General features: G+C 40.2%; 3 protein-coding genes across 3 annotated transcripts; 2 read left to right on the top strand and 1 right to left on the bottom strand.

Annotated features, from left to right (window-relative positions):
- The first annotated feature begins 40,335 nt into the window (after window positions 1–40,335).
- On the top strand, window positions 40,336–48,716 carry LOC102221575 (ras-related protein Rab-4B). Its single transcript, XM_005804122.2, has 8 exons — window positions 40,336–40,500; window positions 43,668–43,748; window positions 44,566–44,680; window positions 45,356–45,418; window positions 46,473–46,627; window positions 46,717–46,812; window positions 46,922–47,097; window positions 47,184–48,716. Exons 1-7 carry the CDS (start codon window positions 40,485–40,487, stop codon window positions 47,035–47,037), a joined length of 642 nt encoding a protein of 213 aa, XP_005804179.1. The 5' UTR covers window positions 40,336–40,484; the 3' UTR covers window positions 47,038–47,097; window positions 47,184–48,716.
- Window positions 48,717–53,410: 4,694 nt separating this feature from the next.
- On the bottom strand, window positions 53,411–58,031 carry ap2s1 (adaptor related protein complex 2 sigma 1 subunit). Its single transcript, XM_005804121.3, has 5 exons — window positions 57,878–58,031; window positions 57,279–57,428; window positions 56,381–56,494; window positions 54,868–54,927; window positions 53,411–54,763 (listed from the first exon to the last, which is right to left on the bottom strand). Exons 1-5 carry the CDS (start codon window positions 57,878–57,880, stop codon window positions 54,662–54,664), a joined length of 429 nt encoding a protein of 142 aa, XP_005804178.1. The 5' UTR covers window positions 57,881–58,031; the 3' UTR covers window positions 53,411–54,661.
- A 4,515-nt stretch (window positions 58,032–62,546) lies between these two features.
- On the top strand, window positions 62,547–136,907 carry arhgap35 (Rho GTPase activating protein 35). The gene is made up of 7 exons (XM_023350883.1): window positions 62,547–63,302; window positions 109,370–113,208; window positions 119,033–119,177; window positions 128,029–128,106; window positions 129,676–129,804; window positions 131,864–131,969; window positions 133,365–136,907. Exons 2-7 carry the CDS (start codon window positions 109,483–109,485, stop codon window positions 133,837–133,839), a joined length of 4,659 nt encoding a protein of 1,552 aa, XP_023206651.1. The 5' UTR covers window positions 62,547–63,302; window positions 109,370–109,482; the 3' UTR covers window positions 133,840–136,907.
- The last annotated feature ends 7,272 nt before the right edge of the window (window positions 136,908–144,179 follow it).

The raw sequence follows: 144,179 nt of genomic DNA, 5'->3' as shown, positions 1-144,179 counted from the left end.
ATGGCAAAGGGGTTCATCCTGTAACCGGTGGCCTGCCAGTTGGAAGACCCTTCTTTGTCTGTATCAGTCATCATGACCTTGAGTAAGACACTTTACTTCACTTGCCTCGCCTGCTGGTGGTGGTCAGAGGGCCCGCTGGTTCACCACTAACAGTGTGTGAATGTGTGCATGAATGGGTCTATGACTGAATGTAGTAGAAAATGTCTGAATTTTATGAAGCGCTGTTCAAATGCAGGCCGTTCATCATTAGGTGCTACAAGGAGCATTTCACCAAAGTCTTTTTATTTGGTCCATATTTATTGACATGACAATGTCTTCAAACAATTAGAAAGTAAGATTGAGATGTTTTTATGTTTCATGTTTTCAACCACAAAAAGGTGGTACAATTTGGTCTTTGTTAAAACTTCTGCGGTTTTAACAAAATAATGTAACCCACCTCTGATGAATCTTGAGTAACTTGAGTTGGCCGATTTTGTAGATTCTTGAAGACGTCATGTCACCATATCATACCAAACACATTGAGGCCTGATTTTTCAAGCATGTGGCAGCTACAAACCAATCTTAGGTTCTTGTGATCTGTTTCCGGTCTGCAGCTTCGCTACACAACAAAAACATCTTTACCATTAAAGTCTGCAGCTAATAATCAACTTCAGTTATGTCGGATCGTCGGTCGATGCTGCAGTCATTGGGGTTCAGAGGCGCACATTGCAGATGTATGCTCTTTGTAGTTCAGACATCAGCCAGATGCTGCATGCCTCCTGATAAGGTCAACATCTGCTGTTCCCTGAGCGTCTCAAGTTGCCTGCAGTGCTCTTACGTTCTCTGCTTGATGCCAAATTGTATCTGGGGCATTTAAGTTCCCCTAGAGCAGCAAGCGATACCGCAGTCGAAACTGGAACACAGACTTAAGAGTCTGATTCGATAAGGTTTTGATCTCCAAGAGAAAATGCTTTTGTCGGGGGGGGGTGTTTCTCGGTTGATCAAATTCCCTGTTTGGATCCAACTGAGCCACTGATGTCAGTGACAGTGGTTGTGATTGGCTTACGGCCGCGGCCCACTCAGCTGATGTTATCTTATTGGCCTCCAGATACACACAATGTTCTCTGAGTAGAAACGGCTCACTGGTGTTGTGATCTCATTTAGTGCGGGACGTGGGTGAATATTTTTTCCCCTTTGTTCGTCTTTGTCTCTTGCTTTCCCCCTGTACCATACTTCTGTTCATGTCCTCCCTTATCAGTTCCTTTTTCTGCCATGTCTTCTCTGGGGTTTTGATCCCTCATGTGGGACTGATAAGCGTGCAGAACGTGTGTTTATGAACTGGAAAGCTTATACGTGATTTTCTGGTGTTCGGTGCTTTAATATGGTTTACTTCCATACGCTTTACATAGCCTTCAATGTTTACTGATTTATAAAGATTTGTGAAACCTTTGATAACTCAAAAATGATTCCTGTTCACAATGAGTATTTCAAAATGTTCAAGTAGACCCGATTTGATTTAAAAAAAAAGGCGCAATTTGATCCTTAAAAGGAACAAATTGCAACAAACCTATCCGCAGGCTTGGTAGTCATTGATTATTTCAAAGTTGGAAGCTGATTATTTACCTTCCTCTGTGACTCATTAGTAGCTTAACCAGCTCAACAGAACCTTTTGACCAAAGTGTTTCTTGTTTCCAAGTAAACATAGATAATGTGGGTCTACACATGGAGGCCAGAATGAGCTTTGTGGTCATAAATTTTAAAGAGCAGCAGTAAAAGTTCCCCTTGAAGGAAAACGGAGCAGATCAGTGCAGATTTTCGAGCAACAAAAGACCTTGAGCTGTGATTTAGGAACGACATGTGGAGAGCCGATAGTCTATAGTTGGAAAAGTAATTATTTAAGCTATATGTATTAACGAAATGCACCTTTTTGCTTCATTGGGTTGATAAGGTATTAACACCACTTGAAGTTTTTCACACTTTATCACATTAAAACCACAAGATGAGGACAAAGTTTAGTCTAATTGTGAAGTGTATAAAGAGGACGCATGGTCTTTTGCATTCTTCCAAATAGATGTGCGAAAAGTTGCACCTTTCTCTGCAATTAAAGCCTCGAGGTTTTCTTTGCAGATTTATAGACAACACTTTTTCACCGTTCTGTTTTTGCAGCACAAGCTCACTCAGACAGGAGAGAATGGAGACTGTCTGTAAACTACAGTTCTCAAGGCTGCCAAAAGGACCCACTGAGACTTGAGAATCATACTTTTTAATGTTTTGCTGTACGCTCAGAGTCGTTCAACTAGAAGGTGAACCTCTGTTTTAGGCAGCAGCCTTTAACAGTTTTCATCTGGGATGATTCCTGTATTCATCTCCTGCTATCTTCCCATCAACTCGGACCAGTTTTTATGTCACCCAAAAGTATTTTGTTTAGGCCAAAAAGTTCATTTTTATTCTCAACTAACCAGAGGAACTTCTTCACAGTTATGCTCTAGCCTATGTTTATCTGTTGCATCAAATGGCAATAAAATATACTGAAGTTACTGGTCCCAAAGAGAAGATACATTTTTGCAAAGTCTGCAAAAGTCTTTTAACAACATTATAAATGATTTCTGGTCAAAATAAAAACAGTAAATGAGAATATATATTTCTTCATCTTCATTAGCTTCTGAATCTTTGAATTGAGGTTAATGAGAATGCAATTCCTCTGCATCTCCCAGCACACGTCTGAAAAAGCAAGCTGATTCTCAGAGCCACTCCTTCCAGTATTAGCTTGGGACCGCGCTAACCATGACAAGCTAACCACTGCGTAGCGCCAAGGATGTGTTTTTAGGATTTCAATCAAATTTTTCTTATCAAAAAAGGTAGTTACCGCAAACCAGAAATAATCGCCTATAAAGTATGTGTTTGGGATTTTTTTCAAATTGTACGATCCAGAGTGTGGTGTTGAAAAGTTTTTTTGTTTATTCTTTATCATCCAATTAACAGGGGTGTCAAACTCCAGTCCTCAAGGGCCGGTGTTCTTCAACTTTTAGATGTGCCTCTGCTGCACCACCTGAATAGAATAAGTAGGTCATTAAGGCTCTGGAGAACTGATCTACACAAGGAGGAGGTAATTAAGCCATTTCATTCCAATGTTTTGTACCTGTGGCACATCTAAAAACTGTAGGACAGCGGCCCTCGAGGCCTGGAGTTTGACACCTGTAAATTAGTAAGAAAACCCAGTGTGCGTTTTGGGATCCATTTCCACACTCATTTCTTCGTCTTCCACTGTGTGACCACTGATACACAGCATTTATCTCATGCTGAAAGTTTGTCTTTCTGAGGCTGCAACCCATTACATTACAGCATCATTAGTGCTAAATTGTTTGCAGTGACTAAGTGGCCTATAAACGAGACTGTGATGTCTTTATTTTTGGCACCTGGTCAGCACACATGCTCTCCTACTCCTCTGCCGGAGGAGGTTCATCTTGACTGGAAACAGAACCTCTCGTGGTCGGGGACACACTGTTCTCTTCTCGGCTCTAATGTACTTACTGACACACACATGAAATCTGGACCCGGACCCCCGAAGGCTTTATTGCCGAACACTTGGAACGAGCCAGCTGTTGGCAGGTCCAAGACCAGTTATGTAAGCGCTCTTGACGCAGCCAGAGTTCTTAAGCATTTTTTTTTCCACCTTGCAATGCTGTGCAAAGCTCCTTATCAGAAACTGAGATAACACCTGCAGAAAGTGCTCTGTGTCTCTGTACCGGTTTAATTTTACAGCTTGTTGGGAAACAGCAGGATTCAGCTTGCATGTTTGACGCACTTTTTTGAGTTTGTTGTTCTTTCTTTGGCACATTTTGTTAAATGTTCTTTGGTTTGTGCCTCCTTATTCCTGGCCAAGTTCTCTTTGTGTCCTTTCACACCCACACTCCAAATCTGCTTCTCCCTCCAGAGGTTTCCCTTATCCCACGTATGAATATCTGCATTCATTATCCCCATAGAACATGAAAAAACAATGCTTCATTCATTAGTCGCTGGCCAGTAGCATGACATCGTCTTTTTTTTCTTCGTTTTAAATTTCTTCTTTATCCATCCCCCACCTTTTGGTTTCATAACACTCATGTTTTTTGTTTTTTTGGGGGGCGGGGGGCATATTTCATAAGAATTGTGTAAAGCCTTTATCAAATGTCCAGATTATTTACCAATCCACCCCCCTTGACCGCCATCACTGCATTAACTGCGTGTTTTCTGAGCTGCCGATGTAGCTGTCGTTTATTCTTGACAGTGAGCTCACACTGAGGCTGTTTGTTCACTCAAGTCAAATTGCAGCTCTGCTCTCGGTGATTGATTGCTCAGTAATCCCACAGAGACAACTCAAAAAAAAAAGAAAATTGCTGTTTGCGCTGCATCCATAGCAGGTAAGGAGCCTCCCTGCCCCCTTCCCAATTCCCCCCTGAGCGCAGAAATAACCCTCAACAGCCACCTTGCCTCCACAAAAGGATATAAACGCTTCCATTTTTAGTGCCTAATTGCGGAAGCCATTACTGCCATCCTCAAGACGGTGGTCGTAACTACGGAGCTAAACTACCCACAGCGACCTTGTAACCTCAGCCTCCTGGCAAGCTTTGAAACCTGAGAAAGCGACCCTAAACTCTGACCTCCACCCTCCTACCTCCCATGGTAGGAGCAGCTCTCCCCTTGCCCTCCCCCTTCGGACAGGATGTGACCGAAGAGGGGAGCCCTGAAGGGGGGCCTTGACCCTAGACATTGTCCAGACAGAGAGTCTGAATCCAAGTGATTCAGAATGTGACAACAAAACAGGAATTGTTTGGATAATTGTCAAGAGAGAGAGGGGGGAGGGAGGTTGTTCTTTTTAAATGCCTAACTTAAACAAAAAATATGTATAGGAGATAAATGAGATTGAATACTAAAAGTGACTAAGAGCTGCACTAATCACCAGATTCTATTTGGTTTTTTTGTCAAAGTGTGTCACGGTTTCCTCCAGGTATGACACCTAGCATTCACACCAAAATGTTGTTTCTCATACAAAATTTATCTTTCATACCTTTTGGCAAACTCCAGACTGGTCATCATGTGCCTTTTATTAAGTAGCAGCCGTTCTACCTTACAAGCCTGTTTGGTGGATCGATGGAGAGATGGTTGTCCTTCTGGAAGGTTCTCCTCTCTCCACAGAGGAATGGCGGAGCTCTGACAGAGTGACCATCAGGTTCTTGGTCTCCTCTCTGACTGTGTAACCCTAACCCACACAGTTAGGGTGTGGGTTAGAGAAACTGAGCCATTCTCTACTGATGGCTCAGTTTAAATGAGTCCTTGTTTTTCCAAACTTCTTCCATTCTCCAATAATGGAGCCCACTGAGCTCACCGCAGCTGAAATGTTTCTGAATCCTTCACCAGATTTCTGCCTCAAGACAATCCTGTCTCAGAGATATATGGACAATTCCTTCGATTTCATGCTTGGTGTTTGACCTTTGACCTTCTTCTGTAGAAAGTTGTGTTTCTTTCCATATCAAGTCCAATCAACTGAATTTACCACAAGAGGACTGTTTAAGCTGCAGAAATATCTCCGGGATAATCAGTGGAAATGGATCAATTTGAGCTTCATCAGTCGTTTTGCGTGTGTAATTTCTGGGAAAGAAATTAATTTAGCATTTTGGAGTAATGTTCCAAGATGTGGAAAAAGTGAACACTTTCCAGTTTCAATCATTTTTAACAGGGATACTATCTCGGTTCATTTTCTCTTCAGTTCTTAAATAAAGTAACTTTCATTCTGTCACAGATTTCTTGTCTTTCCACATTTCCTCTCTGCCCAGTAGTCATCCGTTCCCGTCCACAAGTCAACGTTGTGAACCCATTCAGTCACCTTATTCAGCAGCGTTTATAAGAGCAAACTTTCTTTGTGATGTCAACATGAATCCGAGTCATCCATTCGCTTTTGTTTCTCTGTTTAGCCAAAGCTTTTCCTCAAAGCGCACCACTGAAAGCTCGCCAAACCAAACCGGCCAATCCAAGCTCCCCTATTGAGTTCGGAGAACGGCTTTGATGCTCTCCACTTAGGTGTTTTTGTCTGTTTCCTTTTCATTTTGGACAGCTGATTCTTCTCTTTGTTGGCCTGTAGAGTGTCGGCCAAACAAAACATCAGGAAGAGCTCAGCTGCTGAAAGCAGGGAGAGCGTTTGGACATGTTTGGGAGAGGGTCATGACGTCTGGTGTGTGTCAACAGTAAAGCTGCTTTTGATTCAAGAATATTGAGAACAAAAACCTGCTGCAGGGTTTTATTGACTCTAAGCATTCACAGTCCAGTGAAATGCTGGTTGGCTGAATGAAAAGTATCCCTCTGGAATATCTAAGCCTACCAGATATATGGGACTCTGCTGATATGGCTTTGTTTGTATTGTTTCCTAACTATTAATGAACGGAAAATGCTGTAAAATGTCAAGTGGGATGATGAATATATTTAAGCTTACTTTAGCAAATTCATTTTGAACCACTTGCCACTTGACATGTTTGATTATTTCTGAATGCCACCTCACACAAAAAGATCAACATGAACAACAAAAAAACGGTAAAACATTAATAGTCATCCAGTGAAAATCTGTGATTTGTTGCTCTAGATCTTTTCCGTTCCATCCAAAAAAAAAGGAACTTTAATGTGAAAATCTTAAAAGCTGTGGGGAAAATAATGAAGCACTAAAGCTCCACTAAGCAGTTTTTGTTCTACAATGCAAAATCCAAAGCTGTATGTGAGCATTTAAAGTAATATGTTAGCTGTTTAATATTCCTTACATGGCCCAAAGCCTCTATGTGTCAATCACAATGAATGGCTCTCTTATAGGCATGCAAGTGACCAACACAGAGTGGATCGGTGTACCCTGATGCAGCCACTGATGCTGGGTTGTCACTAATAACAAGCACAAATTTAACTGCAGGAAAATTTTCCAGAAACCAGAGTAGTTTTCCAGGTCCGTTCCCCACCCTCCTCCCTTTCCATTGCATTTGTCTGGGTAAAAAAAAAAAGGATGAAGATATATTTTTATATTTATATGTAATATTGTTAAAACTATACAAATGTATGATGAAAATTCATTGTTTTCATACCTCTATTTTGGTTTTTAACCATTTCTATTCTGAGGCACAAATGATAAATAAAACTTCCAGAAAGAAGAGTATGTGTGCACATGTTGTTATTGCTTCATTGCACAGGCACTAATTTAAAACAAAAACCTCTCAGTTTGTTGCAGTGACTTTTCACAGCTGCCAGGAAACACAAAGATCAACATCTTTAGAGACTAATTTAGAAAATACTTGTGCTTCAGGAATAAAAGTCCATAATTCCAAACCAAACCAACCGGTTTTGTATTGGGAATCACTGCTTGGCTTCTGCTGACTCAGGTCAGTTTTTTCCTTTGTGACTTTTCTGGCCTGTTTACAGTGTAGAACAGGGGTCTCAAACTATCGTCCCGCGGGCCAACTGCGGCCCGCGGGACGATAGTTTGTGGCCCCTGCCTTAATATGAAAGTTTAATGTTAGTGCGGCCCGCGAGTTTGATATAATTGGCACTTTTCAGTGTTGTGTGCGGAGCTGAACGAACTTACCAATCACGGTAGAGTATATTGCTCTCGGGGGCGGGACATCGGCCGGGCCTATTTGCATTTTCTAGTTGTCATTATTTGCATGCGGTACATGCGCAATTTCCGCGGCCGCTCCCGCTTCACGTGCTTCAGCATCCAGTCTAGACCCGGAAGTTGCTGATCAGTGTAACGTAATTAAGGTTAGGCGCTGTAACGCTTGGGTTGTGTTTAAGGGAGGAGAGGAGGCGGCAGATTCGTCAGGACGGTCAAAAACTCACAACCACACTGGTACTGGGAATTCCACAGTGTTGTCCTTTAATAAATACGCTCTTCACCAACCTTACAAAGCCCGGTTGAACGGCTGCTATATTATCAGACATGAAAATTGAGCAGCGTCCAAACAACCCGTAACATTACTAAAAAGTTGGGGAGCTAACATGTCCGTCTATCACGTTTCTCCCACGCTCTCTACAGAGAAGCCGTGGCGCATACTTCTGACATCATTAGCAATACTAGAGTATTTTAAAGAGACACTACACAATTACGGCTGTTACAGCGCCTGACTACGGCCAAATATGGTAATAGGCAATCAGAAAGGTTCGGCTGAGGAGACCGTGTGTGTGAATGCGGCCCAGCCTCACCCAGACTCTACCTCCAGCGGCCCCCGGGTAAATTGAGTTTGAGACCCCTGGTGTAGAAGGTTGTTGTTTCTCCTATTTCAACAGTGTGTTGTTATCTTTTTACATTTCCAGTGACATCAGAGATGACGCGTTTTCAGTATTTAAAATGTAACTTACTTTCCTCCTTGATTTTAAAATAGCCTTTGTTTGGAAATGGAGAATTTAAGTAATTCTCCGTTTGTGGATTTTCTTGCCTTTGCATCTCAATTAAATTAAAATTCCAGCTTTAGAAAAATGATCCAAATGCTGTTGTCTGCCATCCTCACAACAGATGTTTCACGTGCTTCAGACTCGTTGACATGGCTGACATTTAAATTCTAGACACCCTATTTGACTTGCAGGTATTTGACAGAAGTGCATTGTCTTAATCGAGACTCGGTGGATCACATGGGAAAGGGTCACATTTATGAGGCTCCAACAGTAAAGTCTTTGCTGAAACTTGTGGTATCTGGGAGGAAACCTGGAGACACAGGAAGAGCGGAGTGAGTAGCTGAAATTTCTGAAAACTTCTCCAAAGGTCAACTAGGCAGACAGAGAGAGAGAGAAAGAAAAAGGGAGGAAACACACAGAGGAAGAAAATTGAAGGGGTTTAATAAAAGAAATTCTTACTTTTGGTCTGACTCTGGAGGAAGGAATCAAATTACATATGCCGCCAGACATTTAATTCACTGAAAAGTTTTTTTAGCTGCTTGGTGACTTTTTCATCAAAACTTGGGGACTGGGTGGGAGAACAAAGTCAGCCTTTATTACTGATGGGATTGCAGTGGAGGAGGCAGACACAGAAAGAGATAGGCTGAATACTTCTTTGCAGCAGCTTCCTAATTGGTCTCATTACTGGCTAACTTCCTGAAAGTCGCTCTGACCTTGACCTCCACGGAGTCTCACAGCTACAACCGCCATCATCTGTTAACCAATATGTGCCACTGCATTTAATGTAAGATGCCTCCGTCTGTAGAACAAAAGAAACCGAAGCAGTTGTTAAAGTCAATAAAGGTCCATTTGACCTGTAACTTCAGACTATTTTCATGAAACCTAAAAAATATGTGCTAACTTTATGATGATTTATTACTATGGTGAGAGCATATTTTGCACATAGGTGCCAATATCAGGCTTCACGTACATAGAGGAAAAGGGCTCCCAGTTTGGAAGAAGCGCCCACCTCTCCAAATTGCACATAAAGACTTGTTGCTGAGAGACCAAAGGCTTTCAGTATGCAGCTCAAAAACTAAATGTTTCCATAAAGTCAAAGTCAAAGCTATATTTAGGCATGGAAACGAGAAGGCAGAAGCAAAAGCAGGTCTAAACATCAACGCTTCATCTTTGATAGACAATAAACAAAGAAATATCGGTATGTCTCATTATGGCAAACAGGTTCTTCCCACGCCTTCGTCTCATTTTCTGTCTCATAGACACACACACTCAGTCATCCACGTTTGCGCTAACCATGAATTTGACTCAGAACACACCTCTTCTGTCTGCTGCTTGTCTCTCATTATGGCGCAGTGCGACTCCTTGCGCCAGTCTGATGTGGAAAATAAATGTTTGTCCGTTGACGGCGCTTGCCAGCTGCTGCAGGCAGGTTCACTATGCAACCCAGACGATGAAAATGCAAAGCAGTCAGAGCCGGAAAATAGGAATATCCAACTCTGAGACTGCAATTCAAAACAACATGCATAATTGTTAGCATGTCGTTTTTTTTCCTATTCCATTCTATTCATTCTTATATATATATATATATAATTACTAGACTTTATGATGTTCATGTTTTTCACCTTACAACAACAATTAGAAAGTTGAAGAAGTACTGATATTTTGTAAGGTGCTGTTCCCCTAACGCCTCCATCAGTCAACACCTCAGCTTTTCATAAAATCAATTTTTAAATTTCAGACTATCTCCTGCCTGTCATTAGTATCACGTTTCCATTTAAGTCTGTTAAAGTGAGGTCGAAGTTCTGTTATTCATGGAAAACCTGAGCGCTGGTGGTGCCTGATATGTGTTTGAACAGTGCTGTCATCGCAGCATCTGTCTGGTTTTCCATCTGGAGAAGCATGAATAACAATGTGTCTTTATCATCACGGCTTATTTTAAATTCTGAGCCCAAAACAGCATCCTAGCTACGTGGTTGGCGGACAGTGAAAAAAACCACACAGATCTCCGGTACTCGTTGTTCCAGTGGAGTGGGCACGGTGCACTGCGCTGTTTTTAAAAACAATACACTGGTCGCGTTCGGGATCTTTGCTCCGCTTCTTGTTGGTGGGACAAAAATGTAAGCGTGTGTAGGGGTCAGCTGGTGGGAGTGAGAAGCACGATGACGGACAACACAGAGTGTATCTGTGTCTGTGTCAATGGGCCTTATTGATGAGATGCTGGAGTGTGGCTGCTGATAAACAAGAGGCCGCATTCTCTTAACTCAACAGGTCGCAGCATGGTAAGACGGCGAACTGTATGTCCGCCCGTATACATCGGTCTGAACCCGTTGCGTAACCCGCCCCAATCTCCTGTGAACAATGGACTGACTGACAGAAACCCATGCAAACAAGATAGAAACACTTGAAGACAAAAAGCTTTATATACAGAACAAATTTCCATCAGACTCCTCCAGCCCCCTACTTCACCCCCTGACTGTTTTAGCTAATTACTACACTCGCAGCTGCTGCTGGACCCCGCTGACTCGTGAGTGATCCAGAGACTAGAAACACCCTGGAACATAAATATAGAAAGATAAACAGAGCTGACAAGCTGCTGGATGAGATTGCTGCGCTATAAAAAGCTGGTGGCCCATTTAAGAAACTGATGTGAGCGCCGTCTGGTTTCATCTCCCAAAATTAGAGAGTTAGCAGTCGCCACAACAGGCGACTTGGTGAATATAGAGAACGGGGCGTGCCAGGTCATGCTACTGAGGGAGATCGGGGAGAACTTTACTTCTTTTTTTTTTTTGTCAAAGCTGTCGCCACGGCTTTTGTAATAAAGTTTTTGTCCACATTGATGTCCACTCTATGCACTCAGTTTTTTTTTTCTGTTAATATTTTTGGAAAATTCACTTCTTTTTTTTTTTAAAGAACTTTAGTGAGAACCTCTGTATCTGTTACTGCTGTTACACCTGTAACTTCCAGTTTGTGAGACAATATTTCAATTTCTATTTCTGGGACATATAACATATAAATTCTTTTGAATTGCACTAGATGGACTCAGACTCAAACTGGCATAACTATATCTAAGGGCAACCTATGACTGAGTTGATCAATCCATTTTACTGTACGGCCTTGGAATATGCCAGAGTGATTCAACCTACATCTCAAAGACAATAACTTTTTAATAAACACATGCAAAGATTCAGCCACATTTTAGGATTTAAGCCACTTTATTCAGGAAAGTTCAAGCTTTGGTCCAAAAACAAACAAAGCACCTTTCAGGTCGAGTTAAAAAAAATAAAGATATTTGATTTAAATCAGAATTTTTTGCATTCATTAAATGTGTTAAATTATGCAATGTATCATTGAAAGATCCTTGCAAAAATTGTACTGTTTATCCCTCAGTGCAGAGATGTTTTGTTCACAATTCTTATAACATATTGAAATTCATTTCTGGTCAAGAGGAGAATACAGTAACTCCAGCAGCAGAGCTACTTGAAAACTGAGCTGCAGGAATGCCAGCGAGAACTGGAAAAGAAGGTCAGATCACACCAATTATCAAATCTCTGAATTGGGAACATTGGGATTAACTGTATGTTTTTTTTTTTTTTAAGTAATTACACCCTGCCAGCTTGCCATACAGGTATCTGTTATTCGTGCCCTCCTGAGGCCCCTCAGGCATTTTGTGAAAGTTGTTCATTTGGTGCTGTGGAGAATTATCCGTTCTCCATGCCGAGTTCTTGATGTATGAGGTTACAGAAGAGTCAGTGAGTTGAATTCATGAATTCCATTTATTAATACCAAATACAGCTAGTCCATGTCACATGCTACCTTTAAGAGCTAGCAAGACAAAATGGCATCCCAGAAGAGGTTGTGATCTCCTTTGTTAGCCTCTATCTTATGCCGCAAAGAGAGCTTTCCCTAGTGTGTCATTTCCTCTACCCATAGCTCTCATTTGCATTTCCTAATGTGCTTTTCTCTAGCTTTAGCTTAGCAACTAGCTAACAGAGACAGAAGGAAAACACAGAATTATTTATTCTCAACAGTACCTAGAGCTAAAGCTAAAACTCAAGGTAAAGAACCATCTATTCAGGAGTGCGTTGGAAATGTTTTTACCAAAGGCAGCTGACGCTCTTCATACTTACTAAGAAAATTAAATTAAAAACTCACCTTGAACTTCATCAGTTGTTTAATTTTCATCTATATATTGGAAATTCTTAATTAATTTTTTCTGTTTATCAACCTTTGCTCCAATTTTGGTTCTTATGCATTTTTTCCATTTGATATAAATACCTTCATTGATAGTTATATTTTAAATTACGTTTGATGTGTTTTAGATTTCCTCATAACTTTTTCCTTAGCTGACTGATGGAGATGCTTTATGTGATTCATTAACAGAAAACGCTCTGATTCAGTGTCATGTCTGTTTGGTCAGTACAAAGGTACAAACGTCGACAACAGCAGATTAACAAGGGAGTCTGCCATGACACAGTGACGCCTCTGTGTGTGAAAAGGCCTTTTGTGGGTTTGTGCCTGTGAGCGGATGGAAAGTGGGCAGGATGTGATGAGTGCTACTTTACGGGCCGCTGATTGACACAAGCCCCGAGGCTGCAGAGACACAAAATGACATAACTGGGGGAGAGGAGCAGAAACAGTAAATGATGGGTACAATGGTGCAACTCCAGGCAAGAAACATTGGAAGGGAGACAGAGGAGGATACAAGGGGGAGCAGGACAGGCAAAGAGGGGGCAGAGGGTAGAGATAAGGAAGAGGGAGGTGAGATAAAGTGAACAAAACAAACAAACAAAAAAATTGTAGAAACTTCTGTAAAGAGAGCTGAGAAAACAAAGTGGGGGCAAAGAGGGAAACAACATGATAAATCTTCTGTTAGTGAAAGAGTCAAAGGCTATAAAAACTGTCCTCTGAATCAGTTACTGTGAAATACGCTCCCCGGGCCTGTTGGTACTTTTGTAGCTTTGACTTCAAAACCTCTCAGTGAGAGTGAGAATAGTAAATATCAGGCCGGCTTTGGAGAAGGTTTGTGGGGATTAGGCCCAACAAAGGACACCTGCTTGCCGTAGCTGCTGCTGCAAAAAGGGTATTTACTGGAAGCCAGGCACATTCAAGCTGCCTTTGAAGGGTTGCTACAGAAAAAACTAGTGAACTTTGTTCTGTGGTGGAGCAGGCGAAGGCCCTTCCAGCCCTCCAGATAAGAGCGGGGCGGCCTTTGTGTCAGTGTGATCATGGGACCATGCAATAAAAACAGCTCTGGAATGCTTGTAGATGTCCATTTGTTTGTTTTAGCCCCCTTTAATACATGCACTGCACACCTGAACAACTCCAATACACCCTGACCTCGTGGACTCAACTGTGCCTGAAGTAATATGTTCAGTGTTTGGAAATTCAGAGTTGCGAGTTCAAACAAACTAAACGCACTTTTTTTAAAAAATCTTTATGACACTTAAATCCAATTTGCATAATAATGTGGAACACAGTGTATTAAAAAAATATTGTTTTTACATATTTGTTAAAACTGTCACCATGCAGTGGCAGTATGTAATGAGTCATGTAATCTGTGAAATGATAATCTCCTCCTCCTTCTCCCTGATTGCGACCGAAGAAATTCTCCGCTCCCGACTAGAAACAACCAATCAGAGCCGGGAGGAGGGTCTTAGAGCTGCTACTCAACGTGACATGCTCGCTGCTACGTGTGATTATGGCGGAGAAACAACTTGTTACAGGAAAACCGTTTATTTGTTATTATCGGCGGCTATGATAACTAGCCTAGCATTCACAATGATGAATACAATTCAGGATGCAAAAAACTTTCATCAGCTGCTTTAAAATGTTTATAAAATTGAAATAGGCTTAATTTCTAACATGCTAGAACAAAAATAGGTATTCTGAATCTAAGTGTCCCCTTCATCACATTCTGCATATTTATGGTCACTGTCGACCTGAGTTGAAGGCTTTTTAAGATTACGTGGAGTAGGTCTTGAAATGTGGACAGTGTAAGGTGATATGGTCATATGTTGCAGCTGAAGTTAGTATCTGATTGAGAATTCCTTTAAACTAAAGAGACGTTTCCTACTACTCTTCTTTGTTGTTGTTAATGAGTCGGGAGAATAATTGATCATTTCTACTGGTCGCTGGTCAAACTTTAAGTTGTACACTAAGCAAACTTTTAAAAACCAAGTTTGAGATTTATGTAGAAAAACATAGATTTCTGTTTTTATCTTTGCCCTCATGGTAACTTTAGATTTAGGCAGCAGTAAAAACCTGTATTCAAGCTCTTAAAGTCTGTTAACAGTGCTTGTGCGGGAGCTGACACCGACTGAGGTGTGTTTTTGCAGAATGTTGTTGTTCCACACGCAGGCAAAAACATCTACTTAAGCCTTTTAACACGTTTCCTTTAAAGTCCCAACTTCTCACTTTTATGTATTCCAGACATATATCTGCGCCTGCTGGATCAGAAAATAACACCATTAGTGGAAAACTGTTTTTCATGTGGCGCACAGTTTAACAACTGGGAGCGAGGGCTGATCAGTAATTGATAAAACATGTTGAGCAGCAGTGACAATACATTTTTGCACCATGAGTAAATTGCAAAGTAGTAAACAAGTTTTGGCAGTAGGATAATTAAACGAGACAGGCCCTCCACTGTTCTGGGTCACAATGTTATCTCGTTTATTTAGTCTCAACATGCAGACCATGAATGTGGGCATGATGCGAGTGCACAGGTCTGCATCGGTAAATGCAAAACTATCTATGCTGTGATCGCACAGAGCGTACTTAATTCTCTCTTTCACCAGCAATTGCTCAAGCACAGGCCATACAAAGGCTTCAACAAGTAAAAAGCTTCTTTTTTTTTCATATATGTAAAGAATGTGCAATGAAGTAGTTACTTTCTGTCCCATCGAAAGGATGCATTCATTGATATCCTTGTACCTCTCCGGAAATCTGAGTAGTAAAAGAACTTGCCTCCTTGGTCTGTAATGTTCGTCCTCCGGTTTGTGTCATTCTCCGTTATTAACAAGCTGCTGTCCCAGCCAACTGGGTGGTGATAGTCTCCATTACTTCCGGTACTGCTTCAGGATTTAGGGTGGAGATGCACCACAGCGTCAGGACACGTTCTGCACCAAACCAGAACAAACGCTTTGTCGTCGAGACGAAAGGACATGCATCGGCAGAAATTAGCCATCTCTGTGCAAGGAGATTTATCTCTCTTTTATGGTAACCTGCTCCTGCGACTTTCTGTTTACTCCAGACAGAACTGACTACTGAGAACTACCTTACAGAACCCTAATTGGAAACATCCATGCTATCCCTTTTGGAGCTACCATAAAATCGGTTGCTTTGGATAAACACCTTAACACCAACTCGGCGTACCTGGAGTTGTTTTTTTTCCTACTCACTTACAGATTTTATATACGCCTTTGAGAAGACAAGTCAAAAGAGTAAGTCAAAAAAATGTTTACTCTCAACATAATTTAGTTTAAGCAAGCAGTGCAGCCAAGCATGAAACAGCAAGATTATGCATCCCTGCTGGGGCATCAGGGCAAATAAATGACATGTTTCCCTGCTGAGAGCAGAGTCCCTCAAAGCTCAGTTTTAAAGGTTTAACTCAGAGCTCAGAGTGGTTGATCATGTAGAAATGATACAAAATATTAGATTTAGAGCTTGCATCTCACTAAGCGCATTTAGCAGTATGTTTTGGCTACACGTTCTGATCTGAATAAAGCAACCTTCATCAACTAGGGGGATTTTTTTTTTTTTTCCAAATTTGCCAATTCTGACACTTAGAAGGGTTTATAGTGTTCTCCAAGCCCCAGATTAACTCAAAAATGTCCAGTTCACGAGCCTGGCTAAATATGTCGGCGTTGCTTTTGAAATATTTGACCTTCAGGTTTGTAATTGTTGCATTCTGCTAGCAAACAGTCACAGATAAATTACTTGCTCTGTTTGGAAAACCAGGGATTTCATCACCACCTTCCTGTTTGCAACGTGACCGTCTTCCAGCACACACTGACTTGTCTCAGTTAGTGGAAATGCATAAACACATGCACGTGGTGACGGCTGCACGCACAAACAGGAGGAAGGAACAAACGGATGCAAGAAGGGTAATTAAACGTTGGTATCCACGCAGCAGGCTGGGGCAGCGTGACTAAGCTTTGCTGTGTTTTTGGCCACCTATCGTCAGCGTTATGCAAGGTGTTTGAGCTTCTTGTTTCCGTCTTTATCCTATTTTCCTGTCACTCCTGTCCAGCGAAATCTTTTTGACATTTTACACATGTGTTCGAGCAAACTGTCGGCTCGTGAAGCTGACATCATGAGCCGTTAACGACAAATTCTGAAACCTCAACAGCAATTAAAGCCGTAAAGTTTGCATGAGTGTCACCTGACAGCTGGGGATCTTTGTGCCTTCTCTGTCAAATGTCAGGCCAGTGTGCAACATAGCCTAATATTGCGTGCTATGCAACATAGCCTAATATATACAAATATAAGACAAATATCTGTCAGACCATGTTTCCGCAGTCACTTGTTTTTGACCTTTGTCTTCGCAGAGAAAAGCAGAGCTCATCTCTGGTTACTCTCCGACATCTGCCACAACTGAAGGCCTCGGTGGTAAACATGTCCTCTTCTCTTTAGTCCACACACATTTATGAATTGTCTTCGCTCGTGTGAAGCCCCGTCTTCAGTTGTGAAATCAGAATCAGACTCTCTGGCGGGTAAAAACAAAGATTGGGTCACTTTTCTGCTGTGAGTGGATTTCAGCTGTGTAATATTTTCGAAAGCTAAATAAGCATTGCACAAAGCATAAGGACGCTTTCAGAAACTGGTATTTTTTCCCCCCAAAATTTTGTCAACTGATTGAGATGGTTTGTTTCCATAAAGATAAAGAAAAGTTAACCCTTTTTAATACTTTTAATACCTCAAGAGCTTTTTTTTCTCTTTGTATCCATAAAATAATGATTTCTAAATACATGATCAAATACATATTATTGTAAACACAAATCACTCCATAGTGAAATTGTGTGTTTTTGATATTATAGAAATTATTACTAAAAAAAATAAATAAAAATCAGCTCCACTGAGGTTGCCCCTTAGTGGCCCTGGGGTCCTAAGCGGCTGCTTAGTTTGCTTATGCATTGGGTCGGCCCTGGCAATTGTAATTCGTTTACTATATTTCATCTACAGTAGTTACGGAAAATATAGTAACCGATGCGAAAAATGAACTTAATGAAAAGTTCTAGAAGAACACAACCAGTATGACCAGTTTGAAACCACTGGATCAAACTTGTTTGTTGACTCGACTTGGCACATTTATTGGTTGGTTTGTCTCAGCTCGTGTCCGTCTCTTTAGCTCTCTCTGCTATCATCTCTTTGCACCCAAAGCACTTCGTCCAGAGTTGTTTTGTTAACACGTCTATATTAGATAGCATGAGGACAAACAGACGTCACTGTTTTTGTGTTTGCTTTTGCAAAGAGTAGAGATAATGTCAATGTATCTTCTGAAGACCTTTAGGTGTCTGTAAACTTAGCCTCAGTTGTGTTGATATTACTGCAGCTTAGACTGAGTTGTATTTTGTTTATCACCATGTGCAAAGAAAGAGACTGATTTAGACATGAAAAAGTGATTCAGTTAAGTTAACGTTTCTTCCCCGAACCTTCATTTGACAAAATATAGAAAAGGCTAGGATAACAAACAAACATATAAAGGGATAAAATGTTATTTCCTTTGCTTGGAAGATGTAACCACATTTGATGAAATATGCTTTCCCGTCTCCAGTTGTTCGTCCTGGGTGGGATAGTTAAATGGGTTTATCTGTCTTTGTATGAGAAAGTCTAAAATAACTGAAAACAAAATTTTCCAAGCTCTCCTTTGTTTCTGCAGGAAAATCCCCTTCTGTCCTGATTCCTTAAAACAAACACAACCCCTTCCTTTAATTTAACGTAACCACAGGGACTCGAGTAACACGAACCATTAAATCATATCTTCACTACCACCTGTAACTACACACGAGGTGTTGTTGTTGTTGGTTTTTTAAAACAAAGAACCTCACAGTAGCTCCTCACGGGTTGTCTTCGCTTGTGATTCTTGCGAGATTTAAGAAAAGCTCATTTGAAAGCAACAAAATTAGACCATTTTACACTTTTACCCAAAGCTTTAGAAGCACACAAGAGAAGTCAAACACTTGTGTTTGTTTTAAAACGCGACTGACAGAAGTCTGAAAGATTTCCTCCCTGCCTTATCTCCGCATCAATTAATCAGCAACTTGTGTCTTTTAAGAGGACGTGCTCTCAGACCTGCATACTTGCATTCCTACGCTGAGATGAATGGCGGCCATTGATGCGTCTCCCTTTGAGGCCCGCTGCCAGAGTGAGCGTTGTGCCGAGCAGGTAAGTGGTGGTGGGGTAAACTGATCTCCCCGTGCGCTCCCCTTTACCCCACCTCTCAACCCAATAGACACACATACACCCTTCTGGATTGTTCCTCCGCCTTCATGTTTTGCCCTATATTCACTGCTTCCTGGGCCTCATGTCTACCTGTCGGCACATTCTTGCTCCATCCATGTCAAACCGTTTTGTTTTTTTTTTCTTTTTGTATTAGCACTCTTTGTTGTTTTGCTTCCTCTCTGTCACTTTGTCTTCATTACCCAGTTTGTCGAGCCGTCTCTACCCGTGTTACCCGTGTCTTATCCGTTGTGCTTGGGTGACCCGCCTCTCTCCACCATGACACAAGGTCAGGACGCTGAGACAGAAGCTGCACGCAGACTGTGAGAACATAAGAGAAACTGAACCAATAGTACAGTTTCTCTTGCATCGCTCTAATAAATAAAGTCTGTTGTAAACGCATTCATGCCCATTCATTTTTCACAGCTTGTCAAGCCCTCAGAGGTTTGTTAGTCAGCATTAGTGAACAAACAGCATCATGAAGACAACAGCAGGCAGGTCAGGGATGAAGCTGTTGAGAAGCAGGGCTAAGTTGTAAATCAATATTCAACAACAACCAACAGTCTCATGATTACCAACTCTGGAGGAGCATCAGAGACCCACAGCTCGGGTACAGGAAAATCTGTCAACACGTCAACTAAGAGTCAGACAGTCCACAAATCTGATTCTTATGGAACATTGTTTATACAGCTCAGCTTGTTCCATTGAGATTCAGGATTTTATTTACAAGAGAGACCTGTTTTGATCAAATAAAACCAACAAATTGCAAATAATATAAGCAATTAAGAAATCCGACTCAGTGAAATAAGACAATTTTGGCTTAATTTCAATTCTTAGATTCAAATAATGAACACATTATTCTCTTTGCATAACATGGTTGTGGCAGCATCATTATGTGCGGAAGCTTTTCGTCTGCAGGAGCAGGTAGGCTGGTCAGGGACGATGGGAGTATTATTGGAACCTTTTTAAAGCTGTTAAATCAAATTTGACAGATTTTAATTTCTAAAAAAAAACATAAAAGTTTTAGATCTTTAATCTGTTAAGATTCAAGCTGTGGAAGCCATAAGCTTGAATGGCCTCCCCCCGAGGCCATTCAAGCAAACTAAGCCATAAGCTTAGTTTGCTTATGCCTTGGGCCAGCTCCAAAGTAAGACTCTGAAAGTTTCAGATTTTTTACTTTTGTCATATTTTTAAAATCATATAACCTTACATCTCACTTCTTTATGTGGGTCTGCCACATAAAGTCCCCAATCCACTAAGCAGGGGTCTCAAACTCCAGTCCTCGAGGGCCACTGTCCTGCAACTTTTAGATGTGCCTCTGCTGCACCACACCTGAATAGAATAATTAGGTCATTAGCAAGGCTCTGGAGAACTGATCTACACAAGGAGGAGGTAATTAAACCATTTCATTCCAGGATTTTGTACCTGTGGCACATCTAAAAACTGTAGGACAGTGGCCCTCGAGGACTGGAGTTTGAGACCCCTGCACTAAGGCGTAACAAACCGTAAACTGATTGTAGTTTTGGTCAAACTCTGAAACATAACCATTAAACACTTTTCAGATGAGTAGGACTCCCTGCATCCCTTGTTTTAATCTAACTACTATCAACCAATCCAACAGCTAGCAATAATAAACATATTTATCAACTGACTATCCAGAAGAATAAAAGACATTTCAGGGTTTGTTCCCCAAGAAATGGTATGTCATGTTTTTCATGTCATTGATTGTAAGACATACATTATCCAGTAATGCATAACAGCAAAATTCCTAAACATGTTTGTCCTTGCTTGTTTCCCCTTCTGTTTGAGGTTAAACATTAAGTCTTCTTAGTTTGTTGTGTGTTTTACTCCACCTTTTGAATGGGAATACTTGCTGAATGCTTTTTCTACACAAACTGTCTGTGCTGTCATAAAATCGACCATATCTGTCGACCACGGTGGGATGCAGATGACCTTTTTTTATTTATTTATTTATTATTATTATTTTGACGCAGATTACCTTTACCGACTTGCACAGGAGACAATTTACGTCACGCCTGATTCACACTCATGCAACAGAAACCGCAGTGCTTCTTGCATAGGCGTAAATCTCTAGACTTGGTAAAGTCTAGCATTGTCCCCCCCGCCCCCCAAAAAAAAAGTTTGAAGAAACATTTGCATTTAAATAATATCAATAGGAAAATGCAAAAGAAACAAAGAACGAAATAAATCTGCCATTTATCTCAGAAATAAAAAATTAAGAATTAATTTTCAAGTCCCCCCTACCATTTTTAGAACAATGGTTCAGTCCAAAGTGTGGGAGGAGCAACAGCAGCTGAGCCGCCGAATCAGGAGCTAGCTGTTAGCTGTTAGCTGTTAGCACGAATAAAAACCCCTCCAGTAGGTAAATACTTACAGCAAAAGACATGCAACGCCTTTTATTTACTTTTACTGCTCAGTGGGAAGAAGCACATTAACAATAAAGATCAGACTGCAGTTCGTAATTTCATAACTTTGGCTGAATCATGATAAGCTGCCTCATTAGCAAAACTGCTACACTGCTTTCATAGACCTAAGCTTTTTATTTTGTCAAAGGTAACAAACATCTAATTCATATTTAACTTTTAGTTCATTAGAAGAGTTTGAAACGGGAGGGAGGGGCTGAGCAAGTGGACCCAGCTCTGTGTGTGGGAGCCGAGAACAGAAAAAAAAGAAAGCTATGCCTTTATTTCTCACTGTCTTCAACGTAGAGCCTTTAAAACCACAAAATAAAATCTGAATACTTTTCTATATAAACCCTGGTGCTTTAAATGTTATGTTTAAGTTATAATACTCCCCAGATATGAATTTCTATCTACCTGCTGGTTCTCAGTCATCCAGGACATGGCAAAACTAAAAAAAAAAAAGGCTTAAAAATAAAGCAACTTAACAAGTTATAAGTTAAACAGCCCATAACTTGTATTGGGAGCCATTACGATAAATAAATGCTTATGAGAAATGTTATTAAGAGCAGTTACTCATTAAAGCTTTTGTATTTAGAAGCTTAAAGTTTTGTAAAAGTGTAGCAGAGATTAGATCAGTCAGACTGAACAAAACTTGCATAGAAGCAAAATTAGAATTTTAGTTTTATTTCTCAATAAGCTGCTTACTGAGAAAAACATGTTTGACGTGCATTACTAGTCATTTTTAGTCCTGCAGCTTGAATGTGGTTTAAAAAGTTTTTAAACCACATTTTACGTTACATTTCACTGTAACTTCGCCGAGCCCCCCAAAATTGGTCTTAAGAAATTTTTCTGTTTGTGCCCCCCGCCCCCAATAATGAGAGGGGATTTGCGCCTTTGTCTTCTTGTGTACATGTCTGCAAAAAAAATCACTTTGTTTTTTTAGTGCTTTCTCTGCCTGCAATCAAGAAAGTGTGATGCAAATGCACATTTTTTTAAGTAAAGGGAACTCCAGGTGTTTGTGAAAATATTTCAAGTTTTCCTCTGTAAAGCCGTTGTGCATTACCATTCAACCATTCGACGAAGAGAGCACTAATCAGAGTAATGGCCAAAAGGATCTCTGGAGGAGTATCAGAAATCATGAGCTCAGGAGGGACAATCTGTTGAAATAAAAAAGTATTTCTTATAATCCAGTTATTCTTCTTTTGCCGGTACAGGAAAGCTGGTCAGAATTGATGTTGGAAAACATTAGACCGGTGAGGATGTTCACCTTACAGCAAATACTTAGCAATTCCTCATACCTGAAAGAAAACAGTCTTCCTGTTGAAGTCCCAGTCCACGTTGGCATCTCAGTGAAATCTTTTCTTTTCTGAAATGGCTTCTAGGTTCTAGGTAAGCTCAATCTGTCAGATCATTTAACACCCTGAATGCCTCCACTGTGGCTGAGTTCATGTTTTATGTCATCAGAAGACTGGAAAATCAATTTAAAACAACACAGTCTTCGAGAAAATCAATTTGTTTTATTTCATAGAGGTTCAGTCAAATAAAGTGTGTTTAACCCCTTCAGGTAGCAGCGGTGAAACCTGACAGGACTTAGACTGCCTTTGTCTGTCCCCCGGTTATTTACCAAAACACTGTTGAACTCAAGCCTCATTTGCAAAGTTTAAAGCCTCCTTCTGTTTTCCCCCCACTCTTTGTTAAGGAACGGGGAACGAGATCAGAGACACCTATTTGTTGATGGTAGGTGGGGAGTAAGAGGGGTCAGTTTAACCTGCAATAATGGCGTCCCCCTCAAGTCCTGACCCCACACCCCTCTCCCATACCATCCACAGGGAGCCCCCTAAGAACTCCACTGGGTGGTCTCCTCCTCCCTCCTCCCCTGGTTACGAGTTTTTTAGGGGTCAGAAGTCAGAGGTGAGCCCCAACAGTGTGTGGGAAATGTGCTGCGCCGTGTGCAGTGTGCTGGGGTTAGGAGCAGGGGGAAAAGAACAAAAAAAAAAAAAAACCCAAAAAAGAGGAAGGAGTCCAGGCTACCCGGTTTCCTCCTTGGACTTTACTAAAGCTGCCTTAATGGGACCCAGCGGTGGTCAGCGGGACAGAGAAACACCACAACAGTGTTGGTTACAGTTTTGATTTATCGGCTCAGTTTCTCCCCAAAACGTGAGTGTGTTTGGGTTGGTAGGGAGGCAGGGCAGACTGGTTTAGGCTGAGGGATCAGGAGAGACGCCGTACAGGATAATGGCCGGCGGGGCTCGTTCATGTGCCTATGTGTATAATTGTGTCTGATGTCTGTATATGCATGAGGCAACCTAGATCCCTTGCTGAGTGTGTGCTAACTTGGAAGTATTTATTAGGGACTGTCTAGCCAGCGCTGTGTCAAAGGAGCTTAAAGTGATTTATTGGAGGGGCCGGTAGAAGCTGGTTATTTTTCTGACAAATCTCTGTGTATTTTGGAGGTGATGGCCTTGATTTCTGTCCAGTGGGGGATAACAAGTCTGTTTGACAGCATTTGTGCTGTGCTGTGAAATCTTAAAATACACTTTGAAAAGTCCGTAATTTGTTTGAATTTTTTTTGCATTGCATTTGCCTTATTCTTTATTAGAAGTTATTGATTAAAAAACATCGCTAATTTGAAGACTCCTGGTGACTACAGTGTAATTTGAGGTTAACATATAATGACGCATTGGGAAACAAAAAAGTCCCCCCCACTCCCACTGCAGTGAATTCTGACTGTCTCAGTCTAATAAAATACTGTGAAAACTCTGGAGGAGATGGTTGTAATTTTTTTTAAAGTGGGGTTCTGTAGAGTGGTCAAGAGAAGTCAGTATCTTATTTCCAGAGATACATTTTCGCTGAGGTGCTGAGCTATTTGATAGTGAGGTTGGATTTGATGAAGATTGTATTTCTGTGGTCTTGGTGAGTCAGAGTAGATGGAGAACATCTACTCTGACTTGACAAAGACTCCTAATTGGATTTAGTTCTGGTTGCTATATTTGAACTCCAATTACTCCTTCTCGTTGTCCTGCTCTTGCACACTGCAGGTTTTCTTTCAGGATTGCTGGACTCTATTCAATAAAGAGGTGATTGTTAACGGAAATTGGTTGTGCTGGATTTTGTTTAGGCATACCAGAGTACATATTCCTGTAAACTTATATTTTAGATTTGCAAATCTAACAACGAGAATATTACTAGAAATCAGCAGAAAGATTTGGTGTCAATACACTACTGAGCAACTATATGTCTCAGAAGAAAGGAAGAGAAGCTTCCTTTTATTACTTCTTAATTGAAGTGAGCTACACTATCAGCCTGATTACAGATTGGAAAAAGTTCAACAATTAAAAAAAAAAAAAGTATTCCAGCAGAACTTAATCTAATCAATGCGACTTTCTTTGTTTAGTTGTTTAGATTAAGTTTAAAAGCATAAAACGACACCGACCTCCATAACACCAAGAGTTTATTTACACATCACATTACATAGGACATTCGAAAACACAGGTCTTACTGTAGATGTGCAGACATCTACCGCTACTAATAATACGCCTAGAATGAAAACAGATAGCATGGAGCATGTGTTTGTCAATGCTCCAGCTATAATAACATGATCTGTTCTTGCGGTAAACCTTGGCACCCTGCTGCTTTTGTGTGTTTGTGTGCTTTGTGCCCTTCAGGCAGCAACTAAAACTTCAGGACATTGTGTCTTCATAAACGGATCTCCCTCCAACACAGAGGCTGCACACAGATTAACACTTTTATAGTCCACATTTGTAAGGTTTACCTATTTTATCTGTTGCACATGGACCTACCCTTGCCAAAAAATGTTGAAAAAAGATCCAGTTTGCACACTTTGCATTAGGATACCTCCCGACACATAATTATAAAACTGGCCTCTAAACAGAATAAAGTATTGTATTTACAAGGTGTCCAGGTTTTTTCTCGCTTAGAATTTGCTCAATTGTCCTGTTGAATGGGGTCCCAATAAAACACAGACAGATACAATCCAGGAAAGCCCAGAGTAAACTTCCTGAGTTTTTTTTCACTGTGCTCTTTGTCTCTATTGAAGGACACAACTACAAACACTTAAAAATAGAAAGACGTTACGAGACACTGCTGACAGCTCACCTCTGCTCTGACTTATTTTTTTACTTTTATTTTTGTTTTGTTTGAACACAGAGCCTTGCAAAAAAATATTGGCTTTATATTTTCAGACTTTGCCAGCTCAAGACTGAGACGAGCTTTAGAACATTTCTTTTGGATTATATACAATCGACCAACACAAAGTAAGACGGTCGCTCAAAGGACTGGATGCATGGATTTAATTTGAAATGAAACTCTGAAAGTATGAAATGCAAATTAATTCAGTCTCTTATTTTTGTTTGATACATCTAAATAAAATCTACTGCAACCAATTACATACAGACGCCACCAAAATGGTAAAAAGAGTCCACCTTTCTGTATAAGCTGTTACATGACGGTGCCAGAGGATTGTTGGATAGAACCAACAGCAGGACTAATATAGCAAACAGGTCAAGGAGGAAACTTTAAAAGGAGCAATGCAGAGAAAAAAACAACAACTCTTGTTTGTACTTTTCCACAAGCCATGTAGGAGACACAGCAAGTATGTAGAGGGTGGTGGTGTGGTTAGATGAGATCTAAATGGAAACCTTTTGGGAAAAACTACCACTGAACATACCATCCTCCATTTTAAAATATGGTGGCAGCATGATGCTGTGGGGGACAGAGGCGTTTTTCGGAGTTGAGAGCCATCTAAGTACAAGAAGACCAAAAAGTACCTTACGAGACAAGATGGACATTTAACTTTACCGTTTACTGTGCTATGTGTTGGTCTGTCATGGTAAAGAACATGTCATATCTCAGACTCGTATAACATTTACAAAAAAGAAAATCATAAAAACATAAACATTTCAGTTCAGGTCATTCCCGTCTCCAACAGATGACCAAGAACCTTCATTCTGACCTTTTTCAAGAGATCAAAGTTACAGTTCGGTGTTGTTTGCTTAAGTTCTGGACAGCGTCGCGTGTAGTGGATAATTCTCAGGACGATGGGGGAGGAATTTTGCATTGGGAAGTGACATCATGGAAAGTGACTGCTGTGCAAACTGAGGCTGCAGTCCCTCAGGTGGGCCCTATGATTAAGAGATTACAGAGGAAATGAAAGAGCTTCAGAAAACACACACCTATATGCCTGTGCAATAACTCAGTCAAGCCTTGATGTGTGTGTGTGTGTGTGTGTGTGTGTGTGTGTGTGTGTGTGTGTGTGTGTGTGTGTGTGTGTGTGTGTGTGTGTGTGTGTGTGTGTGTGTGTGTGTGTGTGTGTGGGCGTGTGTGGGTGTGTGTATGAATGTCTGGAAAGCAAAGTGCGAGAGTCAGACAGACAGGCCTGGGTTGCCCCTTCCTGCCGAGGAGCCACCCACAGGTGATTCAGCGTAGATACAGGCAAGCAAATCCCAAATAAGCCTTCTTCATCCATTCTGGCGCACAAAAAAAGGAGTTGTCTCTATCCGGCGCTGAGATTACTTGCCTTTGATTTTTTTTTTTTTTTGTGCTCCTCAGTTGAAATTTTGTATTTTTTTTTTTTTTGCCTCCAATCAAACATTCGTTACTAAGGTCTAATCAGTTTCACATGCTGTGTACTTTTACTATTAGATACATGTGTAAAGATCAAAGAGAAGACCTTACTCACTTTCCACTGCAATCACACCAAGCCGTTTTATAATCGATCCCACATTCACGTGGGCGAACAGTAATGTTTGCCTTTGCATGCGAGGCCAAAAAAAATAAATAAAAAAACAAAACCCAGGCATCTTGTGAGGTTCCAACATGTTGTCCATATGCTCTCGGATTGTTTACAGGAAGGTAAAGTCGCACGTTAGGAAGAGAAACAGCAAAAGGTTTTCACACTTTCGACATGGGAATTTGATCAGCACCTCCGACGCTTCCTGCTGAGAAATCCCAGCAGCAGAGGTTATTTGTTTGTGCCCTCGGGGCGGGTCGGAGGGGAGGGAGGGTGTTGGTGAGAGTGTGGTGGTGGGGAGGGGGGTGTGGTTCTCTGGGAAAACTGTCACAGCTTAAAGGCCTGCTTTTGTCCTCAGAGATGAACAGGTTAATTGGACCCCGACCCTGTGAAAATTCCCCTGCAGAAGAGTCGGAAAGCAGCTCAGAGTGCTCAACCCAAAGCAATGACTGAAGTGATTAAAGTGCGTCGCATGTTTACAGTAACTGGACAGATAGTTGCAGAAATTGCAGCTTTCCCATGCAGGTGACATCTTGTGACCACTCCGCCTCAAAGTGAGTCACTTCTACAGAAGATAATGAACCCCGGGTCTTTAGTGCCTCGATTTAATCTCCTGGAAATGTACCATACAGATGTGAGTTAATCTCTAGTTTCTTCCAGTGCTACTATGGGACGAGGATTTACCTTTGTTAAATGAGTCACTTAAAGTCACCACTGAGATAGAGGTGGAAAAAAAGTGGTGAAATGTAATGAACCCGCCAGTGGTGGACTTACAATTTGAATAGAAAACCAGATTTCAGGGACAGCAAAGAAGATACCAAACTTTTTCAAGCTCCATCACACTGTGTATTATCTTACAGTGTATGTTGACATATTGAGAAATAATAATACATTCAAATGTTAAGCTATGAAGCAGGAGAACAAATCTTTCTTCACGTTTAGTCTACAGAAGAATAATTACACTCGAACAACAACATGCTAGAGGCTGCAGTGTACAATGCAGCTTTTCTCTGTGGAAGGATTCTCTGCAGAAACGAGATGCACTTTTACTGACGAGTTCCTGCAACTTGATTTGCGATATAATGTGTTGTCTGCATTGATTTTGTTGTTGCTGTTGTTTTTCCAGCAAGAACATGTTCATTTTGTTTTAGTGGTTGGAGACAGAAAAATATCCTTTCTAGCCCTGCTCTGAGAGCTCAGAGAAAGGCGTTTTTGTGAGCGCGCAGGAGGTGGAATTGGGGACGGAACGGTTAAGCCACGTTTGCGTCTATAGTTAAAGCAAGGTGACATGTCTTTGGCCAGTGTTTGCAGCAGGGACGTGAGGACACAATGAAGAGGTTGTTAAAGGACACACAGACTTACACACAGGCACACAGGTGCACTCCTGCTGGACATGAGATGCAGTTTTGTTTGTACTATCCCCATGATTTGAGGTGAGGAGCAATGGCAAGTGAGAGGAAGCGAAGACAAAGCTGCCTTTAAAATCTCAGGGCAAGCTTATCATTAAAATCTTACCGCAATATGGTGGTTTGCGTCCTCAGTTGGCCTGTAAAAGATGAGGAAAGAGGAAAACATAATTTCATCCAGCATGCAGAGCTGAGAACAAATCTTTGTCCCCTTGCTGATTTGTTCTGCTATTTTGTTTTTCTGTCCAACTTAAATGTTTCAGCTGGCGTGATGTTGGTACAGGTGGACAGATTTACAGAGATGGTAACACAGTTCTCAACGCAGCTGCCCTCGGTTTGACTCTTGGTCATTTATGGCATCTTTCCTTTAGTTTCCTTGCACCCTTTCCATGTCGTGTTCCCGACAAATAAAGACGACTGCTTAATGAGCTGTATTTGAACTCTCGTTTTGTTTTCTTAGAAAGTCCGGTTCACTTAGGGAGGTGTGAATGCACAACTGAACTCTGATGTTGACCAAACGAGTGAACTGGACTCTGGTGCAGTTCAAACGCATATGTGGATGCCAATGAGACCAGAGACTGCTCCAAAAGCAGGAAGCAAACTATAGCGCAGAGCATTATGGGTAAATACAACAAAAGCAAACATGCAACTGTAGCGCTAGCGAGAGAAAACGGCTCATTGTTTTTGCCAAAGACAAAAGAGAAATCCTGAAACCGAAAAAAATTTGACGCCATTCCATTTTTGTTTACATTTTGTGAAAAAGGAAGTTAAACTCATTGTCTTCTTCAGAGGTTTTTGTGTCATTTCCTTCTGTGGTTCTCAACTACAGGTGATGGGTAAATAGGTTGTTGAAAAGGTTTGGTATGTGTGATGCAGTGCACTGTGGAAGCGAACTGCAGCAGCTGTTCAAAATACAATTGTTGCATTTTGGTCCTCAACCGAACCGAGTCTACTGGACTATCAGGTGGAAAAACTCCCTTAGCATATTGTAGCAATCAATTAGGTCCACTGCAATATTGTGTACAGCTGAATCTAGAGACATACTAACTCAGTACTGGGACCGTTGCATGAAAAGGAGACGAGGTAAAAAAAAAAAAAAAGGAGCTCAGTGAGGTGGAGTTTGGGTTTTGTTTGAAGCTTTTCAGAGGGGATGTGGGCTGAGAGCGTAATTAGAGGAGCTTAAAGGAGGACAGAGGGAGGAGGCAGTATGGGCCTGACCCACACGCTCACCTGCACGAGTGGTCCAACCAGACCCCAGGTGCTGCACACCTGCACATCCCCACAAGCCACCCCATTTACACACCAACTCAGCTCAATGACTCTCACTGTGCTTACACACAGCGAGGAGATTTTGTGAACTTCATTTAAGATCCATTAGTAGACAAATTTCTTAGGTTTAAAAAATGCTTGATTGTTTGTAAACTTCTTCTTGTTGAACCTCAAAATTTGCCAAAACCCCAGAAAATAGTTATTTGGGGGGTGGGGGGTGGGTTCTGTTTTTGAGTGCTTAGCAAAATACTTTAATCAAACACCTAAATCTTTCGTTAGTATAACGAAAGATTTATACTATTTATAGATTTATAAGAGTATAACGAAGAACAGTTGGTCACTGTTCAGGACCAACTGAACAGTGTTCAGTTGGTCCTGAACACTGTAGGTAGTTTGAGAGGATCCAAGAACAGAGCTGACATCTGGCACTGTAAAACAACTTTAATCTCAAAAATATCATATTGGCCTATGCTAACACCACGTTGTCAATCATCACCTCATTTGTATAGGAGATGTATTAATTTCCTGCGCTCCTACGATTACTTACACAGGAAATGGGGATAGGCGCTTAAATCAGAAGATAACTTCAGGCAAATTAGAAAGTAACTTTGGTGTTGTGTCTTGGTTTTTGAGCACAAAAAGAGGAATGGGGGGTAAAAGTTATGTGAATCATCTGCAGTTAAATGTGTGTCCTTTAACGACCTCTTCATTGTGTCCTCATGTCCCTATTGCAAACACTGGCCAGAGACATGTCACCTTGCTTTAATTAAAGACGCTAAACTTGATTAAAAAAAAAAAGATTTTTTTAAAAACTGACTTAAAGAATCTTGAAAACTGAATTTAAAAAGCCTGGATTTTGGAGGATTTCTTTGTGATTTGACTTGAATGCATGTAAGTGAAACAATGCTGATTATAATAAACTCCTAGAACTTTACTTGAGAGGTAAAGGAAGCTACCCCTTTAAGAAAATGCAGTGTCTCTTCTTTGATTTGTGACCGTGTGGCTGCTGTGGTCATCCATCAAGGCCTCCTGACATCATCGTTTTTGGGGCGACTGTTATCTCTCACTGACACATGCTGCAGGACAGGCCAGTATTAACTTGCAAGAACACAGAAGCAATCAACAACAAAAAAAAAAAGAAAAGAGAAGAAAAAAGAAACAATGACTAGTGGAAAACAACTATTCTTCTCCGACTGACTACTAAGGTCTTCCACTGCAAGTGTCTCCAGTATTTTTCTTTTCCATTTCACCTCTACTTTTGGCAACCTTGTCTTACAATTAACCTCATGATTTCTCCTCCCGTTAAATTACCTTGCAAACAGACATTGCAGCAGAAGATTTAATAATCGTGGAATTACACGTGTGCAGAACGGCTCAAGTCTTTTGGCAGATGTGTGAGGAAGGGGAAGGATAGAGTACGTTCATGCATTCATGCCTGGGGGTGAGGTATATAAAACTAAGAGCGCATGAGAAGACCAGAGACAACCTCTGAGGCAGGAAACTGGTGACAAAAACGTAAATAAAGGAAGGAAAAGATTACCTCAATGTTTGAAATTGAGTAGCTAATAATTAGTTTGTAATGTTTTTGAGAGTTTTTCTCTAAGGGGAATGTATAGATGCAGCTCAGAGTGACAGATTGCAGGCAATGAGTCTTAAGGAGCAGGGATTTTTCTTCCCCTGTAGAGGTGCAGCATATAGGAGACTTTTCTTGGTGTGTTTATGTGAAGCTTAATATTCTCTGATGCGGTCTTTCTCTGGTTGAGGGCCTGTTCAAAAGAGATCTGACAATTACATCAGAGCAGAAAACCCATAAATTAGAAAATATGAATTCTTCTTCTTTTCTGGGCTTGAGAAAGGAAAACTGAACAAGCACAGACAGTCAAGAAGTGAGAGAAGATATTCCTCCCCCGACTCCGTCCCCCGGGAGAATCTGCATGAATTCCACACATTGGGAATGACATCATGCAAAGATTCCTTAACAAGTTGCATCCAGCATACGTGCATTGCACTCCGAGGCTGAGATTGATCATTTTAACAGGCCCAGAGAGGAGACAGCGGGGACACATCAGGGCATGTTTCTAATCGGGATGTCATGTGGTAATGTTTTAGCCCACCACAATTTCAGCAAAAAGCTCTGCGTGATGATTCCGAGGTTTGTCACATCTAACTGACGCAACGTGGAAAAGCAAGAATTTGTTCTTGGGTATAATCGAGGTGAAGTTTGGAAATACGAAGATGTCAAAAGTGAGACCAATTAGCAGCATTATTCCCTTCCCTCTCCCCGGAGAGATAAATCTTTGGTCGCAACTGAAATCTCCCTCTGAGTCGGTCAATGCAATCTCATTTTTACTTATATTTGGATAAACCTTAATGGGAGTCGTAAAAATGACTCTCTCTTTTTTCTTTTATTTTGAAACTGAACATAACCTTTCCGAAATTTTTGATATCCAGAACTTTAAAAGAGCATCGATACCACAAAGGGAATCGTATAGGGATCATACGTAAAACGAACACAAAGCAGTGCAGTTGCTAAGTGGAAGACATAGGATATAGGTAATTCAAAAAACCTTCAGACAAATACAAATCTGAAAAGTGTGGGGTGCCATTGCAATCAGCCCTCCTCAGTCCGTGTTTTTCCTGTATAGGACCTCCTTTTTCCACAGTTACATCTTTGCAGATCTGAATAGTCGACTGGAGACTGCAGCCCAAGATTAAGTCACAGACAGGAAAACTCCAAAGTGATTTTTGGAGGTAATAATTAAAACGTGTCTCTTTTGAGTCATACAAAAATGTTGAAAACAATCTTTTCCTCCCCATTCACAATTTCACCATTGATTGGTTACAGTTGCCGCTTCAATCCAAACCCCTTGCAGCCATGTTGTCTCCTTTAAACCCTGGACCAGAGTTAACCTCTGTTCCAGTGTGAAAGCCCCGCAGTGCAGAACTAGTGGAGAGAAGCAGAAGGCAGCTGACTATTTGTTTTAGTGGTTGATGCATGGGGAGTCGGTTTAGATAATAATCTGCCACTAAAGACGTAAACTGGATTCCCCCCCCCATTCTAGAACTTGACCTACGGCCTCTCCTTCCCACATTTTTACATTCGGCTGCCATTTCCTAAAATTACCTCTTTAAATGACAAAAACGTGAAGAAGCAATGATAAACTTTGGCTTAATTGCTTATGTGCATTTTAGCAATGCAACACTGCATAATTTCGGAGCATAACTTTTATGAGCCTGAGTAATTTTCTCTCCATGTTTTAATTTACTGCGGCAATTCTTGCATCTAATTTAAATGGATCATAAATCCTTCTTTCAGCCAGCCACCTCATATGGAATTGGTTTCGTGCAATTGCCATTAGCTTGTAAAGAGCTAATGTCTGTCTTCTACATCCAGACCTCATCGTTTCCTGCGGGGGTGAAACAGCCAGAGAAGAAATTTGGAGAAGGGTGATTAGTGTTCTAGCCAAGAGATCAACTCACCATGTTCATGTCAGTCCAAGTAGGAGAATCTGATCCTGATCTAATCCCATCTGAGCTTTTCTGCGCAGAGTAAAAGCTTAAGAGACGTCAAGGCTGGCCAAAACAAGCTTTCCATTTGAACAACAATTATACAGTTTGAAGCATAGCTAATGGTGCATTACGCAGAAACTGTGCACTGTCGCTGAGGATCTATCAGTGATGAAGGATGCATGGAGCTGAAGTTGCCAACTTATACAGGGAAAATTATTTGGTGCCACTGGCATAAAAAGCCCTACAAAAGCAAGATATACATATATATTTGTATATACATACATATATAATATATTTTTTCATTATAAGAGACAAAATATCCCACATATTTTAGTTTTTTTTAGTGTAGGATTATGCAGGAGAACATTCATTTATTTTTCACGTTTTGTTTTTTTGCACGTTTTAACAAACGGGTGCCACTTGACTATTTTTCGGGACTTTTTCACTCACTGTCCAGGCTGCTTAGAAAATTCCTTCTCAAATTCCTGTCGATGTGTGCATCAAATTCGGTGTGGTGATTCAAGCTGAATTCATGCTAGCGATGGTCTGACTATCCCTGCTTCTGACAGGATGGTACGTGTTGTCTCCATTTGATGGATTGGTCTCAGTTAAAATATAATTAGTCAGAGGTATTCAAGCCACATACTCGACTTCTTAAGTTACACAATAAAACGCTCAGTGAATTAAAGGAAATGATGAAACACATTTCTCCTTACTGTTCAGCTACTGCATTCCTTGTAAAATCTAACTGGAAAGATTACTGTCCCGCCCCACACACAGACACCGTTATGCTAAAAGATCTCCAAAAGCAACACATGATGATGTAATATAAAGACATTTAAAAACAGATGAGAAACAAAGTCACTGACCACTTTCTGTCTACTAAGGTTTGCAAAGCCATTTCTGATGCTTTGGAACTGCAGTGAACCACAGTGAGGCCATTATCCACTAATGTAGAAAACATGGAACAGCGTTGTACCTTCTCAGAAGTAGTCGCCTTGCACAAATTACTAAAAGTGAGCATCAACCACTTGCCCACGACGTCGCAAAAGACCCAAAACAACATCGGAAGCAGTTGTCCCTTGCGTCAGCTACAGTCCGTTTTCATAATTCGACTATAAGAAAGAGGCCGGGTAAAAATGACATCCATGTTTCAAGGGCAAAACCACCGATGAACAAACAGAATCCTAAGGAAAACGTCATCATGATCACCAAGACTATGACCAAAATTTAAAATGTTCTGTAAAATGATGAGAGGAAAGTGTCACTTGGCCAAAACTGTCTTATCTATCATTTGGCATAAAACTAAAGAAGATTTCAGGAAACTAAAGAAGATTTCAGAAAACAAGATCATATATTTTACAAGACTTTTTCAAGTCAATTAAAATGATCAAAAACGGGGTTTTTTTTGCAATCCAGCATAATAAGCAAATGTTTTCTAATACACTTCTCATGACTTCTTCAAATTCAGAAACGTACAGTACATATATTATGATTATGTGCAACCAACCTTTTGACTGGTTAATAAATAACCTTTGAGTAAATTGGATGCAGGTATATTTTATGTCAACACTTCTAACACGTTGATTCCTTGTGTGACATCATGGGGAAATCTAAAGAAATCTATACTGGTTTTACACTGGTCAAGTTTCTTCATTTGTTTTAGTTTCCATATGTCTGAAGGTGCCACAATTATCTGTTAAACAGTTAAGAACAGTTCTATTCTATTCTAGTTGAAAAGCAACAAAAGAAAAACTACAGTAAAACTGTAAGGATACCAATGTTAGTACTGGAGACGTAGTTAAAACAAATGACCATATTCATGCGAGTCGTCCTGTTTTTCCACTTCTTGCTTGTTGACCCTTCTGTAGTTTCTACCAAACACATTTAGGATATAGGAGAAGATGAAGACAAACTGTGGCAAACGACCAACACATTTCTTTAACCACACATTTCTGGCTAATTTGACAATGTTTGAAGTGTGAATTTTACTAACATGAAACAAGGGAAAATGCTTTGCATCTCCATTCAGGAGAAACAATTAAGTGAGGAATGTTACATGCTACAACGCCTTTGTCAAAGCTTTGACATAAAAGAAAGAAAAACAAAATGCAAGTTGACTATTGGTAGTTTGAAAAAAAAACAAAACACTTTTTGAGCTAAAGCTTCAAACTGCAGTTAAAAGATTTTGTAAACTGTCAAAAGAGTTGAGAAAACTGTGGCTTAGACGATTTTTGATGGGAATTTGCTGTTTCTGTGACTTGATGCAAGGACATCCACACATTAACACTTTTAGAAGGGCCTTGTCTGCTAGTGCGGTGTTAAAAGATCCAGTAATTGTTGCTGCGCAGGGTTTTCTGGACCATTGAATGCACTGACATTATTCTTTTCTTGTATTCACCTCTGTCATGGCCACCCACAAAGTCGGCTTAAATTTTCGGGGAAAGTTAACTTGTTGGCTCTGTGTCCATATTGTGCATACATGCAGAATTTTGACTGTTGTTTGGAATTTATTTTCATGACCACAGCATTATTTTAGACAGGTATTCTAAATCGTCAATATATATTTTTTAGAGGGAATAATCTTTATTTGTTATTTTAACTTTAAAATGTTTAGTGTGTACCTACATTTTTTAAATGACATGTATAAGATGCACAACGCACAACGGCTTAAAGGGCACATGGAGGCATATAAAGTATCACGTTTACATAGTTTCTCCTCATTGTAACCAAGTAATTTATCAAATAGCCAGGAGTTCACTTTAGAAATGCTCCATTTTAATGCTGTTGTTTACTGCAGTTTTACTAAATTTTCTGTAAAATTTTATTAAAGATGAAAAACTTTCATTAAAGTAACATTTAATCGAACTGGGGGAAAAAATATATGCAAAATAAGTACATTTGTATGGTTGAGCCAAACTTCTCCACAAAATATAATAAACCTAGAATTGAAATTTGAGCAACAAATTACTCTGACCAGGTGAAGTGAAGTTTACTTACTCAACCAGTTAATAATTACAGTAACTGACTCCAGTAATATAGACTGAAATCATTCAGTCCTACTTCAGTTCTACAAAAATACATTCAAGTATGACGTATGTAAACCAAACCAGTAACTTGATTATGGATTTTTTATGTTACTGTATTGTTCTGAACTTGCATACTCCTTTTGCATTATATAGTTGGACCCCATGAACTGCAGAGGATGTCACTGATGTTAAGTCTGTGTACTGTTTGTTGTTTAGGTATGTTTGGATGGAGATTACGTATTATATTTTTGTTTATAAGGTTGTGCAAATGACCAATGTGCTCATCCAAAATGTTTCAATTTGGGCGAAAAAATAACGGATCTCTATTCATATTTTTGTCGATTTTCAACAGACTGTTTACAGTCTTCCTATGATTCTAATAATAAGAGGTCTGACTGCATATACCAAACCACAGATACGTGGTAAACAACACTGTTCTTTTTTTATTTTGGTACATTTTGTGCAATATTCACACATACTGAGGGAAACTGTTTGCACGGCCTGCCCCTGTGGCCCATTTTTATTCACGAAACCGCTCCAGTCGCTTTAACAACGGTTGTTCAAATGACCTCCAGTTCATGTTTTCCTGCCTGTGTGAGCCAACCTACTGCTGGAGCTTAACTGATATTGGCATCGCAAAATACAAATGGGTTGAGGTAGAAATTAACGTGGGCGGCTTGGTGTACAAACAAACTGTTGCACAAGCAGTCCGGTGAAAAGTAGGTAAGCACATAAATACACCCCCTCAGACTGAGTCAGAGCTGTGTTCTTTGTTTTCCTCATCTCCTCTGTTTTTTTTATCTTTTAAGAATGTGTTCTTCAATAGTCACCTATACTATCTTCAGTTTTTCGAATCCCAAGCAACAACCATTAAATAAATGTGTCTGCAGCCTTTTTCAGTTTTTCATTTATGCTCGAGAGTTTCTATCAACTTCTTATTTGCATTTCTGTGTCCCACAGGTAAAAATATGATGTGACCCAGAGGCCTGTTTCTCTTTGCCACTCAGCCAAATGGGAAAGAGAAGAGAGCGTTGAGTACAAGTAAACCAGGTGTATCTCGTTCTGCATTAATCAGGACAGGGGTCTAAGAAAATAGCTGCAATCTAAATTTGCTACTGTCTACCATCAGAACAATAATAAAATCAAAGAAAACAGAGACAAGTTTATTTTGCCATCCCACACAATGAGGACGATGATAAGAATTCTAAATAAAATATTCTCTGTTGTCTCATTTTTGGTTTTCAGCAACAAACAGTTTTGGTATTTTGACCTGAAACAAAAAGAATGTGGGGGGGGGGGATCAATGTTAATGAAAATAATCTGAGACTGTGGGCCTGTTCATCTTACAAAGAGAATGGGAAAACGGTCACAGTGTATGACATCATGACCGCTTTAAGATACCAGGTGATTTAATAATGTAAAACATTTTTGCCAAATCAAAACAAAAATGGAAAAAAAGGACACTCCTTTTCTATTGCCATTTTAGATCTCAGACCAGCCCCATAGACACGTCTTTCCGTATGATAAAAATTTGCAAAATGTAACAGGAGACACTAAATGTTGTTTTTCTCAAAAGAGGGAGTTATACAAAGTATTGAAAGCATGGGTGGCAATAATTATTTCTGGTGATTCTGTAAATTAAATGTTTCTTCTAAATGTTTCTCCATGGAATTAATCTGTTGAAATAAATGATAATTTCTCTTAAGGCGTCTTAAAGAGGGGTACATGGAGATGTAGTTAGCGTTGCATGTGAATTGGACCTGCAGTCACCGGAGTCCATACTCGTGACGTTTTTTTGGCACAAAGCAATAATGTGTTGTTTCCCCCCCCACCCCCCCACCCCACCCCCCACAAAATTCTCCCATGTGTTTCAGCTCATTAACGCGTTCGTACATTTCATCTGTTCACACCGTGTGGCATCTTAATAGGCCTTACTTCACAGCCATCGCACCTTTGTTCCCTCTACATAAAACAGCGGGTCATCAACAATCGCTTTATGTTATTGTATAGACCGGGAGTGGCAGCGTGACAAACACCTTTATTTCTACATTCATGTCCTCCAACAAACAGAGCTCACCTGTTTAAAGAGGTGATTCACTCGAATGATGCTCTCCAGAGAGCGACTGTGTTTGCTGTAAACACTGAAAACGGTTTTATGTGGGGTTTCCCTGGTGTGCTCATGTGTTGTGATCGTGTACAAAGGTTGCTCTATGCTTCGAAGCATGACATGATGCGATTTCAGCTCCTAACTTCTTTTGCTTTTAATTTTCTTCACGTGTCTCTGGTGTTTGGCTTTCATCTGTTAATCTGAACTGTCAGTGAGTCAACAGACGACTCCCACAGATGCACACAAATGTCTTGTTTGCCACACCAGTCAAACAAATGTCTGCGCTGATGCAAGAAGACAAGACAGAAACAAGAGAAACAAAAACAGAACGAGCATCAAGAAACAAAGGAAAGCACCTAGCGGAAGCAAAATCCCCTCCTTGTTGCACACCTTTGTGGGCAGCCTTTCTTGTAGCCCACCTTAGAAAAACATCCGTGCCCCCACACGACGCTGAGCCTTGTGTTTCCTTCTGTCTTTAATCTTTGCGAAAAGAGCTTTTAACAAGGCCAGGGAGGATGAGTGAATCTGCCAAAGCAGAACAAAGGCAGGGAGGAACTCTGAGGGATAGCAGCAGAAAGGGAGGCTCTGTAATTTATCACCTGTTGCCCTTAGGCTGCCCGGCACTCCAAGCTCTGGGCTCTTTTTTTTTTTCTCTTCTGTTTGTGTGTCTGTGTGTATGAAAGCAGGCATTAAGAGGTGATGAATGGATACAGAAGGGGGACAAAAAGGACACAGTTAACTCGGTTTTCACACAAACAAACAAAAAAATATTCGGCCAAGGACACCACAGTTCTGCGGGCCTCTCTGTAGCACAGGAGGATCCTGAGGTATTTATGTGCTTGTTTTGGGGCCAACAAATGGAAATTAGGTCAAGTAAAGCAAACAGAAAAAAGTTTTCGGAAGAGACTAATATAAATACATTCTAAAAATGACACAAAATGCTGTTTAAGAGTCATATTTTCTTGCGACATTATACAAAGAGGTCTGGACTGTTGTCATGCTTATCAAACTAAGTTAATCTGCATTTTGCTGTCTCAAGAAAACTCTGGATGTTTCATTATGTTTTTCTGCCACCCAGTGGCTTAGATACGCACTCACAGAACTGCGTGTCTAAACACTTGTGTTTAGATATGTATTTCACAGTATAGTATTTTATGGTATTTTTTCCATAAAAGTACTGAGAAATACCAGTCAGGCAAGCAAGGGAACAAACCAACTCCAAAACAAGTTTGTGTTTTACTTTTACATGCTGCATTAAACTTGGTATTGTGTCTATTGTTGCATATTTGGCCCTTTTGTTTGCTATCTCACTTTATGATATTCAAGATTGCTCAGGGAGCATGGAGTGTCTGGTTCTATAATAATCAAACAACAGCAATGTCCCAATGTGGGCCCTGGCCTTCGTGTTTGTACAAATAAGCCATATCCTTTAGCAGAATATCAAATATCAACGTACAGTATGTTCTTTGATGCTGCTTTATAATATTGCAATCCATTTATAGTCTTTCACACATGGTACTGTACAACCTCTATTGTTAAACATGTTCCTTTTATGTTTCAATTACGAAATTGCAAAGAAATTTAGTTAATGTTGGATTACATTGTAAATTATCTTGTGAAATATCACAACCCATTGGTTTCCCTACCAACTGAAGGTTAAATAAGTTTTTAATAGCAACGGAAAAAACTGGAAAGATGGTGACAGTCATCTAATGTTGCATTTAAGATTTTAACATTAACATTAACTTTTCTCATTTCTAATTTAAGCTTGTTTAAGTGCAGTTAAAAGTTTTAAAAATAAATCATTTTCAAGTCCATTTTTTATGTGTCTCATCTGACTTAGAAATGACAGAATGCGTTTTAGTTCACCCAACACATAGGACGTCAAAGGATAAATTAAACTTATAGAAAACCTTGCTTTTAACAAAGCTTGTGAAACTCGACTCCGACATTTCCGCGGAAATTTGAACGCCACACAACTGGAACGCCGATGACGCAAGCACGTAAACTGCAAGCGTTCGGTTGTGGTCAGAACAGAGGAAGCCAAGAAGGGGATCAAGGAAACCTCTAGCATCGTAGATAAACACCCCTGAAGAGGTGTGAACCCAGCGGTCACACAGCTGCAAATATACCAGAAAGAACCGTAAAAGGGTCCTTGACACAGCGAGGGTCAAGATGTCTGAGACATACGGTAGGTTGGTGTGTAAATTTAGTTGTTAAACGTTCATGGCTCTGTCCTGTACGTACTCCTATGTGACAGGTTGACTCTTAGCAACGCCGCTAGCTAGCTTGGTGTAAATATAGCCGATGAGACGCTTCATTGCGCTCATAGTGAGCATTTTAAGCTTATATCTACCATTTAACTGAATTACTTTGAGACCTCTGCGTCTGTTAGCTAACACGCTTGTCCAGCAATGGAGGATTATGTTGCCCCGTTAAGCAGTCGGTGTAACGTGAGCAAACGGATGGAGAGACGTGGTGAGTGAAAGTTGACTAAACTTCTGACGAAATGCAACAGCAGCTCTTTGTCGGGCCGCAAAGATGGTTCTTGCGGAAAATCCGATAATCTGGTTGGTTGAATTTTAAGCCAGAGGAATCCATATTGGCTGCAATGACCTCGCCGCATTTTTTTGAGTGGTGATAGTTTAATAAGAAGTAGCCTTTCGTCCGAGGCCGAGAAAGAGGAAGCTCCGCGGAGCTGCGGTTTATGACGCCGCAGCTACCTGTAGATGTGCAGCAGCTAAACGTGTCGTGCATCAGTTCCCCATCCTGAATCAAAGCAACTGCAAAGTTCTCCTTTTCATAAAGCGGGAGCCGCTACTGTTTCAATTTCTTTACTTGTGCTAATTGTCAGTTTTCTGTTTACCTCGACTCTGTCTGCTGCAAGCTCCAAGAGCACACCGATTCTCACATCACAGATGTTTTGAAATGCCACACCATGTTGCACTCCCAGTCCCACTCTCGCCGTCTGTATCTACTTGAATTCCCCTCGCCGCCTCACTCCTTGTATGAAACTTTATCCATGGGGGTTGTATATTTGAGGAAAAGTGCCAGCTCTAATGGTAGCTATAAAAGCCTTTCATCGATTTCTGCCTCAGTCTCCCTACACTGTCTTCACTGAAGCATCGGTTCTGCAAACAGCGAAAGCATCATGAAGCAGTAGTTGCATGTTAATCGGTTGCAGCTGGAATTTATTTAATATTTAATTTATGTTTGCATGTTATTGCAATGTTGTTGTTTGCAGTACTATTGTGATAACAATAAAAATGGCAATAGGAACTATTTATTACTTATATTTTAGGTAACTGTGTGGCTCTGACTGCATGACAGAGCAGTCGTATCCCCGCAAACACAGATTCTGCTTTTGAAAACCATATCCGCCTGTAATACTCCTCTTTAGGACACCAGTCACATGAACAAGTGTGATTTGTATTACTAAGCTGCATGCAATCATATTGATATGTATTGATTCTATTATTGAACAGAAAATAGTAAAGGTAAATAGGTTGAGAAAATAGGAAAAAAATATACAATTTGACAAGTTTGGGGGGGTTCCAAACATCATTAATTGGACTTTATTGTGACAATGATAAATGAAAATTCCTATAAGAAAAGATAAATGGTGCAATACACGATAAATGCCTTCATTCCTTTCTTCTTTTTTCCTCATCTGTTGCCGTACTTTTGCCTCCGACTATAAGCTCAAGAAGTTTGAGTCTGGCTAAAGTATGGCATTTTAGCAAAGAGTTTTGTAGGAACCCCGGAAATACCTGCTTAGTGCCTTTTTTAAAAGCAGCAGTGTTAACAAATCTGTTTTTGCTTAAGCTATACAAAATGGCTCTGAAATCCAAAATATAGCAAAGATTGCAAATAATTGTGTGTGTGTGTGTTCTTGATCATTTTTGCAATACTTATTGCTTAATTTAGGCAACGTGTCATGATGCCAAATTTTATCCATCTCTAATTGAAAGCATTTCATGTACAACTTTCTCCGTCTCTTTGACAACTTGACGGCTGTTTGCAGTTCTTATGAGGCAAGGTATAAGGTATGATGTCTGAAAAGCTGTGGCAAGCTTTTCGAACGGAAATGTTGCCTTTTGAGTCAATTTTTATCTTATGGAAACTGTGTTTTGCAGCAAAACACTTCAATGCATTCACCACTGCTAATCAGGTGGAATAAATCTGACCTCTAGCTGGTGTTGTTAATGGAACCGCCCGCCTCAACAGTGACGCACCATAAACTGAGTTGGTGAAGGTGGCTGCAAAACCACACAATAAGTAAATCTCACAGAAAGACAGAGTTTGCATTATACTGGTGAGCAGGAGCTGGGTAGCCTAAGTGGTCTCCCCTTGATCCTGACAAGAAAACCTGTTGGAAGCTGCAAAATCATTGAGACTGGGTTTGGCGGGGCTCATCTTTCCAGTGAGCGGCAACTCTGACATGATGAAGAGCTACAATTAAATGGTTTAATTCAAGGCTTTCTCAGGTGTTCGTACGGCCCAGTCAAAGTCCAGGCCCAAAGCCAACTGAAAACTTGTGGCAAGATTTTAAAAAGGTTGTTCACTGACACACTTTATCCAGGCGATTGAGTCTGAAATATTTTACAAAGAAAATGGGAGAAAATTTCTGGGCTAAACGGTATTAGAAGTGCTTATCATGCTATTATTGAATATTCCAAGGACAATTTTGTTAACAGTATTTTTTTTTTTCATTAATACAATTTTAGTGACCATAGCCATCTCAGCCACTGAAACGTATTGATCATAAGTGGGCATCTAGGGCTATTAGACCACCCAACTGGATATATGTAATTGCTATGCTAATTGTGAATACTTGACTGTTTATACAAAATCATGTACTATCCAAGTAGTCCTTTCAGATTGTATTATTGCTAACTTTGATATGGCATTTAGAGCTACATTGAAACCTGACAGACTTTCAGTGAAAGGTGATTCAACAAAATATTGACTCAATGGTTCAGGTTTTAATCAGCTAAATATTTTGGAAACCATTTATTATGTTTCCCTTTTGCTTCTGAGGTGGCAAGTCCTCCGATCAATATCTTCAACGTTTTTTTCTATGTCCAAGTTTTTTCGCCATGAGACATGAAAAGTTTGCTACACTAAAACCATTTTTGACCTCCGACAAACAACCGTAGCCTGTACAGCCTGAAAGATTACATTCAAGGTTTTCTGATTAGTGGGGTGACTGGAGTTTGGCGGATGCTGTGAAAGTAATGGCTTTAACAGGATTAGGAGTTTATCCGAGGCTCGTCTCTGGTGCAAAGAGCGACAGCCGATCTGCTGCCAACGTCGATGATTCACGTTCAGCTCTACTTCCTCTCATCTTTTCTGCAGACTTCCTGTTCAAGTTCCTAGTGATCGGCAGTGCTGGTGCTGGGAAATCCTGCCTCCTCCACCAGTTCATCGAGAACAAGTGTAAGTCTCAGTTAAAAGAGGTCAGCCGTCCTTCTGAGGGGAGAAAAAAAAAAAGATTTGTTGACTCACGGGTTCGCAGAATGAAACCACAACAACAAAGTGTATGCCGGTCCTGTTTTCTGACATTTAGTGCAGGGTATTGCTAATTATACTGTACGTATTGTGCTCTGCAGCTGAATGGCTTTAACTGTCTTTTACAGACAGTTTTCTACTTTTTAATTTTAGAGCATTTGATGAAAATTATACTTTTTGCCATTTTGAAGGTCAACAGTGTCCTGAGTGAGTTTAAATCCGAAAGCTGTTTTGACAGAACAGACCATTATAGCTTCATAAAAGTCAACGTTGTTCAAGTGTATATAATAAACCTGTCATTCAGAGTGAAAGGGACATTTTGTAAAACAGTATTTAAACTGTTTGGACTTTTAAACTGTCAAGTTAATGTAATCAGGACTGTCAGCTGCAAGGATTACGCTTAAATAAAACGTTATATTGTAAATGTTTCAAGTTTTCACATAAATCTCTGGTTTAGTGAATGTTTGGTTTCAGTTTTTCCAGTGAGATCAGGAGAGATGCAGCAGTCTGAGCAAGTATTTTTCCCCACTTAAAGATTTCAGATGTTTGTCACACTTTTGGATCGGCAAATTTCAAACAAAGTTTGCCGATCCAAGAGTTCCAAACACACAACACAATAACGGCAGTTGATATCAGGGTTAAAATGGTGGGAACGCCTATAAAGCTGTGTCCTTCTTTACTGCAGTGTAAACTACATAAATATGACATTTCTTCGTTTTGAAACTGTCCCATCACTCCTGTGCAGTCAAACAGGACTCCAACCACACCATCGGCGTGGAGTTTGGTTCCAGGGTGGTCAATGTCGGCGGGAAGACGGTCAAACTGCAGATCTGGGACACTGCCGGACAGGAGCGATTCCGGTAACGTCTCGTGAATTTTCCTGCCGAAGTTTCGGCAGTCTGTGAGCGAGATCAGGGTTTTTTTTTTACCAAGCCCACATGCAGAGTGACAGTTAGACTCGTCACAATAGCAGATTTTGTTGGACGATAACTTGTCCCTGAAGTTATTGCGATAAACAATAATATTGTCATTTTGAGACCATTTTCAATTGGTGCAACAATAGTAATGGCATATTAATGTAAATACAAAGTGTTTAATTTTTAAAGAATATTTAGGACATTTAACATTTAAAAATCCAAAATAAATGAACAGAAATAGCTTACAAAGGATCTGTAACCAAAATGTTGTTTTTTCATAAAGTATTTATCTGTCAACGTAGACAGGCAAAAGTGTCAGGTAGGACTTTTGTAAAAATGAAAAAAAAAAGAATAAAAAGTGAAACGAACCACATCTTTCTGGATGTCAAATGTTTGCAGCATTTTTCAAAATGTCGGTTCTTCAATGATATTAAAGTGGACCATCTCTTTGACAATTATTCAAACAGAAATTATTACGCTAATTTCAATTCATCATGCGACTAATTGAATTATTGCTTATTGTGACAGTTCGTTTGCTCTCTGAAATAATTTTAGTGTATTGAAGTCGAGTGTTTGCATGAAGAGAGCGTTTTTGTCTTACGTTGTGTCTTTTCACAGTTCTGTGACGCGTAGCTACTACAGAGGAGCAGCTGGAGCCCTGTTGGTGTATGACATCACCAGGTAATCACTGCACTCAATAACTTCACTTCCTGTTTTTTTTATGTCCTCTTATACTTAAAATGATCTGTGTTTAAAAAAAAAAAAAAAAAAAAAGCAAAAACAACTCCGTGATGGTAGCCGTCCAAAACCAAATCATTTTGATCTGTTGCACATACATACGCCCTTACGTATGTATGTGCAGTTGCATCTGGCTGGACTCAAAATCGAAATGTACTGTTGTCTGAAGCTCAACTGCAAATAGTTTTCTGCTTTACTCACTTTAGATCGATCTTCTCTCTGTTTGTTTTTGTAAAATATGAGTAGTCATTCGACAATATGATAGTCATTCGACTATGGACAGTCCCCATAGTCGAATGACTAAGTAGATACAGTGAGACGTGAAGATGAAGAGTAACGTTTTGTGAAATTGAGGGAGGGGAATGAGGCAGAGAAGGAATGTGATCCAGTTTGGAGTTTCTGTAACCAAAGTGAGGTCTCATCTGTGGGCAGCAGGGAGGCAGTCAGCATTCTTGGATTAAGGGAAGGAGAAAGATCATGGGAAGCAGATTGAGGTCGAGTCGCCTCATTTCATCACTGTGCGGACAAGGAGTTACATCAGCCTGTGCTTGTCAGTGAAAACAGCTGTTAAACATTAATATACAGGCCTACACCCTGTTTTACCTCACTGACCTCATGTTGCCATAGACACCAAGGCACGCAACAGGCTGTTGTTGAGCAATATTATGTATATCACGTACCACTACGTATGTATGTGGTGATTGCCAACACGTCAACATGGGGAAAAGGCTTAGCTGGACCACCAGGTTTGCAGTTGGGCCACTCTAGGATCTTGTTTTCTAACCTTACACTGTTATAAGCTTCTCCACAACATTCCCTCTGTCCTGCCTGCTTTGTTTGTTGGTCTTCATGATGCTGTTTCTTCCCACTCATAGTCATTGTCAAGTTAAAAATGATAAAATGCAAGTTTGTACTTTTAATCGAACGAAATGTGAAAAATACCCTTTGTTCATTTCATATTCCACACTGAAACTTCATTCAACTTGTTGCGTTGCAGCCGTGAAACTTACAATGCGCTGACCAACTGGCTGACGGACGCACGGACACTAGCGAGCCCCAACATCGTCATCATCCTGTGCGGAAATAAGAAAGACCTGGACGCGGAGAGAGAAGTGACGTTTCTGGAAGCCTCGCGGTTTGCTCAGGAGAACGGTAACTAGCGTTGGGTTTATCTCGCAAACATTTCGCGGCTGTGTTTGACTCATGAAATTCTACCCGCACGTTTTTTGCCCTGTACACAGAACTAATGTTTCTGGAGACGAGCGCTCTGACGGGTGAAAACGTCGAGGAGGGATTCCTGAAATGTGCTCGCACTATCCTCAACAAGATAGATTCAGGTACGCTTTAAGTTGGTTTGGTAAAGACGGGGACCTCTGCCAGAGTTTGGATATATTTAATTTGTTTTTTTATGGTGACATTTTCTTTCCTTTTGGTTCCTTTTTAAAGGGGAGTTGGACCCTGAGAGGATGGGCTCAGGGATCCAATATGGAGACGCCTCACTGAGGCAGCTGCGGCAGCCGAGAGGCACGACGACACAAAACAAGCAGCAGTGTAACTGCTAGGGGTCAGACTCCGACCTTACTTGAACCCGCTGGCCCATATGGAGAGACCGCCCCCTACAGGTAGGTAGCAAGTCATCCACCGAGGCTGGATCACCTCACTGTTCAACACTCTGAAACTGATGAGACAACGTCCGTTTCTTCTGCAGCTCATCTCCAGGTGTTTTTGGGTGTGTGCGACTGCTGTCTCATGCACTTTAGACCACCTGGATCAATGTTGGTGGGTTGGGGGCACTACTTTGACCCCTGACCTCCAACCTCTGGTAAGCCTCCTTACCTGAGTGGTTCAGGTTTTCATCCCGCATCTGGACAGCTTAACCCCCTCCCTCTCAGTGCGAAGACGGTACGATCACGAAGAAGGCACGAAGATGCCAGAGGAGGACAAGTCAAGGGTTGTTTGTTTTGAGCTTCTCTCCCGTCGTTTTCCGTCTTCGCTTTCCCACGCTGGTTTTAAGCAACCATAAGATGTTTTCCTAAGTTTGCACTTCATTGACTGTAAATGATTGTGAAGCTCCTTCGAGCATTTTCATCACTCGGCCTTCGGCTGATTAGTTAATCGAAGCAAATCGTAACCGATAGTGACTCTGTGATAAACGGTCTAAATGTGTACTTTTAAAAGAGGTCATCTTCCTCCATAGTTTGGCTTAAAAATGTCGTATTCAGGTTTCTATCAGACGTAATGTCGGTGGTTTGTCATCTTGTGATACTTCTCGTTTGATCAGAAAATTGAAGAGTAGTGGGGCTCAGGTGGAGCTCACTCAGACCCAGAGTGTTCAATCATTGAGTGTTGAAGTGGAAAATGCTTGGTTTTTGTATTGCAAATGCACTGTAATGATGCAGAGCGATGGCTTTTAGGTTATGCTCCATACTTTAAATCCACAGTTTTGGTCAGAGGTTTGCATCCTTTCATCCACCACATTGATCCTGTTCTTTCTTCTTTTTTTTCCTGCAATGATTATATACCATACAGTTGCAATGAGTTTTAGATGCAAGAATTGGGAGCACCAATGTGAATTGATTGCGGCTTTTCTTGTTGTTGTTGTAGTCCACACAGCGTCAAAATTACATATGAACCCTCATATATAAACATACAGTAATATTTGCACAAATTTCTCTTTGCTAGCTGTAGAGAAACTACACGTCTTGTAGCCATAATAATAATTCTGCCTGGACGTTTTTGCCAGTCTTCTCAAATTTGTTTCGGGACGGCTCAAACTGTGGAGCAGAGTTTTCACATTTTCAGTAGGGTTCAGAGCAGAGTATGTGTATGTATATTTATATATATATATACTGTATATACATATACTGTATGCACACATGTATTTACAATTTAACATCTTCACACGTGTTGTTTTCGAAGCCATTGAAGCTGTATGTTCTATAATAATTTTATACTCCAAAGAACACTTGAAACAACTAATTTCAGCCCAAATTAAAAGGTGACTATTCATTTAAATATCTGACCTAAACTGTGTTTTACTCCAAAGTTTCACTCCCCTCCACGTCAAAGTGGAACAAAGAGGAAATTTGATTTCCAAAGTTTCCAACATGTAAATATTGAGCGATATTAAAAAGTAAAGGCGGTAGGACCTCTCTGATGTCTAGTCCCAACGCACTGACAGATTAGGAGTCATTTGCCTTTTTATTAAAAACCAGTGTTTTGCTCCTCTTCCTGGGCTTTTCCTTCATGAACTCCCAATGATCCATGCTGCTCTCCAAGCTAATGCTGGTTCAGGAATCTGACAGCAAGTGCAGCTTCCTGCTTTTGGAAGCTTTCATGCTCCCTCAGATTCGTCTTCAAGCTTTGCGGTCAATTATTCATGCGTGGGGAAGTGATGATTCAGAAATCTGTTTGCAGCCTTAAAAGCGACTACTTAAGCACACAAACTATAAGGAAGTATTAGGGTCATTTGGAGGAAAACAAATGACCCTAATACTTATATTAGGGTAGATTTTTTTTTTATGTATTTTTTTTATTTCCCATTTGAGAATAAAGTTGAAATGTCGAGAATAAAGTCGAAGGGGTTGGTAGGAGTGTCAAAAGTTTCATTTGAAAATAGTCAAAATATTGAAAGAAAAAAAACATTTTGGTAAGATTAGAACATTAGAGTTGGAATCGAAAAACCTTTTTCGAGAAAATGTGACGTGTTGAGAAAAGACCGTTTACTTTTTCAAATTGTGGAAAAAAAGTCAGAAAACATTGTCATGAAGAAAGAGAATGTCAAAAGAAAATTGGAATTATCAAAAATTGAGGTGAAATGTATTCTTGACACTACGACTCAATATTTCAACTTTAAAAAAAAATCTATTTTGTTCTAGTTTGTTTTAGTGAGCCAACTCAGGTTATAAATTACTTTAGGAGGGAGGGGTGTTTCCTCTGTCCTTGGACAACTGGGGCAGACATTCTGGTGATGCTGGGGAGAATCGGGTTCCACTTCAGTACCTTTACAAACCCCCCCACCACCACCTTTCTACTAAAGAGACAGGCACTGCTTGCGTGAATCGCCCATCCAATGGTTGATGAAAACAGCCAGCTAACGTTTATCTTTATCCTGAATTATGAGGTCTTGTCCCTCCAGGCTCGCGGTGGATATTTTAATCCAAGTGAGTCGGCACACTGACGGGAAACTGGGGAGGACTTTCTGGGTTTTTAGGGTATCAAGAGGGGTGAAAATGTGTTGCTTTACATTGTGTGAGTCTGTCATTTCTGAAAGTGCACTTTTACTTTTACAATTTTGTTTTCTGAATATGCTGTAACTATAGAGATGTAAATGTTATTTTACTTGAAAAGATATACTTTAATAAAGATTTTAATGTAGATGTTATCAGCTCTTATTGAATTACAACTGAGGTTCCTATTGGCTGTAGTGGAGCAAAATCATCTTGTCCGCTTTGTGAGAAAGCAGCTGATAATTTCTGTTTTATGCACATTTATTATTTAAAACGTTTCAGTTCTGCTGACTCGCGGTTAAAGCGCATCAATATGTGTGCACAGGTTTAAACGGCAGTCATCAGAACAACAACACAAGCGTCGCTTCTTCACTTGTCTGGACTTCATCACTCGGGAAACACAATCCTGACTCGGTTGTTTTGTAAATGATGTGATATATTCAGCCCAAATATTACTGTACATTTTAATTATAACCTATGTTGTAAATACGAATTGTCAGCTGTCTTATTGAGGGTGAGTGCTGCTCATTGTTTTAATTATGCAATTCCCAGTAAACTGCTTGTTTTTCATTTAAGAGGTTCTCTGTGCTTGTTTTCTTCTTCTTTGGTAACACCAGAGGAGTCACTGAGTATAAACCAAGCCCTCCCTGCTGCTTCCTATGAGCAGCGACTACAATTCAGATTTATTGGCAGCTGCCTTGGTGGAGCCTGAAACTTCACGCCGGAATCTGCGCGCTTGATTGATTTCCTCGTGCCGCCATTCTTCGGTCGAGTTGTTTCTTTTAAAGGCCGTCAGGTTGAGGTCAGGATACCAGAAGTCTCCCGCGGCAAATATAGCATGCGCCCTCTGCGTCCAGTTGTGTGAATTTATGCTCCCGGGTCGATGGAGTAACGACTCGAGGGGCGTAATGTTGCTGATGTGGACACATTGACTGACTGATCGCACGCCTGCTGTGGAGATGACCTCACAACGGAATAGTGGGGTTTACTGCGTGTGAGGTTTGGCCACTAGATGGTGCTAAATGTTAGCCAGAAAATGCTGGCTTACATTTTCTCCTAACGATTTTAGGAGAAAATAAGGCTTCTCCTTATTTTTTTTTTTTGCCCGTATTTCTGTCTTGCCAAAAACAATACAAGTTTTAAGATCAGTGACTTTATGAGGTTTCAGTAGGATTTAATAGTTTGTCGTGCCAAAGATTATTAATACATTTTATTTGTAAAGCAGTTTTCTAAAAACTCAGTTTACAAAGAAAATTAAAAACGAAAAAAAAAAACCATTATGTTCTGGATCATTTTAAACTTGAACATTACTTTATTCTATTTAGGTGTAAGACGCACAAAGTAGAACCTCTGCCTTAGTCTTGGGTCATTTGTGTCTTAATTATTTTTTTTTTTTCCCCAGGTTTGCCCTTCATTAATTCAGCCATCAACTTTGACCAGTTTTATTCCTTTCTACAGAAGAGCATCTCTGCAGCAGGATGATGCTACCACCATGTTTCATGGTGGTGATGGGCAAATTTAGTTTTCCATACCACTCAGCATTTTACATGTCGGGCTCATCTGACCAGAGCACCAGCAAGTTCTTCTGGATTTCTTTTTGCCACTCTTCCATAAAAAACAGGATGTGACGCGCATGACTCACTGCGCTGCCAAACGAACCTAAGCTGTTAATCTCAGCAGCTCCTCCAGAGATACAGCAGACTGATTAACGCTCTTCCTGTTCGACCTGTCAGCTTAGGTGGACAGTCAAGTCACTGGTGGTGTGAACAGAACCTTTTATAATAATTTTTACAGCACATTTCAGCAACAAGGCAAGTCAAAGTGCTTTACACTGGAAAAACGCAATACAATGAACAAACAAAAACGAAACATTATAGGGCGTAGAGACTGGATGCTGATTCTCCATGTTTGGTTCTGTGGATACAGAGTAGACTAGAGCCAGAAGACCCAAGTGGTCTGGAAGGTTGACATAGCAACAGGACTTTCATGTATTTTGGTGCTGTGTCGGTCAGTGACTTATAAACTAAAATATTTTAAAGTCCATTCTCTCGGAGCCAGTGGAAGGACTTTAGAACTGGAGTGACGCACTCCATTTCCTAAAGTGTTAGTGAGAACGTGTGCAGCAGTGTTAACATTTTCAGATCCACCGTAGGCTCTGGTCGAGTGCAGCCCGGTACAGTCGCAAGAGGGATTGTCAATCCGTAAACAAGGCACAAGCGATGTTGATGTTTTGGTCAATGATTTCAGCTAAGAACATTTCCCTTGCATGTTTTAGTGTTGAATGGTAGCTTCGCAGGCTCTCTTTGTAGTTCTCATACTGAACTGAAGCTTTGCTCCATTTTCACTCAGCCCTTTGACAATGGCCTCCTTCACTTCTAACTAGTTGAGTACTTATCCACTGAGATTTCTTCCTACCAGACTCGACTTTCACTTTAATGGGAGCAATGGAATCAATGATGCTTGACATTTTAGAAAGTTATCTACCAACTCATCTACTGGATTATCTGCTGAAAGGGAGATGGCAAAGTAAACTTGAAGGTTTCAACTGTGCCGCCCTTAAAAAAAAAAAAGGCAAACAGGTTTAACCAACACTGCTTTAAACTTCCCCACAACTGTATACCCGTTATGCTTTTGTGATGCTGTTTGTTCATTGATTTTCTTTGAAGAACCCCTGAGCCCTTTTAAATATAAATATAGCTGTTCTCTGATTAAATTACACTCAGGTGGGCTATGTACGACCTAAGAGACTTGACCTGAGTGAAGTTGGCCCCCCCACCTTCTTCAAATTAGACAAAATTGGTGTCAATCAACTCGGCTACGTTTGTGCTGGTTTGTGCAGCAAAAATTTTCGTTTGTGCCGCTATCATTTTAAAGATATAAAGAAATGTTTTTAGAGGTCATCAAAGGTCAACCAGCCCCCCACCTTCTTCAAATCAGACGAAATGGGTGTCAATCAACTCGGCTACGTTTGTGCTGGTTTGTGCAGCAAAAATTTTTGTTTGTGCTGCTTCGGTTTTGAAGATATTAAGAAATGTTTTAGAGGTCATCAAAGGTCAACCAGCCCTCTTAATATCTTTAAAATGATAGCTGCACAAATGAAAATCTTTGCTGCACAAACCTGCACAAATGTAGCCGAGTTGATTGACACCCATTTCGTCTGATTTGAAGAAGGTGGGGGGGCTGGTTGACCTTTTGACCTTTACCCTTTCCTTAATATCTTCAAAACCGAAGCAGCACAAACAAAAATCTTTGCTGCACAAACCAGCACAAACGTAGCCGAGTTGATTGACACCAATTTCGTCTGATTTGAAGAAGGTGGGGGGCTGGTTGACCTTTGATGACCTCTAAAAACATTTCTTTATATCTTTAAAATGATAACGGCACAAACGAAAATTTTTGCTGCACAAACGTAGCCGAGTTGATTGACACCAATTTTGTCTAATTTGAAGAAGGTGGGGGGGCCAACTTCACTCAGGTAGAGACTTGTCTTGGTAAACTGGGATCAATACAGATGTGCCTAACTCGTTTTACATTTTTAATTGTAAAATGTTGACTGTTTTTAGATAAACACTACTTTATGTCTAAAATCCCTTTAAAAATCACTGAAGTATATAGCTTTAATTGTGACAAAGTGTAAAAAAGGTGCAGGTTAATGGATACTCCAATGGCAGTCCCATCACTGACAGCATAAGTCATACTAATGAAACAGTTTGGTCAACTTTTGTTTATTTACACAAAAAAAATGGGACATACAGGTATTGAACTGGAGACATCTCATAAGGTTCACAAGAAAGGAAGTGGCAGATTGTTCACTATTGTTCGATCGATAAAACATTTGTCAACATGTGAAATCAACTGTGCGACTGGATATGGTTAAAATTAGAATGACATTTTCAATTTCACAGGCGTTTAACTCCGGCAGAGACATGTATAAAAGCAGATCGTTTTGACTTCACGAGGGAGCTTAAAATTCAATTTCGCTTTATGGAGAGCCAAAGGAATGTACGACTCTGTATGACTTCATTTCATAATACTCAACAAGATGCACTGTATTTACACACACCGCACTGAGCAAACATCACATTACTGCCTCATGGAAAATACGCTGAATGTCCAAGTTTCGTCTCCATTTTAAGTGTTTTGAGAGGGACCCAACAAGCACAATTTGTTGAAATAAAAAAAAAAAAAAAATCAGTCAGATAATTTATCGTGTCATCCACCACCCAGAAGGATGCCTGACACAGCACAGGTTAGCATAACATTGAAACTGTACTGCATTCGAGTAGGATGAACTCGCTGTGATGAGTTAATCGCTCTAAAATGAATTTCTACTTGTCGTCTGCTTGCAGCGAGAGTTGAATAAAAAATGCAAATGAGCCTTGAAGAATACTGTAATGTTCCCGAGGCTATTGCTTTTTGACTGCAAGGCTTTCATTACCATCTGTGATCCACATTTTCTTTTTGGTGCTTGTTAGTTAAACGTAGTGCCATTAGATGAATGTATGGGTTAAAGAGCAACAAAAGGGGACAGGGGCCAACAGTTTTACACTGATTTTAACAGTGCACAGAGGTAAATGAGTCAATTTACTTGTTAATACACAGAATAACTAGTTTCCGCACCCGCTGGCTGAGAGAGAACACAAACATGACTGCACCTTAATGAGGATTTCAAACAGTAACAAATACAAGTGTTTTTCTGTTCGCCTACTGACAACAATAGCTGTTCCACGTGTACAGAATATTGCAAAATCTAATTTTTCAACGGCAAGCAGTTTAGTTTACCTCAAATATCAATATTTAGACAATATTGGCTATGTTCTCTAAACGCTGCTTCCTTGCGGCCATTGAAGAAGTGGCAGGAGAGAGACGTGGTGGCTTTTCAGAGCGATATAAAACACGGAGAAGCTAGGGTTGAATGCCAGGGGATGCAGATAAGTGGGGAAAGAGGGATCAGCTTCTACTCTAGTGACTGGAGCATGAGGAGCTGCTTGAGGACCTTGGTCTGACTGGTCTCCCTGATCTCTCCTGCCAGGAACATCTCGTCCACCACGGTGTACACCTTGAAACGCACACGGGAAGTAAGACAAAAACGCACAAGGAGCTGTCATCTGTGCTGCATTTCTAAAAACAATCGCAAAGTCTCGACATGGAAAACAATCTCACCTTGTAAAAGTTGAACACAAGGTCCAGTTCACACACATTGTGAAAATATTCATTCAGCACCTTCAGAGAGAAGAAGCAGGAAAAAAATCAGGAGAAATCAATGTTCTGATTGAAACAAGCTAATTTAATAGCATGTTGAGTACAATAATGACTTCATAAATCTGCTAAAGTGTCAATTCTGTCTTCTACCGGCAGGAAGTAATTTTACATTAATATTGCTCATACGCCGAACAGTGATGGAGAAGCTGCAGCACACTGAAAATATCAGCCACTTTTCACAAAACTGAACAGTGTGTCAAATGGGTGTAGAGCTGCAGTACATCATGTCAATATGAAAAAGAAAACAGAATCATCCCAGAGCGATAAAAAAAAAAAAAAATTAAAAAGGAGAGGTGGAAAACACATTTATAACATATTACATTTGCACGTTGAAGAGATTTTTATTTCAACCTGTTGTAATAATGTGACAGAACTCATTTGGTGTCTCTAACATCTTATTGCATTATTTAACTGTGCATGTCAGATAATGAGTAGTCTGTGGATATATAAGGAAAAGGGGGGGAAAAGCTCCATTTTTCTTTCATTTGTCTGAATGGATTAAAGATAATGGAATTCTCAAGCCACAGCTACAACAACAAAAGAATGAATCAAAAAAAAAGGACAAAAACAAGTATCTTTTTTTCTCTAGAAGTGGCCACATAGAACAAGACAGGGGGCTTTAAGATCCTGCATTGCTGTACATTAAATGCCTCTGTCAAGGTCAAACAGTAAATTAAAAGACCTTCACTCCTGAGCAGTCAAGACAAAAATGCTCAACTGTTTGTCTTAGTGAAAAAAACAATAAAACTGATTGGACTTTAAGCTTGAAATTTCAGAAGGGAGTTAATTAAATGATAGAGACACATAGCATAAGACAAAAATATTGCAATATATTGCAAACATTTTACAAACTACATGTCGGGTTGTAAAACCAGTTACACTTCATTTCTACAGTAAGTAGTTTTTACAATGTTTTAAGACTTAATATATAAATTTGAATAACTGAACCATCATTCATTTCAGTTTTGCTTTGCTTACATTGAAGAAATGGGGAAAAATTGTGTTACAAACTCAGCGAAAACAAATCCCATGGGATGGCCTCTTTATTCAGTACATCATACTAGAGCTGTGCTGTAGCAAATTTTACCTTCAGAACTGCCTTAATTCTTTATGGCAAAGCGTGAACAAGTGCTTCTCAGAAATATTGGTCCATACAGACATGAAAGCATCAGGCAGTAACAGTAACTTATTTGATGTGCTTACAGTGAGATAATACTTGAACTGACTGGAAAAATAATACAAGTTTGACATTTAGATGCAGCAAGTAAATAAACCAGAAAGCGTTCTTTTGAAAAAAGACAATAAAACGAACGAGAAACCCTCTGGAGACATTCCTGGAAACCAGCAGACCACAACAACTAAATCATCACAGTTCACATGCTCTGTCTACATGGTGTGTGTCTCAGTTACTTACCTCCACAAAGTTGTGGATGGCTTCGAGGTATGCCAGGTTGTTGTCGGTCACGTCCACACAGATGCAGAAGTAGAGGCCAGCGTAGCGCCGGTAAATGATCTTGAAGTTCCTGAACTGTGGGAGTAAAACAAAAGAAACACTCTTAATAACTCAGCATCTCGTTTCATAACGTCGGCACTTTCACCAGCGCTCAATATCCACAGCTTTCCCATAAAAAAAAGTCGCATAAACGTATAAAATCCGCAGGATGAAGAAAAAAAAAAAAAAACAAGGTCAGATTTTTGTTTATATCTGATGGCTTGGAGCATCAGATGCATCGACTTTGAATTGAAGGTCGTACAATTCAAGGTTGTACAGAAACTCAGGTTCCTTTGAGTTTAATGACTCGTATTTAAATGACTTGAGTGAATGAAAATGAGTGAATTCTCACTAATTTTAGCCTCTCCTCTCCTAAAAAATGCCAATGCCCTGTACAATAAGCCACAGGTAAATGATTCGCTTGATATGAAAATGGTTAATGTAGGACCCCTACAAACATAAAAGCTTATATAGTTTAAACCGAAATATTTCACATTTTAAGGTGTCTACATTTAAAGCGTTTTCAAAACACACAAAAAGTCAGCTTTTCTTTTCAGCGGACACTTTCATTTTAAATAGTGATTGCAGATTTCATTTCGAGGGAAAACAACAGACGGCTTCCATGAGAACAGTCACATAGCATAGAGAGACTGCAGCTTTGCACCAACTAGTTGGAAAACAGCAATTATGTTAATCTAGACTCTTAGCAAGATCCTTTAACAATAAACACTCTTGGGAAAATGTTCAGGACCATCAATCTGCTGGAGAGAAAATTGCGCAAAGAATGAACCACGAGTTAAACATGAACAAATCCCCTTACCTCAACAAAGTTGGTATGCTTGGCGTCCCTGACAGTGACCACGGCATGCACTTCCTCGATCAGCTTCTGCTTCTCGTCGTCATCAAACTGCATGTACCATTTGGCCAGCCGCGTCTTCCCTGCTCGGTTCTGAATGAGGATGAAGCGGATCTTCACGAGGAAAAAGATAACAGAAAAATAAACATTAGTAAAGCTACAACAAAAATAGAAAAATGATCACCTTAGTCAAAGCAATTTAATATGGGAAAACAAAATATATATACATTTAACGTTTTAAAGGGTAGGCAAAAACGCAGAAGTGTGGACAGGTTGGTAAAGAAGTCATTGTAGCTAAAAACTACTACTAGCCTAGCTAATGTGAAATGACAACAGCTGTTTATTTAGCAACAGGACAGTTCAATTAGAAAGCCAGCCATATTTTTAAACTAGTTTGGGTCAACTGAATACATTTCGACTCTTTAGGTCAATAAATACATCGCTAGCGTTTTTCTTTTCCTGCTGACTGAATGTCGAGCTTATCAGTCCAACCCTCAAACGGTACCAAACTCCAACTGACATTTTAAGTAAAGCCCAGCAACGCAAAACAATGACATAGTTACCATTTTCGTTTTCCAAATAAAGTCTTTGCGAGCTTAAGAAAATACCGCGTTCCTGAGCAGAAAAAGCACCACTTCCACACTAACACATCAGGATTTCTTCTATCGACCGCTCGTCCGCTATCTTACCAAGCTAACCGGAAGTGCAAAGCTACGCTAAAGTACCGTTGCATGATGGGAATCGTGTTTCTGTTGCACTGGTAGGAACTCAGAGCTTTCAGTTTTAGAACTACAAAACCCATAAATCCGGCATGACGATTTCTTAATGAGTTGCGTTAAAAGTCACATGAGTCCATCCGTTGGTCGCGATGCGGATACGGGAATTCCGGCTTTTGTTTTTAGATCCGAAAGAAGTGGCTCAGATATTTAACAAGAACTGTTTGGATTCTCTCACACAATTCTTTGAGACATTGACAATTATTAAACAACCGCTCTGACATTTCATTAGTATATGTAGCTACGTCCACGAATATCAATACTGTTCAACTTCAGCTTTATTGCAAACTTTCAAATATTTTGAATACAGAAATGTCATTCTTGTTATGGACAAGGATATATGAAGCCAAACGATGCCACTCATTGCATTTAGGTACAGGAAAGCACGAGATTCTAGCAATCCAATAACCATTACTGAACATGTCAGTAAAAATATAATATACTGTAACTAATTTTAAAACAGAAAAGTAACAATTATTTCAACCACTTCCAAAAACAAGTAATTAAACCAGCTGTAGCAGTTTTAATAATATTTTCAATAACATGTATTTTTGTAATTTCTATTTAAATACACATACTTTGGTGAAAATATAGAATAGACACCTGCCACATTAGTATTTGTTCTTAAACAGTCCCATTCTTCGGAAAAATTAGATCTAAGTCTGGACTCTGGACTCCTATGTTAGATTCTTAATTGTCAACTGTCTAGCAGAAGGCTAATAGTTTTGTACCAACACTGACTGGCCCAGAGAACTGTTCATGACTAAGCCATCAGTTATACCTGGAGAAACCCAGCACAAAAAAGTCATGATGGCACCACCAGAGGGATTGGTGTTGTGCAGGTGTTTTGCTCCCAAAATACCTTCTAGAATTTTGGCCATGAAGTTCAACACTGTTTTCATTAGATCAAAATACATCTTGCAAATATGCTTTCGGTTGCTAAAGTTCTTTGAAAGAAATGGTCTATGCTGCCACCTTATCCCGTAGGTGTTATGGGGTGGGGTGACCAGTTTCTCTCTGTTCACTTGTGAAAACATATTCCTTCAATAGGATGATGACCATGTTCCATGGTACATTTAAAGCCTCATTAATTTTTCTGTGTTTTCCTCTGACTGATGCCTCCTGGCAATGAAACTACTAGAAGCTGTTTGCAGACTGTGGATTTTGCTTTGAAATATGGCCAAGAAAATGTGAGAAAAACCTTTTTGAAAACGCTGAAAGTTACTTAGGGCTAATGAGACACGCTTTCAAATAACGGATCCAGTTTAACGTGAGCTTAAATGTGGTGGGTGTTAGTGAACACATCCTCAGTTTGAGTCCAACAGCACCCTCTTCTACCATATCATGTTCAATTCTTATTTTCTACCTTTCCCACTATGTTTTTGTCTTTCATTGCACAGGTCAGATTAAAAACAGAGAAAGTTCTAACACATCTGTTTTTCTAACAACACAGTGGCCTGCTATTTTGCCAGTGGTGCTTAGATTTGTATGTCCACTGTATGTCTGTTGTGTTTTTAAAACAAGTTATTTGTGCTTCGCTCCTTCATCACCAGGGGTCGGTTTTTGTACACAGGTCAGGCTAGGCTGCCAGCTCACCAGAGAGCATTGCCCAGACAGTTTGGACAGCTTGCCCTGTGAGCACTTTGGGCGAGTAGGGAGTCAGAGGGAGAAGGGGAGGTGGTGGACTGTGATTGTCAGGGATTGCACAACTGCGAGGAAAGGAATGTGCTCGTCCTATGGGACCCAGAAATATGTCAGCTGCAAAATGCGGAGAAGAGTTGAGGTGGAACAGCAAAAGAAAGAAAGAAAACAAAAAAGATAACGGAAGCTTGCAAGTGGTTCAACAAAAGACGTTTTTCTTCCATGCAATGCCTGCGGCTGTGTTTTGGCATCAATGTGCCTGGCTTCATAAAAGCGCTATTACTGTGGTAATCTCTAAGCAAGGATGAAATTGCTTAGATGGTATTTAGCATTATAAAACAACATGAGAAGGGGAAAAAGAAGGAAAGGAAAGCAAATGGAGGAGAAAGGCCTTTGAAACAGAGACAGGTTGCTCAGTTGAAACTTTGACCCCTGCTAACCGTGCTTTGTGCAATCGGGATAATGCAAATATTGCTAAAAGCCCAGCAAGCAATGTGACGGTAGGTATGTTTTTGTTTTAGCACAAGTTGAACATTGCTTTGCCAGGAAGTCACATTTTATGCCATCAACGCTCGTACTCTCCTACCTATAACATAACAGCTCAATAAAGTTGGTTGTAAAGCCACATAAAGTATAGCTTAATATTAAACTGATTTTAGATCAAGAGTCTAAAAAGGCATATTTCAGGAAGTTCAAGAACTCACAGAGAATGAGGGAGAAAATATTCAGGAGAGGGTTCCAAGTAAGAGACATTAAACATCTGTTTGAGCTCTTGTGCGACTCTGCAGTCATTTCTCCAAAGTACAGCGCCGCTGACATCCTCAGAACATTGAATTATTCATCATTCACTGGCTGAACTTATCAAAGTACCAGACCCGTCACTGTAATTCTTTTATCAAGTGGAGGACTCTGAGCACAACTCAAGTAATTAGGACTAACCTTTGAGATGATTGATTTTCTTAGGAAGGAAATATTTCCCCTCTCTGCTGCCACTGAAGCTAAATCAGGCTTCAGGTCAGAGTTATCAGGTGAATCCTTTATTGGGTGAAGCCTAGGAGGGACGGTTGAATATGTCAGAGAAGGACTAATGTTTGACTTTTGTACGTGTGAATGTCTGCTGTAAAAGAACGGAAGTGGTATGTGTGACCCCTGGGGCCGGGGAGGGAAATGGAACAAAAATATACTCAGTTAGTCCTTTTCTAAACTGCAGATATATTGCTGTAACAAAGTGAAGGCTCAACCAGAAGCAATAACCCAAATCCTATTTGAATTATTACTCACACAGACAAATGTGAAATTTATTTTGTGTGCTTCTGCGCTTTAAATTTACATTAAAGTCAATTTATTCTTTTATGGTGAAAGAAAAAGTTACTCAAACTTTGCTTTTTGGACATTTTTGCTGTTTCAGAACCAAGTCAACATGCTGTCAGGCACAGAACAACGAACTCTGCTCTCTATCAGAAAAGTGGTCTGCAAGGTTAATGCATCAACAACAGATCTTTGATGTAATTTGGTGCTAAACCATTCAGTGATTTATAAACTAACAGAAGTATTTTAGAGTCTACTCTCCGAGCTGAGGTGGTGTGTTTTAACTTCCTAGTTTTAGCAGAAGCCTTTTGGATCATCTGAAGCTGTCTGATTGATTTCTTTGGGCAGACCTACGAAGACATTGTCGCAATATTTAAACTAAGTATAGAAGCATGGATTTGTTTTTCCAGATCATGCTGGGACATTAGTCCGTCTTTCCTAGAAATGTTCTTTAGATGATAAAAGGGCAGTTTTGACATCCATGCCCTGATTTGTTCTATGCATATATTCAGTGCTTGGATGGGTTCATAGTGGTGACATCGTATTGTAGAGCTGCGTATCACCTGCATTATTATGGCAGCTTATCATCGTCATATTCTGAGCTACTGGGCGCATACATTATAGGGGCTAAAGATGGAGCCTTGGGAAATTCTGAATGGGATTTTTGCGTTTTTGAAAAGAACCTCCACTGGCTCTGCATTAAATCCAGAATAGAATTTAAGATTCTCCTTCTCACACACACACGCACACACACGCACGCACGCACGCACACACACACACACACACACACACACACACACACACACACACACACACACACACACACACACATATATAAAGCCCTTAATAATGAAACACCATCTTTCATGAGACACCATCTTCCTAACACGACACTTTGCTCTCAGATTGGGTCCCACAATTTGAGGAAGATGTTTAAGGTTTTAGTGAGGCAGACACTCGATCTACTATAAAGACTAGCCTTAAAACTTTCCTTCTTGATAAAGCTTATGGCTAAAACAGCGATGTTGAATTGAAATGACTTCTTTTCTAAAATGCCTTGAGATGACATTTGTTGTGCACTACATATATAATCTGAATTGAACCAATGAGCACAAAACAATAACGATATAGGTGCAGATATGAGAGAGTGAACATCAGAGGGAAAAAAATATTTCATCCCAAAATACAAAACCTGGCTAAGATTTGTGGCATAAAGCCAAAGTTATGTAAAGATACAATAAGATCACATTTCCACGTAGGATTGAGATGACTCTATGGTTTTATTTTTATACGCTTTATTTAAATACCCAAATAATTCCAAGGTCAGATATTATTTAAAATCATTCAGACATCATTAAATTAAAAATAAACCTCTATTTCTGGCCATTCTGGCCTAAAGTAAATGACATCCATAATGCTTTTTGTCACATATTGTTGTGTTGGGCTGTAATTGTGGCATCAACCGCTGGGAGGGGAGAGACTCTCTCTGCTTTCTGTGAATCGGAGAGGAGAACGTCCGCCATTATTGGGGAAGCTGAGGGGGGGAAAAATCGGCTCGTACTCAACGTCACGCATTTATCCTGCGAGAGGGGCTTAACATGAGAAAGGAAAACACAGCGCCTCACAACGAGCTGTCCTTACTCTGAAAATAGCGTTGCTGTAAACGACGGCAGAGCTCCCAGTCGGCTTCCATACGGACTCTTTTGTTTTGTTTTGTTTCTTTTTTTTATTTTTTTTATTTCAGACACAACAAAGGAAACAATAATTGGTGAAAACAACGTGGTGGTGATCCAAGAAGGGGAAAACACACCGAAACAGCGCTTCCCAACGCCTTCCCCCTTCTTTTTCTCTCTCCTCGCCAGACATTTCCAGCCTATGTGAAAGGACGGGACTTTTTCCTTGTATTTTGGCAAGATTTTCTTTCTTTCTTTTTTTTTTTTTTTTTTTTTTTTTACTGCTGCTGCTTGTTATCAGAAACGAGTTCTGTTTTTTTCTCCTGAAAGAGAAAGTGCAAATGCTCATGTCTGAAAACTTCAGACTACAGCGGGGGGGATGAGCTCTTAATGTAGGGGGGGAATGGGCCAGACGGCGTGTTTACTAGAAAAGCGGAAAAAAAGAATCGATGCGAGTGTTTCTGGGGAGTGTTTTGTGTTTTTTTAAAATATATATTTAAGGAAAAGTCTTTCCCCGGCCGTGAGTGGCAGAGGAGCGACATAGAGGAAGAACGGCGTGGACGAGAGCTGGGAAGACAGGATTGCTTGTGGTATGTAGACTCCTCTTTTCCATACATTATCATAGCAATTTAATAAGCCGATATTTTAGGGTGTTTGTCTTGTTCTGAGCAGTGCAGCTCGTGTTGGGCTGAGCTCCTGCGAATAAGAAGAGAACTGGGAGTCAACCCCATTCCCCCCCCACACACACAGGGCTGGCACGATTTGAAGTCCTTAGTTGTAGCAATAATGATTTCTTTTTTCTAATGATGATGTATGGCTTCATGAAATTCATATTCAGAGCCTCTCTAAGGTATGCTGGTTGGTATGGAATAGGAAGATTGTACAAATGTGTACCTCAAGCCTTTAAATTGTTTGAATGATTTTGCCAGGCCTGGAGAAACTCTACAACATCATGCATTCATTAAAGGGCAGGACATGATAGCTACAGAGGCATATGTTTGCTACCTAATCTGCACTATCAGGTCTTATTAAATAAAGTGGACTGAGTGTATTTCTGTTCCAAAATCGAATGTTCTTGTAGTACTATAGAGATTGGGAGTAAGCTCCAAGTTGACTTACAGAGATGCATGAAATGGATAGAAATAGCAGCTGTCTGATTTATCCTCAATTGACTCGGATTGAGCGGCAGGTTAAAAACTGACATTTCTATTTGTTCCCCTCCTGGTTCTAAATACATCAAAATGAAGAACTCCCACCATTTATAGTTTGTAAGCTCATTGACCAGCAGCCTGTCCTTTGATGGACTTTTTTGACTTGAATAAGGCCGATCTGTGCTAGGGACGGATGCTTTTGAGAATAAATTAGGTAACTCTTACAGGTCCGTAATTGTCTGTGGGATTCAAAGCTACAACCACTATAAATGAACCTTGCATACTTTTTTCACCTTGCTGTATCAGGTGAAAAAAAGATAATTGTTTCGGCCGGTAAAAGCTGATCGGTGCATTTCTATATTGTCCCTTTTCTGTAGGAGAAATTGCTTTAGTCTTTTCAGATGGCATACACCAATTATGCCTTTTCTAATATTAGGATTGACTAGAACGGAGTCAAGTTAGGAATGATTGCTGTCACAAGCATTTTCTCTTGTATTGCGAGATCATTCACTGATGTGTCACAGTTTTATTTCAACGCAGACTGGTCATCGCTTCTGCAGCCACTCCCTTTCTCTTCGAGTCCCTCTGCTGGACTTGAGTGCTTTTCTTTTTACAAGTGGATGCTGGCTGTGAAATATTCCCCACAGGGTGAGATAACTGTGGCCTGTTTTCAGCATGCAGGGGGACTTTGAGTTGTAGCTGCAGCTACTGCTGTGTCATTGCATGATAAATGAGGCATTTGCAAAAAAACAGGAACTTTGTCATTTGATTGTCTTTTGTCTGGTGCTATGTGTTGTGGATGGGGCGGCTTGTTCCAGCAAATCTAGTGACTCATTATCCCACATTTGCCCTGGCGTGTTTTGACTGAGTACATTTGATAAGTCTTTTTTTTAATAGATTTAATCCAGGCTTTATTAGGATGACCAAGCAGACTGAGTAAACACATGCGTATATAGATTTTCCCAGAAATATGCTGGGTTTTTTTTTTCTTTTTTACTCACAGGTAAATGCATTAGCAGCTGTCAGCTCTCCTGTGCTGTGCTTGATTGGGCCCTTTGCAATGCAGTCACACCTCTCTGGGAAGTCTGTCTTACTCTAATAGTTGTGCCATTTGTTCAGGCAGCGGGCTAGCTAGCCGCATTCACCCCTGACATTCTGCCTCAGGGCTGTGGATTGAGATGGGAGGCTTTGGGTTTTGACCGTGTTCCTGAGATTAGAGGATGCAGACTTGGCTCATCAGGATGTAGGCCAGGGATGCAGATACATTTTTTTTCTGTTTTGTTTTGCTGAGGTCACTGGATGATAGATCCTGATCTCAACAGGGTGTGGCATTAAATAACAAATTCTCTCTATTTCTTAATATCAGAGTAAGAAAGGTGATTTGTAAAGATGTACAGACTCAAGTTTAGTCAGTTTTCCCAGAATCTGCACTGATTGGTGATTAGCTGGTCAATTGATTTAAAAAAACCCAATATATACACAATAGATACACAATATATCGGCACTAACATCGGTACCAGTCGATATTAGTAATTTTTTGACATATCGGTATCGGTCTGACAAGTAAAACTGGGCTGATATTAACAATCAGTAGTTATTTTCATATCGTTGCTATTTGATTCTTGAGAGAGAAGAGAGGAGGATGTTCATATGTTGTTTGCTTAGTCATGTGTCATAGTGATGCTGCGAAGGAATTTTGGGAGTTTAACCGAAGCAGATAAGAAGTGGTGAAGTCAGCAGTGTGGTCATTTTTTTCAAGGTGTCAAAATATATATAATATAACATATATTGTATTGGTAGATATCTGTCATTGGACATAACAGGATGTAGATATCGGCCCAGGTTTTCCTATCGGTGCAAAAAACCCCACTTTTTCTGTTATTATCAAATCAGAGATCCAAAAATCTGACATTAGGTTTGCTGAATTTATTTTATCAAAGAGTAAGAGAGTTATAATAAACCTCACAGTCACTACTTCCCTGTGTGACTTATCATATTTTGACCACATTAACCCCCAGCTTTTGTTTACCAGTGCACTGCTGGGTAAATCGCAGGCCACTTACCTGCTCATTTGCAAATTTCACAACTGTTCCACCTGTCAGCATGAGCTGACTCCATACACCCAGCATGGCAATTTTCCCCACTTGTGGAATTGTGCTTTAATAAAAATTTTTCCCCCACTGGTAGTTCAAAGGAGTGGATTTTATTATTATTATTATTATTATTATTATTATTATTATTATTATTATTATTATTATTATTATTATTATTATTATTATTATTATTTCCTGAAAGTCTGTGTTTGGTGCATAAAAGAAGCCAATTATAGCGGCCAGCTTTGGAGTTCACTGGACCAGATTACAGTCACTCTCTCCTCTCAATGACCGCCTTGTTTTAGTGTCCGATTATTAGGCAGAGAGAAGTGCATTCTGGGATGATTGTATCTGAATTTCCATTAGAAAGTGTGCCTGCGTCAGTCGAACTGAGGCCTCCTCTGTCCCCGCTGCTTCTGTTCTCTAGCTCATTACAAATTTGCAGATGATTTATAGGACTTCACACAGTTCTCTGCATTAGTCCTTTAAATTAAATGACCGTGAAAATAATTCAAAATTAAACCAGTGATCCAAGTAGATTGGTTTCACTTTGTAACTCAAGCTCACCTTACAATCACAACATGTGTATTATATTTTAGCACAAATACATTTCTATTGTGCTGTATACTGTAAATATTTCCTATGTAGTTCTGAAGAAATGCTTTAGTTACTATCCAGACGTTTTTTTTGTAAAATCAGACTTGGTTTAGATGTTGTTTGCCTCCTGTAGAACAGCATGTCATAGTCAGTTCTTCGATTTGCAAGTTTTCCAAAGCAAGCACACTTACTTCTGGTGACTTGACATAACTTAAGGTAACTGATCTGAGTTCTTTTGAATAAATCTGGGTTTTTTAAATTATTGTTGTCAGTGCAATACCTCCTTTTTAAGGTGCAAACAAGTGTTTTGTACTACTGCAACAAATGATTGAGCTGTGCAATGGGACACATATTTGTGCCAGTTAAAGGTCTGAAGACAGTCTTTGCCATTGTTGATGTCGACATCTTCAGTAGCATCCATAGGTTAGGAGTTGTCAGTGGTAAACTTAGGCTCAAATGCAACTTAAACATTTATGTTGGAATATGACAAAAGTTGATTATCTCCTCGTTTAAGAATCAAGCAGATTCAGATTCAGACGTGTTGGGATGTCACCAAACCAAGGAGACACAACGCTGAATTAGCATTTTGTTTCTGCAAGAACATTTCAGAAACTTTGGTTTATAAAATAAATCCTACTGTGGAAATCCACACTTTGTTACATAGCTTTATTTTTATTGGGAGTGTACATTTGTTGCAGTGGAGGGGGGTAAGAAAAAGCACAAGAAAACAACAGTAACAGCATTTGGACTTAGTGTGACCATAGAGATGAAGAACCAGGATGTGAGCCGCAGAGGAATGGTGACCTCTGGAAACGAGCGGCCGTTGTTTTGCCATTTCAGCTCCAATTACACAACAGAGGAACAAGGGGCTGTGGTAATGTGGAAGAGCCATGGAGAGCCTGGGTGCAGGGAATTCTGGGAAGAGCAAGAAAAAGTAAAAAAGTGACACAACAAAGTCGGCTGTCAGTTCGGAGGCAACAAGAGTGAAACAAAGCGCGAGCGAACTGCTGCCAGTTTCTGCTTCAGGCTGTGTCTCTGGTATGCGCCCTTTTGGTGTTTGTGCTCATGGATCGACCAATCAATGTCAGCCATAAGTAACCCTGCTGCTCAGCTATGGCCCAGCCGAATTCCATGAGTCAGCACGTCCGTAGATAAGATGTTATGATTGAGTCTCTGGCAGTGAAATTAGGCCACTGCTCAGAGGTCAAGAGGTTGGACTTGTGCTGCTGTAGTCGCTCACACAACGTTTGTTTTACCTGCATGCAGCTCCAGCATGTTCTGCAGGTTTAAAGTTCAACCAGGTTGGCAGGTTGCCTTGGGAACTAACTTAAAAAAAGACTTGATACGCTTAAACACACCCTCCATTACACATAATGGGTGTAATAGTGTCTGATTATTTTTGGGATGAGTCAGTGTTGCTGCTTACAGCTTGATATGGTGATAGACTGTTCCCACTGAAATTCACCTACGCAAACATTTAAAGATAAATGTGACGATGTCTATAATCTTCAATAACACTGATCTGATTATTATTTTTTTGTTAACCTGATGTTCAGACCCACTCTTTTTCTGTCAAATTTGGGGCAGATGCTCCATGATTTCTTGTTTAACTTTCTCACTGGAGATTCTCGCTGTTGGCGCCCCTGGGCTTCCTGTAGGAAGTCCACCTATGATGCGTGGCTGTGTGGGAGGGAAGAGGTGGGCCAGAAGAAGTGGAGAGCACAGGGTCAAAGGTGAGGAGAGGAGCTGGAAAGGGGCAGCAGTCTGTTTTATTATTCATTCATGTTAGGCCAAAGGGGGGATACTTTTGGGTCATCTGATTCTTGTAAAAGCGATAACTCTTGAATGCCCCAAGGGTCTGCCTTTAATACTGGTGCAACTGATAACTTGGATCCTGTAATTGGCAAGATAGAGGGAAGTGCTAAATTATAAGAAATAAATGCTGTCATAAAAAAGTTGTAGGTAGTAATTAATTATGACACAAATGACTGGTGTTAAGTGATGACCTTTTTAAGCTAAAAGCCTGTCTGCGCTCCGTTCCTCGTTATTATCTCAAGCAGTTTTTGATACTTTTCAACAGATAGAAAAAGGCTGAGCTTCGAAGACTGGAAGTTCATTTAAAGATGCGCCAATAAGAGTTCTGTGGCCAATCTCTGCTTTTTGTAAAACTTTAATTTGATTCTATTCAATTTTCTATTCGAGAACCATAATAAAAGATGCAATGACAGCATTTAAAACTTTATTCCTTTGCCTCTGCTGGAAGTGGGGTTGTTTTATATGTATACTAGACACAGAGGCAATGTCAAGGCGCTTTGTGAGAGAGCTATTTTTTTTATTATATGGTTTTGCCAGACCGAATGATTCTAACCTCCCCTGTTATGAATTGTCTTAAAAAGCCACAACAAAAAGAGAGGCACTCCATGTATAGGAGTTTCCTGAAGTATACATTTATTCAACAAAAACTAAGGTTAAAATCAAAGTTTCCAATATGGAATGTGAAAGTCAGTGAGATCAGTGGTATCAGGTGTGGACGAGGGGCCTGTATATGTGGAAGTGGAAGTGTTGTAATGTGCAATCAAAATAATCTAGAAAGCAAAAGGCAGCAGCACACCTAAGGAGGAGATCAGAGAGAAGTAAGGAGAAATAGTTTAAATGACTGAAGGCTTAGCAGGCCCCTGGGTGTCCCAAATCAGTAATCAGTGTTGCATCATGGGTAAATGTCCAACCTAACTACAAGGAGTTAGTATGAAAAAGACATCTCTCCATGTGTTTGTCTTACTGGTGAAAGTCTTGCTCTTGCTCTCTCTATCGCAGCATGAATGAATTGTTGGTATATCATGATTTTGATCAAAATTGGGATTAAACTGTTCTACTGCATCGTGTCGCAGCAAGAGATGTGAACTGTCACCTTGACATTTATCTTTTTTAATGCTAACATCAAGTATGGTGAAAACTTGACTTTAAAACTTGACTGTGGTGTGAACGCACAGATGTTGCTCGTGTGACTGCCAACACGCCCAGCATGCGGCTTAATCTCAAAAGACACCAGAAGTACTGATTGCCAAAAAAATTGGGGAGGAAATAGCAGCAGGTTTAATTAGAACTAAACAAAAGCAATTTTCAAGTTACATAAAGTGACAAGAGCGAGGAATTGTCCAAAATATGTCCAACACTTCAAGTGTGACTAAAAACTTCAGTAAGCCGAATCTTTAGTTTACATTAGTTTAGTTTAAATGACAACAGTTTATTTTAATTCAAATGAAGCACTAAAAAAAAAAACATTTTTATTCCGAGCAGCAATTCAAGTTAAATATTGTAAATTTTTGCCAAATAAGAGAACAGAATAGAAATAGCTTTTATTGTTCCAGAGAGGGGAAATTCAGGTGTACTACTGGTGTACTACTAAGTCATTTAATATCTGAAATGTCTTTCCTTTTCAGAGAGATTACAGCCATTTTTTATTTCAGTCTATCATGGTCATCTATGATGCAATTCCTTATTGTTCAGTTTTTATATAACTTTGATGCAATGTTTTCCAAGTCAGATTTGGATCTGAGTATTTGAAGGATTGAGCAACATGTTACACCTTGCCCAAAAGAGACGGAGAAAAAAGAAAACAGCTTAAAAACAACTTATTGTTGTTTATCAGGTTCACAAATCAAGGTTAAAAATAAGATCACACACATATGGTGGGTTAAGTTACCACATTGTCAGTGTACCAGATCAGTGGTCCGATGAACAAGACTACTGAATGCTTGTCAACAAGACAATTACTGTCTTGCTGACAAGGACTCGGTAGACAAGTTATATTTCTACTACTGGCATGTCGGTCTGGAAAAATTTAATGCCCACAAGAATGTTAGGAAATTATGTTTTACAGCATAATATTGCCTCAAGATGAGATGATTAAAACTGTTTGATGTCACGTCGTTTTACGACATCTAAACCGAAGAACTAAAAGCTAACTTTAACTTCTGGTGACATACTTATACGTGCAAAGACATCAATATGATTTATCATGTTTGTGAACCACAGCCTTGTCTTTGACCAGAATCAGCTTTTGTGGTACACCATAAATACACTTGACTATTAAGAGTGTTGATATACTTGGATGTAATCTCAAACCTGATTTATTGGCAGAGGCATAAAGCAACGGGACAGTAATGCTTGTTTCTTTCTGTAATGAGGACAGTTGGACAACAGCCTGCCTGTTTATAACCACCCTGATCAGGAAAGAAATGTGCCTCATCGACAGGAATGGAGTCTTCTAAGTTGCTGGTAGTCAGTCAGTCAGTAAATTACTTTCTGTTTACTAAACACTTTGTGCATGCTTGCTGCTCTGAATCATGTCAGGTGAGCACACACCTTATTTCCGCTTTCATAGATCTAGTTGTAGTTATGTTTTGGCATCCGACCTACCGCTTCAGTAAGGTTCAATGCCTATTGTTTTCTGTAAGCAGAAAGTCACATATCTGTGGTTTTATTATTGTGTATATATAAGCAAGCAAAAGTTTGAGATTATCTTAACATTTGTGAAAATGGCGAAAAGAGACTTCTAAACAACAGCTTGGGTGTGTCTTTCTGACACACCCAAGCTGTGGTGTTGGACAGCCTGTAAGCTGTTTGTCCAGTATAATGGTTTGTATTTGAACCAAAAAAACGGAGATATTCACCTATTCTCAAATCTGCTTGGTAAAAATCATAACTGACAGCAACAATGTCAAACAGAGCTGCTGTTTGGCTCCAAAATGCAGCGTAAATATTAGAAACTACAGTCAGATTAAAACATGGCACAGCATTTGTCAAATAATCAACAAAACATATTTTAAGGTGATATGTTTACTGGTTGTTATAGTAAGATATGCACATTGGGTGGTATGAGTTTGTCATAGTATTGGAACATTATGTAAAATAATATCATACGTTTCTGGGTATAATGTCAGACTAAAACAATAGATCTACCAGATTATTAGGTAAGATAAGATATGAGAACGCTAAATATACTTTAGCAATATTTCTGGGAAAATGGACAATTCCCACTTATAAGCATTTTAAGTTGGTCCTCGTGCCAAAAGAAAAGAAAGCATTGAAAATGCTCACTTTTGTATTTATTCAGAACAGTTTTACAAACATAAAGCTTTCCACCCTAATCAGCCAGACCAGTCTGTCATCCGGTCTGCACGGCGTTCTCCAGCTTGGTCGCACGTGGTTGTGGAATATTCTCCTACCAGCATTTGTTACAAATCTGTCAATCTAGCAACCTTGGTCTCTCTGACGTGAACAGCACACCCAGGCTGATGCCACAAGGGTTCAGTAGGGCTCGGGTCGGGCTTTGACCTTTTGGAGGATAGTTTGCACTACAAGAGTGGAGATATGGGATTTCCACTTATGGCAGAATCTCGTTGTTTTGTCTCCCTGCTCTGAGATCGTCGCCAGTGATTACAATCCTTGTTTTTCCAGTGAGGGAGATGCTATACGATATTATCACATTGTCCCCCGCCAAAAAACCCCCAAACAAAAACAGTTTGGCATTGAAAGAGTGACATTGACATGGTTTTTATGGGTGAGGATCAAATATTTGTATAACATTGGCCTCATTTGAGTGTAAATAAATAGACTTTCAGATGGTATAAGTTTTATTGCAAAGAATAACTCCAACATTATCAACCGATGCATAAACATTTGTATGTTGTCATGTCATGCAATGTCCGATATTGATCTAAAATATTTTTTTGGTCCTTACCTGTGGATAATTTCTTTGTGGCTTTTAAAATTAAACTGGTTATAAGAACAGTATTTGATACTTTTGTTAATATTGACACTGTTTGCGCTTGAAGTTTACTTGTCCTTTGTCTTGATTGTTTATTAGTCTGTCCCTCCGTGGATTTTGACTCTGTCATTGGACGTGTACTCGCTCACTTGCAGTGTTCAGATGGAGAAGAGAGAGGCGGAGACTGTGAGGCACAGGGGTGTTCTGCTTCAAACGTATTCTAATTAAAGTTGGCAGCTTTAATCACAGAGCGATTTGCATCCGAGAAAAGGGGGAGACAACAGAAGTGGAGCGGAAAGGGATGGAGAAAAGGTTCTGTGGGCACAACCGCAAGCTCCTCTTGAGAGTAGAGCTTCTGACTTCTCCTGAACTTCCCACCAACTTCATTGATCACTTAGTCTCACCCCTGCGCCTGTTTTCCTCTTCGCATGTTGTTTATCTGTCACTTAATTTTTATTTTTTTTTTCGGTTCACTTCTGCTCCCAGCTTCAGTTTGTTTTTTGTTGGGGTTTTTTTTGTTGTCCTTGTGGAGCAGGGCTGAGCCGAGTTGTCTTTAAGGATGGAGGAAGGGCACCACCTTGTCATTAGATGTTAGCTTCACATGCTGCTGGAGGAGGATCTGCCCACCTGTTTGGCATCTCCCCAGCGAACAGGTGCTGACACGGTCTCTTTTATTTTAGGACGCGGTTTACAACTTTTGGATTAGGTATTCCTCAGTCGTAGCTTGCTGCAGGCATTCTGACACGAGGTTGTGGTTATCTAGCTGCTAGTGTTTAGTATTCCAGTTAGCTGTAACTCGACTTTGGACGTTTGAGAATTGATGCAGGACGTGGTTTGTTGTCGTGTTCAGTCATGAGGGCAGAAATAATCGGTGTTAAAGATTATGGCTCCTCAATACACAAACAATGTAGGCATCCTCATAACTGTCAAGAGCCGTTCTGCGATGTTGGCAGCTGTGTGACAGTGGGCGTCATTACCCCTTTGAGGTGAGATGATAAGGTGGCTGTTCATAGCCGTTTGTTATCACAGGCAGCGGGCCCCTGACACCTTCACGTCCCTTATCTGGCTTCGTCCCAGCATCTGGTCCGAGCTCTGGCTCCGGCAGGCCCAGGGGCTGATGAGTAAGCGGTGCTCCACCAGCGGCCGGGCCAGGGCCCATGCCGTTATCGATCGCGGTGCTGGCGCTTGTCATCCAGCCACCACTTAGCTAATGATGTCCAAGCCATTGTCTCACAGCTTGGAAAATGGCCACAAAAAAGAAAGCGGTGGGCGTTTGACGCGGTGGCACGAGAGGGAAAGATGGATATGAAAGATAACGGTGAGACACCTAAAGTAGACTGGGCTTTGTAAAACCTTTTTACTGCAGTCATCCATTTATTGTTAATATTATTATTATTACTTTTACAGTTTCTGTACTTTCAGTTTCCAGGGTTACCTCACAGTTGTTTTTTTTAAATGTGCAAAATAATGTCATTTTCTGGGTTCTTTTTACGTGTCTGAATATGTTTTAAAAATTCTAGGATATTGTCTAAAGATAAATTTTTATATTATCTTCAAATAACTTGTCCAAACAAGTAGTACTTTTTAAATTGAACTTCTACATCAAACCTGTAGTGAAATACTTTGGCTATCAGAAATGTTACTAGATAATTCACTCAGTTTTATGTGTAATTGGGGACATAGTCCGGGTTTTGCATACAGGGTAAATGCTGAACAAGGTTAAAATATGTATTGTAAATTCCCAGGTCAATTCTGTGTTGACACATTAAGACATTCCCTGGATGTGATCATTTGAGTCCAGCACAGTATGGAGTTTTAAAATGGCAGACCTGCTGCCTCCTCCCGTTTTTGTTGTGCTTTGGCTGTGTTTGTTGTGCTGCCGTCTGGTCCATCTGTATGCTAGAAAGATGGATCACTGTTTCGGCCTGTCTCTGTGATAGCCATATCCTGACCTTGTTACTGTAATTATTAGTACTGCTGGGCAAATACAATCTTTGTTTATGCTAAAAAAAAAAAGCTTCTTAGTCACGAATTGGCTGGAATGCAGACTGTAGGAAAATTAAGGGTTTCATCATTTATAGTGCTGTGAAAAATGTTGAGGAATCTTAGATGGATTTAAAAAAACCATCTCTTTGGTCCAGATTTTTGTCTGTATAATGTTTAAACCAAGCTTTAAAAAGCACCAGTTACTTTTTTGTGTCATGGCATGCAGAGACGCAACCATCAGGCTTTTCTTGGCTGATGCCAATTATTTGTTTTCTCTGAGGTCAGATCTGCTGATTTGGATTTTGACCAAACCCATTCCCCCCCCCCATATTTACAAGGATAATACCATATAAGACAAACTATGTGTTGTGGGTCATTTGACAGAGGAAAACAGAGGATTTGATAGAAAAAAAGAAAGCATTACATCATCATTTCCATTTGTGCCCCAAAAAACGGTGCATGATGCGCTTGAGGGCCCCAAAATGGGAGGTGGTTTGGTTGTGGTGCAATTGATGAACATGAAAAAATTTACATTTTTAATATTATATCTGTCCATCAGATCCAATTCTGGAAAAAATGGTTGGTTTCAGATAAATTTTTTTAGCTTTTGGGATTTTTATTTTGACTATTGGAAGCCATTTTATACATACAAGTTTTAAGTAAACAAAGTTTTTTAGAAAATGCTGCATATTTCTGCCATGCCTTTTTTGAGGACTGTAAATATGTTTTTCTGGCTTTCATTTTGGCTCAGGGGAGGGATGTGGGTATTTTTTAAAAATTTGTTTTACTTTCTCAGTGCCAGAGTTTTCCAGGATGCTGTCGTGGCCCCAAGGTCCATAGCACTTATGTCAGAGTTCATTTCCTGTTGCAGTGCTCCAGCCGCTCCTGAGGATCCACCATTTCCTAATCTCTCCTGATGAGGAGTGAAATGCGTAAATTTAAAACTCTGAATCCATCTGCGATGGGGGTTGGTATCAGCTGACTCAAGCAGAGCTGTAGAATAAGATGAAACTTGCAAATAAAAAAAATTCCCAGAAATTCCCCAGAGATATGAAACTCTGCGATCCAGGAATTTTCACAGTGAGTAAACTTTCCTCTTAGTCAAGGTTACAGCCTGCAAGACACGGCACAAGTTTGCTGCTGTAATGGTTCATGAGTCAGAGCAGTGACATAGCTCAAACTTCAAAATGGGGAAACGTTTGACGTCTTGCTCGTATTTGTCTTTCTAATAGTACTCTGACCAACCCACTGTTGGTTGCTAAACTCCACAAATACCACAACCCTGAGTCTGCACAAGTCCAGGCTCTCCCTTTTTTGTATCTTTGCTGACTTCCATTTATGCCCTAACTCCAGAAGATAAAATTAAGGAAAACACAGGCTAAAAAAATGTAAACATTGCTCGGAACTGTTTTTTGGTTGGAAGGTTATTCAGAGAGATGACGACCTCACCACGCCGCGGCTCGTATTAGTCACAGCCGTTGGAGATATTTGAATGCAGCTCTTTTTACCCAATGAGGGAAAAGGTCGCTGGGAATGCAGTCTGTCAGGTCAGGATGAACTGAGTTTGCCTCATCTTAACCACATGTGAAGGCTACAAAAAGAACAAAGACTGTGAAAGGTGAGCTTTTAGCTAAGCACATCTTTAAACCTTGAACATCAAGACGCTAATAAAAATACAGTAAAATGTGTGCTAAAGGAGATTTAGCGAAGAGAGTTCAGGGTATGCTTTAAGATGTAGAGTTTACATTTTACATGCAAAGTTGGAGTGCAAATTTTGAAATAAATCAAATATTTTGTTTATATTTTTGAGCAGAAGTAGATATGCTGTGTTTATATATATAAAAAAAAGAAGCTCTCAAGGCAGCTGCAGTTCTAGACAAAAATTACCAGAGGTCTGAAAGGGACCAGTTTTGCTTTTCGTGGAGGCACAAAACAAAAGACTGCAGCATAAAAACCAAAACCAAAAACAGGCAATATTTCATTGTTTAAGATATATTAAGTGAGCCAATGAGCCACTTGCAGGCTGCAGATCCATGAACTTTAGCATTGGAAACTATTAGCATTGGAAACTACTGTATGAGCCTGTATCAATATGACTGAAGCTAAAAGTTTAACACCTCGATTTTTAATTCACTGTTAAAATAAAACTGTGAGGGTAAAAAATGCAAGGGACTGATTACTTACGGTTTCTGTACAAGTTAAGCATGTGCTACCATAATAATAAGGAAATTCTTAGAAATGGACAATAAACCAAAAGGAGTCAGTTTTTATGCAATAATGACTGAAACTATTTCAATTCTGTTTTTGTAGACTGCAGACAGATACTAATATACTAACTGACTCACATTAAATGTGCACACAGAAAAATATAGGCTTTATCATCCAATTGTAATCCATTATTCTTAGATTTTAAAAAAAGTAATTATGATTAATACAAAGTTTTGCATTGGTTCCTTTTAATGCATTTGTCTTCATTTCATAATAATTTTAGTCGTAGTAGTCCGTGTTTTCATTCAGTATTTGCATTACACAACATTTTCAGTAAATTTATTTTAAAATGAACATAAATATGGAGAGGTTGGTCAGGTTAAGAGAGGAAATGACCTTTGAAAAGTCTGTAGAAATCTCCTAGAGGCACAGTTTACTTGATTTAACAAGGCGAAAACAAAACAATAAATCCATATTGTTTTATTTTGCTTTCAGCCTACATTTTTTGATATTTTCTGTTCCAGTAAGTAAGCTTTTGATTGAAATCTTCACGTTTACCATTTTAATTCTTGAATGTTTGTTGTATGCCGCACATACTGATAACACTGGAAAATCCTCTACACCAGAAAACAACAGCATTTGTGATACTGTGCAGAACTTATTGTATTTTTTTTTTTTTTCCGATAACGTTTTGAGCAAAACCAGACATGATTTCAAGACATGGGTAGGACATTTGATTGCTGTGAAGTTTTTCAAAGCCATCCTTTGTAGAAGTCCGTCATGAAAGAGCTTGCCATTAGTATTCGCTGTATGGGTTTACTGTGAGCAGCAGCTCTACACTGATACTAAAACATCCCTACAGGCCATTAACTCCTGTTATTTCTACCTCCTGCTATGTCTATCCAAATAGTGAAAATGCTGGTGTGTAAGATCAAATGTCTCCAAGTTATTTAAGGTTATTAACAATGTAGTTTGTTAGAAAATATGCATAATAAAGTAAGAATCACCAACATAGTTGTTGGTGTAATGCTATCAGTTCGGTTGTCTCTTTTTATTGACGATATTTCTTGTACGTGTTCTGGTGTGTAAAATAAGCGTAAGAAGTGTCAGAGAGTAGCATAGCCTGCTCCAGAACCAGAACTCAAGGTAAAACACTCGAACATGCTTACTGTCAGACCTTAAGCAACTCTGTTTCAACATACTCGTACATTATTTCAGCGTATGCCACTGAACTATGTAAATATCTCCCTCCCTCTGGTTCCAGGGTGAGTGTTTGACCATAGAGAATCAGGTTCTAGGAAATTGTGCAATCCTAGGAGTATTCAGCTTTTCGACCACAGAGTGGAGCCTTCAACCATGGCCTCGCCTCTTCCTATCTCCTGTGCTGTAGGGCTGCTCCTGCTTGGAGGTCAAAGTTGACAGGAGACATGGGTCAGTGATGTCATCCCACTCCTCAGAGGATTTAGGGAGTCATTGTAGATCTTGCAAGGTTATGCTGATATGCAGGTCCCTCTTGAAAAATAATTTGTAGAGGTTTTTATCTGGTTAAATGAAGGTTATTGTTATTATGTGTCTTTTTCAAACTGGGAAACGGTTGCAATTGTGGCAGAGAGCGAAGGAATGACTTGAAGTTGTTCTGTTTTTTTTTTGTTTTTGTCTTACGTCACTCTGCTAGTGGGAGACACCGGATGTCGATGGTTAGGACATGTGCATAAATCATCGGGACAATCTGGTAAGCCGCAAGCATGGCAGGTTTAAATTTAGATTATGATTCATTTCTTTTTCTACAGTAATTCTGGAAAGTTTCTGTTTTTGCTACATAGTCATGTAGAATTTGAAATGTTTTAATTCCCAAGAAGGCTTTGGTCTACGCTGGGCGGTAAGAAGGTGTGAAATGCTAAGAGTTACTGAAGAGCAAAGGGAGGAGCAGACACTTTATGAACTGGTTTGTTTTGATCACAGCTATGGAATAACATCACTTTATATACATGTTGCAGTTTATGATATGACCCTCCCTTCAGTGTGTTTTGAATATTAGCTGGCAAGCCTTAGTTTACACAAATCAAATGCGTCTCCTAACTTGTACTTATTGTATTTCGTCTTTCTCGTTTCCTTTCTTTCCTGGTTTTAAATTCATTTGGGAAACATGGCTGGTATTAAGACCGTTAAAAAAATATAGGCATTGATTTTGAGTAGCTTTAGATGCCGTTTGAAATGAGATTTGTATATTAAAGTATTGAAGAACAGTGAAAGAGAAAGATTACAACATCACATGGTAAAGAACGAGCGCTGTAGTGGTACATACTGTACATGTCCGTTCAGTATAAATTTGGCTCAACAGAAAAACGAAACAAAACAAATGACAAATTTGAGATGTCTTTTCTCTTATTATAATCAGGAAGTATCCCTCTATATGGAAGCTCCAACAGATTATGTGTAGCAAGGTAGACATTTTCTACAGGTGACTTTGTTTTATTTTTATTTATCTAATGTAAACTAAACACTGCCCCGTAGGTTTGGCATATTTTTTATAGTGAAAATAGTTGAATTGTTGGAGTTTGTTGGAAAGAATTTAGACTTAATACATCATCTGAGGCAATACAGTATTGCCTCACATGAACAACGTATTCATGTGAGGCTGAATAACGTCTCCTTTAGATCAGGACTTTTTTGTCTTTGATCCGTTTAAGAATAGAAGCATTACAGGATCTTGTATGGGTGAAAACCTGATAGTTTTAAGGTAAAGAAAAGGCTGAATTTCTAATGTTTCTCAAGAAGGGCATTTTGGATTCTGCAACTTTAGGTTTTCTTAGTGGATATATTTTATCCCAACTAGAGCACTCACTTTCAGTTTTTGGCCTGCTGCTTTGCAATTATGTTGTTGGTTTAACCCAAGTAGAAACCTCACTGGTTCTGGGTCTTTAAACATGGAAGTCACTAAAGTTTAATCACCATGCCCTGAAAGATTGTTCATTCTCAACCAGTAGTAGCACCAGTTTTAATTTCCTTGACCCTGTCTCTTAGCAGGTTACGGCTTTTGGTCAAGGGCTATAGCCATTTTTATTGGAGGGGCTACAAATTGAGTTTTGCACAAGTGTGGGTTGTTACTTGTGGGGCTCCCTGTCAGTGCACCCCAGTGGACGGTTCACACTGCTTGCACAGCTGTGGCACACACTCTGACTCTACAGTGTGGAAAGTGAGATGTATGCAGGCAGAGAAAGTGGGCTTGGAGAATGATTGAACCAGCAGAACAGAGGAATGCTGCAATGGCCTTTGGGGTAGAAAAGCAACTGCAACACAGAAAAGAAGGACAAGCAAGTGCAGAGGAAACGAGCAGAAAACCGATTATAAAAGACAAATCCCCGGCTCTTCCAACCAGACGGAGTTAGCCGCTGTATCCTGAGGGCGAGAAATCGCAACAGCATTAGCTCCGGCTCGAATCGGATCTCTTCCATGTTTTCTATGCACACGTGAGTGAGTGTCTTGGTGCATGCGCTCGCCTTAAATTCACAAGACAGGGAATTTTTCCTTCTGGCCTCCTCCTTCCTCTCTTCGTTCTTCACCCCGTTCACGCCGCTTGCCGCTGATTGGCTGGAGGGAAAGCAAGGGATGAGGTTTTGTCGTCTAATCTGGCAGCAGATCACTACTGATGGGCCTCTGTAGAATGGCTTTAGTAAATTACTGTTCCAGGGCTGGATAAATCCCCTCTATCAGATAGCAGCTCTGCCTTCAGCTCTCCCTCTGTTTCTGGTCCGACTGTCTTTCTGTTCAACACGTCGCTCAGGCGCTGACTTTATCTATTTATCACTTCTTCTCTACAAAGATTGACCACATCGGTTTCTTATGTGTTTTACAATCTGAATACCTCGAGCTGTCCTCATTTGTATTTCTGCAGATTATGCTTGTGTTTCTTTGCCTGTGGACCTTTACACCTGAAGTAAATTAGATGAGCTTCTGTCCGAAAGAGAGAGAAAGTGGATTTCTATCCTAAGGCGATTGACATCAGCAGATTACGGTCTCTGTGAGAACAGTTCCCCCCCCATCTCCTGCCGTGTTTGCGGTTCTGAGCGAGGCCATCTTGCCTCTGAAATCGCACATGAGATAATTCTCTACATCCTGCCTTAATACCTAGAAAAGGTTGTTTGTGGATTAGCTGGAATTGTTTGACGCATAGTACTAGTCTTAGTTGACAGCGTGCTGCTGTCACAGAGGCGATAACAGGAACGCAGAAGACGCTGGATGGAGACATGGGAGTGTTTTTTCTTTTTCTTTTTTTTTTTATAACTTACTTCAAAGTAACCCACTGTGTGGGTGCAATTTTGCCTGAGGTAGAGTCATGCTGGTTTGCTTACAAAATCAAGTCGATCCAAACTCCATCTGACCTCCTGTGTCTTACTGCAACTCCCTGTGTCTCCACCTCGAACTTCCAGTGTTGTGGCTTCGCGTTGACATATGGCAGCCAGGCTTGTCTGATGTCAAACAATGCTGCTATTCTGGACAAATAACAGGTGGTGTATATGAAGAGGAAGTTGCCAGGTCACACTGGGTATTTTTAAATGATGTAAGGGGTTGCCTATCAAAAGCAGGCAATAAGATTTGTTGGTTTAAGGTTTGTGCGAGCCTGGGCATTTGCAAAGAACAAAAAAGCTTTTATTTAGAACCTGTAGCTAAGAAATAATCCTGCTGCTTTGGCTGTTTTACCACCAGCCCAATTGCCAAAACTGTGTGCTAACAGGGATCTTTGAAAAGGAACAAAAAGAGAAGCAATTTAGATTTACGCAGTTGATCCAAACTTTGGAGCTGACGTCAGTGAGATGGCGCCTTAAATTCAGATGTATGATTAAATGGAAGCACATCTCTGGTTCTGGTTCTGATAAATCTGTTTTAAAAGTGTAGTTTACTCATAAAATAATAAGTCTGTAAATTAAGATTTCATCCGACTACTAGTTTGTACTATTTCTTTGTCCAAAAATAACAAATTTCACATGTTACATTCAGGTTTTGGTGCAACTTATTGTCTGCGCTGTTAATTAAAAGTTACCCCCTGTAATTACCCTGACCTTTTTGGTGTAACCTGGATGTCCAGCTTAGGGATCTGAATTAGGCCTGCTGTTGTTGGCTGGTTAATTATATCATCTGACTCTCTGACAGGCTGCGTGGTCCACATATGGCAGTTGTAGTGTTAACACTAATTTAATTGAACATCTCAGGAGGAGTTCTGTGTGTTGAGCCCCACCCTTTGTTGTCAACCCCTTGCATCCTGCGATGAAGCATCTGCCTGCATTTCTCCCTGCCAGACATGCTCACTGCTAATGTTGCAGTTGCCTTCTATCCAGCTCACGCTGATGTCAAATCCTCTAATCTCCCCAGCATAAAGGCCATGCGAGGGAATTTATGTTAGCCTGCCACGGCAATAAAAGGAGGAGCGGAGAATCGTTTGAGCAGGTTGACAGATAAGGCTCTTGTGCTTTCTGTGTGGTGCATTTTAAGCCATGTTAAGCTGCTTAATTAGACATAATCTACAGACCCCAGACTGAGGCAGAACTAATGAAGTTAAAAGACTCAAATCCCATCCTACCATCACACTCTCCTCCATGCCACACCATCACTCGTGCCTCTCCGTCTTATCACCGCGCCTGCCACGGCACTCACTCCTCCTCGCAGCACACTTTGAACTTACCATCCCACTCTTTCCTTTTAGCGCCGCTAATGTCTCTCATCACACCCAAACAGTCGGCCGGGCCAACATGACAACCTCAAGAGGCGAGGCGGAAATTTCTCAATCTGTATATTCATCAGTTTAGTAGCCACCCTTTTGTTGAAAGTGGGTTCTTTTTTTAGAGCGGTGAGTTGTTTGAGGCAGCACAGAGAAGGTTGAAGCTGCAACAGAGGTCTTGGTAGTTTCTTGATGTGCATTAAAAATTGTCATGTCACAGAGCGGTTAATTGTGAGCATTATCTCTGTGTTTCAGGGACTTGTAGTCCTAGCTGGAGGCTAGATATTTTAAAAGAACAACATGCCCAAGACAAAGGATTGTGGAAGTACTGCCCGGTCCTCGTTGTAATCTAATTTAGATACTCTCTAGATGCTTCGGGTGTGCTGGCTTCTTTCAAACTACAGCAGGGCTTCTTGCTTTAAGCAATATAAAAAAAAAAGGCAAATTTGCTACAAAACGATAAAGAAAATCAATTGTTGAAATGCTTAAATGTCTTTAATTCGCGCGGTAGTTCAAATTAAAATCAACAAATGCATGAGTTTGCTCTATTTGATTAAATAAAGGCTTTAAGCTGCACAATTGCCATATCAGTGCCTACAAGATCACAATCACAGGTGTCTCCATGGATTCAAAATTTGGTAGAAAACTATATTTTAAGTGCAGTACATGTAATACTAAATACTAAACTTTTCTTGTTAAATAGACATCAAGGAAACCTTGATGAGACACTTTTTGTATATATTCTCAGTGGCTGAGATGCAAAAGCTCAGAGATTGATGAGGATAATGAGAAAAAGAAACCGAAATAAAAATGTGGGTTTGGCATAATTGATGGTGTCACAATAGTATTTAGCAATTTTCTCATTTATGTTTTTGAGACATGAGTTTGCTTTATTTCTACCGGGAAAAGAGTTGAATTAGTAATATTCACCTCTAAACAGATGGAGTGTGATCAACAATAACATGTAAAGCTTTGTGAATCAAAAACAGTTTTTTAAAAGCATTTTGTATAATTATTCAGTCCAGGTTTAACATAAGTACAAACATCGCTAAAATGTTATCCGATTAGCAACCATTGTTCAGTCTATAAACATACATGAACATTAATGTGCAGTAATTAGTGAAAATAAGAATCTGATGAGTAAAACACATTAGCAGTAATTGATTCTGCTGAGTAACTCAGACAGCCCTGCTCTGCACATGTCAGACTTCAGCTTGAATGAATCCTAAAAAAAATATATATTCGGATAAAACTGTTGCTCTTGGTGTGTTTCCACATGCCGAGCATTAGCCGATTTTGATGACTAGTGAATTTTTTCGTCTCAGCTGCTGAAGGAACCAGGTTTCATTCAAGACAGTCCTGTGAAGCGAGGAGCTTCTTCTCAGGGTTACAAACTCAATATTTCTTAGCCACTCTGTCCGAGACAGGACTTCAACACCGATTCAACTGTTTGGCGAAGTTAATCAAAAGCAGCATGGGTTCCCGAACTTGGGGCTGTATTGGTTGCTTTGGAGCAAAATTGAGATGCTGGGAGTTTGACTGAGAAACCAGGGAGAGTTCTGCACGCTCTGCAGCACTTCTTCTTCCACACCTCTCCCTGCCCTTGTTTTTGTTTGCCTTCCTACTTTTTCAGATCAAACAGAATTTTTCTCATTTTAATAACGGTAGCTCCCTTTTCTTTTCTATTATGGTGCAAATATCGACTCCAGCCTTGCATTTGAATATTTACAGTGCTGTGAAGAAGTCAGATATTACAGATGTTTTTGCCGTGGCTACTTTGAAAAGATATTTTTAATTTTTGTGGAAATTGCTTGATTAAATAAAGGCTTAATAAAAATTTTAAAACCTGACCATATGTGAAAAATAATTTCTCCCTAAACCAGTGGTTCCCAACCCTGATCCTCAGACTGCCCTGTCCTACATGTTGTCTATGTTCAAATGATTACATGACTTCCTCTGCAGACATCAATTATGTGTACAAGACAGTTATACAGTATTATTATTAACATTGTCGTGGAAAAAATACTATTTCCAAGCACTACAAGTAATTTTTCCATCACAACATTTACTCTTCTTTTTTTTTTTTTTTACATATTTTTGCAAAACCACTGTTGTGTGAACCTATATATCTGATGCTGCTACTACAGTAATACATTGGGTGGTATTGTGTCGCTTGGTGGGAGGCAGTACAGCGGAGCTAGCCTCATATCCCTGGAGAAAGCAATAGGAGTGTGGCCGTTCACATAGTCTCTGAACAAAGAAGACGTAAAAACAAAAATATAAACAGAGCTGTCAGGAAGAAAGTCAGCTCTGTTGTGAACAACAGAATAGGGAGCACAGAAACACACAACACATCTAAAAACAAACGAATAAAAAAACGAGAAAAATTCAGGAATTAGCACAGGAGTCACAACTTCCAAATAAAAATCAGCTTTTGTCTCATCAGACCAAATAAGATTTTCCAAAAGATGTGGGATCATCCTGATGTTTGATTTAGACTTTGTAAGTCTTTCCTGGCTGATGGATGTCGGTGACTTTGTCATCTGTCCTTGAATTTCCTCGTATTTGGGCCTGATCTTTTAGCCTACGTCATGCTGCTTTAGACATATGATTCAAAAAAAAAAAATGAATAGAATTTACAACCTTATTTTCAGTTCAATGAAATTATATTTTAAAAACTTCATTATTTAATTTTTTTTTTACCATTGTCTACTATAGAACATGTAAATGTGACAAAAAAGAAAATAAATCTATAAGGTTTTATTGCTGCTTCAAAGCTTGGTGTAGGTAGAAGAGAGCTGCAGCTCTAGACGAGCCCCCCTGTGGCTTCCTTGGTGGGCTTACATATGCCTTGTATCTGTGCATCTTACACTACCACTATCTTTGATCTATTTTTTTTATCTTTGTTTTTTTTCTTTGCTTCACAGAGGGGAGGCTCGCACGCTGTCTGGTAAACTTACATTTTCCTCACAGGACAAGATTGCAGTTGACCAGTGTTTGGTTTCATCATCGTCGGAAAAGCAATGCCTTAATGTTGATAGGCTGTCGGAGAATTTTCTCCACTGCATCATCTTTGTCCTTTGCTGTTTGCTCTTGTTTAGCTTCTCGGTCCCACCTCATTTTAACCTGTAGCGCTTCCAGCCTGTCGGACTGTCCGCTGCATCCTTCACACCACGTCTTACGTGTGCCAGAGTATATTTACGCCAATTTAGATTAAATGCTAATGCAGACATGGGCCGAACCCCCCAGATGGGAGCAGCATTTAGTGAGGATCACATTGTCTCGTGCAGTGTTTTATTCTCTCTCTCTCTGAGGCAAAGTCACCCGGGTCTTCTGGCTGCCCGGTATCATGGTTGCTGTTGAGTGGATCTGAGGACTGCTGCATTCTGGTTTTGCTTGATTAGCCAGTGTGTGATGCTGTAGGCAGCTTTGTTTAGTTGCTGAATGGACTGTTCCGCTGAGAGCACAGGAGACGACAAGGAGCGGAGGAAGGAGGGGATGGAGAGGAGCAGGGTGGAGTGGAAAAGCAGGAAAGTGTCGAAAAAAATTATTTAAAAAAAAGAAAAAAAAAGCTAAAGGGGGAAGGATATAAAAGGAGGTTGCAAGTGGATAAATGAGATCGGGGAGAAAAAGCCGAAGCGGGGTGGTGTGGGGACGAGCAGAAATGAGGAGAGGATGGTGATGAGGAGGAGAAAAGAAGAAAGGAATGACCTCTCCTCCTGTGGAGAGGGAAGATAACTGTGAGTGTTTAGAAATGCTGAGGTGGACAGAAGCCATATCTTCCTCTAACACAGCACCTGCTCGTCTACCATTCACCCGCTGACTTTCTATTGTGCCTATGTGTGCACTTAAGTGTGGCTCGCAGCTCGTAAAGGAGTGTGTATCCGCAAACACGCGTTCAAACGGTCGAGGCACCATTTTTGTTTCAGCCATGGGAGAGAAAAAACCGATATAAAAACCCTGACATGACAAATCCCAGAGTCCCTGCGATGCACTGCTTTAATACATCCACGGAGGGCATTAACAGCTTTTTCTTCTGAAACATGCAGGATTTATTTATTTTTAAAAAAAATTTTTTTACATAGTTTTGCTGTCAGCATTTGCACGTACACACACACACACACACCCCAACACACTGCATATTTCCTTCCTGTAAACCTGTGGGATTCAGGTGCATTAAGTACTTTCAGACGTCAGTTTAAGTAGCCTGTTAGTGGACCGCTTAGAGACGGGAGTGGTCGCTGAAGAGGCTGAGGAGCCCAAGGAGAAACAATGCAAAACAAATACTCCATATTGTGATTACCACTGAAGATAATTATTTCTCTAAATTGGACTTTTTCTTTGTGCTACTGTTCTGCTGTGAGCTGCTCCCCGCTGAGGTTGTTTTAACTATGATTTTGACTGACTGAAAGGATAAACAGTTTCAGGTGTGAACAGGCACATAATGAAATGTGATTGGTATCACGAAGCTGCACACAGTAACTGCATTTATTCATGTTTTCAAATGATTTGCTACTCATTGCTCTCATTGAACAAACAGTGGAGAAAATTGTAAAACTAACATTCTCGACAATTCACACAGTTCCGTGGGGTTTTAAACATCGTTAATTTAATTTTTTGGGGGGGACAACAATAATCCAAATTCTTATAGGAATCGCATCACGATAAACGATAAGATACAATGAATGTCTGACCCTGTGGCACGATGCATTGATTGCACTGACCCTGTGTTTTACTGTTATATTCCAGTGCCTTGCAAAAGCCCTCTGAATGCAAATAAACTGCTTGGCCAATTGGATGGACATCAACTTGTATATTTTTGTAAAGCCTGGTTCAAAGTGTGGCCTGTATGAAGTCTGTCAATTATTCAGTTTACCAGAGAGTGTCTAGAATTACTCATATTTATGTCTGGTGCTCCGGTAGTCAGCATACAAAGCTAAATGATTAGCACAAACATGTAGCTTCAATCCGATGGATTGATTTCAGTTTCACAGTCTTATGCTAACATCAACAAACATGTTGTCCAATAAGTGGAAAATCCCCAAGCTCGAATCTCCTTTTTTTTTTTTTTTTAAGTCAAGCATTCATCTTTCACTAATTCATTTATCTCACAGTTTTTATTTTTAATTTTTTAACATTATTATTTGAACTGAATGTCGTTTCTTCAGCCTTGTTGCTCCTGTAAACAAAGACACGTTGTGACGCACCTGCATCACAAACGGGAGCGTTTTAAATGCAAATCTCCACTTGTAATTTTAACTCGCTTCATTTCTTCTTTTCCCCCGCTGCCCGTCTAATGACGCCGTCGTATGCCATCAGGTTCAGATGGAGGATGATGGGAGAGCCAGGAAATGTGGGTTATTTTTCACAGCAGCATGATAAACACTATTTTCTGTGCTTCCTTGGTGCATTTTTCCTCCAGTTTATTCTAGGCTAGACTACTTTTGTAGTACCTGTGCTGCCATGTGTGTTTGTTTTCTTGAAGAGGTGAAATAAAGCCTGCTGTGCTTGTTGACAGCGTTGGCTTGTTGGTGCATATATATTCTGTGCTCTGTGGGACTGAATGTAAGGGAAGCTGAACATCACAGGAGACTTTTCTACTTCAATTTAGAGTTTTCTGAGTTTTTCAACCATAAAGTGAGATATGACAAAGATAAGCCCCCCCCCGATTCCACATCTGCTTCACTTTCTCCTCTTCCTTCTGATAAGTGGTTCCTCTTCGATTGCCTTCACTTTCCTACAACCCTTTAACTTCTCTTCATTACATCTCTGTTTCCGCTCCTGCCTTTTTTTTTTAACAAATGGACCATTTTATAGATGATTGGATGAACACACTCCTCGACACGTTCGATGAATATTTGAAATAAAGAAGCTCCTTATCTCTCCTAGCAGAGACGCCGTCATGTGCTCGCATGCAGATGAATAATATAGCGCACAAGTAGCCCCATTCGACTGGTTGGCGAGGCTCACACGGGCCGTTGTGCGCTGATTGTGGCACAGCTGCGTTTGTGTGCCCGCTCGCTCGCCTCGGTGAAGGGATGTAAAGTCTCTAGGGGCCGCGGTGATGAATGGAAGTGTTGTCACTAGTCAGGTCCAGCTGCTTTAGTGCCATCTTCATGCTGCATGTTCTCCTATTATACCGTGAGCTCTGCATGTTTGCTGCGTCTGCCAGAGACGGAGAGTCTGTGGGTGGGTTTTTAGCTCGTGTGGCTTGCATAAAAAGGTTCCTTTTGTTAGGGTGGCAAGCCGTTCACACGTGAGTGTGTGACGACAAGGTGTTAATACGCTGGCATGTTAGTGATGTTTTGAAGCTGTTTGTGAAAAGTGTGGATGTGCATATTTGCTTGGCTGTAGCCACACGCCCTTGCATCTAATAAAGCAGTTGAGCTGCTTTCCTCTGCTCAGGTAATTACCTGAAAATGCATGCGTTTTTGGCCCGTCGATGGTGAAAGGGGGGGATTCTCCCATGTAAGTATGCATATGCTCTGATTTGTGAGGACTGGGCTCTGAGATGAAAATGCTGCTGAAGCAAAAACTAAATCATTTGCCTACAGACATTTTTTGTGACATGCATGCATAAATCTGTTTCCAGCAGACTGGCTGGTGTGGTATACATAAAATATGAGTGATTTCAGAAAGTCCAGAATTCCCATAATGCATAATGAAGCTCGTCCGAGTACGAGCTCTCTGTGTGATGTACCACACAAAGTTTGATACAATTTATACTTCTTTCAGCTCTGTATAGTTTTGACAATTTACTCTTTTCTTTAAGAACTGAAATTTACTGAAATAGTTTGTGGCCTTTCCCAAAAACTAAAGAGAAATCGTACAGCCACTAAAATCTGATGCCCAACTCCTTTTGTGTCTCAAAGAAGGAAGTTGCCCTCATGTCTTCAGAAGTCTTTGTGTTGTTTTCTTCAGTGGTTCTTGGTGTAGCGCCCCTGCAGGCGAGTGCATAAACAGATTGCTCAAAGTGTTTGCAACGTTTGTCACATTCTGCAGTATGAATGTGAACTGTACCAGCTGAAAAAGTAACAAATGTTGCAATTTTGGACCCCAGTCGAACCAAAGTACCCTTTGAGGTTGAAAGACCCCTTTGCCAACACGCTAACCTTTAGCTGCATCTTCACATTAAAGTCAAGTCGCCTGTGCCTCTTTAAAAATGTTGAAATTGCTTCCAGACAGAAGAATCATGTTGACAAAAAAATAAATAAATAAATAAAAGTTGAATATAGTTGACTAAATCTGCCAGCGGCGTTTCTTCGCGGTGTGTGCTTTGTCTTCATGGAAAAAGCCTTTAGCGGTAGCAATGACAATAACAAAGCTACAGCAGCCAGCCTGCATTGTTAAGACTCCAGGACACTTGCACACTCACCTCCTTCTTCTCCTTCAGGGATCTAAATGGGAATCTGACTGGAGGTAAACATGCCATTGCTTAAAGCGGTCCAGCAAACAGTCTGCCTGACAGACCAGTTAATGGGGAGATGAAGGGATAGGGTTTAATAAGCAGTGCTTCAGAAAACGCTAGAATATATTCAAACAAGGCAACATTTACCATTCGGTAGGAAATGTCAGATTGTGTTTAAATTGGACTTGTTTTTCCTTTCGGCATCTTTTGTCTTTAAAGTGTTCTTCAGCTACAGTCCGGCGGATGTGCCAGGATTTCTATTTTGTTTTATTTTGTCGCCCATAACACTGAGTGAGGTGAGGGCTTCAGTTGAAACATGTAACACCAGAGTGGATTGTGGGATTGGGGCCAGAAGCGTGACAGTCACTGAAAAAGCCACTGAAAAAATCAGAAGGTTATTGGACTCAAGGAGCAGCTGCAGTTGCAGAAATCAATGTCAGCGGTGTTTTCCTGGCTGCTTTAATCTAAATGAAGCCGTTTCTGTGACAGAATTTGTTTTGCTGTAGTACAACCTTCAGTAAATGACTCGGCTTTTTGAAACTTTTTTTTCCTTTTAGGCTCCTGCCATGACTGCAAGTCTCCTGAGTGCAATAAAAACAAGGCTTTATCTGGCTTAATTAGTTTATTCCTCTTTTTTACCCCCCCCTCCACCGTCCCAGTAGATTTTTATCAACTTCAGTTGTTTGCTCGTGCCTCTCTGGTGTGTAGGCTGGCATTATGAATGAGCCCACTGAAGGCCACTCAGTCAGCGCGCTTTTCGAGGCTTTGTACACACAGCTTGCACATGTATTTTATCTCACAAATGGTGGAAAAAAAAGAAGGAACGTGTCACAATCTCGCACCTTATCCCTTCTTTTCTTTCCTTCTTCTCTACTCAAATCCCCATGGAGACGAGCACTAGAGGCAAAGTGAGCTTTCAGAGATTGAAAGAGAAAAGGAAGAGATAAAGACTAAAAAGAGAGCTTTACGTCCCTTGTTGTTTGAGTGGATAGTGTCAAAATAATCCCTCCTTAGCCGTACATGGCAGACCCATTTATTGCCTTACCCTGAGCTCATCAGTTGAGTTGGCATTGTCAGAAGGCGAGTGTGTGATTCTCTCATTTATTTGTCTGGGTTCAGGGAGGTATTCACACATCTAGGATTAGGAGGCTCTTAATGTTCATCACCTTTCCAGCTGTAGGATAACTGTTTTCCAAGATGGCTTTAGCTCTGCAAAGAGGGAGGATTTGCAGTAAAGATACACCAGTTCTTCACTGGTTGACTTGAATAGGCCACTTTTCAGCTTGACCAGCACCCATAACGTGGAGAAACAACATCATAGGAGACACAACATCATTCACATCATTTACACCAGACATGTCAGTAATATTTATGGCCAGATGGACAGACTTTACGTTATTGCTACATAAATAAATGAAAACCTAATGCAGATTTTATCTGCTGTAAGATGCTGATGCTTCAGGACAATAGGCAGAAGTAGTCATTATCCAGTAATGCATGTAGTGGGAAGATGTTTGAAGTGTTTATCTAAAGAAAATAATGCTTTAAAATATAATTCTTAACATAATGGTTCCAAAAATGGCCAAATTGTCTGTAACGGTTTAGCTTTTTTTTTTTAGATGGTAGTGAAAGTGCTGGAGAAGAACCAGCTTTTCTTCTCAAGCTGGTTAAGTTAATTATTTCAGCAATATGCTTCCCCCTGTCTGCTGCTGTGCATTTCTGGTCAGCTGGCTGAAAGGAGGCTTTGGATTGAGAAAAATACAGATAGAGATGGACTAAATGAATAAGCACCACCTGTCATTATCATTAAGATGACATCACTACATCAAGCTACAGTCACCAGCAGCAAGTTAGCTTCGACAAGCAAATATCCTGATTAATTAATCTTTCACAGGCCTTGCATTAAACATTAAAAGATGTCTGAAATTCTATCTTATAATAAAGACATACTAATCATTCTTTTCTTTTTGGTTCTGTTTAATGTCCAGACATTTTGCACTGGGGCAAAATTAGCCAAATTTAAGCTACCGACAGGCCAAAAGTACATCAAATAGAAAAAACAAGAATTTGTTTATTGAGATATTTTTTATTTTTTTGCTTTGTTTTGTTTTACCTCCTCAACAATGAAATGTTTTTTTTTTTTTTTAATAAAATCTGAATGTCATTAAAGATACAAAATATAAAAAGGTGCTTTTAGTTGTTATCTTAAAAGAAAAAACAACAGTTTCCACATTTTTGGGGTCATCGACTGTTTTCTATTTTTTGGCCAAATTTTTACCATTCTTGACTTGTGTTCAGGGACCAAACTAAATATTTTCGAGAGCCACAAATGGCACACCACGTTTAGTATTTACATTAATACCAAAAACACGAATCGGTTACAGACGCACAAAGGTCCAGTCACTTTTACATTTCAGCGTAGATCTTGTAACTAGCCGGTGGGCTGGAGTTCTTTTAATGGTGTGTAACCAATGAGAAGAGCCATTAAACAATACGAAACCAGGCTATTTAAAGCTTTAAAGGTTAATAATAAAACTCCAAATCAATCTGGAAGCAGACAGAGACCAGAGGAGAGACAAGAGGACAGCAGGAAAGCATTCACCTTTTATAGCATGAAAACAAACATGAGCTGCAGTAAACAATGGAGGTGAGTGATACATGCCCACACACAGAGCATTACAGTAGTCGTGATGTAACAAAAAGATACAACATTTTTTGTAGACCTTTAATTCAGTCGTAGAAAGCCCTGTGTGGGGTCATCATACCTTGAATTCATAACTCAGTTCAGCCCCCGCTCTTTTAGTAAGTATCCCCTTTAGTTTGATGTACACACAAAGGTACACAAGTACACAAAGCATAACATTATTATGCTCTTAAAATGTTTAACAGACCCCCTGGGGTCTCTGAGCATCACTTTCATACTCGCTGTGCATCATGTACATCATGGATGGTTGTACCGAGCCACTTTGGATAATTAGCAGTTGGATTGTATTCTCTTGTTTTAGCTAATTAGCCCAGCTGTCCGAATATGTAAAAACGCCTTTAATTAGATGCTTCTCTCACAAGATGACAAACCCTGCCTTTTTTTTTCTAATTTTATTTTAAATATATCTGGAGCATAACTAGGCTGATTTAAACTCTAAAATGCACTTTAGCTGTAAACTTTTAATTTCTGGCTGAAATACTTTACCGTAGAAGTTCAACTCAACTCTTTGACATTTGAGTTCCAAAGAATAATAATAATAATAAAAAAAGTCAAAACAAAACACGAAGAGCTCCAAACTTTTCTTTTTCATGCCGCAAGAGGATTTCAGAGAAACTTTGCAAGCTCACGGCCAGCGCTATTGGCCGGCGGGTTCATACGAGAACCCTGGGACATGAGGTAGTGCAGAGCAACTTTGCCAATGAGAGGGGAGAAACAGGATGGGTGGGGCACAGAGGAGGGGATAGCGAAAGGAAGTCTTGGCATCACCGCTAAGAACAGGAATTTTATGAGGAGTGAGTGTGTGTTCATGAGGTGGGAGGTAGAGCTTGAGGCTTGGGTTAGAGCCAGGAGGACTGCTATAAAATCCAACCTGCTTCTTTTTCTGTTTCAGCAGAGACCCGGCTGATTCTGAACCCCCCAGAGAGATGTTGTCTTGCTCTGAGGCTTGGAAAGTTAACAGCAGACACTAGTCTGTGTGCAGAAACTAGTTTGAAAGTGAATAATTAAGACAATACTCCTGTAACTGGTTGAATTGTGGAGGAGGAGGATGTCAGCAGGGGTCAGTATTGATTGTATCTGGCCTTGCCTGTGGTCCGCCATTATATTTATCACATACTACATCTTTCAGATTCACACTTCTCCTTTTAGTGTGCTGCTGTTTAGACGCCAATTTGTACCGGCGCTTAAGTAAACATCTATTTCACATTACCGCACTTAGCGCTGCTGAATTGTAGCCACCAGTGCTACAATTCAGCAGACAAATAGGCAGGAGGAAGGGGATGCAGTGGATTAGAGATGCATTTTAACCTGCCAGTCACAGTTTTAGTTGATTCAAATTTCTCTTTAGCAGCTGTAATATTTACAGTCGTCCTGCTATGAGCAGCTATGCATTGGGAGCAGAGGTGATGACAGCACAGGGGAAGAGAACAGTGGTGTTGACAGTTTGAACTGGACTTAGCATTTCACTGTTTGTGATTAGAAAGGTCATTGTGGATCGTTTCGCAATAGAGAGTGTTGGTTCTTCTTGCCTCTAAAATATCCAGCATTTCCAAATCAAGTACGTTCAGAGGAAACGAATTGAAGGGATAAACCATAGCAACTTTAAATCTATTGAAACTTCCTGTTGTCTCTCTCTTTCTCTTACTATTGCTGTATAAATTGTGTCCCTTTTCAATAGCTTCCCTCATCTTCTCCTCTTCTTTCACTTTCAAACACCTTCCCAATGATGAAAATAGCTAACGTTTAGCATTCTGCACTCACTAACCTCTTCAGAATATCGCTAGCATGACTTGCGCGGTATTGTGCGTACAACTTGCCAAGTCGCGATGCATATTTAAAAGTATTAACAGAAATACAATTTAAAGATTTTTTTTTTCCTGCCACCTCTGGGATAAGCAGCTGGGTTTCACAGTGAAAGGTGAACGATTTTAATTCACTGGGAAGCTTGTCAGTGCATTGCAGTCTGCGTAGTGAGCCGTGGCACACAGAAGTTGTCCTTGGGCTTTAATACTCTGCTGCTCCAGGCACATCGGTGCGAAATGGCAAAGCCTTGCGCTTTAATGCAACACTTGCATCTGCTTTGCTGACTGATTCAAATTGGGTGCCCTGCACAGCAACCTCTGAAGCTCCCAATTTTCCTTCACATAAACTGCAAATGGGACAGTGTTCACACAAACACTGCTATAACACTAAGGACTTTATTATGCATTGTCATCTTCATTCTTAGAAAGAGTAAGTGGCTTTGTACTTAGGGTAATTCCTTAAAAGACGTATATTTCCTCCACAACCACAGTCACACCCTCAATGTTTTTCATACACCTGAGAGTTTTTATTACTGGTTATGAAGACAAAATAAATTATTTTCTACTCTGGGTTTGTCGAAGCACTTGTTCAGTTTAATTGTCGGCTTTTTTGTGCACGTTCATAATTTACTGGCACAGAAGCAGAGCTCGAAGCTCCCAGAGGAAAAGGGAAAAAAAAGGTGTGAAATGAAGAGAGCGAGAGAGACGAGGGGGAAGAAATGTTTGATAGAGAGAAACAAAACACCTCTGCAACCATCTGCCTCTGTGCCAACAGTTGGTTACTACAGCAACGAGTAAAAAGTCATTATCTTTAATTGACTCTGTGGCAGGTTCAGGTGTTTTCAATTGTATCTTGTGTTTTCTACCCCCTCTCTCTCTTCAGTGACTCACCCATCTTTGGCAGCAAACCTGCGCTTCATTCTAGCGCTCCTTGTTTTCCCCCTGTGTCATCCTTTCTCTAAGCTCACTGTGTACCTTTTTCCCCCAGCTGCCTCGCAGGACAATTTACGGTCTGGGAGTGTTTCACGCCATCATCTCCCTCAGTAAGGTTATTCTGCTCCGTGGGGCTTGCGGAGTAATGCCGCTGTGACTTTAGATCAGCATAAAGCATCGAAAGATCAGTTGATGTTGGGCGTAGTAAAAAGTGATGACGAGGAAGATTAGCCACCGGTGCTTTTAGCTGTGCTGTAGATTCACCTGCGGGGAACATGTGAGGTACAGAAATGTGGAAAGTGTCTGTCTATACTTTTCTATGAGGGTTATGACTTTGCAGCAACACAAAATACAGAGAAGAGATTGTAGAGTCGTAGAGTCGCCCTGTCTGTGTACCATTAACCTACCGCAAGCACTAAGCACTTACCAAAACCTCCTTGTGTTAACTTCCTCCTTCCTCCCACAACAATAAAGCTGGGTTCAGACTGTCTACTTGTTCACTTTTCAGCCCGCTCTACAGTGAGTCAGCCATTTTTGTAGTAGTATGAACTGAAGTAAAACTTCAAAGGTGTTATTTTTCATCCACTACACGATGCCGTATTCATCATGGGATGCAGTGAAAGCAGTGTATAGAGATTATACACTGATGTCGTCAAAATAGATCTTCTTCTAGCGATGGAGGCGTTGGTGATTGGCGACACCTTAGCATTTCCAACAAACAAAACTCTGTTGTAGCTTTATCCCTAGATCTGATTTCTGAGACTAATATATTGCAAAATACAGACAATCCAATAACTTTAGCATGCTAACTTTACATTCACTGCCAACTGTTTCAATGTTAAATGCCAAAGAACTCCATAAACATCTAATTACCTCCTTAGTTTAAGCTTAAGGATGTTACAAATGATAAAAAAAAATATATAACAAAGAACAGAGCAGATTGGCTTAATTTTATTTTTTAACTGTGTTTTCATCAAGATTGTTTTTGTGCACATTTTGAGGTATCACATTAGAAAAATTTGATGGAAACAAAAAAATTCAAAACAATTTCCTCAATTTAAATATACTCATACTGTATATGTGTGCATGAGGCGGTTTTTGGCTTTTCCAAAAAAAAGAGTAAATGTGCTAAAGGAGGGGAGGGAAACCGAATGCTCTCATCCACTAGTGGGTTGGTGCTGTACTAGAGGCACAAATCTCAGAAAACTTTAAGTCCAGTCCTCCAGCAGAAAGGGGAGAACTGTCAGCCTGGAGTGGCCGGCGAGAGGCTGTCCTGTCTGGGATGGGAATGGTGGGAGATCCCATCCACTGTTGGGTCTGTTTTCAATGTTCCAGCCACATTGTCAAAGAAAATTGTAGTTTCACTTTACAATGAATTATTTTGAAAATGACTGACAGCATACTGCAGGATTTCCCAGCAGACCTTCACTGGAGGACGGTTCTAAAACATTCAACTCGCACAGTAACTCGAAACAGAATTGACTAGGTGACGTCTCATCATCTGAGAGTTATTTTGTGCAACAAATGTAATGAATATAGCCTGTAGACATATCCTAACTTACTCAAGGAAGAAGATTAAGTTCCCTTTAACGACTAATTTTCTCTTCTATGGTTTGTTCGTACTTAAATGTCATATCTCTCTTTCTCGTAAAATTGCATTGCTTCAATTATGACTTCATTCACTCCTGAATGCCTCTTGGAGTATATCCACTCTAAGCCAACTTCATTTTGTTGCTCTTGTCTTACTTCTGTTTTTTTTTTTTTTTTTCAATTTTGAGACACCCAGATTCTTTAAAGGCTGCATTTACTGGTGGAAAATTACTTCTTTTCTCAAAACGAAAAAATACAATTTAGCTGAGGAATCGATGAGAGCTTTAACAAAACATTTGTAGTTTTCCAATCCATTGTTTTTTGTTTTTTTTTTCTTCACAATAAGCAATTTGTCGCCCGTCAATAGCTCAATCATTTGGCAAAGCACTAAAAAGGCCCAAGTCAATGCGGAAAAAATAATTACACATACAAAGCCGGTATTGGGATGTTCTTTCTCCAGTTGTTTGAGACAGAGCTGTGCCTTTAATTACAGAAAGCCTGTCAGAAGCAGCTTGCAGCGCTGTGTCCAGGCATACCTTTTTATTACTTCTGGCTGCTTTATTAGCCTTTCCCTGAGCAGAGATGGACAAGCAGGATTGACTGGAGATGCAATTGGAAGTGACGCTTATTGACTAGTTTCTTGTTTTGCTGCTGGCAGGGCGCGATGATGCTACAAAGATGCTCCCAACCAGGCCTAGCCATTAGCACCTCAACTCCCCACACGAGAGCATGATGAGAGCGGACCACATACTGCTGGGCATGCACAGTTCCTCAGTGATGTCCCTCTTCTGGCATCTTTGACATTTTTCTTTTTTTTTTTTTATGGTTGCAGTCGACAGAATTTTGTAGAAACCTCTCGACGGCGTCTTCTTCTACTTCCCTATCAAGTCACACTTGTGCATTTTTGTCATTTTCAGTTTTAATTGGTCTCAGGATTTGCTGGTGCATGAATATTTCTCTCGGTGGAGACCAGATTAAACCTTTCTATTTAAACTTTGACAATTTAAGCAGAGAGCAGATGAGTGAGAGGGCATGTGTACATTGCAAACGTGCTGTATCTTTGTTGGAACATATGGTGTAGGTGTTAGGTGCTAGATTTTGTGTGTGTGTGTGTGTGTGTGTGTGTGTGTGTGTGTGTGTGTGAACCCCATCTGTCACTTGGTAACAGTTGGAGTTGATCTCTGGTTGATGTAAGATCTCCCTGCAGGCATCTTGTCACATAATTACATACAAAGGCTGCAGGTTATTATTCCAGACGGAAAGAGTTTTTCAGCACTAACCTTATACGCTTAATTTTAATAAGGAGTGAACATTATTGTGGTGCTTTAACATTAATTTCCTCTAATATATGGCAGATGCTAAGCTTCAGATCATTAATGGTTATGTAGACGGCATTAAACAGACTGTGTTGCTGGCATTAAAGCTAATGATGCTTAATCAAGAACTTATTCTTAGAGGCGTTTCTGAAAGCAGCGAAACACTCTTCCTACTGAGTAGCACAGCATCTGTGAAGCACAATTATGATGTAGGTATACCGTGGATAGGCCTGTCACAATAGCAAATTTTGCCGGATGATAAATTGTTCCAGAATTTATCGCAATAAACGATAATATTATTGTTTTGAGAATATTTTCAAGTAGTACAGCGGTAATGGCATAATAATGCAAGAAAATCCTCTTAAAGTTCATCAGACATTAAAGTCCAATGAACATTTAACACTGGAACTGGAAGATATATCCAAAATATAAACGAAGCAACAGATATGACAAGTAAAATAAATCATGAAATCAGTTAATAAAATTTACTGAAAAAAGGGCTAGTTTAGACCGATGCACCAGACTGAAGACTTTTGGCATCCAGTTTTTGGTAGAAAGAGAGAGAAAAGCGAAACGACGAGTCATGCAAATGACAATTATTGAGCTCATTTTAATTTTTCATGTGATTAATTGATTTATTGTCTATCGTGACAGACCTAACTGTGGATCTTTAAAGTCCCCACACATTAAAATCCCAGGACACCTGGACATTTCTCCAAATTAGATATAAATTAATAATCTAGGCTGCCAACAAGTCAGCAGCAACAGATAAATAAGTTGCAGGAATTTCCAGCATATTTGACACAAAACAGTGGTACACCTGGTTTTAGTGGCTTCATAATACGGAGGCTATGCAAGATGGAACAGTGTTCTTCGTTTTAGGTGGATGAAGCCATGAACAGTTCCAGATACCGTCCAGATTCAACCTGTCTGCTAGGAAGCTGAAGAGCAGTGATTTTATTTTTCAGTGTCTCAGTGAGTCCGAGGATATTTCCAAACCAGCAAAAGACTTTACGGAAAGAAAACTAAAGGTAATGTGCAGAACTGAGTATGCCAGAATATATTTGAAGTCATCTGAAGAGAGCCATGGACAAGAAATCTCCTCAAAGATTGATTTGATCAATTTTGCTTGACAGAATGAGAACCATTACCAAGGTTCTGACACGGCATGCTTGTAAATTTCGAATAAATAAAACTGGATTTTTTAAAATCTATTTCAACATTGTAGCTTTTGTGGCTTATTCCCCCCCCCCCAAAATTTATTTTGTTTGCATTTTCTTCCTGAATTGTACATGATGTTTTACATACAAAAGTAGTTTTGAATGTATTTTACTTCACAATTTTGAAGTTTACTTGTTCAGACTGAAAAATAAAAAAGAGCCTTTTTACCAGAAGAAAACATTTTAATAGCTACAACATTTAATTGCACGGCAATAATTTTTGTCTTTACGTCATCTCATGCCACCAACCATTTTCTTAGCTTCCTTCTCTTTCCTCTAGCAGGAAGGAAACAATGCAAAAGATTTGTACGAGCTACGCGGCTCACATTATAATCATACAATGGAACAGCCAAGTCTGTGTGGACGTTTCAATCAAGACGCTGCTGCGGTTTTCATCTGGCAGTCAGTTTATCTTCCCAGCAGCAGATAAAGTGATGAAAATTAAACTCTGATGGCATCAGAATTGGTTCTAAGTGTGCACAGCTTTCCTGTCTTGTTCACCATCTGGATAACACACCCAGCATGTCTATTAGACATTCACTACAGCTAAGGATGAGTGCTTTTGTGGAAATGGGTTAATAACGACGATTTAATTGAATGTAATGGCAGCATGTGACCCGCTATTGAGATTTGACTTCAGATGGACGGTGCTTTAAATTGTCTGTGGAAAACTGTAGTTCTGGGGAGATGCAACTCACACATATTCAACACTTAGTTACTGTTAGAGATGTATTTGAAGGATTTTTCGTTATTATTGTCAATAAATATGTTTTTCTTTCATTTCTGGAGCATAATCTCTCACATGGAGAATAATCGGGAGAAAAATTGAGATTTAAAAAAAAAATCTGGCTGCTTCTACCAGAAGATATAAAAAATTTGCTATTTTTGGGTGCTTTAGCGAGATAGCGTGAATCAAAAACATTTGACAAAATCAACAGAGGTTTGGCTCATCACCCACAAAGTTGACCTTCTACTGTAATCATAAATCCCAAAAATAGTTTCACAAAAACCCACAGGCTGACTTTGTGGAATCTCTGGATTGCACAAAGTCCTGGATTCGTTCTTCTGGACTGGTCAATAATCCCACTCTCTGTGTGATCCAACCTTGTGAAATGGTCTAGGGAAAGACTATGTCCTTTCCTATTTGCAAGCAGGAGCAGCACAAAGAATAAATGGTGCCAAAAAGAAAAGATTAATTTATTTTGAGGCTTTTAAAACGTCTTTCTTTTACAACAGTGTCAATAAGTGCGGACAGCATTGTCGGGGCTTGTTACGCCTTCAAAACATTTCTTAGAAATCTTTTTCATCAAACTGAAATTTCGTACACTGGCTACAAAGGGATGGAAATGGCAACCAGCAATATTTAGGCAGAGTACGGAGTTTAAATGATACTGAAATAGACCGCTGTACCCTGTCTGCCTCACCTTTCAATGTATTGTACTATCAGCAGTAAAGTTCTGCATACCTTTGTGTAATGGTTGGCATTTATCTTGAACCAGTCGGCTCATTGTCCTCTGGAATATATGTGTAAGAGATACTTGTATGGGAAAAATCCCTCAAGCACAGTTAGGAAGTGTATTTAATAAAGTAACCAGTGAGTTTATGTTAAATAAAGCCACGTTTTTTTTAAACCGCTGCACTGTTTTAAACTGGTGCCATAATATTATCACCAGGACAGTGAGGATGCAGTGGAAAGCTGAAATGCTTACACACACCATTGCTGTTAAATCAGGTCAACAAGCAATCAAAACTGGAGTGAGAGTCAGTAGGAATATTGCGAGCCAAGGTGAAACCCTCACCTGCCGCCGTCCCTGTGCAGAATGCCATTATATGGCCCCAAAATGCTGGCTGTGCAGGATTTGTCCACGCACATTACTCTGGCTTGTCCCCTGTGCACCTTTTCATACAACCTGATGAGGGTGTTTGGCAGATTTGCATGTACCCGTGTGTCATATAACCGTTTGTTTGTGCTGTTGTATCGGATTTTTGCTCCGGGGACGGGAAAGCTACACTGGATGGCTGAACGTGTGTATACAGTTGTGCTGATGTAGACAAGCCTAACAGCACAGATCAGATGTATGCAAATATAACCAGCACAAGACTGTCTTGTTGCTCTGACAGGAGCCTTGCTGCAAGGTTGGGTATTAACGCAGCAGGAGGAGACAGAGGTGTAAAATAAAGACGAAGCACGGCAGCGATGTGCGTGGACAAAGATAGAAAGAAATGACGGCGGAATTACGCAAAAGGCTGGTAGCATTGAAAGAAATTAGCAGAAAGACAGCTCATCCCTGGCAGAGAGAATTAAGAAGTAGGGAAAGAGAGAGAGTGGGTCCACAGATGAGCTTTTGTGCCAGAGAAAAGCACAGGCTTGTTTTTCTTTCTGAACATGCAAGACAACAGTTGTATTTGTTTATATAGCATGGCCTGATGAACTGGTAAAGCCGGAGCAAGTGTTTCCATGTGCAGCACTATATCTGGGATGTACACAGATGGTGAAGGTTGCTATCGAAAATCTGACATCTTTAGGTCAGATTTTTGTCATCTCTGTGGTAAGTCTACACATCGAGCTGGCATAAAAAAGAAAAAATGGAAAAATATTTCCAGCTGTCAAAGTTTGTGTGCTTCTGTCGCAGTTTGCAGAGATTCGGTCAGTTTCATTTGACTTACTGTCAGATTGGGGAGAAATGGCCTTTTAACAAGAAGCTACCACAACATGAATGGTTGTGCACCTCAGCCATGTGTTTGTACCGGTTTTCAACATGGACTTTTTTTTTCTTTAGCAGTAGTTTGAATATATAATGCACGTCATCATTCATGTTTCTAGCACAATATTGAACCGTGCTGTCAGAAACGTGTTCTGTTTTATTTAGTTCTTCTTCTTTCGCTGCTTGAGCTCTCCACAAAGTCTATCCTTTCTCTCAGAATAGCTTTATTATTCAACTTAAACTTTGCCCTTTCATCCTTTTTCTATTTTATGTTTCAGTTTTAGTTTTAGTCTTTGTGAAATACGGACAGGATTATGAATACAGTTTTATCTGCAATGTCGTTTTTATATCTTGCTATTTCAGTGAGTTTATTTCTTGCTGACCTGGTCCCGCTTGTATTTTTTTGTGCTGCTATCCTGTATTTTTCCTTGATCTCTATTCCTATACTTCTCTTGTTGGTTGGGGGTGCTGATCCTTTGAATCTGCAGTTCTTGTCAAAGGAAACTGGACATGTAGCTGGGGGTATGGTGCAGCGCTAGATCACTGTGCTGACTTAAAGCTACAGTGGATATAAAAAAGTCTACGTTCCCCTGTTAAAATGCTTTGTTCAGCTGTTCCAATAGATGTTCCTTGACATTTTTTCGGTTGCATCTAAGTCAGAGTCGGCAGGGAGATTCTAAAGCATCAGAAATGTCTCATTGTCAAAATGTATAAATCCGGAGAACGATAGCAGAATAACTTCTAAGAGATTGCAAAAGAGTATGTATGAAACGGGTGGAAGAGAGAAAGTAAGCATTTGGAGGTGTTTATGTCTGTGGAAAAGGTTCTTGTGTAGATCATTATTGCAAATTTGCACCACAAATAAGTAGCCATAGCGATTTTTTTTTTCTCCCATTGCTTTCTCATCATATTATCATCTCAGCTGCACTTCTGACTCTCCAAATGGAAAGATGTAAATAGCATCAACTAATCTACAGCCTGTCTATAATCACAGTAACCAGCTCAATAGGAAATAGGACAACAGGTTGATTGGAGATTATAATATTATTTTTACTGATTTTGTGCATTACTTTTTTCATTTTATGCACTTTTACATCTATTTACTTTTATTTCGAACATTGTGTTTAGACAAGTGTCTGTATATATTACCCACAGTATAATGGTCTTGACTTAATATTACATGATGTTACATTACCTTATTTACACTGAAATATAAAAACACAAATGAAGATGTTTATTTTTAAGAGAACCAATATTTATTCTTACTGCTGCTAAAATAATACAAGCTACTACTTATTGTAATAAGGCCTACTTTCTAGTTATTGTAATTGTAATTCACACACTTAAGCTAATATATTAGAAAAAAACACAATGCTAAATATAGTACATTTGAAGTGCTTTGTGCAACATATGACACCTTTTGTCTCTGTGCTCTTCATGTAGTAGCACAAGCTTGACAAACTGATATTATCTGTGAAATTATTCAGACTAATATCTCAGGTAGAGGCAACATGTCACGTGTGCATGGAAAAATAAAGCAGGCCTTTTCCAGCGAGCAGGCTGGCAGTGTTCAGCAACAAGTGGGGGAAGGGAAAGTTAGACTTAGACTGACTTTATTGTCATTTTGCATGCACAGGGTGTATACAGAACGAAATTTCGTTGCATACGGCTCAGGACAATGTTTTGAGCTTTCAATGTTGTGAGGTTACTCCAGAATAAAATAAAATACAGTATAAAATATGAATATAAATATAAATATAGAATATTGTGCTGTATTACTTTATGCTTTATGCAGCTAGAAAAAAACAAACTTCCTGTAGCACTTTCTCTGGCTTCTCATGAAAATGCCTAAACTGCAGAAATGGTTAGAAGGTGTTTGTGTGTGTGTTTTTTTTAGACCATTATTCTTTAAAAACGTGAGGACACCCTTGATATTGATAACTAGTCCATGCCTAATTTTGTGCAGTCCATGTGAATTTGGCTCTCCTGGAGTTTTGTGGTCATATTTCAGTATAAAAATGTCACAATTTGATATGCCCGTGTGGTTTGTTTGGTTTATTTTGTTTTGCCCGGCCACATGTGAAACGCGTTAGCAGCCGTTAGATTTTTAGTGTTTATTTTTCTTCTCCTGATGAGTTTTTACAAGAAATGGAAATGGGGAGGAAATTTGTACTTCCTGTTTGGTGAGTGGCGTTATAGATGTGCAGCATTTGCGGAAAAGATAAATAACTGAAGGGACTACACTCCACAGAGGACTGCTGCAAGTCATTTCTGTGTAACAAACACGTCTTCGCTCTTTTCTAAGAGTCCAAGTTGTGTTTTTCATCCCTTCTTTATTTTTCTGTTCATCTGCTCGTCCAGTGGGAGATCTCAGTCTGAGCAGGAAGTGGTATCAGTTTAAAAAAAAAAAAACAACCCCACCCACCCAGAGCCCCAATGCCTTGCTTAGGACCCTCGTGTCTTACTAATGGACTGCAATTCTCCAGAGAGAAGGGGGAAAAAGGGGCATACAAGTAGAGATGAGTAAGAATGGAGGGGGTTGGGGGAGCTTAAACATGGGGATGGGAAATCCATATGATGAGGATAATGTTTGTAAAATAATAAGGGGGAGCAGAATGGATGTACAATTGACTAAGGACTTACATCATGCAGTGGGGGAGGTGATTATTTTTTAACACAAACAAAGAGGGCTGGTCACTCTTGTTTCTCACTAGAAATAAAGAGAGATTTTCTTCCTATGCTGACATCATTAATACTCTGGATTCCTACCGGGACCTTTGTTTTTCTAAAAAAATTTGTTTCTACAAAATAAAGACACTTTTCTGGCATAAAGGGTGCTGAAAAGCTCTGTCTATGGAGCTAAATTAGTCTCAGAAAGATTCAAAAAGCATTCCATAAGATCTGTATCTTATCAAATGCTTATATTTGTGAACATGATTCACAAGTGTGTGTAAAACAACGTATAAATGCGCATCTCAACATTCACATACATGTAAGCAGATTCTCAAAATTATGCTTTTCAAATGGCAGAAGTCGTAATACACTACTCGTGTACGAATCCCAAGCTGCAGACAGATCATCCTGCCTGTGCTTTCAACTTTTGAGACTTTCATCCTGCATGGGATGATGCGTTCAAGGCTGGTAAAAAGCTGGAATATCTGAGAATTAGAATTGCAATGCTGCGTTCAAGACAGAATTCACGTTTATGTAAAATTTCGGTTACTATAGAAAGCATTATTTTCAGAGGCATAACATTATAAATATGTATAAATACGACTTCTAGCAATGGATGATTATCCAAACCGATGGCCTCAGTCCTATAGTGTTTTTTTAATACACTGATCTGTATTTAAGTTATTTAAGACACTACTGGCTTCCTTTTGAACCACTATACTTAACGTGGGTTTTCTTTACCTTTGATATCATGACTCTCTCATCCAGTCAGCTGTCAGAGCAACACAATAAAAGCTCAAAATCAAGACTGCCCCTGATTTCAACCTTCTGTGCAACACGCCTTTGCTAACTCTTAAAACTCTGTAATAAGAAGAATTCAGCTACCCCACGAGGGCTGCCTGTTCTCTCCTATGGGCAGTGAAAACAGTCTCGTTTCCTGCTGCCCTTTGTAGCACGTGTAATGATGAACTTCACGCCCTGCCAGCCAAGCGTTAGCTCCAGGCTGCACTCAAACACCCCACAGATGCATTCTGTCTTCCTTGGCTACTCTTATCCTTGAGAAAGCCAATGACCTAGAAAGGGGCTTCGATGATAGGCTCAGATTTTTGATTTACCCGTTTGAAACAGACTGTTTTGTAAAATTATGGTAGGGGAAAGACTAGACTAAAATCAGGTGGGGCGTTTGGCCTGCAATGCCGTTCACTATTTGACAAACGCTGGCTGAAGAGAACTCATCCAGCACTTCGCCACACCCTGCCCATCTTCCCTCAGGGGAACTCCAGTACGCAGCTCGCCTGACCCAGACCACCGACCTCTCTCCCCTTCCTCCATATCCATTCTTCTCCGTACCCCCATCCTCTCGGTGTTTGCCCTGACTTCCCACCCTGTGTTGACTTTACCAATGCCTTCCTCTCTTTCCTGCAGTTCTTCCTCTTTCCCCTCCCCGTCTCTCTTTCTCCTTTTGTGCTTGCCGACATGTTTCATAGTCAGAGGCAGACTTGGAGTCCCAATCTAGCCCTACCTCCTCTCCTATACACTCCAAGGCCCGAAGACACCGGTATGTGGCTGCACACCCGTGCCAGACACCAGACTTCAGGGCGAACTGTGAGACAGTTTGCGTGGATGTGACAGGACTGCTGCATTAGCTACGCACATTCTGTGTCATTTTTATGAGGAAGAGAATGTTTTTCCCAGACGAATTAGTCTATGAAATGCTGCACTCAGACTTCCAGTGGCTATTCTGTTGAACAAAGCCATCTAATACAGTCGTCGTGTCCTTTTATATTCTCTGATTCCATCCATTTAGCTCCGCTGTGGCATTTAATGAGGCATTTCATATCATTTTATTATTTGTTGCTGATGTTTTCTAAACCATTGAGTCCTAACATCACTTATGATTGAATTCTGTCCTGAAGGCTGCCTGTTGATAACTTTCCTTGGTGTAAACCGTGAAGGAAATGCATAGGTAGGCTAGAGAAGCAGTTGGTTAGAGTGCTTGACAATGTTTTAATTAGGAGAGTCTCACAGCAAGGTAAAAGCACAATCTATTGTATACATTAACCTAACACAACCTTGTCTGTGTGTAATGTGATGTATATTGTGTGTCGTTCAAGAGAAAATAAACAAATGTGTGAAGAAACGCTGCTATTATCTGCTATAATTTTCATAAATGTGTATTTCTAAAACTAACACATTGTTGAAACTCTTTGCACACCTTCCATCAGTCGGTGAGTCTGAGTAAAATGTAATGAAGTTACAATTTTACCCACAAAAGCACCAGTCAATAGAAGGTACATAAGAAATCCACAATATTGCCATTTAACAGTGAGAAATAATAGATATGGGACCTCTGACTTCACAAAAAATTAGGCATTTTTCCAAACTTAATTAAAAGATGTGACTAAAACCTCAAGGCTACAGAGAGGCTGAAGGTATCACTGAGGGAACTGCAGGAATTACTTCCTGCATTTTCCATGTTGTTACATTAGTTAGTAGGTTTGCAAGAAACAAAATATCTCAAAAGAGAGATGGGGACACTGTGAAATATCCAGATTAAACACAAATCAAATTTACAACATTATTGCCACCATTCTTTACCCACAATGAGCTATGTTGGTGGTAATGCTACAATCTGGGGAGGCTTTTTGTCAGATGGAACTAACTGTGATTTTTGTGAAGATGGTTGGAATAATTCCATATAGTTTCTGTTTTGGCCAAAAGAGAAAGAGAAAAGTTGGAGATTAAACAACTTTTAATTTCCAAGCAGTCAAAGATTACACCCAAATCAAACAAAACATTTTTTATTCTGAGAGTTAAAGCATTTAAATGATTCAGGACTAAATTTGATGGAAAATCATTGATCTAGAGAATGTTTGCTTTGTAGATTTGGCAAATATTGTCCAATAAGTGATACTGATGAAATAAAGAATGATTATTAGCAGGCTAAATTTATGCCCTGCTAAGGTGGTAGACTATATTCAAAGGTCATGTTTTATCTTTAGTATAAGTTATGTCGAGGCCATCTGCTTTGTAATGTGAATAAGTCTGGGTCAGGACACAGGTGCACTTTTAAGCTGCTGATGCCAGCGCTGGATTCTGTGATGTTATTTCACGCTCTGGATGGAAACGAATAAAGACCAGGGATGGGGTGCTTTAAAAAAAACTTTCAGCTTTGAACCTTGATAAGCACCTGTTCAAATTAGATTCAAAAAAGGAATATACAGAATGTTCAGCTGGCGAATTACAGTAGGTCTCTCACTGTTTGATCTCATCCTGTAGAGCATTACTTGCTTCGGCTACGGCAGTTACTTTCATTGTTTTCCCATCTGCATTAGATGTGTTGGATTTTGAAGTTCATCTTTGAAAATTCATAATGTTCTTACTGTTTGGCTAACAGCAAGAACATTTAGTTTTTATCTGTGTTGCCTTTTATAAGTAATGTTAGTTTTTATATCGATTGGTGGGGTTTCATGTCTGCCTTACAGCTAAGGAAAAGTTTTAATTGTTCCCTTAATGGAGAGTCTGTCAATTAACTTAATCCCCGAACCTTAACGCTTAATTTCTTTTTAGATATGATCTATAATAAATTTTCTTCAGTTTTCCCTCACAGCAGGCCTCTGTGTACAGTCTGGCTAATATATGCCTTTTCTTGCTTGCCATACATCAGTTTACTTACTCAAATTGAGATAAATATGTTATTCAGCTCTGATCTATTGGATAAGAAACATGGGAAAATATGTTTTTGATGAAGACATGTGAACCAATAGGCAATGCTGCCTTTTAAAATGCAGATGGCTCTCCCTAGTTGGCCAATTAGTAACTTTAGCACTGGAACACTTATCTGCTTTCATCTTCTTGTGTGTGTGTGTGTGTGTGTCTTCCATTTTGGGGTGCAGGCAGCTTAGTTTGCCTGTTTCCACAAGTGTGTAGAGGCCTTTGTGCACATTCATGTCTGTCTGCTGCAAGAGTACTAAACCGTACATACATTTACTGATTCACCTTATACTATGCTATACTCATTCACTGGCAGTGAGATGGCCAACCATGCTGTTCGTTGTGTCCTAACACACATACTACACACAAACATAACTAGCTCCTCAACTTGCTAGTATCCATTCGGATTGTGGGAATTTGTCAGGAGAAATGTAGGCAAATGTTCGACTATAAAATCTCAGCTGTCTGCAGGTCAGTGCAAACGGGATGGGGTCTGCACGGTTCACAGTATGACTCAGTATGTTTCACCACCGTTCACCCAAAACTGCTTAAGAATAAAAAAGAGGGCATTGGAATAAAAGGAGAAAATGAGTACTAAACCGTACATACAGTTAAAGAGGAAGTTGTGGATTAAAGAGAGAAGGTTGTATCACCAGTTTGATAGTATTTTAGATATTTAAAGCAAACTCTAAATTGATCATTTTTGATATCGACCGATATAAAATGTTTATATTCTGACACTTTTTTCAGCCATATCAGCCAGGCTTTTGAGAAAGCCCTGCAGTCTGTGGAGTTGAATGAGTAAAACTGGTGGGAAAGTGTCTTTCACTGAACTAAAGCTTGGCAAAATAATGTGCTGCATTCCACCAGCTTTGCCACTGACCTCAATCTTTTCAGGAAACATTTACAGAGAAAATAGGATCAGAGATTAAACATTAATATCAAAATTTAGGCACATAATGGGAATTTAAATGAGACACACACTGGATTGCCAATAATGAATGTTCTTGATGTTGTTTTATATAGAGACTAAGTTTCTGTATTTCTTTTGTCTTTCTTCATATCTAACAGATCATGACCAGAGTTCACTGAGCTCCATTTTGCATGGAAACCCTGCTTCCCTGGCAGCCCCCTGCTCTCCCTGAAGCTTGCAGCCAGCATGGCAGGATGAGCTTCTGCCAGCGATGATGATGGCTAAAAAACAAGATGCCCGGGCTCCCATCTACAACCTGGTCGTGGTGGGGTTGTCTGGCACAGAAAAGGAAAAAGGCCAGTGTGGTGTGGGCAAGTCCTGCCTGTGCAACCGCTTTGTTCGGCCGAGTGCAGATGACTTCTACCTGGATCACACCTCCGTTTTGAGCACCAGTGACTTTGGAGGTCGTGTGGTGAATAATGACCATTTTCTATACTGGGGAGAAGCTGGTAGGACGATAGAAGAGGGGCAAGAGTGCCGCATGAATGTGGTGGAGCAGACAGAGTTTATTGATGATCAGACATTCCAGCCACACCGTAGCACCGCACTCCAGCCGTACATCAAGAGGGCAGCTTCCACCAAGCTGGCTTCAGCTGAAAAACTGATGTACTTTTGCACAGATCAGTTGGGCCTAGAGCAGGACTTTGAGCAAAAGCAAATGCCTGAAGGCAAGCTTATAGTGGATGGCTTCTTACTCAGTGTTGATGTAAGCAGGGGTATGAACCGTAGTTTTGAGGATCAGATGAAGTTTGTTGGCAATCTGTATAATCAACTAGCCAAAACGAAGAAACCAGTGGTATTGGCTCTCACCAAATGTGATGAAGGAGTTGAGCGCTACATTAAAGACTCTCATGCTTTTGCCCTTGCCAAGAAGAACCTACAGGTGGTTGAAACTTCAGCCCGCTCTAATGTCAATGTTGACCTGGCATTCCTTACTCTGGTTCAGCTCATAGATAAGAGCAGGGGAAAGCCCAAGATTATACCATACTTTGAGGCTCTGAAACAGCAGAGCCAACAGATCGCCTTAGCAAAAGACCGTTATGAGTGGCTGGTCACCCGAATTACGAACAACCACAATGAAACATGGCCTATTGTCAGTCGTCGCATGCAGACAGCTCCTGAATACAAGGACTATGTTTTTCTTGAGGGAACGCCGAAGGCCAAGAAGCTTTTCCAACAGCATGTTCACAGACTAAAACAAGAGCACATAGAGAAACGCAGGAAGGCCTATCTAAATACTCTACCACAGGCCCTATCTGTGCTAATACCAGAGTTGGATGAGATAGACCACTTGAGTTGGTCTGGAGTTCAGAAGGTCTTGGAGACAAAGAGAGATTTCTCTCAGTGGTTTGTAGTTTTGGATGACACACCTTGGGAGACGACACCGCACATTGATAAAATGGATGATGATCGAATCCCCCAGGACCTGCTGGAGACCCCAGCAGCTGAAACCATCTATGAAACCCACTTGGATCAGTTAAGGAAGGAGCGCAAACGGGCAGAGATGAGATGGGAATTCAAAGAAAAGCTAAGTGTTTCTCCTTTCATCACACCAGGGAAACCGTGGGAAGAGGCTCGAAGTTTTATCATGAATGAGGATTTCTACCAGTGGCTGGATGAAGCTGAATATTTAGACATCTACAACAAACATCAGAAGGAAATCATTGACCGGGCCAAAGAAGACTTTCAGGAACTGCTTCTTGAATACTCTGAGCTCTTTTATGAGTTAGAAGTGGATGCAAAACCAAGTAAAGAGAAAATGGGAGCCATTCAGGAGGTGTTGGGCGAGGAGCAGCGATTCAAAGCACTACAAAAGCTACAGGCAGAAAGGGATGCTCTAGTACTGAAACACATACACTTTGTTTACCATCCTACAAAAGATACTTGCCCCAACAGCCCCCACTGTGTTGACAGTAAGATTGAGCAGATACTGGCTTCCAGATTTCCTACCAGATACGCATCATCAGACAGTGCTAGACTGGAAGGTGGAAGGGCAGAACGGATAAATCTTGTCATCCTAGGGAAAGATGGACTAGCCAGAGAAATGGCTAATGAGATCAGGGCATTATGTACTAGTGATGACAGGTATGTAGTAGATGGCAAGATATATGAGTTAACACTTCGTCCTATAGAAGGCAACGTACGTCTGCCCGTCAACTCATTCCACACACCTACCTTCACACCACATGGATGCCTTTGTTTGTACAATTCAAAGGAATCCCTCTCTTATGTTGTTGAGAGTTTAGAAAAGCTTAGAGAGTCAACCATAGGCAGAAGAGAAAGGGAAAACAGCTTAGCTCAACTCCCACTTTCCCTACTTCTGGTCACTAAGCGTGGTGTTGGTTCCATTGGGGATATCGGAGGAGAGACGGCTCAGACTCTAATACAACAAGGACAGCAGGTAGCTGCAAAGCTACAATGCGCCTACCTAGACCCAGCCTCCCCAGGTAAGGGTTATGGCCGCAATGTCAGTGAGAAACAGCTTAACCAGATGCTGAGAGGCCTCTTAGAAACTCGGAGAAACATTGGGACCAGCTCCCCTACATTACCTCCTTTATCCCCTGCTTACAGAGACTCTCAGTCTCAGCAAGGTAATGAGGCAGACCTCCGAATAGTTATGTGCCTGATGTGTGGGGACACATATGATTTAGATCAACTACTGGCACCTTTCCTTTTGCCCCAGCATTGTCGTCCTACATCAAGCCATAGCAGCGGCACATCCGTTCTCTTGGATCTTATTATTGGGGGTCATAGACAGAATGTTGAACTGTCTTTGCTCTCTTTCCACTCCTCGTTTTCGCTCCGAAAAACAGGCCTGGTCCACGGCTACATTGCAGTTTACTCTGCCCGCCGTAAAGCCTCCATGGAGACAATGTGTGCTTTCCTTTGTGAGGTCCAAGACATTGTCCCGGTCCAGTTGCTAGCAGTAGGGGAGAGTCAGATGGAGTTGTCAGACTCTGATTCAGCTAAGGAGCAAATCTGTCAGGGAGAGGACCTGGCCCATGAAATCGGTGCCAGATTTAGCACAATAATATGCGGACATGGTGGGGTAGTAGGAGGACTTCATAAGATAGATCTTTTCCACACCTTCTTACAGGAGGTGATGGAGAAGCGCACTGTTGTTGAGGCCGCACACATGTATGATAATACAGCTGAGGCATGTACCAATGAGAGCTGTGGGTCCCCCAGTCCAGTTCACATTCATGTTGACTCAGAGGATGATATTGATCCATCACCACCTTACCCTACACTTAGGGAGGGTGGTAGTCTAAGTTCCCAACTGGGAAGTTTCAAGCTGCAAGACCTGGAATCAAGTGATACATTTTCTGTCATTTCTGATATTGGTACGTTTGAAAGCAAGCTAAATAACAAGGTGCCTCCACAAGTAAAGCCCAAGCCTGTGCGTAAAGTAAATCTCGGACCCTACGTTGATCAGCAAGGCACCTCCAACAGACCCGTCTTGCCCCAAACTGTCACCTGGGCTCCAGGGAGCGACGGAGGCTACGACCCCTCGGACTACGCAGAGCCTATGGATGCTGTGTGCAAACCTCGACCTACTGAAGAGGAGAATATTTACTCTGTTCCTATTGACAGCACGCAGGGCAAGATTGTCACCATCCGCAACGCCAACAAAGGTCATGCCAATGGAAGCGCTGCGGGAAACGGTTCTGACAGCGAAGCTGACAGCAGCTCGCTGGAGCGCAGGAGGAAGCTGTCCGTTTTTGGTGAAAAGCCCAAGCTTTACAGAGACAGGTCCCAACGGCTTGGAAAATTCAGCAGTTTTAGGACAAGCTTCTCTCTTGGCAGTGATGATGAGACGGGTGGTCCACCAAAGACAAGCCAGGACGACGGAGGACCTCAGAAGGACAACTCCATCGATGAGAGTGATGATCACAAAACAATAAAGATTCTCCGGGGTCTCCGCAGAAATACAAAGGTTAGTAACTGCGTAACCAAATGTTGTATGAGTAAATATGATTATATATCCAACCAATGGGAAGTGCATTCATTATTCCAGTAAATTTAAAAATGTTTTAAGAAAGAGATTTCTTATCTTTGAGCAACCTGGTACAACATTAATTTTAAGCAAACCTATCAATCTTATGTCGTGATTAAATTTAGAGTAGATAATATGGAAAGTATAAACATTTGCTTTCCTCACGTACACAGAAAAGCAGAAAATCACCCCATCGTAATTATTTTTTGGCTAAGACCCAGTACTGTTAGCTTTGGTGGATAATTGTTTGTTACTGAAGTTAAGAAAAAGCAGGGTTCAGAATCACCTCTCTGCTGTTTAAAACTGAACCCAGAGCAAACATGTCATGCTGTAGGGACTTCTCTGAAAGCATGCCTGCACGCCATATTCGTTTCTTGACCACTCAGCAGGAGTCCCCTAAACTAGCCAGATCACCAGTGGGAAAGAAATCTGACAGAATACTGCTTCATACCAGAATCCAAAATGTCTTAATGAATGGGAACAGAGCCCTATTTGTTTTGTTTTGTGCATATACTGTATGTCTAATGCATACGGTCAGCTCTTCTCCTTGGTAAAAAAGTAATGAAATCACATGAAAAGTAAGAATAAAATCTGAGCATGGAAGGTTGTTTTTTTTATTCCCAAAATTAAAACTTTTCTTGTGGAAAAAAATAAGTATTGGGCAATTAATGATTTCACTATTTTTTTCTAATGTGCCTCTTGGCATGAACCTCATTCCAGATGTGTGTGAACCCAAATAGTTCACCCACAAATAAATCAGCTCAAATAAGTCCATAAATGAAGTTGTGTGAAATGATGTGTAATTACTTTGATCACATTCACTACAATTTAAGTATCTTGTCAAAGTAAGAGCTTCTAAATTTCTTTTGCAGACAGAAAGCATGCATTGCTCAGGTGTGACTTTAAACAGCACACAGATTCATTGGTGTTCCTGGGGTTTTATCCATGCTCTTTGATCTTCATAGATTTTCATTTAAATTCAAGTCCAGTTTGCTATTCTAGTAGCTTTGTATTCTTTCCCTGATGCCAGTTGAGTGTTGATTATAAGCATTATAAGTTGATTCTTTTGCAGTATGTTGGTAATAAGTGATTAAACCCACTGATATTAATTTTCACATAATTCCTTCTAAATATTGTCAGATTCCACTTATTTTCTTGGCTTTCCATGCTTTTCGCAGGTTATTTTTTTTCATTTATTCAGTCCCCATTTCCTATAATATTCCACTTTATTACACATAATTTATGGACTTATTTATTTACATTTCCAGGCATGGATTACTTGGGTTACCACTGACAAATAAAGTTAGTTTCATCTGAATAGAACCAGAATAGAACAACACTCCCTGTTGCATAATTTGCTAAATTCCACATTTACTTTTTCCATACCCTACTTTTTTTCACAAAGTTGCCACCAAACAAGAGGCTGTGATGGACACTAGTGCTATTTCTTAGCTGAGGCATCACTGCTTACTGTTCGCTTTTTGTTGTCACTGCAGTGTAGTATATGCCAAAGCCTGTCAGCTTTCTTTAAAGACTCACGATTCTTCCCAGCGACAGTTTGGCTTTCTTTACTTCCTTCCTTTCATTATTTGCCGCTCCGTTTGTTTGTCTTTGCATCTTGCTGATTCATACATTCTGCTTCTCACATTCTCATCATACTTATTGTCTGTTCATTTCACACCTCCTTTTTGCTTTGCTTGTCTTCGCAGCTTATTTTATTTTTTTTTATTTTTAAAGACTGGCGTCTCCTTGTCACACCGTGTCCTGTTCCCTTCCCACCCTTGATACTTTTGACCTCTTACACTAGGCTTATCGGCCCTGGTATGCTGCTCATTCACGCACATGGTGTGGCGCTGAAGTGCCAGCTGAAGCAGGAGTTGCAGCTGTGCATGTTGTGCTTGTATATCTGTGATAATTGCCGTGGTTGTCAGGAGGGTGGAGAAGGAGGCGGATGATGAATGTTTTTAGACACTCAGCTGGGATGTACCTGCACGGAGGTTGTCGTCTCGCATTATTCAGCTGCCTGGACTACATTCTGCAGTGCTTGAGGCCATATGTCTGTCAGAAAAAAGTACGAACAACTCAGTCACGAGAAGACATCTGGGTTTGCAATCTGCGTCTGATGCAAATTGTCACATTGGACGTTAAAAATCCAACATGTACAGAGAAATCCCTGAAAAAGCCGCAGCCAGAAGAGTGTGGATCTGTGTCATCCTTGTTATTCTTTTAAGTGCCTCTGATTTGTGGCATGCAGCTGGTCTGGGAACTTGATGGCCACATTACAAGCTATTATGGATTTATTATGGTTACAACAAAGGATTAAATTTCTTCACCTATTTTATAAGCAGCTGTCGCTCAAGTAATAGGCCATTTACAGTCTGCTGCAGCTCGAAATCCCTTTCAGATTACATTTTATCGAGTTCATTTTTCATATTCAGGAGACATGCTGCAGCAGTTGGTGCAGGCTTGTATAAAATGTCCTGTCCCCATTTTTGTGCCAGTTAAACTAAAGCCAGATTTTTTTTTTTTTTTAAGTTATTCTCAAGGTAAGGATTTGGGTTCACATGCTGCAGCATAAACACTTTCCTGGGTGGAGCTTTAGGGTATCGTCTACCACTCTGAGTCATGATGAGTTAAAACAAGTATTCAAAAGGACTTTGAGCCCATTTAAAAAAAAAAAAAAAAACTTTTACGTCAGGCATTGACCAAGTCTGTCCGCCCTGATCTCCCTCCCTCACTGAGACACAGGAAACATTTCCTCTCTCTCTCCTGCAGCTTTTTGTTGAAATCTCCTCAGGCAGCGAGAGGAATGTTTGAAATTCTTCAGACACCTAGTTCATCTGGTGTCTTCATTCAAGCAAAAAAAAAAAAAAGAAAAGAAAAGAAGGAAAAAGAGTTCAAGATATTGCAGAAACGGGAAACAAATTCATGTCAAAACTCCAGAAGTGAGTCGTGTTTTGGTGTCCTACAGTATGCAATGTGTGTATGCGCAAACTCTCCCCTTGATGTCTGTATACGGATGTGATTTGTTTCATTTTGGTTGTGTGGAGGGCTGCTTTGTCTTCTTAGAGCTGGAGACATATCCTGTCTCAGTTAGCAGCAGAAAGGAGAGGCCAGAAGGCAAAACTGCAGGGGGAGAAGACAGCCAGAAAGAGTAAGAGAGAAGAAGTATGTGGGTACAGAGACAGTCTGCTAAAATGAGACGGCAACACAGTTACTGTGATGGAAGTGAAATAAATTAGATGCTGCCAAACTGAACCCAGCACATCTCTGCACTCTTGCAGTCTAGTTATTACAACCTTTTTTTTAATCCAAACACGGACACGTGTAGTTATTTCTTGTACTTCTGTGTAAATATATACAACTTGTACTTCTTTAATACATTAGCTCAGAGTTTACATTTGACTGCAGAATGTGAATGTAGATATCAGGAATGTTTGGACAGATTGGACTAGTTGTAGGGACAGATAGCAGGCAGTGAATGACATGCAGACATTTTTAGGGCTAGATGTTAGTAATCTAGTGCTCTGTTGTGGCGACAACAGAAACCTAACTAAGTATGAGCTGTAAAAAGGAGAGCTTAGAAAATTTAAACACTGCCTACAGTCTGCCTTTTTAAAAAAAAAAATCCTTAGACTACAGTGGCAAACGTATTTTCTTGTCATCTTTCACACACATAAGAGCTTGAGTGACATCCCACTCTTAATCCAAAGGGTTTAATAAAATGTCACACAATCCTTGGCGGCTATCACAGCTTGAGCTCTATTGGGAAGGTTATCCACAAGATTACAGAGTATGTTTAAGGTCATTTTTAACCTTCCCTCAGAAGCTTATTTGTGATATCCTCCTGTCAAGTTATTTAAACTGCACTGCCCCAATTGAAACGGATGGACGTCCACACAGATACTTCAGCTCCAATGAATGCTGCAACAGTCGTCTTTTCTTTCCTCCTTCATTTATTTTCAGGCAGGAATTGACAGATATTTTTCCAGTTCTTTGATTTCAGTCATTTTTCCAGGTGAAACCCCTTAAATAATAGAAAGATTAAAATATAGAATAGTTTAAGGGATTCTCATGGTTGTTGTTTAAATAACTTAATGTGTTTATGACTAAACAGCCATTGACTTGAATAAATAATTTAATCAACAGAATTAAACTTTAAACAAATTATGGCTAAATTCAAAATTTGTCAATTATTTCATAATACTCTTTTTTTTTTCTTTAAGTCACGTATCAAACTCAAGGCCAGAGGGCCAAATCCGGCCCGCCATTACTTTCTATGTGGCCCTTTAGACTCAAAATAGACACATAAATAGAACCTTCAAGGTAATAGTTGTATGCTTAAATAAGAGTTTATCAGGAAAATCATAGCAGTTTTCATCTGTATGCTGCCAAATTACATCAGTATGACAAGCTGTTTAATATCATTTAACTCTCAGAAGTACTCATTTATTGCAGAGACAGCTATTTATTTATATTTTAATGGTTTGTTCACTGGTTTTATAAATACATTCTGCCACAAACAGCCCCTTTGAGTATGTTCAGAATCTTGACCTGGCCCAAAATAAACATGAGTTTTACACAGAAACTCTGATACAAACTGCCACACGTTGTGTTTTCAGCGAGCCAGTAGGACAAATTGTAGAGATGGCTTTTAAAATCCTGAACTGTCCCTTTAGGATTAAGTGCACAAGTCGTCTCCAAATGTAAAACTGATTTTTTGTATTTTTTTTTTTTTTAAATACACAAAAACAAATTTCACTTGTGTTGGTTTTCGGTCCTGCCGGTTGTGGAAGATGAAACGAAAACAAGCTGTAATGACTTCTCTCTCTCTGCTTTCTCTGCTTGAGCACTGCTGTGAGAGTAAATGTGTCCATAAATGTGATCAAAAATGTTCGGCGGAGTGAAGTGAGGCCGGTATCTGGAGCAGAGGGCACATTGGTGCTTCTTCTCTCTAATGAGCACTACTCCAGCTCTTTTCCTGTTGTCTGTCCGTCTATCCATAGTACTGCACTGCACCCGCAATCTGTGTGTCCAGCCAACCATACACCTCTGCTTCACCCCCACCCCAGCCTGCCAGGGCAGTGCCTCTGGGGTTGCTGACAGAGTTACTGCAGATCCAGGCCTCAGAGGTTGGGTAGGGGCGGAGGGGCTTGAAAATATTCCCACTGATCGCCATTAAAGCGATCAGTGGGATCGCACAATTACTGCTGTTGCCCCTCGGCTGTTTGCGGGAACAGGCAGAAAGTGTTGCGGGAGTGTGTAAGAGGGCTCTTAACAGGAAAATAAAGGAGGTTGAAAAGTAATTAACCGCTGAATCAGAGTTTGATTATACGAGAGCTGCAATGCAGTGGAGGGAGAAATTCAAAACGCCAAAAGGAGAAGGGTAAGCATGAAGAGATGAAGAGCGATAACGGCGATGTATATCTGACTGATGGAAACGTCAGGGCTTAAGATAGGAATGTATGATTTTCTTATCGGCTTAGCCTTCAGAAGGTGTGTGTGAGAGAGGGGTGTGCACATGTACGCTTGCCCTTTTTGTACAATAAGCATGATTATGCAGTAACTTTCCAAAAAAGAAAAAGGTCATGGCCTTTGTGGCTTTTGTGCTATGGTGGATTAAAAAAAAAAAACAAGTCTAAAATTTGCCTTAGCCAGTTGTCCCAATCACAGTTGGTGTCACATAATGTTGTATTTTCTGTCTGATTTCACCAAGCAAGCTGTGTTATTTGTTGTTTGTTTTTTTTTTCTTCCTTTTTGGTAGAAACAAACTCGCTCCAAGCCCCGGCATTCCAACTCCAAACCTGTTGAGAGCAACTACTTCGGCATGCCGCTGGCTGCGGTGGTCACTCTTGAGCGACCGATCCCTGTCTTCATTGAGAAATGCATCCGCTTCATAGAGACCACAGGTAAGAATCTGCTCAACTTGTCTTTGACGCATCACAGTCAGACCTTTTCTTTCAGTGTCTCTTGTTACGCATCTGCACAAAAGTTTGTAATTACCCCTTCGCATTTTGTTACGTCAGCACCCTCGATCTTTGTAGTGTTTTATTTGAATCGCATGTGATGGTCCGACGCAGAACTCGGCACCGTTGTGATGTGTTCAGAATAGGATGAATTGTCTTGAAATTTGTTTTTTGTTTTTTTTTGCAAATTATCTAATAATGGATAAAATAATGCAATTACTGCTACGTGCTAAGTGAATTTTACATTTATTTTTTGCAAATCAGCTCAGATTCAGTCGGACGTCACGTAGTCCTGCCACGCATCCTCACTTGTATTTAGGTCTTGGCTTTGACTGGACATCCTTTTAGCAGCTAACGGTGGGGATGGTGTGTTCAGGGTGATATGCAGTGTTAGTTTTCCGCCTCACAGCACGTTGAACTGTGGTCCCATCTCACCTTTCGGGTGATAGTTTAAACGGTTCTCTGAGAGACGTTCAAAGCTTGGGATATTGTTTATCCGCCGGTGTGTGCCGTTTGCTCACTTCTCTAAAATCTCTGAGGTCGTTGCAGAGCCAATGGGTTTATTCACAGATTATTACACACACGTAGTAGGCTCTTCTTTTCAACTTTCTGAAATGGACTTTATCTAAAAATATCAGCGGAAGCTGGACCAAACATAAATGCATGCCACTTATGTTGGCATAAGTGGCAACATATGCCAACATAAGTGGAATATGTTATGTTGGCGTAACATATGCCACTTATGTTATGTTGGCATATGCTGCTTTTAAAAAGATTGAACAAGTATAATTGACCCTCAACTTGATCATTATGCTGCTTTGTGTCACATAAATGAACGGGGTGTGCATAATTTTGCATGACACAGATTGCAAATATTTTCTTTTCATTTTCCGCTGCTTTTTTTTCCCCCCCTCATCGCCTCTGTCGTGGAGCCGAACAGAAAAGAACCCGGTGGGACGGACCGTTGTCTTACTTTATTTTCCTTGAATGCAATTACGTTGCCCTTCAAAGCACATAAAGCACCCTCAAGCCACATTCCCCCATCACAGCGATTTTTAAGCCAACCAAATGGATTCAACAAATAACGTTAGACCTGAAAGACCCATATGCTCAGGTTAATGTTGTGTTTCAGTGTTTAGGTTACAGGTCATTAGTCTGGTGTCAGCAACAATCTATACATCCAGTTTTTTTCTCTCTCTCCTCTCTTGGAGCACAGATGTGCACAGACAGCCTCTTGCAGCTTTTCCACCCCGCTGCCCAGATGCCAGGCTCTCTGCCAGGCGGCTCCGATGCCACACTGCCCCGGCTGTGCCAGCTTACTCTGCCACCAGCTGTTAACCTAAACCAGAGGGTGAGCTGTGATGCTGATCTCTCGGTCCTTCTCTGGATCACGATTTCACATGCTCCGTCCTCCCGCCCTCCCCCTCCCATTAGTTGCAATTAATTTCCCTCCATCTGCACACCCTAAGCGATGTGCCTGATAAATTTACTTTATTACCTTTAGTTGCGTTTAATTTTGCTGTCTGAGTGAAAATGATGCTCTTATTGCTGACGGACATTCCAGTGCTTTCCAGTTTAATCTCTGGCCTGATTAAAAGCCTGTGCGTTTGTGGATTACCGTCTTACAAAACAGCCACCTCCTTCCTGCATGCTGGAGCGTATAGGGGCATAGCCCCGGATAACAAGGCATCATCTTTGATTTTGCCTCTCCCTGCTCAGATGTTAACTGAAGCAGTCACAGCAGTTACTGCAGGATAAAGGAGAAAAACTAGTTGAATAGGTATTTACATGCTCTGCTGTACGCTCACGGAGCTGCGTTTGCAGCTCACTCTCAGGTATTCGCTGCCTTTTATCTTCACCTTTTTACCTTTAGTATTCCTCCTAATCCTCTCCTCTTTCAGCTCCCAGGTGTGTCTATTTTTTTTTCCTCTCCTTACTGAATACTTACACCTGTCATATTTGGTTTCTTTCATTCCTTCTCAAAATGCTCTTTTTATTTCTTCCTCTGCTCCTTTGTTCACCCTTCGACTCCAGCTATTCTCTTTATCTGCTTACTTCCTCTTCAGTGCTTCTTCTCCCTTCTTTCACCAACGTGCTGAGTCTGCATGTGTCAGGATGTGTTTTTTTTGTGTGTGTTTTTTTCCCTCTCAGGGACCTTCCAGGTAATGTTCTGCCCCACAGCTCCCTCTGTCCGTTTAACAAGATCAGGAACGGGACGGATGTTTGTGCTTTGCTGTTTCCGAGTTTGTTTAGCTCGTTCAGGTTTATTTATCTAGAAGGAGGGAAGGAGTTGCACCAGTTTTTACTAACCATTAAGGTTTACAGTTAAATAAAACGGATCAGGTGTCATTAAGGTCAGACGTGACTGAGTAAAAAGGAGTGCATTATCAAAACCTTGTTTGAAATCACTACATTTATAGCCATAGCATAAACACACTCATTGTTTCCCCTCAAATAAATGACAGATTTGAATGCCACTGAATTAGCTTATGCAACGAAAGAGGAGTCACCAAAGCAGTCATACTGATTCGAATCTCACAACTGTGTTCAGTTATTGTGGGAGGAAAGGGAGTTTATAGTTTGTCACCTATGAAACAGAAACCCATAGTCAGTTTTTGAAATTATTTTTGCGATTTTATTGTAAACAGTCATTCAGGAGGGTTAAGATTTACCCACCATCAAACCTCAGCACTTTTTGTTCATTAATTGAAGACATTCCATGGTTCGGACACCTGAAACCAAATGTTTAACACAAAACCTTTTTACCTTACTGCCTGACATTGGAAGACTAAACACTTCCTACTTTAGATCAGCTTTGATTATCATTCTTATTTACTAAATGCCAGAATAATTAGGGTTTTTTTTTACACTTTCTTCAAATTTGTTTGTTAAATATGCTATGATTATCATGCATTTAAACAACATGATAAAACCCACATAGTGATCTAATAGATTTGTAAGTTTATTTTAGGTTAGTGCACAATATCTAAGTTAATTGGATGTATTCTTTTTCAGTAAATGCAGAATTATTTATAAGAAACTTTGAAAATATCTTTACTTTTATTCGTCATGCAGTCTGTGAAGTACACGACATGCATTATTTTCACATTTCAGAGTTTTACTTAAGTCATCTGAGTTTTTTCTTTTGTAATTGGATGTATTTTAACACCATAAACATGCCTTTTCCTTGTGTGATACTATAGAAATGTACATCCATCCATTTTCTAACACCCTTGTCCCTAATGGGATCGGGAGGGTTGCTGGTTTCTATCTCCAGCTAACGTTCCGGGCGAGAGGCTGGGGTCACCCTGGACAGGTCGCCAGTCTGTCGCAATTATAGAAATGTGTGGGGGAGAAAAGAAAACTCATTATTTCCAAATCAGCAACATGTTTCTGACTACATATGCTGTTTGGCTGAGTTGTAGTTTCTTGATGGCTTTATCAGAACATCCTTCCGCCGTCTTCAAATATTTTTAGCTACGTTCAACACTAATTTATTGTTTGTTTGTTTTTTACTGATGCAGAAAGCCAGAACTCCTGATACAAGTTGCTAATTTAGTTCCAGGAATTGTTTGGGAAATTTAGATTTCACACAGGAATAGTAAACTCGCAGGATATCGAGCCGCCCCTGACATAATAGATCAGAGTCTCTCAGAAATGTTACCAACGCCACGAGGAAACTATGCCACAAAGAATTCATCCAAAATCTAGATTTGCCAGTGAGAGCATGAGCCAAGTCTGGCGAGAAAATGAAAACGTGAGGTGCTTCAAAACTTCTGGGAATGTCTCTGACTTTGTACAGTGAACCATCATTTCTAGTTCCTATGGGACCTCAGTCTATTTTCTGCCTGACTACTTATCCTCCAGACTCCTGGCACATTGATTTCCTAATGAAAATTACAAAATACTTTAACCTGAAAACAGGACTTTGGACTACGTGCCAGCAGTCTGGTCTCTTTTTGTCCTTAGCTCATATGAAGCTCTTCCGATTTTGGTTTTATAATCAGAGGAAGGCTGAAGTTATCCCTTGGAAGATTTTTTTCTTCCACTCAGCTTTCCATTAATATTCATGCATTCTATGTGGAACCGGCTTATTTTAGTAATGACCTTTTGTAGCTTACCTTCCTTGACCAAATCTTACACTTACTATTATTCAACTGACGTAAATGTTGAGTTTTGAAGAAGGGATGTGATTAAACAAGTAGGCATTACTTCCCAACCCTTTCTGGATATCAAAAATAAATCGATATCCAGATCAGGTTGTATTGTTGCATATCTTGCTTTATTGCTTTGGTTTATTTCTTTTTTTTTTCTTTTGGCCAGTCATAGTTAAGATTTCCATGTAAAAGAAATTCTTAATCTCATTGGGATTTTTCTGGTGAAATAAAGGTTAATAATAAAACATTATTTGTACCCCGAATACTTTATGTATGTGGTTTATCGTATGAAATAAATTAAAGTAAAAAAATTTTTAAAAGTTGAATTTTGGATTGTGTGGGCCATGAATATGGCCATAGCAGAACATTTTTGTATTAAGCATTACCAGAAATAAACACTTGAAATATATCTCTCTGAATGGAATGAGTTTATATTACATAAGCTATTTTTGTTTACATTTAATCAATTGTTGGATTATATTCTAACTAGAGTTGAAACGATTGAAGAGATTAATCGCAATGCGTCGATTATTGAAATAATTATCAACTAATTTAGAATTGATTAGCTATTAGCAGACTCAAAAATGCCATTTTCTGAAAGAGCAACACCCTCAGAGCAGGAATTAAGAAACTCCATCCATCCATCCATCCATCCATTTTCTGTTCACCCTTGTCCCTAAAGGGGTCGGGAGGGTTGCTGGTGCCTATCTCCAGCTACGTTCCAGGCGAGAGGCGGGGTTCACCCTGGACAGGTCGCCAGTCTGTCGCAGGGCAACACAGAGACATACAGGACAAACAACCATGCACACACACACTCACACCTAGGGAGAATTTAGAGAAACCAATTAACCTGACAGTCATGTTTTTGGACTGTGGGAGGAAGCCGGAGTACCCGGAGAGAACCCACGTATGCACAGGGAGAACATGCAAACTCCATGCAGAAAGACCCTGGCCGGGAATCGAACCCAGGACCTTCTTGCTGCAAGGCAACAGTGCTACCAACTGCGCCACTGTGCAGCCCGAATTAAGAAACTGTTATATGTATTTCACATTGTTTTCACATTTTAGGCAATAAAAGGTTTATTCTTTTAGTTATGAAAGGAATTACATTATTTTTTTCATATTTTAATATACATCTAATATTATATTTAAGTGGTTACATGAAAAGTCTGCAGAATGTGCCAATTTTTTTGTCAGATTAATCGGCAGAATTATTGAAGTAATTGTTAGTTGCAGCCATATTTCCAAATGATTTGGAGATCTCTAATTGATGTTCACGTCCATAATTTAGGGTTTGGTTGGTTTTAATAGTGACTCTTTGAAACGCAATGACTTCATTTTTTGTCCTTTTTTTTGTTGTCTCATCTGTCTCCCTTATTTTGTTCCTCATAGCTACTTTCCTTTTGTCCTTGAGAATAATTGGAGTTGATGTGGTATTTTGTTTTTTTTCTGAGGCATTCGGAGTTTGCAGAAAAGCAGTCGTATAAAATCAATCCATTGTGACTGCTGTTATCTCCTCTCAGCTCAAGCTTTTCTCGCGGCGCGGTAGTCTCCGGGTGCTCTGCTCATCTCGGGCACCCCAGGTGATGAATGTGCTGCGGCGGGCACAGGCATATCTGCTGGTGGTGGGGACCACCATAGCGACGAAAAGGGCAGCACCCAGCGACTGCCTGTCTCCATGGTGAACTATGAAATCGGCCTCCGGGGCTGGTGGACCCTCCTCCCTACGCTCCTCCCCGAGGAAACGAGGCCGGGACTGATGAGGGATCAGCTGGTGTCGTGTCAGTCTGCGGCACAAGCGGAAATGCAGCCGCTAACCATGAAGACTTTTTATTGCTGTTTGTCAAAGTCTGCAGGTCCTCGGGCGTCTTTCTGTTCACTTGAGCGCTAGTAGACGCTCTGACAGTCACCACAGAGCATGGTGTCGTCAGGCTTTTGTTGTGTTTACTTTACGTTAAGTTGGGGGAATGAACTTTGAAGCTCTAGAAACGAGACTCTGTACAGACAATCAAAGTTTAAAAAAAATGACAGACCACAACTCCTAACCCATTTTTTATTCTCCAGCTGTTTCCACTGTTGTAATCTTCTTTTTCCTCGTCATTCCTACTTTGATCCTATCTTCCACTCTCCCACTGCGACACGACTCCTTCCCACTATCTGTCCTCCCATCCCTGTTTTCCCCACGTCTGGCTTGCAGGGCTTTTGTGGGGAATTGATTGGCAGAAGGCACAGATCGATGCTGTATGCCTTAACAGAGAGCCCTCTCATTTCCTCCCTGCCTCTCCCATTATTTCATCTTCTTTTTCTGACTCTGCCCTATATACCTCACTCCCTTTGGAATACCCCTCGTCTCTCCGAGTTGCCCCCAAAGTGTGAGTGAGGGAGTGTAATTCAAGACTCAGAACTGAAACCATATCTTTTTTTTTTTTTATGGCAATTTGGTGGAAAATATTGATGAGATAAAATGCGATGAGGTATCTGCATATCTGCTTTCTGTCCTGCTTTGACTTAGTTCCTTGTGTTTTTATCGATTTGGGGAGAAAATAATCATCAATTATTCAACATTTTTTTTAGTGACCCGTGGCTTCTTAGTCTGGCGAGTGAAAATTAAGATCACGAGTGCAAAACAGTTTAAATCTGATCTGTTTTGTCTGGAAATCACATTGGATTCTTGATACTTTTTCACCGTAGCTGCGGTCTGTCGGGCTGCAGGCTATTCTGGATATGAACTTGAATTTCTTAAATCACCAGAGCACGTGACAACAAATTGTAAATGATTACAACAACCTCAGTGTTCCACAAAACTGCCCAAGGAAAGAAAAAATATTGATAAAACTAGTTTAATAATAATAAGTTAACTCAGCTTTAAGACATTACATTTACAACATTGTATTCTCTATAAAGTTTATCAAGCAATAGCACAATCATTTAAATTATCTTACAAGGTTAGATTACTGGAATGGATAGCAACATTTACTCACATTTCTGTAATGCAGCAAAAAGGCTTTTTCTTTTATACTTTTTAAAGTAGATTTTATAATCAAATTAACTTGAACATATTTTTGAGACAATTGAAGTTGCCTTTCTTACCGAGTTAACAAAAAATGTGAACAATGCAAGGGGACAATCTCAGGGTGTGTGCATGGTTATTTGTCCTTTTCGTCTCTGTGTTGCCCCTAAATGGACTAACTCCCTACCCTGGTTGTTCTCTGCCTCCTGTAAAGATTTTAGTCTTTTAATCCTTGAGATGTGTTATTTAAATCAACTGTAATAGGCACACACATAAACCTGTATCAAAACATCTTATCTGTATTTTTTTTACATAAATTTGTTGACAACTCTTAAACTTTTTTGTTTAAAATCATGTTGCTAATTTTCTGAGTCTATGAAAGCAAAAGCTGTTTGTAATTGTAACTGTAAGGAGCAACATTGAGATTTAGTTTAATTGCTTTCTCAGTTCTCAGTACTCTTGCTTTTGTAATTATGAACTTGTGGTTTTTTACTTACTTAAAGATCAATTTATGGTTAATATCTAATTTATTGTCTACACCTCACCACTGTTGAAAAATTAACCTTCATTCAAAGTGCTAAAAATGTATTTTAAATCAGGTACTTTTATCCCACACTCTTGACTTTACTTTTTATTTTATCAGCACATCAATTTTGACCTGTTTCCACCTCAGGTAATTTGTTTTGAAGAAAGTCTAATCTTAGTCCTTCATTGCTAGGGAACACACTCAGTACTGCAAGAATGGCACTTCTCACTGAAAAAAAACTAAAGGCAATTCATTATATATATGAACAAAAGCAACAAAAGTAGCATCAAAAATGCCTATTAAAAAAGTTGATTTAGTTGCTTCTTAGCATGAATCAGTTCTCCTTCTGTTATGTTCAATAAACCGTTGCTGCAGATTTCCACCTACTTTTACCCATCGCCTCTCTGAACAGATATAGATATTTTGGTGCTTTTAAACTCCTGAAGTACATGGAAGTGTCACAAAACCATTTTTCCCCCTCATTTTGTAAATCAAGACATTTTATGTTGCTGTGGCACCAAAGCAGTCTAGATTTTTCACACTGCGCCTGAGCCTGTCGCAATAATCAATTAATTGCGTAATAAATGAAAATAATTTCCATTCTGATGATTAACATTTTTTTAAAGGGCAATTTTGTTTAGAGACTTCATAACTCATTTTATTTATGATTTCAGTTGTGTGCAGTGTTTATTTCCTGTTTATTATTTTTTCAGTTGTGCCGTTTAATTTTCGATATTTTAAATGTTTTCCAGTACCGTGTTGTGTACAAAATTAAAGTTTATTAGTCTTTGAGAGTATGAACTTGCATTATTAGGCCATTACCAATTTATTTCTTGAAAGTGGTCTCAAATCAACAATAATGTCATTTATCCCTATAACTTCTGGGACAATTTGTCCATCAGAATCTGTTATCATGACTTATCTACCTGCACCAGTGATTCCTGCAGTGGTTTGTCATAATCAATTGCTTTAGAACTGTGATAGGAAAAAAAGAGTCTCTACCTGTGTGCTGCACACCAGCCTTTGGAGGCAACCTGCCATAAAATATTTTTACAAATGAACCCTGAGCTGAAAGCATTTCTCTCCGTCTGTCGCCTCCAGGTCTGAGCACAGAGGGAATCTACAGGGTCAGCGGCAACAAGGCGGAGATCGAGGGCATGCAGCGGCAGTTCGAACAAGGTGGGCACTTCCCTCTTAGAGCCTACCGCACGCTTTAAAGTGCAAACAAAATGCGATAAAGATGCATGTGTGTCTCCCTCTGAAACAGGGGTATCCTGCATGTTTTAGTTCCCTCCCTGGTAGTAGTTTCTACCTCCTCAGCATGTCAATGTTCTGCTAACAAGCCATCATTTGATCCAGGTGTGTTGAACTGGGGGCGAGAACTAAAACATGCAGGAAACCGGGACTCGAGGACCGACTTTGGACACCCCTGCTCTGAAAGCACCCTGCTTCTCCCTTCATTGAGCAGGGTGTATTAATTGGCCTTCAGTTCCTCTCAGACTGCAGAGCTGCCCCTCATTAATCGTCTACCTGCTCCGGTGTGCATCATCGCACGAGTACAAGCGCTCTGAATGCGTGTCTGTCTGCTGAGGGCATTTAATTGCCTCCAGATTGGTTTGGTTAATGAAGCATGTTGCTGTCGTGATGGATAGCAGACCAAGATGGCCTATGGGTCTGTATCTGTGTGTGTGTGTGTGTGTGTGTGCGTGTGTGTGTGTGTCCACGCTTGGCTGGGGTTAAATTCAACTCAGGTAACCAGAGTTGAAAACCTGCACTGAATCATTCGAAGTCTTTCGCCCAATGGAGCGAGTCAATTAAAGTTGAAACCTTCAGCGCAGGTGGTGCAGAGCTGCACTGAAGTCGGCCCTTCATCGGCTCCCTGAAGGTGTTTCAAACTTTTTGCAGGTGGAAGTAGTTGCAGAAGAAACTAAGTTTGAAAATGTAGCTCTTTTTCAAACGCATGCTGACTTGCGTTGTTAAAAACGGATCATTGAATTACTCCTACTCCTCTGGTTTTGCTCTGTTACTTTTCTCTTTACTTTAATATTCCCAAAAATGTATTTAAACTAAGCTCCCGTCTTTTAATCATTTTTTAATTAAAAAATCATCTTCAAGTCAGGTTTATCTTAGAAATAATTTAAATTCAAGTTAACTACACCTGGATGTAACTGCGTTGCTCATTACATAAATTTGGTAACAATTGTAGTTGACTTGTAGCAAACCATGAGCCGTTCCATGCAAATGCTCAGTGTTTCCCAACCCTGGTCCTCCAGACTCACTGCCCTGCATGTTTTAGGTATTTCCTTGCTTCAGTCCAGCTGATTTCAATTGATGACTGATTAACAGGCGTTTGTTGAACTGCAATCAGTTGAATCAGGCACATTAAAGCAGGGAAACCTCTAAAACATGTAGGACAGTGGAAGTCATACAACAAACGGTTATTATTTATTTTCTTAGGTCTTTTTTTAATTTAAATACGCAACTTTTGAATTCAACTTTTGATTTTCAAATTTAGCTTTCCCTAACCCACAAAGGCTCAAAACTATGCATACACGGCTGCAGTCTCAATTTTTTGTAGATCTAAAATTCTCTGTCTGAGTTAGTTGAACTTTGTGGCAGAAACGTCGTCCCAATAAATCCTTAAAAAAAAAAAAAAACACAACGTACTGAGACGTTCCCTCGCAGAATGAGTTTCTACACTTTTGCCCAGAACTCTAACTTTCTTTCTGTGCCGTTTGTCTTCCACAGACCACAACCTGGACCTGGAGAAAGACTTGAGCATCAACACAGTTGCAGGAGCCATGAAGGCCTTTTTCTCAGAGCTCCCTGAGCCTCTGGTGCCCTACAGCATGCAGACGGAGCTGGTCGAGGCCTTCAGTAAGTCCCCGAAGCTTGGAGACGGGGAGGGTGGCTGTGTGGAGAACCGGATTCAGCACTTGTGTTGGACTTTAGTCTGAAATCCGTTTCCCTTTATTGTAACATTTCTCCAGCCTAACAAGCAAAAAAAAAACAAAAAAAACCCTGCAATCCAAATCCATCCAAGAGGAGAATTAGATTTACCACTCGCTTGTGAAAGCGGAGGAGAGAAGGAGGAGAAGGGGAGAATATTTAAAGCTTTTGAGAAGGACGGCGCAGTGGCGATGGAGGGATCTGAATGAAGTCATTAGAAAACGGTCGTGTGGTAGATAAACGAGGCAGCATTTTTGCTTTGTGTCCCTGTAATCTGTCAGAGTGGAGATTTAAAGCGCAGCTTAGCCTTGCGTAGCGCCAGAGAGATTTACCCGCGGGCCACACGGCTGCTGTCAGTCACAGAGCTCGACGCGCGCGCATGTGTTTCCCATCGAGACCCTTCAGCCGTGACAGACCTGATAAACCTCCTGCCGACATAGAGCAGGTGAGGAGGAGGAACCAAAGCCTTCATTCTGCAGCAGAAACATCACAAACAAGGTCTCACAAAGCCCAGGACCAGAGTTTATTTGAAACGACGCCACAAAGGGGCGGATAGAAGGCGTCCAGGACCTGGTGTGCGAGCGGAGAGGAGTGGGTTTAGTTGGATCTCGTCACAGTGACATTACTTTGAATAAACTGAAGGAAGTTGCGTTTTAATCTCTGGTGATGGATCTGCAGCAGGAGGGGAACCGTTGCTCTGTAAATTGATCCCGCTTTAAATCTGTTTTTGATCTGAGCTGACCTCATTGTGGGAATACAAACTCCGATTCTCTGCCTGTAAATCACGCCGCCGATGCCAGAGAGGAACATCTGCTCACTCTGCCTCGCTCGCTCTCGATCACACGCAGCATGGGACTGTGTGAGCTGGTGACGTCGTTTTCTCTGACTCATTCCCGCTTGTCGTCAGGCCCAGCACACCCTGTGTGTGGGCGTGTGTGTGAGAGGGAGAGAGCTTGTGTGTGATTTGCTGTAATCTGCAGAAGACTGTACTGGGTGGATTTAGGCCGTTTCTGCTCTGGAACATGTGTGGTCTTTTGTCTTGACTCTTTTTTTTTCTTTTTCTTCCATTTGTAGTTTGAGGTCTTTTTCAATCGTTAGTACAGGGACGCATTTTTTCCTCCATTAACGTTTTTATGTTATTTTTCACATTATAACTGTAAACTTCCATTTCATCTGTATTTTTCAGTGATGGACGAAATGTTCTTATCATCTGTACTCAGTCCCTTTATGATAGCCCTTAAAGCTGAAATATGCAACTTTTACAAACTGTATGTTATATTTTTGCTAAAACTATAACAATGTAATATGAGACGGATAATCTGTGAAAAGACCAAGTTCTTTCCAATGCTCCTATTCACATCTACAGAAATGCATTTCTCCCAGTGAGAAACAGCCAATCAGATCCAGCAGGAGGGTCTTTGCGCTGTCAGTCCCGCTTGTGTACACGCTTCTAAATGGGCTAGAGGTGGAGAAACAATTTACCGTTCCAGAAAAACTGTTTATTCACCATCATCGGTGGCCATGCTAAGTATCGTGAGCATTCCTGGTAGACTGTATTGGGAACTAGCTATAGCTTAGCAGAGAGAAAAGGGGAGGGTGTGAGAGGCGCGTACACAGGTGTAATTGACAGCGCTAAGGCCCTAATCCTGGCTCTGATTGGTTGTTTCAGAAGGCAACTGGGAGAAGGCAGCCCAACTCTTTCAGATTATCTGTCTCATCCCATACTGCCACGAAATAGTGGCAGTTTGAACAATTCTGTAAAAAACATTTTTTTTAATTTTTAAAAAAAGTTTCATACTGCAACTTTTAAAGGATAAAATGTGCAGATACTATTAATGCTGAAGCCCATTGCTTGTGAATGTCTTGTTCTCCCTGTTCATCTCTCTAAATCCCCAGACATCTTCTCCTCAAATTCCTCTAATCTTTTCTCTCGGCCGCTCGCGCTCCTTCCTCTGTAACCTCTCGTCTCCCTGTGCCGATTATTCAGAAATCAACGACAGGGAGCAGCGCTTTCAGACGATGAAGGATGTCCTGCGACGTTTTCCCCGGGAGAATTATGAGGTCTTCAAATATGTCATCAGCCATTTGAACAAGTGAGTGATGGGCAGGGGCAGAGATGGCCCCTGGCAGCTGTGCTGACTCCACAGCTGGTCACCCAGTCAGGTGACCTGCAGGTGATGTCACTGGAACAGCCGCACTGATTGTATTAGACAGCTGTTGTTTTTTTGTTTGTTTTATTCACTCAGGCTGTGTGTTCTGCACATCAGCACTGTTTCAGCGTATTCATTTAATTATAGGTATTCCTAAAATTCAACGCAAATTTCACAGAGATGCGATGCAGTCTTTATCGTAAGGAGTGTTTTTATTCCTTTGGCAATATTCAGATGTATGAAGACCTGAAACTACAACAAGCTGTTAGCAACTAGCATTTTTGTTAGAACTATTTGACCTACAAACAATATAATCTACACAACTGTCAGTTAAGGACCAAGTTATGACACTATCATGATGTTATTGCTGCGTAATTTGAGTAATTATGGGTGTAGCCGCTCTCCAAACCAAAGGCTCTCTGTATTGAGGTCAACTTCAGCTCTATCTGTACAAACATTACTTCTCATAGCCAATAAAATATTATTTTTCATAATATTGTGACAAAGATAGGCCCCTGATCTATATTTTTCAACTTTTTCTCTTTCAAACCAGCTCATGTTGCACTATAAACATCGGCTGGTATGCAATACGGCATCTTCTATTATTATATTAATGGCTCGAAAATGTAAGAATCTTTCATTTTTTTCCAATTATTACTGTCATTTTGATGTCACAGTTTATTGCAATGGAAACTGATGTGATATCAATCATTTATAAATATTTAAATATTAATGAAGAAATCTCTTTTTTCTAAACTGGTTTCTATTAAAGCTCCAGTGAGCCAGCAGGCCACCCTTAAATTGTCTTTTTTCATAAAACAGATGAGGGAGAAATAGAAAATCTAAAGAAAAATGTGCAATAAACACCAGATTTAGAAGCAATTCTATAATCAATGCACTTATTGTGCTAAATATTTTTTTTGTGTCTTTATAATCTAATATTGGGAACCTAATAACCTGATGTTAGCTTTGTAACGCATCAGGTTAACTGCACAGGTAGGCTCCTAGCATATACCGTTTAATTTAATTTAACAGACTTCGGCTCTGGACATTGGCATTGTTTTTTAATCGAACTGCAATTTTGTAGCTGTAAACAAACCATCTCCGACTTATACCATCTTGAATTACGTCATTTTTTTTGTTGTAATTGAGTATTGTTATTCATTATGAAGCTGAATTGTCAAAGAATCGTTTCTTGCTTTGTCTAAATGCAAAAACATGCTGCAGTTCCATATCGTCTTTATTCTTAGGAAAATCTTCATACATTTCAGGCCGATTTGGTCACACTTCATTCTGTCTTCATTTTTTTAAATTTAATGATGTATGTCCATTTCCCAGGGTGAGTCAGAACAGCAAGTCTAACCTGATGACGAGTGAGAACCTGTCCATCTGCTTCTGGCCCACGCTGATGAGACCTGACTTCACCACCATGGACGCTCTAACCGCCACCCGTACCTACCAGACAATCATCGAGAGCTTCATCCACCAGTGCGCGTTCTTCTTCTACAATCAGCCCCTCTCGAACGGCCTGACCGGCTCCCCCACCTCCACGCTGTCCGGGGGGAGCGGGACCTCGGCCTACTCCTGCATGGCCGGAGGCTACTCCTCCTCGTCGGCTCCGTCCCCCGCTGCCTACGTCTTCCCCGCCACCCCTCCTGTCATTCCTCACTACGGCCCTCCCCTCCACCAGCACCACCATCAACACAGATCCCCTTCCCATTCCCCACCGCCCAATCCCCAGTCCACGATCCCGGCCCTGCTGCCGCCCTCTCTGCACCCCCTTCACTCCCCGGCTGAGCAACACACGCTGTGAACCAAGGCATCAAGGGGACGGGAAAAGGAAGAAAATCAAGAGAGATAGCAGATGAAGACGGACAAAGCGTGAAGAATTCAAAGTAAAACTGGTCAAAGTTTGAAGGATTTGGAGATGTAATCTAAGATGGAAGTCGAAGTTGGGAGAGTATGAGTGAGATGCAGTATGTACAGGGAGGAACAGACACATTTGGGGGGAAAAGGTCGGAGGCGTTTTCAGCCTCTGCTGGTTTCAGAAGACGAAACAAATGAAGAGCCTCTGAACTGACTGAATGAACTTTACTCTCTCTTTGACACTTTATCCCCTTTGTCTCTCTGTCTCACTTCACTAGTTCCATCCTCACTGCCTTTTAGCGAATCTACACCAGATTGTAGATTCTAGTGTGGTGAAGAGTGAGGAAAAGCTGTCCAAGCGACTCTGGCGGGGCTCGCTCCACAAACTCATGCACCCAAACGACAGTAAAATCCTCAATCCGGGAGCAGACGCGCTGCAACACACGAGCCCACCTGCTGTAACAAACCACCCCCAGAGGCTGCGGCTGCCACAAGCTGGAGGACTGAACATGTGTTGGTTTATTCCACCGTTTTGCAGAGGACTTGCACAAGGAAACACGTGCTAAAGCTCACCCGGCAGAATGTTCAGACCAAAGAGGCTGAGAAATTCCTATCTGTCAGCCACTCACACACACACACACACCTTGAAAGAGAGGTAAAATCGGGTTTAATCATAAAAGTATGCCAGGCAGAGTTTAAAAAAAAGAAAAGAAAAAAGTCCCAACCAACTGGATCTGCTGGTGAGGATTATAGGTGCTGTAGCGACCTTTGAATTCTCTGAAAAAAGCTCCTCCCTGTTTCCTGGACTTCTTTATAAGATCTAAAGTTCTCAGTGTGAAATTTTCTGATTGGTCCAAATCCCTGTTGAAGTACCTGCAGCTTTGCCTTTTTATTCAGTTTCTTAACCTGAATTTCCCTCTGCTCGACACTTAGCGGAAATAATTCCAGAGTTAGACCATTACCTGTCATGTTTCTTTTCACGCTGTGGTGGTTTTTACAACCAAGCCTCTGTTGCTGCAATTTTTCATAGCGAGGACCTTAATCAAAAGAAAGAAGAAAAAAAAAAAGAGAGAGAGAAAAAAAAAAAGCACTTTCCTGAGGCACAGTTTCAATCCAGGGGCTGCCATGAAGTGACTGTTTTTGTTGTTTGTCCACTTTATCTCTGGGAACACAACACTGACATCTAGAGGAGGACTTGGGTATCACTGCCACATGAGCATGGGCGTAGCACCTTCCTTTTGCTGTGGTTTCTGTAGCATCTGGTGCAGTTGTCAAAATCCTGTGAAATCAGCTTCAATTACGTGGAATTAGATGTTCTAGTGTAGACTTAAACATAGACGATTTTAACTCAAATGCAAGTAAATAAAGATTATATGAAATCCGAATGTGTAGCCACAAAAATTCAGTTGCGTTTCAGTTTTCTCCTTTGCTACGAGCTCAAACCTTGACAAAGGAGCCCTGTTCTCTTTCAGACATCGTGTTTTAGTATAAAGCAGACACAAAGCGAGATAAAATCAGAGCTTGAAGGTATTTTATGCTTGAAAATAATTGTTAGCCACTTCTCCAGGCCTCAGCAGTGGACACAGCTTAAGGCTCTCTGGAATTAAATATCTTATCTGGTGCTCTTGGTGGGCAAGAAATGAATTATAACCACTCCACCAGGAGCTCAATCTCTCTGTGCGCCTCTGAATCCCCTATCAGAAACAGACAGCAGAGAGAGAACAGACAGTTCATTCATCTGAGCGCACGACCCAAGCGGAGCATTGCTGGATTCCTCAGGCCGAGCCCACCGTTACTGTAGAAACCGGCCGATGCAGCTGGAGGAGAATCGCTGAGATCCGATTGAAGAAGGTTTAGGGTGTCCCTGCAAGTGTGTGTTTTTTTGTTTTTTGTTTTGTTTTGGTTCCATGAGCCAGACAAAAAGACTACAACATATTTCTAACTCAACCAGTCAGTGAACAGTGAAGGAGATTTGATCAGCTTATTCGCTCACTTTGCGTGTGTGCGGGGCGTGTGACACGAGATCTGGCCGAACGTAACTGGAAGGAATGTGGTTCTGCTTTTGGTCACTTGCACCGCCGTGTAACCCTGTTAGCTCGTCCCGATTACACGCACTGATTCACAGAAGGCGACGACTGAACGGGGGAGCGGACATGGGAGGGGTGTGTGAATGGGATCATTATCTGGGAGACGGAGGGGTGGGGGGAAGAGGGAGCGACCACTGGTACTTGTGTGAGAACGCCGGCCGGTGGTGTTCCCTTTGTACATCAACCTGTTAATACTGAACTGACTGTGAGGGCAGCCAAAGACTGTGGAAGGGAGTAAAAGGGGATGGGAAGGGCGGAAGCAAAGTGACAATTTAATGAAGAGTTGCAAACTTTGGTTCAGTGATGAAATTTATTGTGGCTGCATTATTATTATTATTATTATTGTTATTATTATTATTTTGTTTATATTGCAACAATTGTGACATATGTCTAAGTTAAATCCAGAAACAAGCAACACTATATTCAAATTGTTCTCGTTAGGGTATGGGGGTGGGGGATCTAACACTTTGCCCTTTAGTCAGGGGGTTCATAGAAACACTTTCTTTTTCTTTTCATGTTTAATTTTAAGATTTTAAGATAAAAAAAAAAAAGAAATTATTTTTTGCCTTTTTTTTTTTTTTTTTTGCAATTTCTTTGTGAGCAACAGAGACCAGCCCAGTATAATGCATGATTTCTTCCCAAGAGAAAGGAAGAGGGCTTCAACACTCTCTATTTAAGTGGTGGTGGTGGTGATGATGATGATATAAAATAACAATAAAAAAGAAATAAATGGGAGCTGAGGGAAGTTGATGGTGAGAGTGATTTTAAAAAATATATATAAGTGAAATACTGTAAAGTGAAAAGATGACGTCACACAAAAAAAACTGTCTTTATTTGCTGAGTATGGTAATTTGTCTCAGTGGGAATGGTGTATACAGCAAGGCCTTATGTGACCTGTATCATAGTTAATAAATCAAATCTTGTTAAACTCGTCGTTTCTTGTCTGTTTTTAACAGCTGGCGTGTAAAGAAAAACAAAAAGTCTTTACTGAGAAAATGTAAGCAATCTAGAACAGGTCAAATTATTTTACATAACATTAATGAAAAATTATCATTTTGTTGAAAACCTTTCAATTTAAATGTGTTAAATCAGAATTCAACTCAATTTTCAAACCTGTTTGTCAAAGGTGAACTTAGAGCTGCAGATTATTGACAGTAGATGTTGAGATAATGTTCTTATGCTTTATATTACCGAAAAGTGGTGGGGAAACATGATATAACTTCTGATAAGAGGACAGCTTGAAATTTCTATTTAAATAACTGACTAAAAAGCTGAAAAGGGATTTTTTTTTTTTTTTCCAGCTAGAGTCTTTAAAGGATGGGAGCAGAAAGAAAATCTGTAGCCACCTGAAATATTTAAAGAACTACTGAAGCAAAAACTACTTCTTCCACCTGTTCATTTTATTTATTTACTTTATCTAATGTTCCCAGTGATTACCCAGAATGCACAGGCAGAACGTGGAACTTCAGGATTTAAACCCAGTAGCTTCTTGCTGGAAGGCAACGTTGCTAACCAGCACCACGCAGTCACATGGTAATTAATCATGTCAACGTCAAACAGGAATTTAGATACTAGAACAGATCATCATTATCTCACTTGTTTCAGCCTCAGTCCCCATGTTTACATCTGTCGGGGATTAGCAAAGTCATATCTGGCTGAAACAAGATATGACTTTACTGAACTGCTTCCAATGGGAAGACTTTCTCAGAGTCCCTCTGAAACCTAGATCTGCTTACAGCTAGTCTTGCAAATCTTGTACCGTCCATCTGCCAAAATACCTGCTTTGTTTTGTTTTGCGTACTTTTTAACAAACTTTGTTCTTCAGTGAAATTCTGTTTTGTAAATGTGCCAACATTTACATCCAGTAGAATAGTTCTTTCAGCAGGTTTACAATGCTGAAAAGTTGATGTTAGAAACCTAAAAAAAAATACTACTGTGCATTAAAAACAATGCACGTTACTGTCTTTGCTGTAGTTAGAAAGATATTGACTCTGATCTGTGCTGAAACACAAATTCTTGTAATCAGTTTAAAAAGCAATAAACAAAGCAGCCATAGCAAAAAGAACGCACCTTTTCTCAATTTTAGGCTTTTAACAAATAAATTCAGTCATTCATGAGGTTCTAACAACGAACAATGAAGCTGGATTAACAATCCATCCAGAAAGTTTTTTCATGTTGTCATAATTGGGAAATATGTAGAATTTTGGATGTGTTGCATATCCAACTTCTACAGTGAACCTGGATATACATAGATGTGACTAAAACAGGATTTCTCTAGAATACACAGAGCTTTTGCTTATTCCATCTTTTTTTCTTTTTAAAATTATTTTCACCGTAAATTCACAAACAATAATAAAAATAAATCCAGCCAGCCACAAGGGGGAGCTGTTGCCTCTCTCCAGCGGTCGTTGAGAAAGAGGCGGGTTGCACACCGGACAGGCCAAAAATCCATCACAATCCATACAGCAATGCATGCACACTTACCCGTCAGAGGCATAAAACATAAACAAAAAAGAATTAAAACAGTTGCAAAACGCACAATATTCTTTCGATATTTGCTGTAACATCTGATAAATGGCTGAATTTTACTCTAAAAGGGAAAACATTTTTAAAATGTCTTTGCATCTTGCATTAAAAACTGGCTCCCAATAATGAACGTTGAGAAAATCTCGATCAAATGGGCATTAACAACATTTTTAAAAAAAACAGTTTTATTTTATACGTGATGCTAATTGCGTTGTTCTTTGTTCATGTGTTGCACATTGATGAGGGACACTAAAGTTCCTCTGGGAGACCAGATGGGTTCACAGCAGCCCAAACCTGTAAGGACGGTCCTGGGGGAGATCCCCGAGCGGGGGCTCAGCCTATGCCATTTCAGGGTGATGTAAGGACTGTGATCCTAAGAGGGTAGCGTGAAGGCCTCGCTGCCATTTCATGGTGCCCTCAGCTGACCTTTTCATAGAGTCAAACCAAAGGAAATCCATGTCTATGACCTTTGTGGAGCATCTCTTCATGCTGGCACTGGAAGAGGGGGGGAAAAATTAGCTTCCGATTGGGGATGAAAAGGGCAGGCCTCTTTACACACAGGAACGCGACCCTTAAACTCTAACCTTTAGAGCGACGTGGTGGAGAGAGCACAGCCTGGGGGTTGATCGCAAATCAAACATGGGGAATTCAACGTTGTTTAGCAGGCCAGTCCGGTCATATTATGTCACAGTGCAACCACAAATTTTAATTGTGTTGGCATTTTATAAGCCTGAGTGGGGCATAAGTGATGAGAATGAAAATGTATGTTGTTCCTGCAACATAATTTGTAGGTAAACATAATTTCCTACAATTTTTTTTAGATACTACAATTTGAAAACAGTTGGCTAATTCAGCTATTTGATACGGGTCTGTTGGACCAGGGATGCATCTAAAAGTTGCAGAGCAAACAGGCCTTGACACCTGGATTTCAAAACCGCTGGTTTAGATAGAACAATGTTCATTTTTTTTAGAAAATAAAAAAAAGAACACTTTTTTTTTTAAGTGTTCTTTTTTGTTTTTGTTTTTTTCCTTCTCATTAACTTATTTTGTTATTGTTCTTGTACAGCACTTTGGTGCAGTTTTACACCTGTTTTTAAAGTGCCATATAAATAAATTTGAGTTTGACATTGACAAAACAAGGGACAACACTTGAAAATCGCCATGCACCGAAAGAGAAATAGTCAGTCTCTAACTGTGCAAAATTAGAGAAATATTCTTAAAAGGCCACCAACTGTAATTTAAGTGAAAAGTGGCTCCACAAAGTATTCAGTTTCAGATTTTTATTTGTTAAAAAGTAAAACTCTTCCTTTTTGTTCCGCATCGCTTGACATGCTACCTTGTGTTGGTCTCTCACCTACAATCCCAATAAAAGAGGATGAAGTTTGCGGTTGTAACGTCAGAAAATGCAAACAAGAAAGGTTCAAACTAAACGGAGCCACACTCGTTTAGCATTAAAGTTTTTCTTTCAAGAAAAGCCTCTCCATTCTCTGCTTTGTGTGTGTGTGTGTGTGTGTGTGTGTGTGTGCGTGCGTGTGTGTGTGTGTGTGTGTGTGTGTGTGTGTGTGTGTGTGTGTGTGTGTATGCACCGACGCGCCACTAGGGGGCGACCTTGTCTCGCGCTGGTCCCCCTGCAGCCCTGCTGGATTTTCAGAGCATGGACCTAATTGATCGGGTCAAGTCTTGGATGTCAGGCCGGGATGACACCTTAATCCGGCGCTCTCAGTGAGGGGAATACGAGAAAGCAGCTTCTGAAGACTTTCCCTCCCGATCCTGATCTCCTCTTCCCCTCTCAGTTTGAAGTCAGAGGAGGGAAGGGGGTTTGACTAAACTCCAGAGATAATGTGGGCGAGGAAGTACGGAAAGCTGCCGAATAAAGACAAAAGAACTTAATTGCGGGACGTGTCTGCTCAGTATTAAAAGTGTAATGTTTAGGTCTTAAAGTTCTGCGGAACAACAGAGGAGGAGGAGAAGGAGGAAGGGGAAGAAGGAAGGGAACATATATATAAGGAGGAGTGGAGAAAGAGAGAGAGAGAGAGAGAGAGAGAGACTGGTCTGATGATGAGTCGAGGCACGTATCTCCGCTCAACCGTGTCTCCTTTCTGCGCTCCAAGCTCGCAGCTGCGGCGGCGGGTATTGAATTCAGATGCGACCTGTCTCTCCGCTCCGCTCCGGCCGCTACAGGTGGAAATGCTCTTATCAATACAGACTGTCCGAGCCTGACTCCGGCCTGATCCGGCTCATTGATGATTTTAGGCGCTCCTGGCCTCCCCTCCCCTTCTCCGTCTCCTCCCAGAGGAGCCCTGATTGATTCATGTCTGGGTCACAGTGGTATTTTCATATTGATACCACGATTGATGAAGGCGCTTCAGGGCCGAGCCTTTATTGACCTGCAGGAAAGTGACACGTTTCAAGCTGTTTGTGGGATGTAGTTTGGAATAAATGCTCACAGAGATAGGGATACTAGAAGAACAGAACTGGGTTTGGATTTGTGTGCAAATAAATGTGTGAAAACCTTCATGAAGTGTCTCTAGATTCTTCTAGAGGCGCTGCTGTGCTTCTATCATAAATGATGCCCTGGGCGAAGAACCTATGTCTCCTTTTTATTTTTACAACTAAAGATTTTACAGAGCAACAACTACATGGTAAATGGACTGAATTTGTAGCTCATCTAGTCTGACTTCTCAAGGCGTTTACATTAGGTGTGATCAATCTGGTTCATTAACTAAATGATTGTATTGCCATACCGACTTCTTCATTAACCGAACCGCATTCACAACACAAAAATACACCGATACACAATTTGAGTGGAAGTGCCTTGCCCAAGGACACACCAACACCTAGTGGTAGAGTCAAATACTAAACCTACCAAAACCTAAGACAGCTACACTCCCGTGAAAACTCTTTAACAAACACTTGCGGTGTGATTTCAGGAATTAGTTTTGTTGGGTACACAACTAACAAACTAACATTAATGTAAGTGGTGAGACATTACCAGTTTAAGACAAGTTTCTGATTGACTCCTAGAGACTATATAAATTGAACTAAACGGTCCTTTTCATTTCTCAAATCTCCCCTCCAATGGACTTGCACAATTGCAGGTGATGTGGATAAACACTACATGTGGAATATTTTTTAAAGGCTTGATGATGGTTGTATTTTTTTTTACCTCACCAGGCATTTTAAAAGATGTGTGAACACTTTCTGGGTAGCATATGAATTATTTGTTTTGATGCAAAGTTATTAAGTACAAAGATGCTCTTTTCGCTCTCCTGGATTGGCTGATGTCTGGTTTCTATATGTAACCCGCAATTAGTCAAGGACTTTTATTTTTGCGGGCCCACTTCCTGTGTGGCCCCAAACTCTGCTGGCTTCTTTAAAGCCCCGCCTCCAGCGCGCACTTTGAACGTCCTCACCTGTTTCCACTGTGATTGTGGCTTGCTGTTGGCGTCTTCCTCACAAATTCATCCAAATCGTTGAACCTACTGATTTTGATTACCTGTTGAGTTTGTTATCTGACAGCAGTATTGCTTTTACACGTGAAACTTCTGCTCCATTGCTCTTTGGAGCTTTGTTTCATTAGAATCATTGGCGCCGCTCACCTGGACCGTCACCGGGATTCTGTCGCAGCTGGTTGTGGGTAAGTGAGCCCCACTCTCTTTGAGAAGGTAACTTGTTTGCTGAATTTTGTGCGTGTTCTGACACGTTTACATCGATGCTGAGGCAGTGAAGTTTAAAATGAAATTGATCAAAACAGAATGCAGCTACACTTAAGTTTGATGCCGCGCAGTTTATTTATTTAATTTTTTCTCTCTCGCTCACTCTGCTTGAGTATTTGACAATTAATTTATTTAATTTTTCTTGATTGATATTTTGAAAGTGCACTTTAACTTTAAATTGATTAGCGTGAAATATGATACACTTTTTTTTTTTTTTACTTTATTTAAATTATGGTTAATTTAACCTGATTATTGAAATGTTTGTCTAATTAGGAATCTAATTATTACTTTTGCAATTAATATGCATAAACAAATGCCCAAATTTAATATTTATTTCCTTGCTATGTTTGTACATAATTGTTGTTTTTTTTATAGAACACTTAATGAGTTTTCTGACTTTTTAGGTCCAGCTTTTCCCCCCCTGTTGGACCAGATCCTCATCTGGATCTGAAGATGGCGAGCTAGAAAAAGGACTATGGACTTTATGATTTTGGAATCAATTTATTCTGAGTCAATTATTTTGTCTCATTGTGCTGCTGTAATTGTCTGTTTTTATTCAAATTACTTTATATATATATATATATATATATATATATATATATATATATATATATATGTACACACCAAAAGCACTGCCTCCTGCTTTTCATTGAGCCTCCTTAAAAGGATACTCTTCTGATGCTGCTTTTGTAGCCATAGTTGGCTGCCTAGCCCATAAGCTTTACATATACTGTAGGTTTGTAAGTGTTCAGTTTCTAATTTCTTTTTTTTTTTTTTTACTTTTTTGCCACATTTAACTGTGGCAGATCTCCAGACTAGTTTTACTTTAGAGAAGTGTAACTTGTGTAAATACAAAAAGCTGTTTTCAAATGTTTTCGTATATAATGGAAGAAATGTCTATTCAATTTCCTCCCAACCCCCTGCATCCCAGCACGAGGTTAAGAAATTGATCAAACCTTAACATTGCACATAGCCAAGCAAAAATGTGTCATCAAAATGTGACCTCCAAAACTGTGTACTGTAAAGTCTAACATAATTCAAACACCAACCAAGAAGGGTATTTCTGATAATAAATTGACAGGTATCCATCCAAACATAATAAAAGGAGTATCAATATTGAATAATTTTCCTGGTGTAATTTACATATTAATAACAAATTGCATGTTTGAAAATTATTCATACCCTTCTCAATAATCAATGGAAAAATCTTTATTGATATCACAGCCATCAAACTCCTCTTGTAGTTGCTGACCAGCTTTTTGCATGTTTCCTCTGGTAATTTTTGACTTTTTGAGGTGGGATTGATGGCTGCTATTCACTTGTTTAATTTTCTTAGGTTTATCCCTCTCATTTATAGGCAAATAAGTAGTTCACCTTGGAATTATTTAATAAAACATTAATAACAGCATTGCAAATACTTTTTCACAAATGGGTGTCCGTTATATGAACATTTCAACTCGAATATTAAAGGACCAAGACAGAAAGAAAGGTTAGCATCACATGGATTATATTTTGGGGATTAATAAGTTGTCACTAAGGGTTCTCCTAAATGAGATCCGAAAGGGAAACCTACATAGATCCACATCCAGCCGAAAAGCAATTTAAAAAATTGAAAAACTGGATTTTAGAAGAATAAAATTAAACTTTCAAGTGTTCAGAAAACTGCACAAACGATGTGGAATCAGAAAAATGAAGAAGCGAGAGAACAAGATTTAAAACATCTTGGTAACAACCCAACACATTTGAGTATTCTTCATGGGTTTATTTACAACATCAATACTTTGAACAGCTAAACGAAACTGATGTCTCTAAAACTACACAGACGTTTTGTTTTTCAGTTGTCTTCCGGTGTCTCTGCACTATTGTTTGACAAAACAGATCTGGCATCACAAACTTGATTATATTCTGATAAGCGATCTTATCTTTGGTAGTAGTCTGTTTCTCAGACCGAATAGCAA

The sequence above is a fragment of the Xiphophorus maculatus genome, chromosome 18 (assembly GCF_002775205.1).
Source record: "Xiphophorus maculatus strain JP 163 A chromosome 18, X_maculatus-5.0-male, whole genome shotgun sequence".
NCBI classification, from domain to species: domain Eukaryota; kingdom Metazoa; phylum Chordata; class Actinopteri; order Cyprinodontiformes; family Poeciliidae; genus Xiphophorus; species Xiphophorus maculatus.
This window is presented reverse-complemented; position numbering and strand designations above follow the sequence as displayed.

Bases quoted from the DNA above. Each gene is read 5' to 3' on its own strand.
- arhgap35 (XM_023350883.1), top strand. From the start codon at position 109,483: ATGATGATGGCTAAAAAACAAGATGCCCGGGCTCCCATCTACAACCTG. The intron at 119,178-128,028 runs GTAAGAATCTGC...TGTCGCCTCCAG, and splicing joins CCGCTTCATAGAGACCACAG to GTCTGAGCACAGAGGGAATC. The intron at 129,805-131,863 runs GTAAGTCCCCGA...CCGATTATTCAG, and splicing joins GGAGCTGGTCGAGGCCTTCA to AAATCAACGACAGGGAGCAG.
- ap2s1 (XM_005804121.3), bottom strand. The intron at 54,928-56,380 runs GTAAGTAACTGA...TTCTCTCTGAAG, and splicing joins CCATCCACAACTTTGTGGAG to GTGCTGAATGAATATTTTCA. The intron at 54,764-54,867 runs GTGAGATTGTTT...GTGCGTTTCAAG, and splicing joins TTGTGTTCAACTTTTACAAG to GTGTACACCGTGGTGGACGA.
- LOC102221575 (XM_005804122.2), top strand. The intron at 46,628-46,716 runs GTAACTAGCGTT...CCCTGTACACAG, and splicing joins GCGGTTTGCTCAGGAGAACG to AACTAATGTTTCTGGAGACG. The intron at 46,813-46,921 runs GTACGCTTTAAG...TCCTTTTTAAAG, and splicing joins CCTCAACAAGATAGATTCAG to GGGAGTTGGACCCTGAGAGG.